General features: G+C 41.7%; 1 protein-coding gene and 1 long non-coding RNA gene across 9 annotated transcripts; both read left to right on the top strand.

The window, feature by feature from the left end:
• The first annotated feature begins 35,255 nt into the window (after nt 1-35,255).
• On the top strand, nt 35,256-143,639 carry GTF2I (general transcription factor IIi). Of its 8 annotated transcripts, none has more exons than XM_045875499.3 (35): nt 35,256-35,641; nt 63,947-64,050; nt 67,531-67,669; nt 69,889-70,023; nt 71,098-71,281; nt 71,448-71,476; nt 75,442-75,496; nt 75,965-76,008; nt 84,617-84,694; nt 92,710-92,766; nt 94,808-94,864; nt 96,800-96,862; nt 103,969-104,079; nt 105,560-105,625; nt 108,567-108,750; nt 111,926-111,984; nt 113,175-113,246; nt 118,766-118,949; nt 120,099-120,157; nt 123,020-123,091; nt 124,132-124,315; nt 124,962-125,020; nt 125,390-125,464; nt 132,048-132,149; nt 133,093-133,158; nt 133,505-133,688; nt 135,022-135,080; nt 135,504-135,584; nt 136,035-136,118; nt 136,683-136,866; nt 138,053-138,081; nt 140,377-140,418; nt 141,181-141,222; nt 141,710-141,785; nt 142,495-143,639. In XM_045875499.3, the coding sequence occupies exons 2-34, from the start codon at nt 63,952-63,954 to the stop codon at nt 141,766-141,768; spliced, it is 2,997 nt and encodes a 998-aa protein (XP_045731455.1). In that variant the 5' UTR covers nt 35,256-35,641; nt 63,947-63,951; the 3' UTR covers nt 141,769-141,785; nt 142,495-143,639. The 8 variants fall into 8 exon arrangements, with proteins under 8 accessions (XP_045731455.1, XP_045731454.1, XP_045731452.1 ...); XM_045875498.3 differs by having other exon boundaries at nt 92,707-92,766; nt 142,784-143,639; XM_045875496.2 differs by having other exon boundaries at nt 92,707-92,766.
• Nucleotides 120,164-122,918, top strand: LOC135364580 (uncharacterized). Its single transcript, XR_010411978.1, has 2 exons — nt 120,164-122,018; nt 122,796-122,918. It is a non-coding gene; the product is annotated as an uncharacterized LOC135364580 (long non-coding RNA).
• Nucleotides 143,640-144,179: the final 540 nt, after the last annotated feature.

Genomic DNA, 144,179 nt, shown 5'->3' with positions numbered 1-144,179 from the left:
AGATGGGGACAGGAGACTCTGCTTCCAAGCTCACTCACGTGGCTGTTGGCCAGAGGCTTCACCCTCCCACCACCTGTACCTCGCCAAGGGGCTACTTACAACACGGCAGCATGCTTCCCCCCACGAGAGAGTGATTTAAGAAAGAAAATGAGGGGCACCTGGGTGGCTCAATCAGTTAAGCGTCTGACTCTCAATTTCAGCCCAGGTCATGATCTCAGGGTCATGCGATGGAGCCCTGAGTCAGGCTCCCCTGCTTCTCTCCCTCTCCCTCTGCCCTTCCCCCGTGCTCTCTTTCTCTCTGTCTCAAATAAATAAATAAAGCTTTAAAAGAGAGAGAGAGAGAGAAAGTGAGCAAGGTAAGCAAGGTCTTGGGTAAGACAGAAGCCAGTCTTTTTTAGAACCTAATGTCATTGCTTCTGCCTTATGCTACTGATCACACAGAACAGCCCTAGTACATACGCGGAAGGACCACACAAGTGTGTGAATACAAGGAGGCAGGGAAAGCTGGGGGCTACGTTCCCCCAGTGGCTGGCTATAGATATGTGAACACATATTCTTTTATGTTGCCTTTTTTGTTGGGGAGAGAGAGAGAACGCGCACGTGTGCCCACAAGCGGGTGGGGGGAGGCAGAGGGAGAGGAAGAAGCAGGCTCCCTGCTCAGCTCGGGGCTCAATCCCGGGACCTTGGGATCATGACCTCAGCCGAAGGCAGACGCTTAGCCAACTGAGCCACCCAGGTGCCCTGCCTTTTTCTTTTTAAAAATATAACGTACTGGGTGCCTGGGTGGCTCAGTCGGTTAAGCGTCTGCCTTCGGCTCAGGTCATGATCCCAGGGTGCTGGGATGGAGCCCCGCATCGGACTCCCTGCTCAGAGGGGAGTCTGCTTCTCCTTCTCCCTCTGCTGTTCCCCCTGCTTGGGCTCTCTCGCTCTCTGTCAAATAAATAAATAAAATCTTTAAAATATATATATATATATAATGTACTTATCTGATTGAAAGTGTAATACAAAAAAGAGAAAGTGTAATACATGCTGATTTTATTTTTTTATTTTTAAAGATTTTATTTATTTATTTGAGAGAGAGAGAGACAGCCAAAGAGGGAACACAAGCAGGGGGAGTGGGAGAGGGAGAAGCAGGCTCTCTGCTGAGCGGGGAGCCCGATGCAGGGCTTGATCCCAGGACCCTGGGATCATGACCTGAGCCGAAGGCAGACGCTTAACGACTGAGCCACCCAGGGGCCCCTGTAATACATGCTGATTTTAGAAAAACTTGAAAACACAGAAAAATATACAAAAGATATCTCAAACCCTCATAACCCCACCACTAAAAGATAATGGCAGGCTACATTTTTATACATTTCCTTCCACTCTTTCTTCTATGCATATTGTGTTAGTTAGGATGCTTTCCTCAGATAACAAAAACCACCCTGACTCAAACAAGCTAAAATAGAAGGAAAGCTATTCAGGACCCCAGGGAACAGGAAACCTAGAGATGGCCAGATATTAGGGTTGGTGGAGAACAATGACTTTCTTTTTTTTTTTTTTAAAGATTTCATTTATTTATTTGACAGGGAGAGACACAGAGAGAGAGGGAACACAAGCAGGGGGAGTGGGAGAGGGAGAAGCAGGCTCCCAGCCGATCAGGGAGTCCGATGTGGGGCTCTATCCCAGGACCCTGGGATCATGACCTGAGCCGAGGCAGACGCTTAACCAACTGAGCCACCCAGGGAACCAAGAGAACAATGACTTTCTAAAGGACCCAGGTGACTTCTCCAGGCCATCCAAACACTGACTTCATCCCAAGCGTCCTGCTATGGCAAGGGCAGCATCTCATTTACCCCTTAGGGCAGGGAGATGATTGGAGGAGCTGAAAGTCTTCCTTTCAGTCTGATTGGGCCAACTTACTTCACATCCCCACTCCCGAACCAGATGCCATCGTTGGGAATGCTATAGGCTAACTGACCAGTGTAGACCTAGTTAAGAGGTGGCTATTGACTTAGAGAAATCACCTTCAGAGCTGCGGCAGCTTCCCCTGAGTCACATGGTCATTTAGGTTGGAAGAAAAGGAAAAGGAGGATGGATGGCTACCAACCATGTCTCCTATACAAATATACTTAGATAGTTGATATGATACAATTTGGTATCCTTATTATTTCAACAGAATGCCATATTATGAACATATTCTTTTTTTTTAAAGGTTCTATTTTTTTTTTTTAAGATTTTATTTATTTATTTGACAGAGAGAGAGAGACAGCGAGAGCAGGAACACAAGCAGGGGGAATGGGAGAGGGAGAAGCAGGCTTTTTGACGAGCAGGGAGCCCGATGTGGGACTCGATCCCAGGACCCTGCGATCATGACCCGAGCTGAAGGCAGACGCTAAACGACTGAGCCACCCAGGCGCCCTAAAGGTTCTATTTTTTTTAAGATTCTATTTTTAAGTAATCTCTACACCCAACACGGGGCTTGAACTTACAACCCCAAGATCAAGAGTTGCATCTCAGGGCGCCTGGGTGGCTCAGTTGGTTAAGTGACTGTCTTCGGCTCAGGTCATGATCCTGGAGTCCCAGGATCAAGTCCCTCATCAGACTCCCTGCTAGGCAGGGAGTCTGGTTCTCCCTCTGACCCTCCCCCCTCTCGAGCTCTCTCTCTCTCATTCTCTCTCTCAAATAAATAAAATCTTTAAAAAAAAAAAAAGAGTTGCATGCTCTACTTACTGAGCCAGCCAGGCGCCCCTGAACATATTCTTTATGGTTTAAATTTTTATAAATAAATGGCCATATAATAGTCTAACAAGTTACATACCATAATTTACTTTTTACAACAGCTTATTGAGATACAATTCACCCATTTAAACTGTACAGTTCAATGGCTTTTAGTATATTTCCAGAGTTGTGCAACTGTCTTTGTGATCAATTTTTCAATATTGTCATCACCTCAGAAAGAAACCCGGCACCCACTAGCAGCCACACCACAATTCAGCTCCCATAGACCCAGGCAACCACTAATCGACTTCCTATCTTTATGGATTTGCTTATTCTGGGTGTTTTGCATAAACGGTATCATAAAATATGTGGTCCTTCGTGACTGGCTTCTTTCAGTTAGCATAAAGTTCTCAAGGTTCATCCCTGTTCTAGTGTGTTCCAGTATTTTATTTCTTTTCATTGCTGAATAATATTCCATTGTATGGATAGATTACATTTTAAAAAAAGCTCGGGGCACCTGGGTGGCTCAGTAGGTTAAGTGTCTGCCTTTGACTTAGGTCATGATCTCAGGGTCCTGGGATTGAGCCCCATGTCAGGTCCCTGCTCAGTGGAGAGTCTGCTTCTCCCTCTCCCTTTGTCCCTCCCTTCCCCCCCCCACTCATGCTCTCTCTCAAATAAATAAATAAATAAAATCTTTTAGAAAATGTATTTATCAGTTAATGGGCATTTGGGCTGTTTCCATTTTTTAGCTACTATAAATATTGTCTTAGTTCATTCAGGCTGCTATAAGAAAAAAGCAAAAATACCATTGACTAGGTAGCACATAAACAACAGAAATTTATTTTTCACAATTCTGGAGGCTGGGAAGTCCCAAATCAAGGCAGTGGCAGGTTCAGTGTCTGGTGAGAGACTGCTTCCTCATTAAGGCCAGTTTCTTGTTGTTAGTCTCACGTAATGGAAGCCAGGAGGGAGCTCTCTGGGATCTCTTGTAAAAGGGCGTTTGCTGAAAAGATCATTTGTTTCCCACTGAATGGTCTTAGCACCCTTGTTGAAAAATCAACTGATCATAAAAGTGAGCGTTTATATCTGGCTTCTCAGTTCTTTTTTTAAAAAATTAATTAATTAATTTTAAATACGCACCTCACCCAATGTGGGGCTTGAACTCACAACCCTGAAATCAAGAGTCACATCCTTTACTGACTGAGCCTGCCAGGCTCTCCTGGGCTCTCAGTTCTATTCCACTGATCTATGTCTATCCTCACACCAGTACTGCACTCCATTGATTACTATAACTTTGTAGTAATTTTGCAATCAGGAGGTAGTGAGTCCTCCAACTTTGTGCTCCTTTTTCAAGATTGTTTTAGCTATCCTGGATCCCTTATATTTCCATATGAATCCTAGGATCAGCTTTTCAATTTCTGGTGATAAAAAAACCACAACTAATTAGGATTTTGATAGAGATCATTTTGAATCTAGGAATCAATTTGGGAGGATTGCCATCTTAACAATATTAAATCTTCCAATCCATGAACATGGGATGCCTTTATTGAAGTCTTCCTTAAGTTCTTTAATGATGTTTTATAGTTTTTAGTGTACAAATCTTACACTTTAAAAAAAATTTATTCTTAAAAATTTTATTATTTTTGTTGCTATTATAAGTAGAATTGCTTCCTTAATTTCATTTTTGGATTGAAATATATATACATATATTTCAAGATTATTGATTTATTTGAGAGAAAGAGCACAAGCGAGGGGAAGGGCAGAGTAGAGGGAGAAGCAGACTCTCTGCTGAGCAGGGAACCCGAAGCAGGGCTCAATCCCAGGTCTCTTGAGATCACGACCTAAACCGAAGGCAGATGCCCAACCTACTGAGCCACCCAGGCATCCTGCTGAGATCTTTGTTTATTTTTTTAAGATTTTATTTTTAAGCAATCTCTACACCCAACATGAGGCTTGAACCTACAACCCCGAGATCAAGACTTGCATGCTCTACCAAATGGGTCAGCAAGGCGCCCTTCTGAGACCTTTATTGTGACACTATTAGTGTGTCTCATTCATGTTTGCTTGCATTCACCAAACCACAACTGAGCAATGCTTGACTCCCCCCCTTTTTTTTAAGATTTTATTTATTTATTTGACACACAGAGAGAGGGAGAGAGCAAGCACAAGCAGGGGGAGTGGCAGGCAGGGAGAAGCAGGCTCCCCGCTGAGCAGGGAGCCCGATGTGGGGCTCCATCCCAGGACCCTGGGATCATGACCTGAGCCAAAGGCAGACGCTTAACTGACTTAGCCACCCAGGCGCCCCGCTTGACACCCCTTGTAAGCACAGGGGATTTCAGGGATGAATTGGGCCGTCCTTCTCTGCTGAAGCCAGTCTGGTGAGAAAGACAGAACTGTGTGAGGGCAATTACATGAGGACCAGAGCAGTGGGAGGTCACACTTCAATAGCTCTAAGCACCTTATGAAGATGAACTCATTTAAAGCTCATTAACATCTCTTAGAGGTGGTACTTCTTTTTCCCTATTGCAGCAGAGAAAACTCACCCAAGGTGACACTGCCATTAAGGAGCAGAGGTAGGATTTAAACCTGGAGCCAGAGCTCTTAGCTCTCGTGCTCTTCACTCCCTCTACAAAACCGTCCCAAAAGAACAAATAAAGTGCCACAGCAGTAAATACGGTAACAAGAAATACGGTAATGATAAATACGACCCTGGCAATGGGCAGAGTTCTGCAGACACAAAGAGGGAAACAGTCCACTCTACCTGGATGTGTTGAAGGATGTTTCCGCGGAGGAACCGTTCTTTAGCTGAGCCTTGAAAAAAGAATTCACCAGAACCCAACAGTGGGAAGGTTGTTTCAAGCCTGTGTGAGAGCAGGCAGCTGTGAAGGGGCTCGGGGTGTCCAGTTAGCACTGGTCTGTTTGTTACAGAAGTGCTCTCCTTAAAATAGCGGGGGGGGGGGGGGGCACCTGGGTGGCTCAGTCATTAAGCATCTGCCTTCGGCTCAGGTCATGATCTTGGGGTCCTGGGATCGAGCCCCGCATCGGGCTCCCTGCTCAGCGGGAAGCCTGCTTCTCCCTCTCCCACCCCACCCCCCTGCTTGTGTTCCCTCTCTCGCTGTGCCTCTCTCTGTCATATAAATAAATAAAATCTTTAAAAAAAAAAAAATGACAGGGAGGAAGAGCTACAGAGAACAATTTTTTTAAATCACTATGTCCTCTCTTTCTGCTCATGTCAATTACAACCGAAATATCTTTTTTTTTTTTAAGATTTTATTTATTTATCTGACAGATAGAGACACAGGGAGAGAGGGAACACAAGCAGGGGGAGTGGGAGAGGGAGAAGCAGGCTTCCTGCTGAGCAGGGAGCCCGATGTGAGGCTCGATCCCAGGACCCTGGGATCATGACCTGAGCCGAAGGCAGACGCTTAACGACTGAGCCACCCAGGCACCCCAATATTTCTTTATTGAAAACAGAAATATTAAAAATGTTTAAAATTTAAATGTAAAAAACTTCACACTGAAAATAAATCTTTAAAAATTTATTTGAATAATCTCTACACCCAACTTGGGGTTTGAACTCCCAACCCCCCCAGATCAAGAGTCGCTCGCTCCTCTGACTGAGCCATGCCAGGCGCCCCTAAGATATTTTTAAGAGAAATATTATTTACTGATTTCTAATCACATTGTGTCTATGATATTCTAACCACTTTGAAATGGACCCAGAATGGTATAAAAACTGCAGTTTGCAGGCCAAAGACTTCCAGGGGCTTTTTGGTGTGAGAGCACTTCACACAGCAGCTGAAAGCAGAAGACCCCGAAGACAGCAAACATGGATTCCTGCCTCAACTGGTAGTTTGTAAAAATTTTCCATGAGGTGGCAGTAGTTCTTCAAGGAGTCGTGGAAAAGGATCTCGGCTGAAAATTCAAGTTTTTTGGTGTTGGTGGGTTTTTTGTTTTTTTGTCATTAAAGTGAAATCTCTTTCATGCACTTGAACTTTGCCTACCTTAGAATAAAATCCACGATATAAAAATTCCTTGATTTACAGAGCGAAACTGGTTTCAAGTGTTGATATTTTCTGGAATTTTCTCGATGGTATTCTCTATCAGCTCACGCTGTCAGCTCACGCAGGCGGACCGAGGTTTCCTTCTACCTCTCAAGGTCATTTCTGAGCGGTCAACTGAACGAAGCAAAATGAGATTCCCACCACAGCAACTAGAAAGCCGTGTTTAATGTCAGCCCTGCCAAGCAACGTGAAGCAAGCGGTAAGTGATTTTGGCATCTGGAAGTGTTCCATGCTTCACCCCAAGTGAGTGCGTCCCTTACTCTCCGCTCTCCGGCTGGCTGCCCTGTTAATTTCTATTTTCTCAGACATCTGCACCGATCTCAATTTACGCCTGTGAGTAAGACAAGAATAAGAGAGGAGCCCAGCTAGCTGAAGTGCAGCGGAGAACAAAAAGTGGAAAGGATGGGCCCTCACAGAAGAGAATTGTTTCAGTCCCAGAACAAAGGGGCAGATGGATTAGGCCAGTCTGAGCCCTGGCTCCGCCTCTTAGCAGCTGGGCCCTCACCTGATCTCTGAGCTAGTGTTTTCAACCATAGACAGAAGGACAACAATACCTATTCACAGGATCAGAGAGTGCAAAGGGGAGAATGTCCAAGTTAGTGGGAGCTACACCAAATATTTTACCAGGCCATCCAAATGTTTCCCCGCTGGCTTTTTTTTTTTTTTTTTTTCCCCTTTGCCTGTTTCCCACACCGGAAAGACGATGGAAATAAAAATGAAAGTCCTAGGGCGCCTGGGTGGCTCAGATGGTTAAGCGTCTGCCTTCGGCTCAGGTCGTGATCCCAGGGTCCTGGGATCGAGTCCTGCGTCGGGCTCCCTGCTCTGCGGGGAGCCTGCTTCTCTCTCTCTCTCTCTCTCTCTCTGTCTCTCATGAATAAATAAATAAAATCTTTAAAAAAAAAAAATGAAAGTCCTAATCCTCTTGTCAATCCATTTTTGGCTGGCTGTCCTCCCTGGCTGCGCACCAGAATCACCAGGGAGCCCTCGTCCCAGCCCAGAGCAATAGCCACAGTCCCTGTGGGGGGGTATGAACTCGAGGCAGCCACTTGACAAACCCTCTGAACGCCCTTGACGGGATTCTGCCTTACCCGGAGCGGTCCCGTGGTATCCTCGCTAAGGACACTGCCAGCCAAGAAACCAACGATTTTGCTTAAATGAATCTGTTAAGCAGCTGCTTCATATTCACCCTCGTGGATCCCGTGGGGTATAAAGCCGGCCCGACCTCACTGAGTTAAATGGACATACTTTCGTTCTGGGCTTAGAGAAGCATCTTCGCGAGCATCTTTATAGACTTCTTCAATGCTGGAAATGGAGATCTGTGACCTATAATTTGCAAGATCTTTAATTTACTATAATTATAAGGACACTTCTGAAATTAAGGTCCAAATAACCAAAGGCACTAGATGACAATTCCAATACATCACTTCAATGCCTTCCTCCCTTTCCTCTTCTCTGTCCCTTCCCAAAACGATGGTTCAATTCAGGTGAGTTTGTTTCTTTGGTTTTTTTTTTTTTTTTTTTTTTTTAAGATTTTATTTATTTAATTGACAGGGAGAGAGAGAGAGAGAGACAGCATGAGAGGGAACACAAGCAGGGGGAATGGGAGAGGGAGAAGCAGGCTCCCCGCTGAGCAGGGAGCCCTATGCGGGGCTCGATCCCAGGACCCTGGGATCATGACCTGAGCTGAAGGCAGACGCTTAACGACTGAGCCACCCAGGTGCCCACAGATCTTTTTTTAAAGATTTTATTTATTTATATAAGAGAGAGAGTGCATGAGTGAGAGCATAAGTGGGGGAAGGGGGAAGGCAGAGGGAGAGGGAGAAGCAGGCTCCCCATTGAGCAGGGAGCCTGATGTGGGGCTCCATCCCAGGACCCTGAGATCATGACCTGAGCCGAAGGCAGACACTTAACCAACTGAGCCACCCAGGCACCCATGTTTTTTTTTTTTTTAACTAATTTAAATACTTTATTTGTTGTGACCTAGTTATAAAGCCCCTCTGATGAAAATATTAGCAGCTTTTGGTTAAATCAGGTTTTTTTGTTTTTATATTTTGCAGATCTCTTTCATTTTTCTTCTGCAAAAAAAATTTTTTTTTAATTTTTTTGGGGGCGTGGGCACTTGGATGGCACAGTTGGTTAAGCACCCGACTCCCGCTTTCAGCTCAGGTCCTGGCTCAGGATCATGAGATCAAGCCTCAGAGTCTGCTTCAGATTCTCTCTCTCCCTCTCCGCCTCCCACTTGTGCCCCCCCCAAATAAATAAATAAACCTTAAAAGGGATTTTTTTTTTTTTTTAAGGAGGCTCCATGCCCAGAGTGGAGCCCAATGCAGGGCTTGAAAGCACATCCTTGAGACCAAGACCTGAGCTGAGATCAAGAGCCTGACACTTAACCGACTGAGCTGCCCAGGTACCCCTCAAATTTTTATTTAAATTCTAGTTAGTTGGGGCACCTGGGCGGCTCAGTCGGTTAAGCGGCTGCCTTCGGCTCAGGTCATGATCCCAGGCTCCTGGGATTGAGCCCCGCATCGGGCTCCCTGCTCAGCAGAGAGCCTGCTTCTCCCTCTCCCTCTGCCTGCCGCTCTGCCTACTTGTGCTATCTCTCTGTCAAATAAATTCTAGTTAGTTAACATAGAGTGCGATATAGGTTTCAGGAGTAGAACTTAGTGATTCATCACTTTCATACAACACCCAGTGCTAATCATAAAAAGTGCCCTCCTTAGGGATGCCTGGGTGGCTCAGTCATTAAGCATCTGCCTTCGGCTCAGGTCAGGATCCCAGGGTCCTGGGATCGAGTTCTGCATCGGGCTCCCTGCTCAGTGGGGGCCTGCTTTTCCCTCTGCCTGCCGCTCCCCCTGCTCATGCTCTTTCTCTCTCTCTCTGACAAATAAATAAATAAAATCTTTTAAAAAGTGCCCTCCCTAATACCCAACTCCCATCCAGCCCACCGCCACCTACTTCTCTCCATCAACCCTCAGTTTGTTCTCTATTGATAAGAGTCTCTTATGGTTTGCTTCTCTCTCTCTCTCTCTTTTTTTTCCTCCTCCTTGGTTAAATCAGTTTTAAGTCAAAGACATTCATTAAATAGGAATCTTCAAATGTGACTATTCCAGAAATTTTCTCTGTGCTGCCTGATCAAGACTAATTTACTGTAATATTACCTTTTTCTGGAAGGTATTTGCATATATTTGAACTGAACTCATAATTTTCCTAAATATGCCCTAAACTAAAAATATATATATATATTCTGTATTAAAACCAAAACAATTTTCATACCACTTCCCTTTCCAGGCTTTCTTGTAAAGTGTGGTAAAAAAATAAATGTGCGCCAAACTTCCCCTCTTCAAAACAGAGATACTCTCTTCCTAGAGCCTTGGAAACCAGAGTGCAGCAGTCCACTGTCACAACTTTTGGCCAAAAGCAAAACTCAGGCTGCTGGGGCCAGGGTATTCCTCTAGTAGGGGCCACATGTCCCCTGGGATGGGGCCATACTGCATACCTGAAGGACCCCTGTTCCACCATTTTAACCACATCAACAGCCCATTCTATTTTTTTTTTTAAGATTTTATTTATTTGTCAGAAAGAGAGAGAGAGAGAACACAAGCAGGGGGAGAAGTGAGCAGGCAGAAGGAGAAGCAGACTCCCCACTCAGATGGACTCCGCAATGCAGGACTCGATCCCAGGACGCTGGGATCATGACCTGAGCCGAAGGCAGACGCTTAACGACTGAGCCACCCAGGCGTCCCCTGATAGCCCATTCTAACTGCTGACTGCATTTGACAACCATGCCTACACACAAAGCCATCCAGTGTTGGGTCTTACAAAGCCACAAAATTTTCACCATCCTCTGCAGACCGGGCAGATTGTTTCTGAATTGTGGTAAAGTGTGCGTAACATAAAACGTACCATCGTAACCATTTCTCAGTATACAGTTCATTAGCGGTGAGTACATCACGTTGTTGTACAGTTGATCCCCAGAACTCAGTTCATCTTGCAAAACTGAAGCTCCGTACCTATTTTTTAAAGATTTTGTTTATTTATTTGACAGAGAGAGAGAGGGCACAAGCAGGGGGAGCTGCAGAGGGTAGAGAGAGAGTAGCAGACTCCCCCCTAAGCAGGAAGCCTGACGTGGGCTCGATCCCAGGACCCTGGGATCATGAACTGAGCCGAAGGCAGACGCTTAACCGACGGAGCCACCCAGGCGTCCGTGAAGCCCCATATTTATTAAACAACTCCCCATTTCACCTCCCTCAGCTCCTGCCAACTGCCATTCTATTTTCTGTCTCCAGAAACGTGACTGCTCTAAGTACTGCATATAAGTGGAATCATACAGCATTTGTCTTTTTGTGGAAGCCAAAAAAAATTTATTTTTTTAATTTTTATTTTTTAAAGATTTTATTTATTTATTTGAGAGAGAGAGAATGAGAGAGAGAGCACATGAGAGGGGGGAGGGTCAGAGGGAGAAGCAGACTCCCTGCCGAGCAGGGAGCCCGATGTGAGACTCGATCCAGGGACTCCAGGATCATGACCTGAGCCGAAGGCAGTCGCTTAACCAACTGAGCCACCCAGGCGCCCAACAAAAAAAATTTTTAAAGTTTATTTCTTTCAGTAATTTTTTACACGCAACGTGGGGCTCGAACTCCCGACCCCTGAGATCAAGAGGCGCGTGCATCTCCAACAATGGAGCCAGCCAGGCGCCCCTGGAAGCAGAATGTTTTCTTTTCTTTTCTTTTCTTTTTTTTAATTAATTAATTTATTTATTTGACAGAGGGAGACACAGCAAGAGAGGGAACACAAGCGGGGGGAGAGGGAGAAGCAGGCTTCCTGCCGAGCAGGGAGCCCGAGCAGAATGTTTTCAACCACACCTTCATCCCATCAGAGGTACGGCCAGGAAACAGAAGATCTGAAAGTTTGAACTTCACGATGAAGTGTGTAAAACACACTCATACACACTCACACGTACACACGGACCTGCAGATACACGCACCATCCAGAGCTGAGCGGCGTGGGACGAAGTGCATCCGTGGGTGCCACCGGAGGCCTGTTTAGCGAAACTGCCCCCCTCCCACCCCCACCGTGTTTCACCTGTAGGAGCAGAAAAGAAAAGTGTGCTTTTGGCAACTGGCAAGGGTCAAGGTCTTTCAAGTTATACAAGAACGGGCCTGCAGGGAGGCTTCTCAGGACGCAGCCTGGAACTGAAACCCGACATGAAACCAGCTGCAAAGGGGCCCCCTGGGAGATCAAACCCAGGCCGGGTGTGTGCAGAGGGGCCTTGGGGGATCGGGGCTCTGGCCTGGGAATTTCACAAAAGACTCGTCTGGTTCTGCAGGTTTGGCTTGGAGGATTCGTTCTTGGGCCTCCCTGTTGTTATCTGCACCTCGCATGCCAACCTGGCCCAGGGTCACGGTAGGCTGGGTCCAGGAGGAGCCGGGAAGCAGGTGCCCTGAGGACTTTGACAGGAAGCCCGTCAGCAACAACTTCTTACTGTCTCCACGCAGAAAAACCACAGTGTTCTCACTTGACAAAATGTTCTGGAAACTGCTCTGCGGTGGAAGGTGTTGCTGGCCGCCCCGCCGGGGGCAGGGCCAGAGTGGGACCCAGCACAGGCCGGCAGCTGGGGTGACCTGCACTGCCAGCGGGCACGGGCGGCCGGATCTGTGGCTTCACCCATGTTCCTGAGAGGGGGCGTCAGGAATGCGGGTGGGGAGGGCCCTCACTGAGGCCTCGGGACTGTTCTTCTTCCCCCCTCCCTTTGTTGCTGCGCCATTTGTCTGGATAGTTCTACCCTTCCTTGTTTTAAAGATGTATTTTATGTATTTATTTTAAGGGGGGAGGAGCAGAGGAAGAGGGAGAGAGAATCTCAAGCAGACACACACTGAGCGCAGAGCCTGACACGGGGCTCGATCTAACGACTCTGAGACCATGACCTGAGCCGAAACCAAGCATCGGATACCTCACTGACTGAGCCACCCAGGTGCCCCTCTACCCTTCCTTTTTAAACCATAAAGGCTTACAAGGGACTGGCGTCCAGTGCCCAGGTGTGACAATGGGCCACTTCTGGGGCCTGGCAGGTGGGCTCATGGGGCAGGGGGTGGGGCATGGAGGATGTGGGGCTTGTGGGATCACCAGATCTCCTATCAGGCACTGCTTGTCCACACAGCCCCTTGCCCATGTCCTGCCCTGCCTACCTTCCCTGAGGCCTCGTTCCCAGCAGTCCTAGGCTGCCTCCCCCCACCCCCCGGCCAACCTGCAGGGGCCTCAGCCTTCTGGGGACTCGCTGCACCCACCCTGGCATTTTCTTGGGGGCTCCTCTGGTCCGATGTAATATTCCAAGTGTCAGGGGAAGAAGGGACTTCCTCAGGATGCCAGGGTGGCCATGGTGGTTTGGGTTGGCACAGAAATATGGGTGTGGGGCTGAGTGACACCTCCCATGCCCCCCCACCTCCATAATCCCCCACCAGCCAAGGGAAGCTGGCCGACTGTCCTTTGAGGGCCTCTCTCTCCCCGCCTTTCCCTCTCTCTTTCCTCCTCTTCTCTCACAGTTTGGCGGTTTCCTAAAAGTTAAACATGCATCCACCCTAAGAATCAACAGTTCCACTTCGAGCCATTTACCCAAGAGAAGTGAAAACATGTCCACACAGACTCGTATCCCATCCATAGCCACTTAATCCATAATAACCCCACCGGGAAACAATCCTAATGCTCATCACGGATGGAGAAATCGTGGCACATCCATTCAAAGGAATACCACTCAGCAGTAAAAAGGAATGCCTTACTAATCCATACAATTGCATGAATTCCACCCCGAAAGCATTAGGCTACGTGAAGGAAGTAAGCCTGACATAGAAAGTATGGGCTGGATGAGTCCCTTTACAGGAAATTCTGGAAGAGGCAAACTAGTGACAGCAAACAGATCAAAGATCGCCGGGGCCTGGGGGGTGTGTTGGGGGGAGAGGATTAACCCAAGCAAGGGGGTGCAAGGGCACTTTGTCAGTGATGGAAACGTTCTGTATCTTGATTCTGGTGGGGATTCCATGGGTAAACACATTAGTCAAAAACGCATTGAACGAAACACAGAAAAAGGAATCGTTTTCTTCTGTGTACATAAAATACTTGAATAAAGGTTTTTTTTGTTTTTGTCTTTTTTTTTTTTTTCAAAGGCAGCTTAGCCCAGCTTGCCTGAGTGGGTGGTTCCATGTCGCCTGGAAAAGGAAGGCGGAAGCTGGAATGACAGGCATCCTGACCAACATGTCCAGCACAGACTAGGTGGCACAGAAGGCCCATTGTGATCAGAGCAGAGTCTCTCTCCAGCTTGTTCTGCACCTGGCCCTGAGCCCCAGCCATTCCCTCTGTGAGCCGTGCACCTTGACACTTGCCTGTCTTTGACCTGCTCCTCTCCTTGCTTTCAATACCCCCACCTTTTTTTTTTATAAGGGTATTTATTTATTTTATTTAAAGAGATTTTATTTTTATTTATTTGACAGAGAGAGAGAGACAGAGAGGGAACACAAGCAGGGGGAGCAGGAGAGGGAGAAGCAGGCTTCCCGCTGAGCAGGGAGCCCGATGTGGGGCTCTCTCCCAGGACCCTGGGATCATGACCTGACCCAAAGGCAGACACTTAACGACTGAGCCACCCAGGCGCCCGTCAATACCCCCCATCTTTTTGCGGGGAGGTTCCATGCATCCTTGAGAGCTTGACTCCGGTGTCTCCCCCACTCCCCGGAGTCTCTGGGCTCTCCCTACGGCTGGACTAGCCACACTGTGTTATAACCTGTTACTCTTCTGTCCCGCCACAGTCCGTAACCTCCTTGAGGTCAGGGGTGGTGCCCTATTTCCCTCTGCACTCCCCCAAAGCACCTAGCACCTTCCTGGAATGCTGGTTATGCAATATGGTAGGTCTAAATAAGTCTGCTAAATACATTCTCACAACCTTCCTAAAAACATAGATGTTATTCTCCCCCCAACTTGCAGATGAGAAAATGTGGATCCGAGCGCTCAGGCGATGATGCTGAAGATCTCAAAGGCAGGAGGCAGCATCATTGGGCATCAGGCACAGAGGGTAGGAGGGTGAGTGGACTTCAGTCCCTGCCTTCTGTGAGCTCAGAGAGGAGAGAAGCTCACAGAGAGTGGGAAGCATACACCGAATGGAAACATGAGTGAATGAATGAAGGAATTTGGGTGGCCTTTCCTCCCCTTTGCAGTCTGCAACAGTATGAACCCTTAAGCGCAAGCAGGGGCTCCCTCTTCCTCTCCGCTCCAGGAGGCACCTAACCCACCAAACTTCAGCACAGCCCAGCTATAGACCTTGGGGATTAATTTAGCCAGTTGTTGTTGTTTAAAGATTTTAATAAATTTTAAAGATTTATTTATTTGACAGATAGAGACATAGCGAGAGAGGGAACACAAGCAGGGGGAGTGGGAGAGGGAGAAGCAGGCACCTGGCTGAGCAGGGAGCCCAATGCGGGGCTCGATCCCGGGACTCCAGGATCATGACCTGAGCCGAAGGCAGATGCTTAACCAACTGAGCCACCCAGGCACCCCGGATTCATAGTTTTTTGTTGGGCTTATTTATAGTGACAGCTGGGTTTTGTATTTTACTATAAAAATCTTTGATTTTATTTATTTATTTATTTTTTAAAGATTTTATTTATTTATTTGAGAGAGAGAGAGAGAGAGAGAGAGAGAGAGAGAGAGCACATGAGAGGGGGGAGGGTCAGAGGGAGGAGCAGACTCCCTGCCGAGCAGGGAGCCCGATGCGGGACTCGATCCCGGGACTCCAGGATCATGACCTGAGCCGAAGGCAGTCGCTTAACCAACTGAGCCACCTAGGCGCCCCCAAAAATCTTTGGTTTTATTAACAGAGGTTTATGCGGCACTGCTTGCATTTTACCTAGAATGTGAACCTTGCATAAATGTAATGGCTCTGGGGGTGCCTAGAACAGGGCTGGAATGCAGTAAATATTCCAGTCTTTGTTGGAAGTTCTGTCCATCTCCTTTGCTGAAACTTGATTTTGAGAGAGTCAACTTTCCTAGTCGGATTTTTAAAAAACCTTTAATTTCCTATGTCTGTCTGCAATATGTTAGGAAATTGCTCACAGATAATTTCACTTGACTTGAAAACAAAGCATAACCTTTGATTTGCAGCCAAGTGTGACCGGTTTTCTCTTCCTTTCCAATTTATTGGTAGAACACACAGAATTGTGTTACATTATCTTACTTCATGGTACCACCCAGAACAATGCAATTGGGAAACTGGTACCTATGTTCTACTTTATGCTTTTATAAGAATGAAACCTATCACCAAAGTATGATGAAACCAAGTTATTGCTCTTTATAACAACATGGGTGAATCTCATAAACATAATATCGAGTGAAGAAAAAGGACACAAAAGAGTATATAGCCAACATAAATCCGTTTACATAAATTTCAGAAAGAGGTGGGGCACCCGACCAGAGCATGAGACTCTCGATCTCGGGGTTGTGAGTTCGAGCCCCACGTTGGGTGCAGAGATTATTTAAAAATAATATCTTAAAAAAAAAAGTTCAGAAAGAGGCACAGTGGATCTGTGGTCAAGGAAATCAGGGCAGTGGGTATTATGGTGGGAGCTGGGGGGCTTCTGGCACTTTGTCACTGTCCTATTTCTTGGTCTGAGTTCTTTTTTTTTTTTTAATTTTTAGAAGATTTTATTTATTTATTTAACAGAGAGAGAGGGGCGCCTGGGTGGCTCAGTTGGTTAGGCAACTGCCTTCGGCTCAGGTCATGATCCTGGAGTCCCAGGATCGAGTCCTGCATTGGGCTCCCTGCTCGGCAGGGAGTCTGCTTCTCCCTCTCCCACTCCCCGTTTGTGTTCCCTCTCTCGCTGTGTCTTTCTCTGTCAAATAAATAAATAAAATCTTTATAAAAAAAAAAGAGAGAGAGAGAGCACAAGCAGGGGGAGCAGCAGAAGGAGAGGGAAAAGCAGGCTCCCTGCTGAGCAGGGAGCCTAATGCGGGACTCAATCCGGGACCCCAGGATCATGACCAGAGCAGAAGGCAGACGCTTAACCGACGGAGCCACCCAGGCGCCCCTCCTGGTCTGAGTTCTGACCCCACAGGTGTGCTCACTGTTAAAGTTTATAAAGCTATTCACCAGTCTGTGCTCTTGTCTGCTTGCCTGGCATATATCAGTAAAAAGGTTAATGTGACAAAGCCAAATTTCAGCACCTTTTCTAGAATAAAGGAGGGGCTTTTCATCCATTTGCCCTTTAGCTTCTGTAAGCCAGCAAACAGTAACAATGAGATAAAATTCGGTTTGGGAGGGAGATGGGGGGGATGGGCAAATGGGGTGAAAGGGAGTGGGAGGTACAAGCTTCCAGTTATAAAATAACTAAGTCCTAGGGATGAAAGGCACAGCACAGGGAATCTAACCAAGGGTATTGTAATCGTGTTGTATGGGGACAGATGGGATCCACACACATGGGGAGCACAGTATGTCACACAGAGTTGTAGAGTCAATGAGTTGTACTCCCAAAACTGATGTAATGGTGTTTCGTTTCAGCTTTGGACCTGTTTGTTCTTCTACGTAATCTATAAAATTACCTGTATCTATTTTTAAAAATATTTTATTTATTTATTTGAGAGAGACAGAGATAGCAAGAGAGAACACAAGCAAGCGGGAAGGAGGGGGGAAAGCAGACCCCCCACTAAGCAGGGAGCCCGATGCGGGGCTCGATCCCAGGACCCTGGGATCATGACCTGAGCCGAAGGCAGACGCTCAACCGACTGAGCCACCCGGGCGCCCCTCCCTGTATATATTTTATGTTACTCTTACTTTTTTTTTTTTTTTAAGATTTTATTTATTTATTTGAGAGAGAGAGCACATGAGAGGGGGGAGGGTCAGAGGGAAAAGCAGACTCCCTGCCGAGCAGGGAGCCCGATGCGGGACTCGATCCAGGGACTCCAGGATCATGACCTGAGCCGAAGGCAGTCGCTTAACCAACTGAGCCACCCAGGCGCCTGAGTACTCTTACTTTTTCATGGAGCTGTTAACGTTAGTTTCAGGTGTAGGGCATGGTGATTCCACAGCTCTACACCCTGTCTGTGCTCACAGCAAGTTCAGCTCCCGTCTGTCACACAACAATGTGATTACAACATCGTCAACCATATTCCCTATGCTGTACCTTTCATCCCTGGGACTTATTCATTCCATCCCTCGAAGCCGGGACCTCACACCCCTCCATCCCCCCCACGCCCTCTCCCCTTGGTCAACCACCAGTTTGTTCTCCCTATTTAAGGGTTTGTTTCTGCTTTGTTCATTTGTTTTCTTTTCTCGATTCCACATGTAAATCAAATCATAGAGTGTTTGCCTTTCTCTGACTTATTTCGCTTAGCATAATGCCCTCTGGGCTCATCCATGTTTTCAAAAATGGCAAGATCTCATTCTTTTTTATGGCTGAGTGCTATTACCCAGATATATTTTAATTGATTGACTTCTTAGGATTATGCCCAATGTGATTGTTTCAATTTGTTCTTACAAATTTGTTTAAAAAACAAATACCTTTTAAAGATGAACACTTCCATAGTATGTGGAAACAAAAATGTTCCCATAGTTCATTTCTAAGTTAGCACCTTCTGGTTGCTTGTTTTGTTTGCTCAGTAAATGCTGTTTAGCTGTTAAATGTGACTAGGTGAACACACACAAGAATGCCTCCTTGGTAAATGAGGCCCAGGGTCATTTTCAGATCCCAGAAAATCCCAGATCCCAGAAAACCGGCCCATTCTGCAAGCTAAAGGACTAGCACTATTCCAATTTCAGTAATGCTCATTTGTAAACTCCTTCCTCTCATGTTTCTTTTTCCTTTCACTTTGAACTCTGAATATTTTGTGATTAAAAATCAGGAGAGTTCTACCAAAATCCAAATTTCTGACTTCTCTGAATCAGTAAATCTGGTGACAAGGGACCTATATTTCTAATTGGGAACAATTGGCTGATTCATATTTAATTAGGCATTTGTCATGTGACAGGTATTTTCCCTGGGCCAGGACTGGGGATCAAGAAATGAAGGAGATGAGATCTCTGATCCCAAGAAATTAAAATCAAATAAACAAGATGAGAAGGACACAGATATTTATAATACAAGATAGAATGTGGGGCACCTGGGTGGCTCAGTCGTTAAGGCTCCGGCTCAGGTCATGATCCCAGGGCCCTGGGATGGAACCCCGCATCGGGCTCCCTGCTCAGCGGGAGGCCTGCTTCTCCCTCTCCCACTCTCCCTGCTTGTGTTCCCTCTCTCGCTGTGTCTCTCTCTGTCAAATAAATAAATAAATTCTTTTTTTAAAAAAAGAGCTTTGTTAAAAAAAAATACAAGATAGAACATGATAGGTATCCTAACAGATTTATACAGAGCTGTAAAATAACAGAGAAGGAAGAAATTAAATCTCAATGGAGAGTTCACTGAGGTCTTTATCATTTTTTCCCAATTGTAAAATAAAATAAAATAAAATATTCTCATCATAGAAAAGTTAGAAGATTAAAACATATGAGACTATTTAAAAACATTCAGGGGTGCCCGGGTGGCTCAGTCAATTAAGTGTCTGCCTTGGGCTCGGTTCATGATCTCAGGACCTCAGATCACACATCGGGCTCCTTGCTCAGTGGGGAGTCTATTTTTCCCTCTCCCTCTGCTGCTCCCCCTGCTTGTGCTCTCTCTCTCTCTCTCTCTCAAATGAATAAATAAATTATCTTAAAAAAGAAAAATTAAAAAAATTAAAAAATAAAAACATTCAAATAGGGGTGCCTAGGTGGCCCAGTCTGTTGAGCCTCCACTTGGTTTCAGCCCAGGTTATGATCTCGGGCATCATGAGATCGAGCCCCCTGTCGGCTCCACTCTCAGCTCAGAGTCTGCTTGAGATTCTCTCCCTCTTCCTCTCCCTCTGCCCCTCCCTGCACGCATGCTCTCTCTTTAAAATAAATAAATAAATAATTAATTAAATAAAATCTTAACAAAAAAACCCCACTGAAACAAAATACTTCCACAGACTTTGGTATTTCTCCCAAACTTATTTTCTATGTGTATACCTTCTTTTTTTTCTTAAGTAAGCCCTACACGCAAGGTGGGGCTTGAACTCAACGACCTCAGGATCGAGAGTCCCCTGCTCTATTGACTGAGCCACCCAGGCGCCCCTCTATTTGTGTATCCTAATTAAAGTGACATACCATATTTATAGCCTGCTTTTAATTGCTCAGGATATGCTGTGAGCAATTTCTATTTCATTATTGTTTCAGAATCCTGATTTTTTAAAAAGATTTTATTTATTTGTTTGAGAGAGAGAGAGAGAGAGCAAGCAAGTGAGGGCAGGGGGGAGGGGCAGAGGGAGAGAGAGAGAGAGAATCTCAAGCCGATTTTGAGCTGAGCACAGAGCCCAATGTGGAGTTGATCCCACTCCCATGAGATCACTACCTGAGCAGAAACCAAGAGCTGGATGCTTAACCGACTGTGCCACCCAGGCGCCCCAAGATTGATGATTTTAATCTATGGTGTAGAAAGGATTCATGGGCTGGGAGTAAGGGGTGAGAATTGAATGGGAAGGAGTACAAGTGAGATTGTGGGGTGCTTACAAATGGTCTATACTTTGATGACAATGGTCATCATGTATTTGTCAAAACTCAAAGAACTGTACTGTTATTTTTTTTAAAAAGATTTTATTATTTATTTGACAGAGAGAGACACAGCAAGAGAGGGAACACAAGCAGGGGGAGTGGGAGAGGGAGAAGCAGGCTTCCCACGGAGCAGGGAGCCCGATGCGGGGCTCGATCCCAGGACCCTGGGATCATGACCTTAGCTAAAAGCAGACACTTAACGACTGAACCACCCAGGCGCCTCAAAGAACTGCAGTCTTAAAATGGGTGTATTTAAGTTAATTTTACAAATCCATTTTGTTCTCATTACGTACGGACACGCAGGCGCACACACACACACACACACATAAGGTAACTGTGTGAGGTGATGGATGTGTTAAGTGATTTTACTATGATAACCATTTCACCTTATTATGATAACCTGATGATTTCATAAAAGTCATCAGGTTGTATGCCTTAAGCTTATGCAATGTTATGTCAATTATATTTCCATAAAGTTGGCAAAAACATAAAAAATAAATTCCTATGACCAGTAAAAAAAAAAAAAATCCATTCCAGGGTCACACAAAATGGTTAAGTAGGAAGCTCCAGGGCTCAGTCTGTCCTCCACTGAAGCAAACACTGAGCTGAAAAGAAGGACTGTAATCAACTATTTCAGAACTCTGGAGCCTGATCAAACCCTTATAGCAACCAGAAGAGTGCTTGATGAGGGACAGGCTGCTGTTTCGTAACTGGCGTGCACAAAACAGCTACTCTCGCCCGTTCCTCAGCCCCCACCATGACTGTGGGCACCGCAGCCTGTGTTTCTGGAGAGGATGGACTGGTGCCAGGGTGGGCAGTGGGAATCTTGTCCCTCAAAAATTTGGGGTTGTGCACTTCGGTTAGTCTGGTGGTTACCTGAGGGGACTACTGTAGACACTTATCTTGGTTTTGCATACACACACACACACACACACAGACACACACACAGACACACAGACACACACAGACACACACACACCCTCCCTGCCCTTAGGCTACAGCAGCTTCTCTGGCAGAATCTTTTGAAAGATTTAAGGGAACAGAGTCTTTTTTTGGAGGGTGAGGGTGTTTAAGAGGGGAGGTTGGCATCTTTCTAGGTTACTGGCTGACTACAGAGATAATGGAAAAGAAATTTAAGTGACCACATGCAATAAGATATATACACCTTATAAAAAGTTTGTAAAAGACACAAATGGATGGTTCTAGTCCTCAACAAGAAAAATCAGCAATCTCTAAGAAGTGAGAGTATCAGATTTTTTTAAAAAGATTTTATTTATTATTTATTTGACAGAGAGAGAGAGACAGTGAGAGAGGGAACACAAGCAGGGGGAGTGGGAGAGGGAGAAGCAGGCTTCCCGCTGAGCAAAGAGCCCGATGTGGGGCTTGATCCCAGGACCCTGGGATCATGACTTGAGCCTAAGGCAGATGCTTAACGACTGAGCCACCCAGGCACCCTGAGAGAATCAGATTTTCTAGAGCTACCCCATAATAACAAATGAATGTCCCTTCTGAACAAAAGATTACAGAACATGTAAAGGAACAGAAAAGTACAGCCTATTCATAGGGGAAAAAAAAAAGAATTTGACAGAAATTATCCCTGAAGAAGTTAAGGTAATGGAATTACTAGTCAAAGATATTAAATCAAATATTTTGAATATACACAATAAGCCAAAGAAAACCTTGGACAAAGAGGGGTACCTGGCTGGCTCAGTTGGTAGAGCCTGCAACTCTTGATCTTGGGGTTGTGAGTTCAAGCCCCACAGTGGCTGTGGCAATTACTAAAAAACAATAAATAAATAAACTTAATAATAATAATAATAATAATAATAAAGGTAAAATAGCCTAAAAAATAAAAAAAAGAAAACCATGAACAAACAACTAAAGGAAATCAGGAAAACAATGTATGAACAAAATGAGAATATCAATAAAGAGATAGAAATGATCAAAAGGAATGAATAAAAAATTTTGGAGTGAAAGAATATAATAACTGAAATGAAAAATTCACTAGAGGAGTTTAACAATCAGTTTCAGCAGGAAGAAAGGATCAGCAACTTTGAGGATAAGGCAATTGAAACAATCCAGTCTGAGAAACAAAAAGAAAAAAGAATGAAAAAAAAATAGCAAAACCCGAGGGACTTGTAGAACAGCACCAAGAGTAACAACAAACACCTAAGAGTTCTAGAAGGAGAAAAGAAAGGGATGGAAAAATATTTGAAGAAATAATGGCTGACAGAGTCTCATGTCTGATGAAAGACACAAATATACACATCTAAGAAACTCAACAAATTCCAAGCAGGAAAAACTCAAAGAGATCCGTACCGAGACAAATTATAGTGAAATTGTCAAATCTAAAGACAAAGCAGCAAGAGAAAACCAACTTGTCATGTACAAAGAAACCTTCCTTAAATTCACAGCTGGTATTTCATCAGAAACCATGTTGGCCAGAAGGCAGTGGGATGACATATCTAAAGTCTTAAAAAAACAAACAAAAAAAACACACAAAAAAACTATCAATCAAGAATTCTATATCCAGTAAAACTATACTTCATGAGTAATAAAGAAATGAAGACATTTCCAGATAAACAAAAGCTGAGGAAGTTCATTAGTAGTAGATCTGCCTTATAAGAAGTGCCAAAGCAGGGACACCTGGCTGGCTCAGTAGACAGAGCATGTGACTCTTGATCTTGAGGTCATGAACTCATGCCCCATGTTGGGCTTAGAGATTACCTAAAAAAAAAAAGAAAGAAAGAAAGAAAGAAAGAAGAAAATACCTTGAGATGAATGAAAACAAAACACAACATGCTACAACTTGGGGGATGCAGTGAAAACAGTACTAAAAGGAACACTTATAGCTGTAAATGTTTATATTTAAAAAAGAAGAAAAACCTCTTATGTATAACCTAACTGTAAATCTTAAAGAACTAGAAAAAGAAGAGCAAACTAAACCCAAAGCTAGCAGAAAGAAGAAAATATTAAAGAAGAGATAAACAGAGAATAGAAAAACAAGAGAAAATTAACAGAACCAAAGTTTGTTTTTTTAATAACAACAAAACAGACAAATACTTAGCTAGATTGAATGCGAGAAAAGGAAAGACTCAAATTACTAAGATCAGAAATTCAGTTCACAGACAGTATGATGTTATATGTAGGATGTCCTAAAGAATCCACAAATAAACTATTACAGCTGATAAATGAATTCTGCAATGTTTCAAGATACAAAATCAACACATACAAATCAGTTGTATTTTTTTAAAGATTTTATTTATTTATTTGTCAGAGAGAGAGAGAGAGCACAAGCAGGGTTAGTGGCAGGCAGAGGGAGAAGCAGGTTTCCTGCTGAGCAAGGAGTCCGATGTGGGACTAGATCCCAGGACTCTGGGATCATGACCTGAGCCAAGGCAGACGCTTAACGGACTGAGCCACCCAGGTGTTCCAAATCACCTTGTATTTCTATACACTAAGCAATGAACCAGTTGAAAAAGAAATGAAGAAAACAAGGACGCTTGGGTGGCTCAGTCAGTTGAGCATCTGACTTGGGTTCCCTGATCAGTGGGAGTCTGCTGGCCCCTCTCCCTCTGTCCCTCCCCCCACTTGTGCTCTCTCTCTCTCTCAAATGAATAAAATCTTTTTAAAAAAAGGAAATTAAGAAAATAATTCCATTTGCAAGAGCATGAAAAAGAATATAATACTTAGGAATAAGTAAACTTAACTAAGGATACCAAAGTTTTATATACTGAATGCTTCAAAACACTGCTGAAAGAAATTCAAGACCTAAATGAGCAGAAGGTCTCTCACGATCACGATTACAAGAGTCAATATTGTCACAATGACAATACTACCCAAAGTGAAAAACTTCTATTCCTCTGTGCAAGACACTCTGATGGCTGTAGACTGGAAGGGGGGAGAGAGACAAATGCAGAAGAGGGGCTTACTCCCTATCTCTTACAGGTGTTTAAAATCTAGTGACTACAGGGGCGCCTGAGTGGCTCAGTTGTTAGGCGTCTGCCTTCGGCTCAGGTCATGATCCCAGGGTCCTGGGATCGAGCCCCACATCAGGCTCCCTGCTCTGCCGGAAGCCTGCTTCTCCCTCTCCCACTCCCCCTGCTTGTGTTCCCTCTGTCGCTGTGTCCCTCTCTGTCAAATAAATAAATAAAATCTTTAAAAAAAATAAATAAAATCTAGTGACTACAGATTCAATAGAATTCCCTATCAAAATCCAAATGGCATTTTTTTTTTCAGAAACAGAAAAATCCATGCTAAAATTCATATGGGATGTAAAGGGACCCCAGATAGCCAAAAAAACCTTGAAAAGGAACAACAGCGTAGTAGAATGCATAGTTTCCAATTTCAAAACTTACTACCAAGCTACAATAATGAAAGCAGTGTTGTACTGGCAGGACAGGAATATAGACCAATGGAAGAGAAAGCCCAGGCATAAACGCTCACATAAATGGTCAATTGGTTTTTGAACAGGGCACCAAGTCCCTTCAATGGGGAAAGGACAGTCTTTTCAACTGGATATCCACATTCGTGGGAATGAAGTTAGATCTTGACTTTTCACCAGACACAAAAAGGAACTCATAATGGACCAGAGCTAAATGCAAGAGTGAAAATTGTGAAACTCTTAAAAGGAAACATAGGGGAATATCTTCATGACCTGGGATTTGGCAATTTTTAAAAAAATATTTATTTATTTAAGTAATCTTTACACCCAACATGGGGCTCAAACGCACGACCCAAAGATCAAGAGTTGCTCACTCCATCAACTGAGCCAGCCAGGTACCCCTTGGAATGGTTTCTTAAATTTGATACCAAAGCACTGACAAAGAAAAAAAATAGGTAGGGTGCCTGGGTAGCTCAGATGGTTGGGTGTCTGCCTTCGGCTCGGGTCATGATCCCAGGGTCCTGGGATCGAGTCCCGCATCTCCCTCTGCCTCTCTCTCTCTGTCTCTTATGAATAATAAATAAAATCTTAAAGAAAAAAGAAAAAAGAAAAAAAGCTAAATGAGACTTCATCAGGATTAAAATTTTGTGTGTCAAAGTGCATATTATTTTACTATTAAGAGAGTGCAAAGACAATGCCCAGAATGAGAGAAAATACTTGCAAATCGTATATCTGATAAGAGATTAATGTTCAGATTATATAAAGAACTACTACAAATCAAGGATAAAAAGACAAACAATCCAGTTAAAAAAATGGAACAAGAAACAAAACAAACAAGCAAAGGGAAAGAGAGAGAGAGATAAACGAAGAAACAGACTCTTAACTACAGAGAACACACTGATGGTTACCAGAGGGGAAGTGGATGGGGGATGGGTGAAATAGATGATGGAGAGTAAGGCACCCCGTTGTCATGATGAGCACCGGGTGTTGTACAGAAATGTCGAATCACTGTATTGTACACCTGAAACTAATACTATGCTGTATGTTAACTAACTGGAATTAAGATAAAAACTTAAAAGAGATGGACCAAGGACTTGATTTCTCCAAAGATACACTAATGCTCACAACTTCATTAGTCATGAGGGAAATGCAAATCAAAACTACCCCAGTGAGATACCACTTCATAGCCAGGAGGATGGCTATTATTAGACACACGCATGCAAGCATGCACACACTAGCAGAATGGAAAATACCAAGTGTTAGTGAGGGCATGCAGAAGCTAGTGCTCGTGCAGTGCTAGTGGGAATGTAAAATGGTGCTGCCCCCGTGGAAAAGTTTAGTGGTGGGGCGCCTGGGTGGCTCAGTCGACTGAGCGCCTAACTTTTGTTGAGGTCATGATCTCAGGGTCCTGGGATGGAGCCCAGCATCAGGCTCCCTGCTCAGCAGGAGTCTGCTTGTCTCTCTCCCTCCTCAAATTAAAAAAAAAAGATTTGGTGACTCCTCTAAAAGTTCAACATGAAATTACCATGTGACCCAGCAATTCCACTTCTAGGACTATATCCCAAAGAAATGAAAACAGGGGCGCCTGGCTGGCTAATGGTGCAGCATGCGACTTTCGATCTCTGGGTCGTGAGTTTGAGCCCCACATGGGGTGCAGAGATTACTAAAAATCGTAAAAAAAAAAAAAAATGGAAACAAACTCAAACAGATACTTGTGCATGAATGTTCATAGCAGCATTATTCACAATAGCTAAAAGGAGGAAATGACCCATCAGATGAATGGGTAAGCAAAATATGATATATACATACAATGGAATAGTAGCCATAAAAAGAAATTTCTGTTGCATATGCTACAACGTGTAACATTGAAAACTTGCTAGAGGAAAGTGGCCAGTTACAAAAGGACAAATATTGTCCGATCCTCTTTTTAATTTTTTTTTTTAAAGATGGTCTTCTTTGGGGGGCGCCTGGGTGGGTCAGATGGTTAAGCGTCTGCCTTGGGCTCGGGTCATGATCCCAGGGTCCTGGGATCAAGCCCCGAGTTGGGCTCCTGGCTCAGCGGGGAGCTTGCTTCTCCCTCTCCCCCTACCTCTCTCCCTGCTCATGTTATCTCTCTCTCTCTCTGTATCTCTGTGTCTCAAATGAATAAATAAAAAATTTAAAAAAAATTTTTTTAAAAAGATGGTCTTTTTTTTTTTTAAGATTTTATTCATTTGAGACACAGAGAGAGAGAGAGAGAGAGAGAGAACATGAGCTGGGGGAGAGACAGGGGGAGAGGGAGAAGCAGGCTCCCCGCTGAGCCAGGAGCCCTACGTGGGGCTCGATCCCAGGACCCTGGGATCATGACCCGAGCCCAAGGCAGACGCTTAACCATCTGACCCACCCAGGCGCCCCCCATCTGAGCCACCCAGGTGCCCCTGTCCGATCCTCTTTTTATGGGGTAACCAAAAAAGGCAGAAAGTACAATAGAAGTTATGAGGCGCTGGAGGGAGAAGAAAATGGGGAATTATAGCTTAATTGCAGAGTTTTTGTTTGGGTAATGCCAAAGTTCTGGAATTAGATCGTTGTGATGGTTACATAACATTTGTGGAGGTGCTTAAAACCGCAGACCCATCCTTACTTAGAAATGGTTCGAACAGTAAATTTTGTTATATATCTTTTATTTACAACCAAACCAAAATGCATACCAAATTGAGGCTTTCTTTTGGACTAGTTAGATCGACAGAGCATGGTAAAGGGAAACCTTTCAACTATCTAGGTCAATGATGCTGTCTGGCGCCCGGACCGGGAGGAGGACTGGGGACTCTAAGTCGTGCGTCCTAAGCAAGCTCGGGCCGACTGAGCTATAAAACCAGAACACTGCGCACCTAGGCACAGTTTCTAAAGATGGACAGAAATGTCCGCCGGCCCCAACGGGGCTTTTGTTCCAAGCTGTTTCTGTCCTGCCTGCAAACGGCATGGAAATGGAAATCGTTGGCAGCTGCCCCCGAGTATGCAGCAGGATTCGGGAGGATCCCCCGCCCTCCCTCTCACCTCCTGACCCCCAAGCAGGTGCCTTACCAACTCTCCTGCGGCCGCATGCTTCTGGCATTTCCAGGAACGCCCAGAACCGGCCTGCTCCCGGGCTCCGAGGAGGCCCATCAGCCGGCCGTGGGAGCCTGCGGGAGGGGCAGGGTGCAGGTGCTGGCGGGTAGGACTTCCGCCCGCCTGGACAACCGTGGCCCGGGGCTGCAGGGCAAGTGACGAGCCTGCGGGTCCTGCGGCGGGAGGGATGCCCCGCGGCCCACCTGGCAGGCGGGCGGGCGTGCAGAACGGGGACCGGGACCCAGACCCGTACCCGGAGGGAGAGCCTTAAAAAGCACTGTGAAAGGGAGAGCCCGGACAGCTCCAGCAAACAAGGGAGATGGATAGAGATGGAAATGCAGAAATCTTGCTTGGAGAGAACGTGTGTACGTGTATATGTACATATACATGCCTATATCTGTATATCCATATCCATATATCTATGTCTGTATGTATGTTGGTGTGGGGAAGGCTTTTCTCACTACTGATTTTTAACATTGAACACGTAAGGGGAAAAAAATGGATAAATTCGCCTATATCAACCATAAAACTTCAGCAGAACAACACCCAAAAAATGTCACGGTCAAAAGACAAACTGAGAAAATATTGTAACACACCTAAGGAGAGAAACGCGAATTTCTTTTATTTTATAAAGCACTCGCACAAGAGAATAAGGGGGGGGGGGTGAGGGGGAGGAAGCAAAGGACTTAATGGAGAAAGGGCAAACATGAATAGCCTTTGCAGAAACATACATGCAAATGGCAAATAAAAATATGAAAAGACACCCAACTTGGTTCATAATCAATGTGCACAGCAAGAACTGCGGCGGGTGGGGGTGGGGGAATGCTATTTTCCACTGGAATTGGGCAGGTGTGGAGGAAATGGACATTTTCTTTCTTTCTTTCTTTCTTTTTTTTTTTTTTAAGATTTTATTTATTTATTTGACAGAGACGGAGAGAGCAGGAACACAAGCAGCGGGAGTGGGAGAGGGAGAGCAGGCTTCCCGCTGAGGAGGGAACCTGATGTGGGACTCGATCCCAGGACCCTGGGATCATGACCTGAGCCGAAGGCAGACGCTTAACGACTGAGCCACCCAGGCGCCCGGAAATGGACATTTTCATACCCTGTAATGTCCAGTGGTGCAATCTTTCTGAAGGGCAAATTGGCCATGTGTATCAACATTTTAGGTGTACAGATCCTTTGATGTGATGGTTTTTGCTGAGAAGAGGTATTAGAAGGCTAAGAGTTCCCACCTTTTTTTTTAAACCATACTCATTTTATTTTTAAAAATTCCATCCACCTGGGCGCCTGGGTGGCTCAGATGGTTAAGCGTCTGCCTTCGGCTCAGGTCATGATCCCAGGGTCCTGGGATCGAGTCCCACATCGGGCTCCCTGCTCCTTGGGAGCCTGTTTCTCCCTCTGCTTCTCTCTCTGTCTCTCTGTGTCTCTCGTGAATAAATAAATAAAATCTTTAAAAATAAATAAATAAAAATAAAAATTCCATCCACCTTTCATATTCATTGCAAATGCTACCTCCTTCATGCAAAATTTCCTGTCTTCATCTCTAACCTTCTGGTACTATTTCATGGCATCAACCTGAGTATACCTTGTATTTGAGTCACTTATCCTATCTATGCCTGGATGAGGTGGCTGGAGCCTACAAATAGACAGCAGTAGTTGAGAATTCAGGCTTGGATACACGCCGATTTAGATTAGAGTCTAGATTTTGCCATCTGCGTATCCTTGGCTAAGTAACTTAAACTTCCTGAGCCTTTTTAGCAAATGGGGAGGTTCTAAGCATCTACCACAGTGGGGGTTGTGTCAGCGTGCAATGAGATAATTAAGAGTGGAGCACAGAGTGTGACATCAAAGAAAGGAACACACAATCTTAGCTAGATGGCAGAGGCAGCCTCACAAGCTTTCCAGAATTTAACAGATACTCAGATTCTTTCCAATTGCTTATGTGTCCCTCACTTCCCCCATTATCTCAGGGCCAATCTGCGTTCATTTGGGATGGGAACGCACCGTTTGCTGGAAGAAATGAAGTCCGTTTAAGACCCCAGGTACAACCCAGAGCCTGGCCAGCCTGCTCCCCAGGCGCAGGGGGAAGGAAGAGGATGATTTAACACCTTCCCACAGATGGGAAGACAAAAAGTACTTGATACACCCAGGCCACGGTGGCTAATTTCACATTTGAACAGTTTCCTTATCACTGGCTTCTTTTTTTCCTCTCCAATCCCTTGTTCAAAAATTCCCTTTATTCTTGGTTGAAAATTTCTCCAGGTGCATCTACCTTAATTATCATAATAAACACAAGGTCTCGAAAGGGGTTAAAAAAGGGTGGTTATGAGTCACCAGAAAAAGAGGAAAGGCTTGTAAAATGCAAAGATGAAGACTCAAGAATCTGGACCACTGGCGTTAAATTGACACCGGAAACATAAAGAGGAAAAGGAAGGAATGGGGAGATTGGTTTTCAGCATGTAAATGAGACTTTCTTTCTCTTGGTGTTATGAAAGTCAGGCTGTAGGTTATGCATTTGATTTGGAAATAGCTTTCCTTGACACAACTTTACACTCAGGTTTCTGAGTCCTCTACAATATTTTTGACAGAGATATATATTCTGAAAGGATGTGCTGCTTATATCACTCATTATTTTATTACTTCCATCAGGGGCGCCTGGGTGGCTCAGTCGTTAGGCGTCTGCCTTCGGTTCAGGTCATGATCCCAGGGTCCTGGGATCGAGCCCCGCATCGGGCTCCCTGCTCAGCGGAGAGCCTGCTTCTCCCTCTCCCACTCCCCCTGCTTGTGTTCCTGCTCTCACTATGTCTCTCTCTGTCAAATAAATAAATAAAATCTTAAAAAAAAAAAGTTTATTACTTCCATCATCTGATCAGTCAGATATGATAACAGGTCCACCTTAATCTGGTGATAAGAGTCAGTCTTGGTAGATGTAGTTTCTCAGATATTAGAATATAAAGCATTTTAAAAATGAGCAATAGATTTCTTCAGTCAGAAAAGAAACATGCACATATTATTCACATTTAAAAATAATGTTTGGAAGGCTAAATTATACCATGTAATATTTATAGAACACTTAACTTAGAGTTTCTAAAGTATTTTCGTTTACATGTCATCTGAGTCCCCCAAATCCCTGAGGGAGGCAAAGAGAATATTATAGAGATTTTACTTTTTAAAAATTAGGTTACACGATTACAGCCATCTGAACATAATGCTAAACAGAAAACCATATTCATCTAAATCCTGTTATTCAACCTCTTCCAAAAAACCCTGTTTATTTCAATGAGTTTTTCATGAATATTAGGTGTATTGCATAGGGCAGATGCTTGCATAAAAGGCACAGCAAGAGTTGGAAGGTCTGTTTATATCACATCTACATTATTAATTATTATGAATAAATTATAACTGGGATTTAGCTTTTGTGTTTTTTTTTCCCACTTTGGAAGAGTTCTGGAAAAGGTCACTTATCTAAATATTCAAATTATCCAAATGGAAAACTGTCCAAAAACAGTGTTTTATAATCAGTTAAAAACGCATCCTTGTAATAACAAAGGATTTATCTGCAAGAGTGCAGATACCCATCCAAAAGCTAACAATGTCACTGTGGCCAAACCCCTGTCATCTGGACTGAGTTATACAAATTCTAATTGAGAACGCTGATGTAAGAGATCCAACCCTTACGAGAGATATATATTTTATGGCCCATTCTCTCAATATACAGTACTTATGTTTACTGTAAAGGAAAACCAAGAAATTGGACCCAGAAGATATTGGGCCAGTATCAGTGCCATTATGGGAAAAAGAGTCCTCTGTTTAGTTTCCATCAAAAGCCTGGATGTGTTCCTGAAACTAATGTAAATTGTGTGTCAACTACACTCCAAAAAAAAAAATAATAATAATAATAAATAAATAAAATATTAAAAAAAGAAAGACTGGGGCACTTGGCTGGCTCAGTCGGTAGAGCATGGGACTTTTGATCTCAGGGTTGTAAGTTCAAGCCCCACATTGGGTGTAGAGATTACATTTAAAAAATCTTAAAAAAAAGGATGACTGGATGTGTTGTGAAAAATGGGTATGTCAAGAGCATCTCAACTTTTGCTTAGAATTATGGTTTTGGGCAATTTAAAATACATGACAGAGTCACAGAAAGATTAAATTATTCAGTTTGGATCTTTAAAAAGACCCACTAAATGATCTCTCAACAACAGTAACCTTGACCAAGTGAGGTGGGCATGGTTCTGTCAGATGGGTGCTCAGGGTTTCCTAACCAGGGTAGGTCCATGATAAATGCTCCCATGATAATGGAGAAGGCAGACTCCTGATACCAAGTATTAAAATCCCCAGGAGAACGTGATGCGTTTTCAAGACTGTTGAAGACATTCAAATATTACCACATCACTTGGTATTTAAAAGCAATCTACAAGGCTGTGAACTCAGTCTATATGAAGATGCATTCATACCAGTTGGTCTAGATCCATCTCTTGACTGGCCAAGGCCCATTACACTTGGCTTTTGTCTCCCAGGTACACAGTAGAATGGTATCATACTATACAGACACTCATCTGCAGGACTGCATACACTAGGTTAAACATTACAAAGAGGAATATTTGGGGGTGCCTGGATGAGACAGTCGGTTAAGCATCTGACTCTTGGTTTTGGCTCAGGTCATGATTTCAGGGTACTGGGATCGAGCCCCACATTGGGTTCTGTGCTCAGCGTGGAGTCTGCTTGAAATTCTCTCTCCCTCTCCTTCCGCCCCTCCTGCTTGGGCTCTCTCTCTCTAAAATAAATAAACAAAAAGGGAAATATTTGAAATAGTTCAAAATAAATAACATGCAAGATTCTGCCACCTGTTGGCCTCTGTGCACTTTGGTCTTAAGTGAGCATGATCCAAGAGCTACAAATCAGTCTTAGCATACACATCTTGTTAGGTTGAATGAGATTCTGACCACAGCAAGCTGTGTGCAACTTAACAAAGGATTCCACCCCTAAACACAAATTCTTTGTTGCTCAACCCAAAAAACAGCAATTTGATCCTATGCTGGAAAAACAACTCTGCCCTGCTGAGATGGTATTCAAAGTTGCTCATCCCTACGGTCACAATTAACATAGCACCTATCAATGAGTGAGGGACAAATTGGTTAACAAAAAGCAATAAGTGTACCAGTAACTGCCAAGGTGGTGAGCCAGGCCTTAGGGAAGACCGTAAAAGCGTATTTGTGACATTAAGACATAAATTTGAGGGTTACAGCCCCCAGCAGCAGTATTTGAGAAAAAAGGAATTCGAACCACACACCATTCCATACACCCTTCATTGTCTCAAAAGAGCCAGCTTTCTATCTCCAGGCAATTAGAAGCCAGCTAAAAGCTTGAGGAACAGCTTTAGGATTTAATAGTTTTAGGAACTGCTTCAACCCCAAAGAAGTTGGGAGTTTTTCATTAAGCAGCAGCAAAATTCCACACCGGAGTGTTAAATTCATAGAAGTGAGCAAACACTTTTTTTTTTTTTTAAGATTTTATTTATTTATTTGACACAGAGAGAGAGAGGGAACACAAGCAGGGGGAACAGGAGAGGGATAAGCAGACTCCCCGCTGAGCAGGGAGCCGGATGTGGGGCTCCATCCCAGGACCCCGGGATCATGACCTCAGCTGAAGGCAGACACTTAACGACTGAGCCAACCAGGCGCCCTGAGCAAATAACTTTTTAATGATGACAAGTGTCATCTTGACTAAATGAACTTCTGCCTTCCCAACTCTGTCTCCAAATGCGACTCCATGACACCAGCGCACCCAGTGAATCCTTCCTTCGCTGTCCTCAACCTTCCAGTGTCCTCAAGAAACCATCCAGGACGCCAGTCCTTCCATAAAACATACTCACCGGTGCCCACAACAGCTGAATGTTTGCCCCTGGAAGGCTGGCTGCTCCTATCAGCTCAGTTGTAGACTTCCCAAAAGTTACCTTTGTTCCTTAAATATATGTCAGTTGTACGTGCTACTGGGAATACGGACTTTAATTAAACATTCCAATATGTTAATGAAATACGAGTGCAAAAAGAAAACTGTTCTCGTGAAAATGAAATGAACGCTTTGGAGAGACTCGACAAAGGAGAGTCACAATCGAATTAGGCGGGGACAAAATGCCTGTAAAAGATTGTAGGGGAAATCGTAAAAACGTGGAGGTCTTCTGCAATCAGACTTCCTCCGCAGGGATCTTTAAAGTCTCCATCTAATTTAAAGAATCCCAACATGGACATTCTAGAGGCGGCTTTATGGGTGCGGTCTATGCACGAAAGATGGGGAACGCCAATCTGTGAACTAAGATTCAAAGGGAAGGTCTTGGACCTACATCAAAAGACTGGCTGCTCGGAAAGTTTTCTTTCCAGCGACAAAGGCTGGAAAAAGCGCCGTGGTCGCCACCTACCGAGAAGGAGGGGGCGGGGGGGGGATGGGTGGCCGGCGTAGCCCCCATCTCCGCTGGGGAGAAGAATCGCGAAATCATTCGATCCTGTGCTTTACAGACCCACCTACGACCTCTGGGCTCGAGTTTTGTAAACTTTCGAGTTTCACTTAGGTGAAGGGCAGTGTCTCATTATCGAAATTCGAGACCTCAAGTTGGAAAGCGAAAGAATAAGCGGGGTGGCAGGGGGAGAGGTTTCGGTCAAATTTCTCCGCGGTTGACAGAACAAAACGCACGGGCTACAAGACAGGTTTTCTGCTCTCACTCCGTGGCTTCCCCTCAACTTTGCTTCTAAATGTTGAGTGAGGGAGCGTGAGGAAAGCCTGGGGGGTGGGTATGAGTAAATAAAAACAGGAGCGTCCCCTCCCGTCGCCCGTCCAAAGTTGGGGCAACAGTCTCTTTCGGCCGCTTTGGAGGCAAGCTTTCAAAACTAACAGAGGAGTTCTTTGTGTCCCCGAGGGTGGTGCAGGGCGGAGGAAGTCCCTTGGCGGAGCACGAAGAGGGGCAGGCCGGCCTGGGGCTCCCGGCCTTTGCCGTGTTCCGGCCTCGCAATCGGCAGGGAATCTCGGGTGCAAGAGTGCGAGCCCTGCACGGTGGCTGAGGCTGGCTGCATCGCCGCACGGAGCAAGCGAGGGCTACCCCCGGCCTAGATAGGCGCCCCGCGCCCCGGCTCCCCTCCCCCACCCGAGCGGCCGCGCAGGCCCCAGGTGCAGCCATGTTCTTGCTCCCACCACCCGCGCCTCCATTGACAGTCCTTGCCGGAGAGGGCCGGGCGCTGCGCTCGCCGCGTCCTCGGGTTCGGGGCTCGCCCGCGCGAGGCTTCCTGGGAGTCGTAGTCCACCGCCCCCGCCGTCGCGTTGGTGGGGACGAATCAGAAACTACAACTCCCGCTGGGCGGCGCTGCAGGTGCGCACGCGCAGCGCGCCTTCGAGGAACAAAAAAAAAAAAAAAAAGGAGGAGGAGGAGGAGGGTGAGAGAGAAGCTCGGAGAGCAGAGAAAAGGGGCCACCGATCGCCCCCCCCGCTTCCCCGCACGCGCTCTCTAGCTGAGGCCGCCCGCCTGCCGCGGTTATCCCGGCCTCTCCTTCGGTCCCCTGTGATCGGATCTAGGCGCTGAGCGAGGCCCTGCCGGGGCGGCCATGCGGCGGTGACAGGAGCTCGGCCGAGACGCCCGGGCCCCTCGCCCTCTCACCTCCTGCCCGCTCGCCCGCTCGCCTCAGCCCGAAGCTGCTCCGCCGCGGCCGCAGCTCGCGCGCGGCCCACACTCGCTTCCCTTCGGCTCGCCCAGCCCCGGCGCTGCCTGGAGGCGGCTGCACTCGGGTGAGTCCCTGTCGCCTCATCCCCCGTCCCCCGCCCCGGTTGCCATCACGAGCAGGGCCTTTATTTGAGACGCGCCCCCTCCGGGGCCTGCACAGACTGGGGTCTGTCGGCGGCCGTGTTGGGGTACCTGGTCCCCCACCCCCCCCCCGGGCCGCCGGCGTTGGGGGTGGGGCAGGAGCAGACGCGGTCGCGGGGGACGACAGTTGCACGCGCGCGCTTGGGTGCGCGTGGGGGAGGGGCGCGCGCGCCGGCGCTGCGTGGGGGGGCCTCACGCGTGAGGCCCGCGCGCGAGCGAGCCTGCGGGCTGCGCATGCCCGGCCGCTGATTGGCCGTCTCGGGCGGTGCGGGTGCGCGCGCGGTGCCAGGCCGAGCCGTGGGGTCGCGCTCGGCCTGGTGTCTCCGGGGCTCGTGCGCCCGGGCAGCAGACGCGCCGGATTGGCCGGCGGGCGGCCGGGGCGGCGCTGCCGCGCTGCCTGGTTACTGCGGCCGGCGGGCAGGCGGGCCCGGGAGCGCCGCCCCTCCCCGCCCCCGCTCCTCCCCGCCCCTGTCCGCGCCCAGGTGGAGCCAGGAGTGGGCTTTGTCCCGGGCCCGGCCGGCGCGCCGGCCCCGCGGGGCCTGTTCTTGGGGGGAAATAAGCACAATGACCGGAAGGAAAACCTCAGCCTTCAGGCCATGAAAAGAAGCCGTCCGGATTCCGCCAGCACCCAGACGGGGTTTCGGGGAGGGAAGAAGATAGAAAACTGTCCTCCTTACCCTCCTCCCTCCCCCCCGTCCACTTTATTCCAAGTTTTGCCCTTTAATAAAGCAAGTTTTTTTTTTTTTTTTTTTTTTTAAATGTGGTTTTGCGGCAATTGGCTGAGAATGTTCGGATGTCTAGGTCCGTTCGAGCATTGCTCGCTCCTGCTGATGCGGGACTCCGTGCAGACTTCTCACTTCTTTGCATTCAACTTCGCTGCAGACAATAGCTTGATGGGCCGAAGAGTAGTCTTTGGGCGTTCGGGAATCAGAAGGGGAAGTTAGTTTGCAAATGAGGGTGCATCGGAGTGCTCTGAGGAGGCCGAGCTTTCTCCCGAGGCTAAGGCCTACGACTGGGAATGACATTTTATTTACTACTACGTCTGTATATTTGTTTTGTCAGTTTTTCAGCCCCAGAGTTCTACTGCCGGGCGCTTTCCTTTTTCCTCCTCCTTTGGACCTTGGCTCACACCTTTCGGCTGGAAGGGCTTTTTCTTCTTTTCAGGCTTTGGAACTCTTTTCTTGTTCCTGTGCAATCGCTGAAAGCCGTCTCTTGCATTGTTCGGTCAGAATTTGTTCTTTCTTCGTACGGTGTCCCAATCAACTTGTGCGGCCCTTCTAGGAGGGTATCTTTATTTCCCCTATGAGTGTGTTTGGTTCTTCCCTGTGTACTCGTGTCTGCCTAGTCAGTGGGTAGGAGGGGTGGGGATTAGGATTAAGCCTTTTCCGCCTTTTGTCTCCCCAGTGTACAAACCGTCAAAGGGCCTTGCATATAGTCGTAACAACAGCTAACGTTTGGATGATGTTTCCTAAGTGCCCGGCATCCCTCTTAAGCACTTAACGTGTATTTTCTTACTTGATCTTCAAAACAACCCCCTAATTCCCTTGTGTAGATGAGGAACAAGTCTAGAGAAGCTGAATAATTTACTCTTGATTACTCAGCAAGTCAACCTTGACTCCAAGATTTGAGCCTAGGCAATATGACTCTTAACCCCTAAGCCAGTGGCTTTCCAACTCCGGAGCATCAGCAACCCCTGGAGGGCTTGTTAAAACACAATTGCCAGGCCCCACCCCAGACTTTCTGATTCTGCAGGTCTGGGGTGCGGCCCGATCATTTGCATTTCTAACTAGTTCGCCCTGCTGCTACAAGGAAGGCACTTTGAGAGCCATTCACCACGGTGAAAAATTAAGTTATGAGTGCGGGAAATTTATTTCTAGATTTCCTTTAACGAAATTAAAAGTTCAGTAAGTCTCAGGTTTTATTTTTTATTTATTTATTTTTAAAGATTTTATTTATTTATTTGACAGAGAGATAGCACAAAGTAGGCAGAGAGGCAGGCAGAGGGAGAGGGAGAAGCATGCTCTCCGCTGAGCAGGGAGCCCGACATGGGGCTCAATCCCAGGACCCTGGGATCATGACCTGAGCGGAAGGGAGATGCTTACACTGAGCCACCCAGGCGCCCCTAAGTCTCAGGTTTTAAAAGGAGCCATGGATTTAAGTACAGGGTAAAATTAGAAACCTCAATAATCTTGGCTTTTTTTTCACTCTGAATCATTTTTTAATTTATTTATCACACTGGCATTTATTATTTCCTCCCAGAGATGGCTGAAGCATCCTGTCCCACCACCGAATCTAGTCTGGAAACCCTGAAAGATGTGATAGGGCCTGAGTGTGACACTGAGATGGGGAAGGTGCTGATCACCTGTAGCCCTGAATCTCCCCCCACCCCCTCCCAAGCCCCAGGCACGTCCAGCGATTTGGTTTACTTTTTTCTCTTTCCTTTTTTTTTTTTTTCTTATGTTTTTTTAAGTAGGCTCTAGGCCCTACATGGGGCTTGAACTCAGGATCCTGATATCAGCAGTTGCATGCTGCACTGACTGAGCAGCCAGGTGCCCAATTTGGTTTACTTTAAAAATGACTACAAAGGGGGCACCGGGGTGGCTCAGTTGTTAAGTGTCTGCCTTCAGCTCAGGTCATGATCCCAGGGTCCTGGGATCGAGCCCGGCATCCGGCTCCCCGCTCGGCGGAAAGCTTGCTTCTCCCTCTCCCACTCCCCCTGCTTGTGTTCCCTCTCTCGCTGTGTCTGTCTCCATCAAATAAATAAATAAAATCTTAAAAAAAAATGACTACAAAGACTGTCCTTAAAATGTAGGTTTCTGAGGTTCTTTTTCTTGGGGCACAAGTCTTGAGAAAGATTTTTTAGTTTATTATAATGGATTTCTTTCTGGAGAAAGTAACTCAAATTAGGTGGGAGGAATGTTCTGTCATTTTTGATGATCCGTAGATGGATCGTGCGTTCCAAAACAAAACATAAAAGACAAGGGCCCTTCTCCAGGTTGTTATTAAAGGAGCCGTAAATAAGACACTGAGAGATTACTAAACACTTAACCTTTCCAGTTATTACTGCTGGCTAGCTTATGCACTGCATTCCACCTGATTCAGTTCTAACATGGTCTCTTCATTGAAAACATGCGTTTTTAAATATTGCGGTTCTCTTCATAACTGCGGTGTGGTATAATTCACATGATATTGTTTTGACCACTGGCTTAAACAGATGCTGATCAAGTGATTTTTGTGTATGTGTAAGGGAAAAATTTTTCTGAATAGTTGAGAAGTAATACTCTGAGAACAGTAGCAGAAATATTGTTTTTAGAAATACATTAGAGGCAATTTACCTGAAAGGTAATTGCCAAGAATTTTATCAGTAGCAGTCTACTAATGATCACTGGTAGCATTTTTCTTCAAAAGTTGTATACATTCATTGGGTGAAGCTTATTCATTGTTACTAACTGAAAGAAAGTTGGATATGCAGTCAGTCATTTGGTTATAATTGTGAAGTTGAGATTGCTTGTAATCAAGGTGGTTTAAATGGCAACATAGCAACATGCAGAATATTCAGTTGGTCAGAGTGTAGCCTGAGGTGACTTGCCGGGGGGAATAAAATTGAGAATTAGTATTTAAAGGATGTAAGTACAGTGGAAAAATGATGTGGATAAAATCATCCCAGGTGCTGAAGGTGGTATCTTGATACTCAATTTCCACTCTTTTTTGTCCTTTACCATTTTCTCCCTTGCCTTGCTTTGCTGGAACTCTCACCACTGCAGTTTTTTCCTGTTTTTGTTTTCTTTCATTCTCTTTGTTTCTACAGTCCTTGTCTTTCTCCCCAGGCTTATTTGTGTTTTCTTTCTGGCACTTACTTATTCCTCTGCTTTTTCCACTTTGGCCTAGTGGGAACATAAGAGAAAGTTCGAAATAGCCAGGGATTTTCAGAGTTGATGGGAGAATTCACTCACTGTTCCTTGGTTGTAACTTGATTGAAAACCAGAGTACTTTTGGGGCGCGTGGGTGGCTCAGTTCATTGAGGGTCAGACTCTTGGTTTCTGCTCAGGTCGTGATCTCAGGGTTGTGAGATCGAGCCCCGCGTGGGGCTCAGCATGGAGTCGGCCTGAGGATTCTCTCTCCCTCTCCGCTCCTCCCCAGCTCCTGTTCTCTCTCTCTCTCATAAATAAAATCTTTAAAAACCCCCAAAACTATAGAGAATTTTTTTTTTTTAAGATTTTTATTTATTTATTTGACAGAGAGAGAGAGCGAGAGCAGGAACACAAGCAGGGGGAGTGGGAGAGGGAGAAGCAGGCTTCCTGCCGAGCAGGGAGCCCGATGTGGGACTCGATCCCAGGACCCTGGGATCATGACCTGAGCCGAAGGCAGACGCTTAACGACTGAGCCACCCAGGCGCCCAACTATAGAGGATTTTTAAAGAATTCGTTTATTTAAAATGTAATTTAAGAGGCAAAATGAGTTTATAACTGTGAGAGAAGAATATGACTTAGTGTGGTTCTAATAGACATAGGTTCCAAAATCAGACTGCCTGGATTCAAATCCTGGCTCATGCTGCTTCTGGTTGTTACCGTGAGCAATTCACTTCACCTTTTTGTGCCTCATTTTCCCTATTTTAAAAAAAGTAGGAATGATGATGAGAGAACCTTGTTTCTCTTACAGGTTGTTGTGAAGATTGAAAGTGCTTGGGACTGGCGAACAATAAGCATTCAGTAAATATTACCATAAAAATACTGTGTTGAATACTTCTGAGAAATTGAATTTTCTAAGGAAATAAAAATTGTCCCAGTAATATTGACTACAAGGTTAATCTCCCCAAACCGAAGAATATAAGTTCTGGAAAGGCAAGGACTTCTTGGGATTTTTTCCTTGTGACTGTTAAATTGTTTTGTTCTTGTAGGAGGGCAAAGGAAAGAATGGTTCTTTTTTTTTCCGCTTAAAGTACAGGTATGAAATTATATTGTAGAATTATATACATAATTCTACAGAGTAGTGAAGAGTTTGGTTTTATTTAGGGTATCTGCCTCAAACAAGCTGAGAAACTATGAATTTGCGTAATGGAGATGAAACATGTCTACCTTGTGAATAGTGAATTTTATAATTGGAAAATAGCCTTCTGGAACTGCTTGCTCAACACATAAATTCACTGCGCCTATTTTCTGTCTTCAGCCCTCACTAGTTTTAGAGGTAGTAACCTCTTTCCCTACTGGTGATGTTGACGTATTTGAGATAGAAAGTAGTAAAGGAGTTGAAAGGTAGTCGTAATTTCTTGGCTTTTGCAGGGCAATTAAAGGAGGTAAGAAAATCTTAGCTATTTTATTTGTGGCCAGGCACCAAGCACTTCAATTACATTATTTCATCAATAATTTGACAAAGAAGGATGACAGCATATATTATGCCCACTTTATAAGTGAGGAAATAGAAATTGACCCTGGTTCTGGAATGAGTTTGAAAATTGGCTGAACGGTTATCAGGAAATCCGTTAGCTTCACTTCTTCCTCTTGTTCTTTCTCTTTCTGCCACTTTAAGCATATTTGAGCCTTTTTTTATGTATAGCATTTTTTATTCAGTGGCACTGATTATGTTCAAAATGTTGTACAGGGGCGCCTGGGTGGCTCAGTTGGTTAAGCAACTGCCTTCGGCTCAGGTCATGATCCTGGAGTCCCGGGATCGAGTCCCGCATCGGGCTCCCTGCTCGGCGAGTCTGCTTCTCCCTCTGACCCTCCCCCCTCTCATGTGCTCTCTCTCTCTCTCTCATTCTCTCTCTCAAATAAATAAAAAAAAATCTTAAAAAAAAAAAAGTTGTACAGTCATCACTACTATTTGTAAGATCTTCTTTTCACCCCAAATAGAAACTGTACCCATTAAGCAATAACTCGTCATTTCTCCTCTCCCCCAGTCGCTGGTAACCTCTAATATACTTTCTATCTCTGTGAATTTGCCTGTTTTATTCTTTATACTTACTTGTTTATTTATTTATTTATTTTTAAGTAGGCTCTACGCCTAACATGGGGCTTGAACTCACAACCCTGAGTTAGGACTCGCATGCTCTACTGACTGAGTCAGCCAGGGGCCCCTTGCCTGTTTTAGATACCTCTTTTAAAGTGGAATTGACAGTGTTAGTCATTTTGTGTGTGGTTTATTTCACTTAGCATATTGGTTTCAAGGTTCATCTATGTTGTACCCTGTGTCAGAACTTCATTTCTCTTTATGGCTGAATAATGTTCCATTATGTAGTATACAACATTTTATTTGTACTTTCATCTGCTGATGGACGTTTAGATTGCTTCTGTCTTTTGGCTGTTATGGATATGCAGGTGTGGACATTGGTTCACCAGTGTGTTTTGAAGCCTGTTTTCAAATCTTGTGTATATACTCAGGAGTGGAATTGCTGGATCATTGTTTTTCTTTTTAGTGCTTTTTTTGGAGCAGAAGAATTTGGATAGATCTGAACAAATCTCCCAATAGTGTAGAAAACCCACGTAAAATGCATTTGTCCCCTTTGTAAAGAATAGATTTGTGTCTGCCATTTCCACCATGAACACCTCTTTCTTTCAAGTGGTTCTGCATAGTGATAAAAAAAAAGGTTGTAAACTATACATACCACAGAACTTGACCGTTTTTCATTTATAGTTTACTTATTTTTAGTCTATTGTTAATTATTATGATAGCTACATAATATTTATAATATACTACAAAGAAATCATATCAGTAATCATTTTAACCGTTTTTTAAAACTTTTTTTTTTTAAGTAGGCTCCATGCCCAACATGGGGCTCGAACTCATGACCGGCCCTGAGATCAAGAGTCGAATGCTCTACCGACTGAGGAAGCCAGGCGCCCATTTTAACCATTTTTAAGTGCATAGTTCAGGGGCATTAGGTACAATCACATATGTTGTTGGAACCATCACATCTCACAGGACTTTTTCTTTTTTTTTTTAAGCTTTTATTTATTTATTTGAGAGAGAGAGAGAGCAGGGGGAGGAGTAGAGGGAGAGGGACAAGCAGACTCCCCGCTGAGCCTGGAGCCCCATGCAGAACTCCATTCCACAACCCTGAGATCATGACTTGAGCCAAAACCAAGAGTTGGTAGCTCAACCGACTGAGCCACCCAGGCGCCCCTGGGACTTTATCTTCCTAACCTGAAACTGCCCATTAAACAACAATCCAGGTTTCCCCTTACCCCAGCCCCTTGCACTCAACTGTTCTACTTTCTGCCTGTAATTTTGATGATTTCAGGGACCTCGTAAGTACAGTATTTGTCCTTCCCTGACTGGTTTGCTTCACTTAGCATAGTGTCTTCAAGATTCATCCATGTTATAGGATGTGTCAGAATGTCCTTCCTTTTTATTTATTTTATTTATTTATTTATTTTATTTTTTTAAGATTTTATTTATTTATTTGATAGAGTGTGAGCAAGAGAGAGTCACCCAGGTGCCCCCCAAAACCCACTATTAAGAATTTAAAAAGGAAGGACGGGGCGCCTGGGTGGCTCAGTTGTTAAGCGTCTGCCTTCGGCTCAGGTCATAATCCCAGGATCCTGGGATCGAGCCCCATGTAGGGCTCCCTGCTCAGCGGGAAGCCTGCTTCTCCCTCTCCCACTCCCCCTGCTTGTGTTCCTGTTCTTGCTCGCTCTCTCTGTCACATAGATATATAAAATCTTTAAAAAAAAAAAAAAATAGTGGTTTTTGGATTTTTGTTTTTTTTATAGAGTGGCCAAAGAAATAATTTTTTGAAACTACTGTGTTGATTATATTATAGTATAATTGTAGAAGCAGAGAGGAGTGAAGAGTTCAATCCAATTTAGGTATTTGGTTAAAGTGAGCCCTGGTTAGAGTCTGTGAAGATTGCTGATTGTATGGGTCTCATCCTTTTGAGGATAGCTGTGTGAGTTTGGATTCCATTTGCATGCGTAGTCCTTAGCTTAGTATTTTTTACAGTAAGTAAAAAATTATTTTCTGGGACCTGGGTGGCTCAATTGGTCGGGTGTCCATTTCTTGATCTCGGCTCAAGTCTTGAACCTCAGGCTTGTGAGTTCAAGCTCCACTTTGGGCTCCACACTCAGTGTGGAGCCTATTTTAAAAAATGATTAAAAAAAATAATAATAAAAAATAAAAAAAAATGATTTTTATCATGTCTATTGCTTCTGTAAAGCTTTTAGAATACTTTTTCTAGGGTGTGTTGTAAAACAGTGGGGTAGTCACTTAACCAGATAATCACTTTTTGAGTCTATTTATTTCATAATTTTTCCCTTTATTTATAGCCTTTATCTGTAGGAAAAACATTTTTTTTAACAATGGTATTTAAGAACCCAGCTTTTTTTTTTTATAGTTTTTTTTTTTTTTTTTAAGATTTATTTATTTGAGGGCGCCTGGGTGGCTCAGTTGGTTAAGCGTTTGTCTTTGGCTTGGGTTATGTTCCCAGGGGCCTGAGATCGAGTCCTGCATCGGGCTCCCTGATCCGTGGGGAGCCGGCTTCTCTCTCTGCCTCCCTCTCTCTCTCTGTCTCTCATGAATAAAGAAATAAAATCTTAAAAAAAAAAAAAAGATTTATTTATTTGAGAGAGAGAGTGTGAGCACGAGCAGGGGGAAGAGGCAGAGGGAGAGGGAGAAGCAGACTCCCATCTGAGCAGGGAGCCTGACTCTATCCCAGGACCCTGAGATCATGACTTGAGCCGAAGGCAGGTGCGCAACCGACTGAGCCACCCAGGCGCCCCAGAACAGTTTCCTTATACTAGCAAAATGAGTGGCTGTATTCACTCTTGATCTTCTGTGTTTTAAGCTTTGGAGAAGGGATCCCTTATTGTTTTTGGAGCAGTGCTTACTCACTTACCCAGCTTGTTGAGGGCCGCCTGGGTGTGTTAGCTCTTCTGCGAAGCCTCAGGACACGGTCTGTTTCTTGGAAGATACTGGTCGGGGCAGATTATGTTGTTGAGAGCTTCAGGATAAAGACTGTGAAGTTGAGTGTGTGTATTCATTCTAGTTTCTTTGTTTTAGATATTTGGAGTAAGGTGACTTTTTAAAGTTAAATTTAAAACAGTTTTTGAGGACCACATTTGATGTAAACACGTGCATGCTTTTTTTTTTTTAAGATTTATTTATCTGAGAGAGACGGGGAGTGCGCATTTGTGAGCTTGTGCTCAGAGGGAGAGGGAGACAAGCAAACTCCCCGCTGAGCAGGGAGCCTGACGCAGGGCTTGATCCCAGGACCCTGAGAACTTGACCTGAGCCGAGGTCAGATCCTTAGTTGACTTGAGCCATCCAGGCACCCCCACATGCAAGCTTTAAAAACATTCCAAAGCAGTGATTATTGTATACCTTAAAAGTACACAATGTTAGATGTCAATTATTATCTCAATGAAGTTGGGGAAAATAGATGGGGAAAAAAGCAGTGATTTATTTTGACACTTTTCTCATTAGTTTTCCTGCCCCATGAGACGATAGGTTATTTTATTTAGTGGTAATTAAAGCAACTAGTTGGGAAATTTTCATTTTATCAGACTTGGATTTGGAGAGTTTATATGTAAATAAATAGATACCATTACATATGTGTTTTAAAAGTAACTATTTTAATGAAATTTTAATTTTTATTTTTTAAAGATTTTATTTATTTATTTGAGAGAGAGAATGAAAGACAGAGAGCACGAGAGGGAAGAGGATCAGAGGGAGAAGCAGACCCCCCGCCGAGCAGGGAGCCTGATGTGGGACTCGATCCTGGGACTCCAGGATCATGACCTGAGCTGAAGGTAGTTGCTTAACCAACTGAGCCACCCAGGTGCCCTGAAATTTAAATTTTTAAACGGTTAATTTAGTGAATGCTTGTGTGAAACTCCAGCAGGTACTTAACTTACATTCTGATAACTTTGTGGTAAGTACACATATTATTGTCATTTTCCAGAGTAGGAAGTTTGAGGTTCAAGAATCCCAAGGTCAGTCATATCTAGTACTGGAGATAGAACTTGAATTCAGAACTTTGGTCTCATTCCAAAATTGGTGTTCATAGTAGCTTTGCTCTGTTGCCTGCCATCTGTGAACAGTGCATTAAGAAAAAATAAAGATGGGACTTTGTAGAGCATAGTTACTTGATTTTCATTTCCTGTTCCCATTCGTACAAAGTTAGAAAAAGAACAAGTGATCCAGGGGTGCCTAGGTGGCACAGTCATTAAGCGTCTGCCTTCAGCTCAGGTCAGCTTGTGTTCCCTCTCTCACTGTGTGTCTCTCTGTTAAATAAAGAATACTTCATCCAGCTTTCCCAGTCCTAAATAATTTTTAAATTTGTAATAAGGTCAAAGGGATACATTCTTGGTGTGTTGGTAGAACAAGATCTGGACTACCAATTTAAAAGGGTAAGTTATACATTTGCAAACATTTTCTCTTGAACTGTGGTGCCAAGAAAAGTTGCCAATCTTCCTGAGTAGCTGATACGGGTTATTGATTGATCGATTGATTGATTGGTTTGTTTTTCAAGGACATTGCTTTGGCTACTTGTGAGGCTCAGGACTGAAATTGTGACCCATCAGTTGGGCAGATCCTCTTTCTCTGGCTTCATTTTATTATTTTGTAATTCTTCCTTTCACCTGGCTTTTTTAAAAATAAAATTTAGCTATTTTTGTTAGGTATCTCAACATGTTTTTCAAAATATGGTGGAGAAGGGTGTTAAGTTTTAAGCATAAATATAACTGCTACAGATCATTTTTTTTCTTTCAAGATTTTATTTATTCATTTATTTGAGAGAGAGAGCACATGAGAGTGGGGAGGGTCAGAGGGAGAAGCAGACTCCCAGCTGAGCAGGGAGCCTGATGTGGGACTCTGTCCTGGGACTTCAGGATCATGACCTGAGCCGAAGGCAGTCACCCAACCAACTGAGCCACCCAGACGCCCTGTTACAGATCATTTCAAATCTTAACCTTTCAAATGTATTTTGTTTCTTGAGAGATCGCTTGGGTTTTACTGGCATGGTTACCAGCTTTATTGCAGTAGATAGAAATGAAGAATTAAGCATCTTAAAATGTAAGCAAAGCCAGCTATCAAAACTTAAAAGCCTTGACTAAAAAATCCATCTTGAGCAAAGGTTCATCTTAGGGATTTCTAGTTTTTTTTCTAAGCATTTGCCATTACATAGAATTTCTAAAATTAATGAAAGTTAAACTAAAATGGGCTCTTTGGCTCTGTTTCTCTTGTCTGCTGAAGTATATATGTTCAGTATATGTTACTATATTAATATAAATTGTGATACTTTATATTCTGTTATGAAATGTTTGTGAAATGGAACCTCTGAATGAAGCACTAACCTGATTTTCTTCCCTTTGGAAAATACCTATTAAGCCTGTGGAGTTAAACCCTTAGCAACGTGAATTAAAATATCCCTCTGTGATAATGGGCAAAGAATAAGGGAATTCTGGGAGTTAAGGTCCAAGTGTAGTGTCTGGTGAACTGATCTTATCTGAGATGTTACATCCAATTCTGGGACTTTGCCTGGAGAAACTGGAATACTTTGAGGATGGTGTAGTAAAGGTAAAGGATGTTACAAGGACAGCACAGGACAGACCGCTGCTTAGTTTAGAGATGAGCATGTGAAGGAGCACTATGCATTGAAAGGGCTTTTTTGTAGGAGGATGCCACAGGGACAGATTTGATCTATTAGGAGGACTAATACTAAACCAGACCCGTGATTGCATATTGTTAATTTAAAATTAGCAAGGTCAGGGTGCCTGGCCAGCTTAGTCCGTGGAGTGTGCGACTCTTAGATCTTGGGGTTGTAAATGGAGCCTCACATCGGGTGTAGAGATTACTTAAATAAAATCTTTTTTTTAATTCATTAAAATATTTATTGAGAAGCTAGGGAGATACAAAAGTGATTAAAACATCGTCAAAGAGGTGAGGCAAATGCACACATCATAGAAAGCCAAGTGTAAGGGGGTCACTGAATCACAGCAGTCTAAAGAAAAGTGCTTTAGGAGATTAAGAATGAGATTGCTTCCAGTAAACAAATAAAATGTTAAAAAAAAAAAAGCAAGCTCTCTGTTGGAGGATAGGTCAAATCTTGGGGTGCCTTTAGAGAGTTGGGCAAGAATACCAGTAACAAGTAACATTTTTTGGGTGCTTTTTAGAAAAGCATTTACTGTTCTTTTTTTTTTTCTTTTTCTTTTTTTTTTTAAAAGCATTTACTGTTCTAAGCACTGCTTACATTAGGGCACTTTTTAATCTTCACAGCAATCCTGTGTTCCAAGGTCGGCAGGCACCATCAACCTAAGCAGTCGGATTCAGAGCCCATGCTCTTAATTATCACGTTATACTAATTTCCAGTTCTGATATTAATGTTTAAAGTATAGGTAATGATATTAATGATAAACTAGTAATTTTACTTAACTGTTACTAAACAGGATAGCTACAGGGTTGAAAATCATGTGAACTTACCTGGGATCAAATTATTGATTACACTTTCTGAATTAGGCATTTTAGCCAGTGATCTGCTATTTGATAGCCTTCATTGTGACTAAGTTTAGTATTGAGGGGAAAACATCAGCCAGGAGCTTAGGATTCATTGTTGAACTCAGCACGTGTCGGGAGTGCCAGGCACTGTGTTGGTGCTGGGGTGACGGGATTCCCCCCCCAGTCTAGTGTACAGACACACACCGTGAATAGCAAATACTGTCCAAATTAAAAGCCTCCGGTTTACCAGTTGTGTGCGGTCTGTAGAGAAGTTTGATAACCTTTTAAGTTAAGTGTAGTGTGTGTGCCTTCACTTCCGGGCTCTTTTACCTTCATGAGTTTCTAGTCATTCCCTCCTTCAAATGCAAAAAGAAAGAAAAACAGCCCATTTCCAGTTTTATTTAGCTAATGGAGACAAATTGTAATCAGTAATTTACTATTTAATGTCCTTTGCCTTTCTCCTGATTTAAACATTCTGCCTACCTTTGACAGTAAAAGCAGCAAGACTTAAACACCCCTGAGATAAGGCAAAAGTAGAAAAATTTTGATTAGCTTATTAGCACATATGCACTTAGTGCTTTAAAAATTATTTGGGACGCTCTTAAACTGACAAAATAGTTACAAGAACAACAATATACCCCTCACCCAAAAACCCCATTCAGGTTTTGCCAGGTGTCACTTTTTTTTTTTTTTTAAAGATTTTATTTGAGAGAGAGAGCATGAGAAGGGGTTCCAGAGGGAGAGAGAAGAGAGGGAGAAGCAGACTCCCCTCTGAGCAGGGAGCCTGATGTGGGGCTCGATCCCAGGACCCCAGGATCATGACCTGAACTGAAGGCAGCCTCTTAACCAACTGAGCCACCCAGGCACCCCGCCAGATGTCACTTTATAGCAAAAGGGTCTGTATAATCCAGGATCACATTTTCACCCAGTTGTCTTCTCTCTCTAATACACCTCACTTTATAACAGTTCCTTAGCCTTTGAATTCGGTGCCCTTGACCTTCTTGAAGATGTAGTCATTTTACAGAATGTCCCTCAACTTGGATTTGTCTGATGTATTTAGGCAGGAATATCACAGTGTTCTCAGTACATTCTGTTGGGTGGGACATGAGGTCTGTTTGTCCCTGACTAGTGTTAACTTTGATCACTTGGTGTGTGCCACACTTTACTTTGTTAATAAGTATTTTGTATGGCAATACTTCGGGGATAATGAAACTCTTTTTTAGAATTAAGGATTTTTTCTTCTCTTGAGGCTGGGGATTTTAATTTGTTAGCATGAAGGTTAGCACATGGACCTAAAAATCCCATTATAGTTTTTGTCTAAGTCTCTTTGAAACTGAATGTTTTTCTGGAATTTAAATATTGTGAATAGTGGAATTTGGGAAACATTAAAAATCAGATTAAATTTTACAGGGTCACCTGGGTGGCTCAGTCATTAAGTGTCTGCCTTCAGCTCAGGTCATGATCCCAGGGTGCTGGGATGGAGCCCTGTGTCGGGCTCCCTGCTTGGATGGAAGCCTGCTTCTCCCTCTTCCTCTCCCCCTGCTTGTGTTCCCCCTCTCACTGTGTATCTGTCAAATAAATAAATAAAATCTTTGAAAATAAATAAATAAAATCTTTTAAAAAATAAATTTTACAGTAGATGGTGTGGTTTGAAAGAACATGGAGAATTAAGAACAGTCAGATCTCAATTAGATTGTACTTAATAATTCTGTAATCTCGAGCAGTTTACCTTGTTTTTCCGTTATAAGCTGTTCTTACGTTAAAAAAAGTTCTGCTTTGTAAAATGTGTCAGGCAAATGCCCTGCTTTGGTAATAAACACATCAAGTTAATTTCTTTGGTATCCCTCAGAAGACAAATTAATAGGGTCAGCGAATGTCTTCTGTAGAAGCTACTAAGTAGACATAATTAGAACAAATGGTAACATATTGAAAGAAATTTAAGACACAAATTCTGTGTTTGCAATCCGAACTCATTATAGTAAATGTACACTGACATTTTAGGGATGAATGTTTCCTCTCCTGAGAAACAGATTACTTAGCTTTTACTACTTAGTAATTATAGGTACAACATGGAGGTATTAAATGCCATCAATTTCAGAGGTAAAAAGATTTACGCAGCCTAGAAGAGTGTTGGAATATAGTATTATATGATGACCTAAATTAATTTTAATGCAACTGAATCTTGTTTAGGATAAAGTCAGCTGATTGAACTATTAGATCCTTTCCATTTATTTTCGGCACCGTTATGACAAAATGTGTAACATCTTAGATGATGAATTTTAACTTTTCTGTTTGTACTCAGCATTTTGAGGAAATTTCTTTTTTTTTTTTTAAGATTTTATTTATTTATTTGACAGAGAGAGACACAGCGAGAGAGGGAACACAAGCAGGGGGAGTGGGAGAAGGAGAAGCAGGCTTCCCGCGGAGCAGGGAGCTGATGCGGGGCTCGATCCCAGGGTCCTGGGATCATGACCTGAGCCAAAGGCAGACGCTTAACGACTGAGCCACCCAGGTGCCCCTGAGGAAATTTCTTTTTTTTTTTTTTAAAGATTTTATTTTTTTTATTTATTCATGAGAGACAGAGAGAGAGACAGAGGCAGAGGGAGAAGCAGGCTCCCCGCAGAGCAGGGAGCCCGATGCGGGACTCGATCCCAGGACCCTGGGATCATGACCTGAGCCGAAGGCAGACGCTTAACCGACTGAGCCACCCAGGCGTCCTGGAAATTTCTTTTATAAAGTACAATTTATACTTAAAAGTTTGAGGTGCCATTTTACATTTTCCTTAGAATTAAATGATACTTGAAATTATTTTATACTTTTCACTGAAGATATTTCTATTAGTTTATATCTTTAGACTCTGATGGTGCCTTTCATCATTAATTTTGTCAAAACTTGACTTTAGGATTTCTTTTTTTTTTTTTTTAAGATTTTATTTATTTGACAGACACAGTGAGAGGGGAAACACAAGCAGGGGGAGTGGGAGAGAGGGAGAAGCAGGCTTCCCGCCGAACAGGGAGCCCAATGTGGGACTCGATCCCAGGACCCTGGGATCATGACCTGAGCCAAAGGCAGACGCTTAACTACTGAGCCACCCAGGCGCCCCTTGACGTTAGGATTTCTTAATAAAATGAGTTGGTAAATTTGAGTTTTACCTCACATGTAAATAATAACCTGAGACTAGATCTCATAGAATGGAGAACAACTGGAACTGACACCAAAACACCGAGGAAGAGATCTTAAATACTGGCCCAGAAAAAGACCATCCATAATACAGGAAAATCACACTGCATTTTTTTTTTTTTTTTTTTTTTTGAGACAGAGAGAATGAGAGAGAGAGAGCACATGAGAGGGGGGAGGGTCAGAGGGAGAAGCAGGCTCCCTGCCGAGCAGGGAGCCCGATGCGGGACTCGATCCCGGGACTCCAGGATCATGACCTGAGCCGAAGGCAGTCGCTTAACCAACTGAGCCACCCAGGCGCCCAACACACTGCATTTTTTTAATGTATTTTATTTTTTTTTAAGTAGGTTGTACGTGCAACATGGGGCTCGAACTCATGACCCTAAGATTAAGAGTTGTGTGCTCTGCCTAGTGAGCCAGCCAGATTCCTCCCACTGCGTTTTTGGGGGTAGAGGTCAATAACTGAACAAGTTTGGATGAAACATTGTCCTGGTAAAAATACTCCTTTGTTTGTTTTTACGTCTGAAACCTGTTGAATAATTATAGAATCGAATACCATTATCTGTCCTAAATACTGGCTGTAGTCTTCCATGGACAGTGTCCTAGTGGTAAGATATTTTAGGTACTGTTGAATATTTTCTTAATTTTAATCAATCCAGGTATCTGGCTAGGATTTAGTGGTTATGGCTCTTGTACAAAACATTGAGTTAGGAAAAGTTAATGATTTTTGCAGTCCTGAAGATTATTTTACCATACTTAAGTAACTATGTAGGGTAGATCTTAGTTGCTTACTATAAGTAAAAATAACGGAGATAACCTTAGCAGTTTGTACAAAATTGTGAAAATAAAGTTTTTGAGAATAGAATAAAATAATCGGCCTGGTGCCCCTATCAGTTTAAATCCACTTCCTCCTGGTTGAGAAGTGGGTCCTGGGTCTTGGATTTTACTAAAATTTTACTAAGTTAAACTGTTGTTTAAACTCAACTCTGAGAGCTGTTACTTGCTGTTAAGAGGAGATATGACTCCTGATGGAGCCTGTCACCAGAATTCTGTGACACAGATTACTTACGTGTTCACGTAAACACATGGCCTGTAACTCCTTCATTTTTTTTTAAAAGATTTTATTTATTTATTCATAAGAGACAGAGAGAGAGAGAGGCGGAGGGAGAAGCAGGCTCCCCGCTGGGCAGGGAGCCCGATGTGGGACTGGATCCCAGGACCCTGGGATCATGACCTGAGCCGAAGGCGGCAGACACTTAACCATCTGAGCCACCCAGGCGCCCTCATTCATATTTTTTTCTTTGAACCAAATCCTTTATTTTCTTCATAGAATGTGACTGATGTTGACTATAAAGTGTTCCTCAGTGTTCACTCTATTCCTCAATGTCCATTGTAATCTGTGCTTTGTGGAAAAAAAGGATACTATCCTTTTGCTTCAGTTTGTTTACAGTGGGTGGCAGTTAATTTACTGCCTCATAAAGATTGCCTAGTATTACAGTTTTAATCACTGTGTAATTATTTACCTTGGGTTCCTCTGTTTAACCTGCTTTTCTTTGATTATTATTGTGCATGAAAGAGGTAATTTGGAATTTGGAGATACGGATTCCAGCCGCTTGTTATAAAATTAACTGTCTTTATGACCATAGCAAGACAGCTAATCTTTCCAGGTTGGGCTTCTCATTTATAACATAATGGAGCAAGGAGGTTGCACTAAAATATCTTGATTTTTTTTCCCCCCTTGATCTAAGATTATATGTTGTAAGAGTGAACTGGAAAGATGCTTGTTGAAATTAACAAAATATAAATACAAAAAAGGGTAAAAATGTAATTGAAAAAACAGGATCAGTGTAATATAGTACCTTCCCCACTTACTAGTCTGATCTGAGGCTTAAATTTGAAGCACAAGTACTGAAAATTTAGTAATATTTGATTTTATTTATTTATTTTAAAAAGATTTTATTTACTTATTTGAGAGAGAGGGAGCTAGAACGAGTGGCGGGGAGAGGCAGAGGCAGAAGCAGGCTCCCTGCAGAGCAGGAGCCCAGTGGAACTCGATCCCGGGACCCTGGGATCATGACCTGAGCTGAAGGCAGACGATTAACCGACTGAACCACCCAGGCGCCTAATTTTGTAATATTTTAGAGATCACCATAATAAAAAATATTAAGGACCTCAGTGGTTTTTTTTGTTTTGTGTGTTTTTGTTGTTAGAATGATAATGGCATGTGTGAAAATCTTCATGAAGTCTCTGACTCGCTATAAAATATTTTTTGTTATTTCGCTATTCAGCATTAACAGCAAGGATCAATAAACTAAAAGAAGTATGGTCAAACGAAACTTTGTATGGAATTAATTATTGGCTTATTTTGAGGTGGAACAGATCAAAACAGTAAGGACTCAGATAAACCTAATCCTTGAAATGGATCTCCAACAAGAAACACAAGGAGATTGTACAGAATGGCTGGAGTCTGGTTTCAGACAGATCAGAAAGGCATCACATCCATTAAACAGTAGCTGACCAGGATGAGAGATGTATGAAACAGTAACAGTCCAATGAAGGTCATCTTTGAAAGTCCTAAAGGAGAATTGAAAAGCAAATCAGGGAAACACAAGATGAAGTCAGAAAACATTCAGAATAGACAAATTGAGGAAATTGAAAAAATAGGAAAGAAGATACAGTAGACTAAGGTCGCTGCTATTTTTTGTGTGTTAGGCTTATGCTTTCTCATCCCTTTTCTCCTGATACCGGTGTCCTGGCTTTGCTTTCTTTTTAGTAGGCTTCACGCCCAACATGGGGCCTGAACTCACAGCCCTGAGATCAAGAGTCACATGCCACACGGACGTAGCTGGCCAGACATCCCCCTGCTTTGCCTTCTGAATAATTGCCTACCTTCCTATTCCATGTGGTCCTAGCTAGACTGCCAATCGCAGTGAATCCCAGATAATTTTGTTCTGAGTAGCCACTGCAATTAGACCAGGCTTGTGACACAAACCCCCAGAACTCTTGTGTACATTGCAGTGGGAAGGTAAGATAATCTGTTGCCTCTAGGGTCACAGTGTAGGTGTGTGGTAAACTTAAAGATGCATGCGGCCTTTTTGTCTTAGGGAAGAAACCCATCTGCTCAAGGAGAAGTGAAGAATCTGTGGGAGTAGAGAGAACTCTTAACGACATGTCTTGTGTTTCCGGATCTAGCATTATGTGGAGCCAGTGCATCCTTTCAGCTGAATAACGAAGACGTAAAAATTCCCTTCTTGCGGGGCACCTGGGTGGCTCAGTTGTTAGGCGTCTGCCTTCAGGCCAGGTCATGATCCCAGGGTCCTGGGATCAAGCCCTGCATCAGGCTCCCTGCTCCGCGGGAAGCCTGCTTCTCCCTCTCCCACTCCTCCTGCTTGTGTTCCCTCTCTCGCTGTCTCTCTATCTGTCAGATAAATAAATAAAATCTTTAAAAAAAAAAAAATTCCCTTCTTGGGGTGGTTGGAAGTAGGAATTTGTAACCTTACAGTCTAAGATAGTTTTGGCAAATTCATAAGTTGTTCTTAAGAATAAAGAATATTATAAGATGTGGTTACCAGAGTGGGTGGAACTAATAAGAATGTTCTAAAATTAGAGAATAAAACCGGTATAAATAACAAAAAGTTGATGAGATGGGAACTTGGAAGGGCTAATATAGAAAGGCTAATAGGAAAAAGAAAGTGAGAACTCAGATGATAGAAGTGAAAATCACTTTTGTCCTGAAGGTACCTACCAATTGCAACACCTTATGGGATGAGAGGCTCAGAAATGGAAGCCCAGAGCCTGCACAAAACTAGGAGTCAAATAGGAGACTTTTTTTTCCCAGTAAGATGAGACCCCAAATTGGATGAGGGTGATTGACAAGTGAGCTAGCCTGCATCCCTGTTTGTGGTCTGGATTAACATCTGGGTAGCACAAGCAGCCTGAAGCCGTGAACTTGGATTATGGTGGTCCCGGGGAGGTGGTGTTCCCAGACGCCTAGAGGAACCTGCCTTAATCAAAGGTCTCACATTTAAAATAATTTTTCTTTCTTTTTTTTTTTTTTTTAAAGGTTTTATTTATTTGACAGAGAGAGACACAGCGATAGAGGGAACACAGGCAGGGGGAGTGGGAGAGGGAGAAGCAGGCTTCCCGGTGAGCAGGGAGCCTGATGCGGGGCTCGATCCCAGCACCCTTAGATATGACCTGAGCCCAAGGCAGATGCTTAACTGACTGAGCTATCCAGGTGTCCTTAAAATAATTTCTTTTAATGTTTTTTTTAATCTAAAGTGAGCAGCACATAAAAAAGATAATCAGGCATACATGAGAGCAAGTACCATGAATATGAGCAAAAACTACCAGAAACAACAGAAATACGGCTAAGGCTTTTTTTTTTGAATTGCTAGAGACTATGAAACAACTACCTCTATTATGTTTTAAGAAATAGGGCACCTGGATGACTCAGTTAAACCTCTGCCTTGGGCTCAGGTCATGATCTCAGGGTCCTGGGATTGAGTCCTGCATCAGGCTCCCTGCTGCACAGGGAGCCTGCTTCTCCCTCTTCCACTCCCCCTGCTTGTGTGTGCCTGCACGCTCTCGCTCTCTCTCTCTCTCTGTCAAATAAATAAAATCTTAAAAAAAAAATATGTCAGGCTTGGGGCACCTGGGTGGCTTAGTGGGTCATGAGATCAAGCCCTGCTTTAGGCTCCATGCTCAGCACGGAGTCTGCTTAAGTTTTTCTCTCTCTCCCTCTGCCCTTCCCCCTCTCCTCTCAGATAAATAAAATCTTTTTTTAATAAAAAAAATATGTCAGGCTTGAAAATCTCTAGGGAGTAGGAAACTATAAAAGGTTACATAACAACAAATAGAAATTTTAGAAGTGAAAATTATAAACAATAAAAAACTTGATGTGTGGTTTTATTAACAGAATAAGCACAGCTAAAGAAAGAATTAGTGAAATGCAAGGTGAGTCTGAAGAAATAGTGAAGAGAGGAAAAATGAGAAAAATAAGAAGTGAGTATGAGTCTTAGGACAAACGTAACATTCCGTCTAAGTCTCAGTAGGATGGGAGACGGAGAACCAGACAGAGACAGTGTGTATGAAGAGGCAACAACTGACCTTTTGATACATCGGAATCCTTAGTCAGGAATCCCAGGGAAGGACAGACTGAATAAGAAGAAATGTGCATCTAGATGCATAGTGAACCTATAGAAAACCAAAGAAAGAAAACAACATACAAACATCAGGGAGTGGGGTGGGGATTACCTTCAAAGGAGACGCCAGATGACTTTTGAAAGGCAATAGTGGAAGGCAGGATATAATGAAGTAACCAACGTGTGGTGAACGAAAGAAGCTGTCGACCTAGATTTCTATTCCAGTGAAAATATCTTACAAGAATAAAAGACTTATAGCAAACAAAAACAATTTGCCGTGAGAAAGAAATTTTAAAGAATTAACTTAGGCAAAAGAAAAGTCTTGAGATGCAAAAAAGAATAAACAAAGACTCTTAAATATGTTCCTAAAGAAAAATGAAAAATTGTGTGAAGCAGAAAATACTGCATTTGAAAATACAGAATTAAAACACATATACAAAAGCTAAATAATCAAGGAGTTACATGACATAATAATCAGAATTGAAAGAATGAATTGGGATTGAAAATTATTGACAATTTTGGGGCACCTGACTGACTCAGTTGGTAGAGCATGTGACTCTCAATCTCAGGGTTGTGAGTTCAAGCCCCACATTGGGCATGGAGCCTGCTTTCAAAAAAAGGAAGATTATTGACAATTTATGTAAGTATGAAGCCATCAGACATCAACTTAGTAGTGGGCATAGGATCTGAGTAACCTAAGAAGAAATACAAATAATAAAAGTATGAAAAGTGTTTTGTTTTTTTTTAAGATTTTATTTATTTATTTGTCAGAGAGCGAGAGAGCACAAGCAGGGGGAGCAGCAGGCAGAGGGAGAAGCAGGCTCCCCGCCAGGCAAGGAGCCTAACGCAGGACTCGATCCCAGGACCCTGGGATCATGACTGGAGCGGAAGGCAGATGCTTAACTGCCTGAGCTGCCCAGGCGTCCCTGAAAAGTGTTTCTTAAGCGAGCAAGGAAATTCACCTACTTTGATAGTATTGAGGTAGTCATAGTGATTAGGTCCTAGCTCTCCAAAAATGTTGGTGAGGCTGATAAATTTAGTATATTTTATTTTATTACTATGTTTTTTAAAATAATGTGCTTTTTAAAAGTAATCTTTACACCCAACATGAGGCTTAAACTCATGACCTTGAGATCAAGAGTCACATGCTGTATCAATTGAGCTGGCCAGGCACCCCAAATTTAGTCTATTTTAAACATTTCTGAGAACAGTGTAAAAATTTTGGCATTATGTATCAAGAGCTATAAAGATGTTAATACTACTTATGGGAGTGCCCAGGTGGTTCAGTCAGTTGGGCGTCCTAATCTTGATTTCAGTTCAAGCCGATCTCAGGGTCAAGGGAGATCTCAGGGTTCAGGGATCAAGCCCCGCATCAGGCTCTTGCTCAGTGGGTTGTCTGCTTGAGACATTCTTTCCCTCTGCCCCTCCCTTCCCTCCACTTGTGCTCTCTCTCTAAAAGTAAATAAATCTTTTTAAATAAAGATGCTCATATGAATCTATTTCAGTATTAAGAATTTTAAAATACGGAAATAAGACAAAAGATTTATGAAGATGTTCAGAGAAATTGTATGATTCTATTTTGATGGGCTATTATGTAGCTGTATAAATAATTCGTTCTGTAAGAATATGGAATGTGACCGAAGGTACATGATTGCTAGTTGATCATTGTGGCAAGGTCGATGCACTGATTGTGGGTTAGCCTCTTTGGAATTTTACTGATTTATCTTGAGAATCTGTGTCTCTGATGTCTCACATGCATTTTAACTGTAGCATATCATAAAACTGTATTTGTGTGTTCCTCTCAGGAAACCTACCTTGTTACTCTATTCTATGGGGATACTCTTATACCAGTAATCAATCCTTGGGAGGCTGGCAGTGAAGAATGCTCACATGGAGTTGGAATGGACCTTTGTATCCTGGTTTATGTTCCCTTAAGTTTTCTTTTTCCTTGGTTAACTCTGGTTACAGCTACCACCTTGGTGGTTCGAGGGGTCATGAGAATTACTTCTCATCATTAAGCTTACCTGAGTTTACTCAACATAGTGTAGCCTCTAGAGCAGTATAGTTTTTGGTTTTTGTTTTTTTTTTTTTAAGATTTATTTGACAGAGAGAGACACAGCGAGAGCAGGAACACAAGCTGGGGGAGTGGGAGAGGGAGAAGCAGACTCGCTGCTGAGCAGAGAGCCTGATGCAGGGCTCAGTCCCAGGACCCTGAGATCATGACCCAGGCTGAAGGCAGACGCTTAACGACTGAGCCACCCAGGCACCCCAGCAGTGTAGTTGTTGTGATGATGACCGTGATCTTCAATATAGCAGCCACTGGCTACATGTGGATATTGAGCACTTGAAAGGTGGCTAGTCATACTGAAATTTTAAATTTTAATTAAAATAGTTACATGGGGCTATTAGCTACCATAGTACATCTCTAAAGGGATAATCCATGAGGTTGTTCCTTGACTGTTGGTCTTCTGCCTTTGATGACTGCTTTATAAAGAGATCACGTTTTCTCTTGTAAGCTCTTCATAAGGCCTCCTTTATTTTATTTTATTTTTTTAAAGATTTTATTTATTTGAGAGAGAGAGCACATGGGGGGGGCAGGGTCAGAGGGAGAAGCAGACTCCCTGCTGAGCAGGGAGCCCGATGCGGGACTCGATCCCGGCACTCCAGGATCATGACCTGAGCCGAAGGCAGTCGCTTAACCAACTGAGCCACCCAGGCGCCCCATAAGGCCTCCTTTAGATATACATCGGGGAGCAGGCACTTTGTTACAAATCCAGAACCAGAAGTCATTTTCTTGTCTAACACGGGTTTAGTCTATGAATTGTCTCCGGTCAATTTTTCCTCCTTTTCTGTATATAGAAGATTCAGAGGGATCCATTCTTTTTTTTTTTTTTTTTTGTATTTACTGTCTTACAGAGTACATGATCATTTTGTTCATTTTCCTTTTTTTTTTTTTTTAAAGATTTGATTTATTTGAGAGAGAGGGAATGAGAGGGAGAGAGAGCACATGAGAGGGGGGAGGGTCAGAGGGAGAAGCAGACTACCCCTGAGCAGGGAGCCTGATGCAGGACTCATCCTGTGACTCCAGGATCATGACCTGAGCCGAAGGCAGTTGCTTAACCAACTGAGCCACCCTGGCGCCCTGTTCATTTTCCTTTTTGTTCCAAAGAATATCCCTAATGAAGTTTAGAGATAGAAATATGCCTATTAGCATTTCTTGAGTAGAGAGCGGTCCCATTTTAGTTGCTTTCAGTGGTGATTTTTTTGTTGTTCATTTCTAGTCACACACGCACAAACCCTGTTTAAAATAAACCAGAAAAAAACTACATGGGTTCTGCTCAAGCGTTTTATGGGAACACTATCTCCTGTGAAGTTCTTTTTTTCTAGGCTCCATGAATATACTTGTATTTCGCTTTTGTGCTCTTTATTCTTTCTCCCTTATAGGGTTGTTGTGACTATGAAATAGGTAATGAATAAAGCATGATGGGTATAATGAATAGATCTTTCTTCTTTTTTTTTAGTCTGTCCAACTCCTATTTAAAATGAGGGGGGCTCAAGGGACCCCTGGGTGGCTCAGTTGGTGAAGCCTCTGCCTTCGGCTCAGGTCATGATCCCAGGGTCCTGGGATTGAGTGCCTGCATCATGCTCCCTGCTCAGCGGGGAGCCTGCCTCTCCCTCTTTCCTTCCTCCTGCTCATGCTTGCTCTCTGACAAATAAATGAATAAAATCTTAAAAAAAAAATAAAATGAGGGGGCTCATAAAAGGTTAGAGGTGAAAGGGGACTTTGAAGCAAGTGGTTGATATAGTCTCTGCTCACTGGAGGTCACAGAGCTGCTTCGTGGTTGGGGACCCACAACACGGTCTGCCAGTGCCTGTCATGCCTCATGCTCTGTACACAGCCCGGCCTGGCATGTGGCCCTGGTGTGTCATCAGCATCACTGTGTGATGGCAGTTCCTTTCTGGGAAAGAGAAGAAAAGGGCAGTAGTTACTGGGTGAGGGGTGCAGGAGGAGTGTGTCTTGAAGAGTCTTGACTCAAGACTATCCAGGGAAATGGCCTCTTGGGACGGTCAAAGTTCGGAGAATTTCTGTTGTGATGCAAATGCACACTTTCTTGAGAGCAGAAAGCCCCAAACAAAATGCATCCTTCCCCATCAAGCCCTACTGGACTCGTCACCTCTAAGGTTCTTCCCATTGTTTGGTGCTCCAATGTTTCCTGAGAAGTTCTGGTAATGAAATAGGACCTCTGATCACCTGTGGCACCCCTCCAGGGCTGTCAGTGTGATGTCTGTCTCCCATTTCTTAATACTCATTGAGTGTGAATGACCTCATAGCGGATTTCCGGCAATTTAAGGTGAGAAGTAGAACAATCGCAGTAGGCAGAAAATTGTCCCCGTGTTGTGTTCTGGCACTAAGAGTGGCTATAACCTTTGACACATTAAATTTGTGAAATGAGAACATGTCCCCCTTACCACGTCTCCTTTTTCTCTTTCTGGAGAATTGAAAGAAAAGTAAGAGTAGTAAGAAATCCTATGAACTTTCAGAAATAATGACAGTATATTCTAAGTGAATGTTATGATTATGGCAAAATAATATGCCTTTTTAGTTCATTTTGACTGAGCCACATTTTAATATAAATTTACTTAAACTCTTTTCCAGGTGAAAAGAATGAGACCTAGGCTGTTAGGGGAAGCAATTTCAGTGTTTTAAGCAATCTCTTGCTTAATACTGCTTTTCCTGATTCTATCTCTATTCAGGACAGAGATCTTGTTTTGGAAAACAAAATTGCTTCTATTTGTTCACAGATTCAGGGATAAGTATCAGTTGTTTTTGTTACTGTTTTTCATTGTAAAGTGTTACTTCGTAAGTATGTACACTTTGTTACTTGTTGATGCCCAAATATAGCATAGTAGTTAACTCACATGGTAACAAATGGTGGAGCTAGGTCACCTTTTTTTTTTTTTTTTTTTTAAAGTAAGCTCAGTGCTCAACATGGGGCTTGAACTCACTACCCCAAGATCGAGAGTCACACGTTCTGCCGATTGAACCAGCCAGGTGCCCTTAGAAAAAGTTTTTTTTTAGTATTAGTGGTTGTTTGTTTTGTTTTTTTGAGAGAGCTCAGGAACTGGAGTGAGCGGTGGAGGGGGAGGGGCAGAGGGAGAGGAGAAAGAATCTTAAGCAGGCTCCAAGCCCAACACAGTGCCCTCCACGGGGCTTGATCTCACTACCCTGAGATCATGACCTGAGCTGAAATCAAGAGTCAGACGCTTAACAGACTGAGCCACTCAGGCACCCCAGTATTAGTATTTTTAAAATAGGTTTTTGATTTTGGCTTCTTAGAGTGTCATTATGCAGTATATTTTTGCTTTTTTCAATTTTCAATTTTTCTTTTTTAAGATTTTATTTATTTTTTTTGACAGAGACACAGCAAGAGAGGGAACACAAGCAGGGGGAGTGGGAGAGGGAGAGAGAGAGAAGCAGGCTTCCCGCTGAGCAGGGAGCCTGACGTGGGGCTTGATCCCAGGACACTGGGATCATGACCTGAGCTGAAGGCAGACACCTAACCCACTGAGCCACCCAGGCGCCCCTCAATTTTAAATTTTTATAAAATATACATAACAAAATTTACCATTTTAACCATTTTTAAATGTATAGCTCCCTGGCATTAAGTGCATTCATATTGTTCTGCAGCCATCACCATCATTTAGTTCCAGAACTTTTCATCATCCAAATAAAGTTCTGTGCACATTAACAATAAATCCCCACTACTCACTCCTCCTCGTCCCTGGCGATTACCATTCTACTTTCTGTCTCTATGAATTAGACTGTTATGTAGGAATCTCATAGAATCATAATATTTGTCTTTTTTGTGTCTGGCTTATTTCACTTAGAATAATCTTTTCAAGGTTCATTTATGTTGTAGCATGTTTCAGAACTTCTTTCCTCTTTAAGGCTGAATTATGTATACCATTGTATGTATGTCTCCCATTTTGTGCATCCATTCAGCTGACAGTGGACATCTGGGTTGTTTCCACCTCTTGGCTATTATGAATAATGCTTTTGTGAACATGAGTATAGACGTATCTGAGTGCCTGCTTTTGGTTTTGGGTATACACCCAGAAGTGGAATTGCTATGTCATGGTAATTCTGTTTAACTTTTTTAGGAACTACCAAATTGTTTTCCATCCTGGATGCACCATTTTACATTCCTAAGAGCAGTGCACAAGGGTTCCAATTTCTCCACATCCTTGCCAATACTTACTGTTTAGTGTTTATGTGTTGCATTTTTATAGTGTTGGAGATTCAGCTGAGGCTCCTTGCTGATACCCAAGTATCAGAAAATGTTTTCTAAAGAGAATAATAATGCTGTATTATAAAGCATTCTTAGATGTTATTGTCCTACAACCGATTTCCTTCTTTTTAATTTTTATTTATTTTATTATTTTATTTTTTTTTTAAAGATTTTATTTATTTGATAGAGAGAGACACAGCGAGAGAGGGAACACAAGCAGGGGGAGTGGGAGAGGGAGAAGCAGGCTTCCCGCGGAGCAGGGAGCTGATGCGGGGCTCGATCCCAGGACTCTGGGATCATGACCTGAGCCGAAGGCAGATGCCTAACGACTGAGCCACCCAGGTGCCCCCAACCGATTTCCTTCTTAGTAAGAACAAAGAAATTCTCTTCACCCAGCCTCTGTCTGCCTTACCTATTCTGCGTGTGCCTGGGAGGAAGGGAACTTTGTATTTATGTCCTGTGTTGAACTGTGATAAACTATCACTGGATCCTGGAGTGCTTCACCTCTAACTCTCACTTGGGATAATTTTTTTTTTTTTTTAATTTATTTGAGAGACAGAGTATGAGCTGGGGGAGAGGGAGAAGCAGGCTCCCCGCTGAGCAGGGAACCCCACACGGGGCTCGATCCCAGGACTCCGGGATCGGGACCTGAGCTGAAGGCAGATGCTTAACCGACTGAGCCACCCAAGCGTCCCTCACTTGGGAGAAATTTTAACTGGTTGTGGGTGACATCTGAATTTATTTTGGGGATTATGCTGACCTAATTTTATGGAAATTAGTTGGAAATTTAGGGGATAGATTTTTCTATCTTAGAGGATGGGAGTTTTTGACAAATTGAATACTCAGCTTCTGAGTTTTTTTTTCTCTTAGGCAAGAAGACTGTAAATTAGGCAGTCTGTGAAGGAGTCTCACAGCTCTGAACATCTGTTTAGAAGGACCTTGTGAAGGGCGCCTGGGTGGCTCAGTCGTTAAGCGTCTGCCTTCGGCTCAGGTCATGATCCCAGGGTCCTGGGATCGAGTCCCACATCGGGCTCCCTGCTCGGCGGGAAGCCTGCTTCTCCCTCTCCCACTCCCCCTGCTTGTGTTCCTGCTCTTGCTATCTCTCTGTCAAATAAATAAATAAAATCTTTAAAAAAAAAAAAAAGGACCTTGTGAATTTCTGCCACTCACTTTCTTATTTCTTTCCTAGGGATCATGGCCCAAGTAGCAATGTCTACCCTGCCTGTTGAAGACGAGGAGTCCTCAGAGAGCAGGATGGTGGTGACGTTCCTTATGTCTGCTCTTGAGTCCATGGTGAGATGGCTTTATAGTTCTAGAAAATGTTTATAGTTGGATAGGATTGAGTTCATGGGTGAGATTGATTTTTTTGTAAACATACATGGTTTTTGGTTTTTTAAGAAGATTTTTTTTGCTTGAATAGTAGTTACGGATTTAGGCCTTTCAGATCATTTTATTACCATGTTTCAGAATATTCTTAACTTACCTAAATGTTTACTTTGTTACATTAAATTTCAGTTGTTTACCTACCAATATCTTAGGCAATTTCTTGTTGTGCAAGCAGTAGCTTTGAATTTATGTGTTGTTACTCATAAATGAAGTTACTCAGAATGAGTTTGTATATTCTAGTGTGGCGCTGGTGTTTAATTGTATCTGTATAAAGAACATTGGCAGAATTCTGGGCCATAAGAGCATACTTACTATTTAAATTCTTTATTGTGCTATGCGTTCGTAGTTGTCCTTACCCCACTACCTTTTACTAAATATGTTAGTGTGTTAGCTCTTTATTTTTAAGAAACCTGTATTGTATACACAATTATAGTAAACTATTAAGTATCCTTTTGCTGTATTTTTTTTATTACTGTGATGGTAGTAATAACAATTTGCTTAATCATGTTTTTATAGATCTATAGCGGGAAACCTAGTATTTCAGCTCATAGATTTATAAGCATCAGACTTAGGTATTTTCTGACACATTGAAATTAAACATATCCTAACTAGGAGAGGGCTATGTATTTCCCATCCTAAGTGATGACTAGTATTAGATAGTATTTAACCTCACAGGTGTCAGTATGACAGAGTTTGCAGGTTTGTTGCCTTTCCCCATTAAGGCATTTTTTCCTTCTTTGTACTATTTGAGAATTTTGAAAAATTCTTTCCTTAAAGAATGTTAGTGGCTATATACTGTTATTTTTTTTTTTAAAGATTTTATTTATTTATTTGAGAGAGAGCACAAGCAAGGGGAGGGGCAGAAGGAGAGAGATAGACTCATAAGCAGACTCCCTGCTGAGCAGGGAGCCCCCACCCCGGGCTCAATCCCAGGACCCCAGAATCATGACTTGAGCCGAAGGTAGACATTTAACTGACTGAGCCACCCAAGCGCCCCTAAATAATAGTTTAGAGATTAAATCCTACTCTAGCTTTGTTTTTTTTAAGATTTTATTTTATTTATTTGACACAGAGAGAGAGAGGGAGAGAGAGAGAGAGCACAAGCACGGGGAGTGGCAGGCAGAGGGAGAAGCAGGCTCCGTCTGAGCAGGGAGTGTGACGCGGGGCTCGATCCCAGGACCCTGGGATCATGACCTGAGCTGAAGACAGATGCTCATCTGACTGAGCCACCCAGGAATCCCTACTCTGGTTTTTCTTTTGTTTTTGTTTTTTAAAAGATTTCTCATTTATTTGAGACAGAGAGCACGAGCAGGGGTAGGGACAGAGGGAGAGGGAGAGGCAGACTCCCTACTGAGCACAAATTTAAAAAAAGAAGAAAAAATATATAATTATATATTTAACTCCATAAACAGCTTTTTTTTTTTTTAAGATTTTATTTACTTATTTGACAGAAAGAGACACACAGCAAAAGAGGGAACACAAGTAGGGGGAGTGGGAGAGGGAGAAGCAGGCTTCCCGCTGAGCAGGGAGCCCGACATGGGGCTCGATCCCAGGACCCTGGGACCATGACCTGAGCCGAAGGCAGACGCTCAACCGACTGAGCCGCCCAGGTGCCCCTAAACAGCCTTTTTTTTTTTTTTTTAAGATTTTATTTATTAGAGAGAGAGAGAGAATGAGAGACAGAGAGCACTAGAGGGAAGAGGGTCAGAGGGAGAAGCAGACCCCCCGCTGAGCAGGGAGCCCGATGTGGGACTCGATCCCAGGACTCCAGGATCATGACCTGAGCTGAAGGCAGTTGCTTAACCAACTGAACCACCCAGGCGCCCCTAAACAGCTTTTCTAATGCCTAAAATAAGTGAGGTATTTTTATGCATCAGTAGGGTAACATACTACTAACATAGTAGAAAAATAAGCAAACGGTATTTTAATTTACAGAGAAATAGCTCAGGTACAATACTCTTTAATTTTAATACCAACCAGTCAGTGGATTATTATTATTATTTTTAAAGATTTTATTATTTTTTTTAAGTAATCTCTACACCTGAAGTGGGGATCAGACTCAACAACCCCAAGATCAAGAGTTGTCATGCTCTACAGACTGAGCCAGCCAGGTGCTCTGAGTGGATTATTGATTATACTAAGATACCGTTTTAAAATTTTTCTGGAAAAGTTACACAGTATCATTTGTGAGAATATTTTGATTTAGATCTTCTAGAAGGTCAGATGGGAGTGTGAACTGATAGAATCTTCTTAGAAAGCAGTTTGCAGTAGGTTTTGAGAACCTTAAAAGTATTTACTTTCAGAGTCAGAAGTTTTTTTGACTCGCTTCATCTCTCTGACACTCTACACACAAATATTTTGTCCCCATATTATTTCAGTGTTATTTTAAGGAGTGATAATTAGAATCACCAACATTGCCAGTAATGTTAGTACTAAAGAAAATAAAATGGAATGTTATGTGTTAAGATTTTTGAGAATTTTTAATTTCATAGGAATATACTTAGTAGAAGCCATACTTATTAAAAAAAAAAAATACCCCAACATGATTCCCATGGTGTATTCAGACAGAGATACTTCTGGATGTGGGATTATGTAGTGGATGTTGTGATGTGGCTTCAGATTTCCCTTTAGGACTGATGGCCTTGATCCTTCCAGCTGCTGGGAGGGTTTGAGGCTCCCTGGCCCAAGGTCTCCCGTTTCTTTGGGAGGGCGATCCCAGCTCCAGAGCTCCCCGGATGCAGCTACACCAGCTATCAACTCTCCCTCTGCTGAATCCTGCGCCCCTCACATCTCATGAGTGTTGATATTGAGAGTACTCTCCAGTAAGCCTGGGTGGAAATCTGAGTCTGTTTCATGGGGATTTGACCTATAACAGATTACAAGGGATTTCTGCCTTTTTTCTTATATATTCTGTTTTTTCATGTTTAAAATAGGGGTTGAAAACCATATAGAAAGAGAGGTACCTTTAAGAAATGGTGACTCTTGGGCACCTGGGTGGCTCAGTCGTTAAGTATCTGCCTTCTGCTCAGGTCATGATCCTAGGGTCCTGGGATCTAGCCCCTTATTGGGCTCCCTGCTCAGCGGGAAGCCTGCTTCTCCCTCTCCTGCTCCTCCCCCCTGCTTGTGTTCCCTCTCTCACTCTCTCTCTTTTTTTTCCTCTTGCTGTCTCTTTGTCTGTCAAATAAATAAATAAAATCTTTAAAAAAAATTAAAAAAATTAAAAATGGTGACTCTTTTTATATGATAATCTAAGGCCAGAAACTGGGAACTTCGTCTGATTTCAGATACTATAGAAAGACAATTGAAGTGATAATTTTTAATTTATCCAGCAGAAATAGTACTTTAAGACATCTGTATGTAATATAAGGTTTGCTATTTGTATTTTAGTGTAAAGAACTGGCCAAATCCAAGGCAGAAGTGGCCTGCATCGCGGTGTATGAAACAGATGTGTTTGTCGTTGGAACTGAAAGAGGACGTGCTTTTGTCAACACCAGAAAGGATTTTCAGAAAGATTTTGTAAAATACTGTAAGTGTTGTATTTTTATCTTTTGTATTTCATAAATATTGTGCCTAAATATTTATGGATAACAAATGTCGTCTTATTTTCTAAAGCAGAATGAGATTTATACTAAAAGGACTTTCTAAAATGTCTAGAGACACATTTCAAAATGCTCAAAATGTCCGTGACATGGTAATATATAAGGGTAAATACTGAAGAGTTTAAGAAAAATGGTAAATGTTTATCCTGTGTTCCTTGGTTGGCGTTACTTTGGATTAGTGCCACACCTGAGAAAAGAAGTAGAGAAATCTTGAATTGATTAAAGGTTCTTATTTAGATAGTTATTTTCTTGATAGGTATTTGGCGTGTTAAACGCAAGTCCTTCTCTGTGCACAAAATTTGTGTAAGCACGCTGCAAAGTTAAACCAGTCTCTCCGATTCCCTCCATAGAATCAGCTTGTCAGGGTTCTCAGTGCATTTTGTGGTCCTCCGATGGGGAGTTCATCCAACTGGTGAAAATTTAACTCGATACGGAACAAACGCAGTAGAGAAGTTTGCTGTAGGCTATTACTGCCTATGGTCTTACACAGTCAGACTGGTTTTATATCCTTGTTTAACCTCACACTGCCTGCCGGTCTCATATTGTCTCAGTGATACAGCCTCTTCTTAAACATGGAAAGAGAACAAAATGGTGGGGATGTCTGCAGGCATATTGTGTGTGTGTGTGTGTGTGTGTGTGTGTCTTTAAGTGCCAAACTTAAATTTCCACTATCACGTTAGATCCAATTCATGATAAATTGAACAGATCGTGGGTAAATAGTTTTCTTAATTCATTAGTTCAATTCTGAATTGTATTTTTAGTCCTTTTAAAAACATATCTTCTCTACACTGCAGGCCCCCTCCACGCCCCACTATAATCTTTCAAGCTTTATATATAATCTATTTAGTATAATCTATTTAAATTTTTTCATTATTTCTGATCATTTTGAGAATTTTTAAGGCTTTGATCATGTTTGTATATTTAAGTTTATAGTAATAATGTTGTTTTGATTATGTGTATATCAGCTGCCATCTGTCCCATGAATACTATAATCCCACTGGCAGCTGTGTTTATATTTCTGTTCCCTATACTGACTTGCTTATGTGGTTCTCCAGTGGTTAGAACTAAGCATTAGGGGAATTGTCCTCAGTTGCAAATTGTAGTCCCTGCCTATTAGTATTCATAGTTTCTTTTTGTTACCAGTAATTTAATGCCCTAGAGAATAATCTTTGGATGTAATTCTCAAGTACATAATATTTGTTTATATAAAGTATTTTGTAGATAAGGATCAGTAGTGGTCTTCTGAAACCTAATCAATAGGTTTATGAGTTAGTTTTACAATTTCTTGGGGAGAATTCTCTTTCCCAGGGTTTGGAAAAGCACTGTCCAGGAGAAATGAGATGATATTAATCACTCATAATTTAAAATGTTTGAGTTAATGACAGAAAGAGAAACAAGTGAAATTTATTTTAGTGATTATAGTTAACCCAATATATTTAAAACATTGTCATTTAACATGTAATCAACATAAAAATGATTAATGGGATATTTTGCATAGTCTTCTGTACTAAGTTTTCAAAATCCAGTATGTGTTGCAAATTTACCACACATCGTGACTTGGACTGGTACATTTCAGGTGCTCAGTAGCCACAGGTGTCCAGTGGCTATGTGTTGGATTTTTTGAACCTGGAATGTTTTTTGTGATGGTGATAATCTCATATTTAAGTTTGTAGGTGATAAATTACTCTAAAGATAACTTTTTGCTTTTTAAACTAGTAGCTAATTTTTACTTTACAGAATTCTTAGTTACAGCTGCAATTATTTCAGAGATGATGACCGTTTATATTCAAGTCATTTGTTGTAGGTTTTTATTTTGAAATGCCCCCTCCTCTCCTTTTTTTTTTTTTAAGATTTTATTTATTTGAGAGAGAGAGAGCATGCACCCCCATATGGGGAGGGGCAGAGGGAGAGGGAGAACCAGGCTACCCGCCAGTAGGGAACCTGACACTGAGCTCAATCCTGGGACCCTGAGATCATGATCTGAGCTGAAAGCAGCCACTTAACCGACTGAGCCTCTCAGGCTCCCCTCTTTCTGTCTTTTTATAACAAATCATAAATATTAGAATATTAGAAAAAAGTATTCTTACGGAAAGGCAAATACTAAGATAATGGATAAGAGCCTTTTCTATCGTTAATTATTTTGCAGGTGTTGAAGAAGAAGAAAAGGCTGCAGAGATGCATAAGATGAAATCTACAACCCCGGCGAATCGGATGAGTGTAGATGCTGTAGAGATTGAGACGCTCAGAAAAACAGTTGAAGACTATTTCTGCTTTTGCTATGGTAAGGTTATACACTTGAATTTTCTAAAAGAGACATATAATTGAGTTTGCTAAAGGGTAAATTGTGTAACTGGTTTCACAAACTGCACATTTTGACAAACTTCAGTTTGAGTCAGTTTCCAAACAGTGGGTTAACATCAGGAATGACCTTACTTCCCATTTTTTATTTGAAGAAACCCAGAAACAAACAAATGTACCTATTAGAGCTGTGGGGTAGGGTTTTTTTTTTTTTTTTTTCTTTTTACGAGCTGTTTTAGGTTTATAGGAAAAGGAAGAGGGAGGTAGATTTCCCATGTACTCCCTGGCCCAGTACCTGCATAGATCCCTCCCACTATCAACTCCCCCACTCCCTTCCCCAGAGAACCTACATTAACACATCATAATCATCCAAAGAGAACTGTGTATTTTTGCCCTGTGTGCTGATCTCACCAATTTCCTGAAGAAAACACCTTTTGTTAGTCTAAACACATGGTAAACAAAGCTCTTAAGAAAACAGTGGAAGGGAGAAGATACTGGTTACACTGAGGTTGTAGGTAAAATTCATATCTGGGGAATAGGGTTTCTAGAATCTGTGGACTCACTGCCTGATATACACAGACAGTGTGGTAGAACACACTCAGTTGTGAATGTCCGTTGTATTTATCTAATTAAAGTTTTCAGTGAGAATATTGGCCAAAAATCGCCTGATATTTTATGGTAACAGTAGGACCTGTTAGGTTTCCATGTTCTAAGGCTGAACTGTATATGTAAAGATTGTATTATACCAGGGTGAGGCTATTGTAAAGAAAGACAGTAGTGGAAGAAATCAGCCATTGTTTCTTTTGCTTTGTATAGATTTTATATAAATATTTTACATACTTTTCATTTTGGCCTTTTGGATCTGTTTCAGGCTTAGAACTTCGAACATGGGAATAGGGCCCTCTGATATTTCGAATTTGTTTTAAAATCGGATATTACAAAATAACATGAGTGCTGTTTGTTCAGCCATGATAAACTAATGTTGGTTTTGTTTTTTAATCTCACCATTTGATGATGTTTATCCTCTTTCTACCTCACATCTGTCCCTCACCCCCAGGGAAAGCTTTAGGCAAATCAACAGTGGTACCTGTTCCATATGAGAAGATGCTACGAGATCAGTCCGCTGTGGTCGTGCAGGGGCTTCCGGAAGGAGTTGCCTTTAAACACCCCGAGAACTACGATCTTGCCACCCTGAAATGGATTTTAGAGAACAAAGCAGGGATTTCATTTATCATAAAGAGGTGAAGTACTTTATCCCTTGCCCATCAGCAGTTTTGTATATAAAGTTGAATATTCAGCTTATTTTAATATATTTTTAAAATTCTTGTTTACTGTAGAAGTTATTTAAATTTATGCTTTTTTGTTTTATATATTCATGTGTAGTTTTTTTGTTTTGTTTTAATGCAGACCTTTCCTAGAGCCAAAGAAGCACCTAGGTAAGTGATTACTTTGTTTCCAGATAGTTCTAAACCTGTTGGGCCAAATTAAACACATTTTTCTGATTTCTCTTTTATTTTGAGAATATGATGTAAGACATCTTGGAGTAGGGTGTTCTATATAAACCAGTGAAAAGTCACTGAGCTGAAAAAGTAGACTTGTTTTTTGTTTTTAGCTCTGCTACTTTCTTTATGATCTAGTCAAGGTTTTACCCTGGCACCATGTTCGATCATATACTGGATCTGCCCTCATTTCCCAGAATTAAGAGGATGACTCAATTACCTAGCGTTCATTGAACGGGCGCAGAATTGTTGGGCACGAGATTGGATGGGGAGGGGATACACAGCCATGCATCGGGCAGTGAAGCTTTGGAGTGCTGGTAGTTTAATGGAAGAGATAAAAAGCCCATGAAGTCACCATAGCAAGAGCATAACCTACACACTGTACAAATGGTTAGAGAAGGTACTGTGGAAGTTTGTTGGAGGAAGGATTCGTTTATAACCCAGGAAGGCTTTCAAGTTGAAGAGGGCATTAAGATGGGCCCTTGAAGAATGAGGAGGATTTCAACAGGTCTTCCTTTTGGGAAGTTTGAGCCATTGCATTTGAAGGGAAAAGTGATTTTTAGAAGACTGGTGCCCTTTGGAGGCAGGTTTATTTGAGACTTTTGAAAATAAATGACCATTATCATTGGTAGTCTCTTAACCAGTGTAAGGAAGAAAGGACAAAATAATATATACATATACCCATATTTTATTGTTTGTTAAATAACCTTCGTTTGCTTCTCATCACGATGAAAAGATTACTATTTTAGATGCTTTATTGAGGTATAATTGGCACGACATAAAATTCACCTGTTTTAAGTATATAATTCAGTGGGCTTTAGTAAATTTATAATGACAGAGTTTACAAAGTTTTACAGTCATTGCCATCTAATTTCAGAATATTTTCATCCTCATCTCTTATTATTTCCATGAATGTTATATAAATTAGATACATAGTGTATATCCTTTTAGATTGTCTTCTTTCACTCAGCATAATTCAGTTGAGGCTCATCCAAATTGTTGGGTGTATCAATAGTTACTTCTTTTTTCTTGCTGAATGGTAAGTATTCCTACATATGAATATACCACTCATTTATCCATTCACAGGTTGATAGGCCTTTAGATTGTTTCCACTGAGCTGTTATGAAAAATACTACCATAGACCTACTTGAGTAAGTTTTTGTCTGGACATATGCTTTAATTCCTCTTGGGTATATATACCTAGGAGTAGAATTGCTGAGTCATAGACTAATTTTACATTTAGCTTTAGGAAGACTGCCAAGTTGCCCTCTAGGTGCCTGCACCATTTTATGTTCCTCCTGCCATTGTCTGAGGATTCCAGTTTCTCTGTGTCCCCGTCAGCACTTGGTACTGTCTTTTTGGTTTTAACCATCCTAATGGGTGTGAAGTGCTGTGTCACGGTGGTTTGGATTTGCATATCCCTAATTACTAATAAAGTTGAGTATCTTTTCATGTGCTTAGTGACCATGTGTATCCTTTGGAGTAAGGTCTGTTCAGGTCCTTTCCATGTGTTTTTATTGGGTTATTTGTAGTTTTATTATTGAGTTTTAAGAATTCTTTATATATTTTTGATACAGATATTTTCTCCAGTTTTACAAGTTGTCTTTTGACAGTGTCCTGTGAGGAACAAAAGTTTTTAATTTTTACAAAGCCTGATTTAGTCTTTCCTCATTTGTGCTTTTGATCTTGTATCCAAGATTGTCTGTTGCCTGGCACAAGGTCATGAGGATGTGTCCTGTTTTCTTCTGTAAGTTTTATAGCTTGAGTTGTTACATTTGGATCTGTGGTCAGTTTTGAGTTAATTTTTGCATATGGCACATGGTAAGGTTGTAAATTCCATTTTTTGCATGTGGCTATCCAGTTGTTCCAGCACAGTTTGTTGAAAAGACCATCCTTTCTCCCCAGAAGTGCTTCAGCATTTTTGTTGAAAGTTAGTTGACCCTGTGTGTTTGTTTCTGGACTTCTACATAGTGGCTCATGTTGTATGTGAATCAGGACAGTTTACCTCTTTGCAATCTTAATGCTTTTTATTTGTTAATCTTGTTACTCTAGCCAGAATGTCCAATACAATATTGAATGGAAGTGGTGATAGCAGACCTCACCTTCTCAATATTAGGAGGAAGACATTTGGGCTCTTGTCATTATGTTAGCTGTTGTTTTTTGGTAGATGTCCTTTTTAAGATTGAGAAAGTAAAGATTTATTGTCTTGTTTAAATTAAAATTCCGAATTTTGTTAAGCAGTATTTTTTCCTGAAGTGTTCTAGGTTAGTTTTAATCTGCCATTTGTATTTTTTGAAGTTTTCTACTCTAGAGACTTCTTTTGAAACATTGGGGCCTGGTTGTTAACTAAAAATGTTTCTGTAGGGTGTTTACACTGAATGGTGTAAGCAGGGGGGTTTGTATGACTCTGTTTTATCATACCGACTGTCAAAGTAATTGGGAAGTTGCGATTGTAATGGGATGTTTTCCAGTTTTTAAAGTTTTTAATAACTTTGTTATTATTTGTATAAAGATTTTATTTATTTATTTATTTGAAAGAGAGAGAGAGAGAGCCCACACGAGTGGGGGCAGGGGCAGAGGGAAAGGGGTGAGCAGACTCCCTGCTGAGTAGGGAGCCAGATGCGGGGCTCGATCCCAGGACCCTGAGATCACCACCTGAGCCAAAGGCAGATGCTTAACTGACTGAGCCACCCAGGTGCCCCTTGTTGACTTATTATTGACATAAGATAAACTACCCATATTTAAAATGTACGGTTTGCTTAATTTTGATACACATATACACTGTGAAAACCATCAGTATAGTCAAGACAATGAACATATCTTTCACACCCAAGTTTGCTCTCAGCCCTTGGTAATTCCTTCCTTTTGTTTCTCCCTGCCCTTAATCCCAGGTCGCCATTGATGATGTCACGGTGGATTTATTTGCATTTTCTAGATTTTTAAAATAGTAATGGAATCATAGTAGGTACTATGTTTTGGTTTTGCTTCTTAATTTTGAGATTTATCCCTGTTGTTCAGCTGATGAGTATTCCAGTGTATAGGTATACTCCAATTATTTACCCATTTACCTGTCCATGAAAATTTGGGTTTCTATTTCTTGGCTGTTATAAAGAAGACCGCTCTGAATATTTCAGTGCAAGTCTTCATGTGGACATACATTTGGGTAAATACCTAAAATTGGAGTGGCACATGGTATCTACATATATACTTTTTAAAGAATGTGCTGAACTGGTTTTCAATGTGATTTACTCCATTTGGTGTTCCCACCGACAGTGAGAGTCCCAGTTGTTCTATATCTTTATCAGTATTTGGTGGCATCAGTCTCTCTTTACCTTTTTTTTTTTGCGGACGTAAAATTCATGTTGTTGTTTTTTTTAAATATAAAATTCATGGTTTTGAAGTATGTAGTTCAGTGGGTTTTAGTGTATTTCCAAGGTGGACAGCTGTCACCACAATCTAATTTGAGAACATTTTCATCACCCCCAAATAGAAATCCCGTACCTATTAGCCAGTCACTGTTTGCCAGTTCCGAGCCAGATACACCCCTAACAGAAATCTTTATCAGCACTCCTGTATCACTGGAGGCTTTCCCATGGTGCTGGAGTAATAATACATTGCTGTATTTGTTTCAACGATAAAAATTTGAGCTTTTTCCTTAAGGGGAGAGGGTGCTGGTGGGTGAGGAGATGAAAGCTGTTGGACGATCCTCATCCCCACCTCCCCTCTTCACAGGGGGAGAATGAAGGACACTGTTGTGTGGATTCACACGGCACTCACCCCAGTGTGACCCAGGGCTGCAGGCGCTCCTGCCCTCACTCATTCTCTGTTTAAGAACGTTGGAAATATTAGTCCCATTGAAAGTGTTGGCAAAACCTAAATCTTACTATTTCTTTTGTACATAGGTGGTCGCGTGATGGTAACAGATGCTGAAAGGTCCATGCTGTCTCCAGGTGGAAGGTAAAGCACAGTTCATCAGTACAAGTAAACCTCCACACCCCAGCGACTTTAGTTTTTAGAATCTTGAGGTATTAGAATATTAAAAAGGCCCATAGCACATGTCTTGAAGGTTAATATTCAGCTGATTCATTTGGGGTCCTATGAAAATGCAGTTTTTGACTGAGTAGTTCCTGGGGGAAGCTAAAAGCATAGGTTGATAACCACGTTCAGAAGAGGAGGGCCCGTCGAGTAAAGTGGAATTTGCAAGTTATTGTGCTACCCTACATTGTTATACGTTTTTCCCCAAAAGGTTGATTGGAATTAAAGTACTAAACTCAGTGGACAAGTTACATTTATGCAAGAAATAAATATGTAAATTTAACGTTGAGTCAGGTTTGCATTGACCTTGGTCAGGTGAATGATTTACGTGTTGGTGTGTGGATGGCCCGCGTCAGTGCACAGCTTCATCACGCCTTCTTTTCCTTTCAGCTGTGGCCCAGTCAAAGTGAAAACTGAACCCACAGAAGATTCTGGTATGTAGTAGCGCTTTTAGAATCCCACTATGAAGTAAGGGAGCCTTTTCCTTAATTTAGAAGGTTGTATTTTGACTCGTTATTTACTGTGATTTTTTTTTTTTTAATGTTTTGATGAGAAGCAGACAGAACAAATTTATTCCAACAGTGACATTATTATTTTTTAATTTTTTTTTTAAAGATTTTATTTATTTGACAGAGAGAGACACAGCAAGAGAGGGAACACAAGCAGGGGGAGTGGGAGAGGGAGAAGCAGGCTCCCTGCTGAGGTATTGCTGTCCCCTCCCCCCATGTGGGGCTCGAACCCAGGACCCTGGGATCAGGACCTGAGCTAAAGGCCACCCAGGTGCCCCGACATTATTTCTTAATGTTACCAAATATTATACTAAAACCTGAAAAGTTTAGTTACTGAATGGTAGCCAGAAGTTTGTTGCTAACTACCCGTTAGTAAACAAAATTTGTTACTAGGTTCCCCCCAATTATATAAGAATAATAGTGTAAAATGTCAGCTCTTTCTACAGTGCTTTTTACACAAGCCAAGCAAATATCTCCTTACTCTCCCCGCCCCCTCCATCCCCCTGTTTCTACTCTCCAAGGAGATTGCTTTTAACTCTACGCTGGTTTTTTTTGCCTTCAGTTTCTTATTTTTAAATGTCAGCTTGTACTGTTATTTCATACAGATTTTTTTGGGTAACTTTATTGAGGTACAGTTTGCTGCCAAATTCACCTGCCCCAAGTATAAAATTCAGTGATGTTGGGTACATACTGAGTTTTGCAGTGATCACCATAATCTATTGTTGGAACATTTCTGTCATCCCAAATGGAAACCTGGTGCCCAAGTAGAAACTGTGTTCCCACCATTACTCTAATTTTGGGTTTTGTAGGTGACCTGGACATTGCATATGAGTGGAATCCTACAATAGGGAGTTTTACATTTTGCTTCTTTTACTCTGCATCGTGTTGGGAGGCTCATCTTCAAAAATAGTTGTAGTGTACATAAGTAGTTCATACCTGAATAGTATTCCATTGTACAGATATACTACCTTTTCTTTATCCAATCTGTTTACCATTTGGTGGACATTTGAGTTGTTCCCACTTTCTGGCTGTTCTGAATAACATGGCTGTCAACATTCACATATTTGTCTTTGTTAGGAAAATACGTTTGTCTTCATTTCTCTTGGGTAGATAGATACCCAGGAGTAAATTGCTGGTTCTATGGTAACTCTGTGCTTAACTTACAAGCAACTGACAAATTGTTTTCCAAAGTGGCTGTACGTTCTTAGCAGCAGTGTATGGGGGTTTCAGTTTCTCTGTATCTTGGCCAACATGTGGTATTGTCTGTCTTTTTTGATAATAGCAATTCTAGTGAGTATGAAGTGGTATCTCATTGTGTGGGATGTTTTTTTTTAATGCTTTTAAATAGACATTTTATTTTTAGAGCAGTTTTAGGTTCACAACAAAATGGAACAAAAAATATAGAGGGTGTTTTCATGGATCTTTTACCCTGCACATGAAAACCCTCCCTCCCACGATTAACATTCCACATTAGAGTGGTATTAGAAATGATGAACCAGGAGTGCCTGGGTGGCTCAGTCGTTAAGTGTCTGCCTTCGGCTCAGGTCATAATCCCAGGGTCCTGGGATCGAGCCCCGTGTCGGGCTCCCTGCTCCTAGGAGAGCCTGCTTCTCCCTCTCCCTCTGCCTGCTGCTCTGCCTACTTGTGCTCTCTCTCTCTGTCAAATAAATAAATCTTAAAAATAAACAAACAAATAAATAAATAATGATGAACCATTATCACCCAGAGTCCATAGCTTACATTAGGGATCAGTCTTGTGCATTTTGTGGGTTTTGATAAATGCATAATGACATGCATTCACTATTACAGAGCATACAGAAGAGTTCCACTGCCCTAAAAATCTCTGTCCTCTGCCTTTTCATCCGTCTCTCTTCTCTAACACCTGGCCATCAATCACTGATCTTTTTACTGCCTCTATTGTTTTGCCTTTTTTAGAATGTCCTAGAATTGGGATTTTAATTGCTTTTTCCTAACGATGTTGAACATCATTTTATGTGCTCATTAGTTACTTCTATATTGGTTTGATGAAATGTCTTTTTAAATCTTTTGCTCATTCTTTAATTATGTTGTTTGTTTTCTTTCTTTTTTTCTTATTTATTTATTACTGAAATAGAGTTGACCTACAATGTTACATTAATTTCAGGTGTACAACATAATAATTCGACAATTCTCTACATTATTCAGTGCCCACCATGATAAGTATGACTACCATCTGACACCATACAACATTATTACAGTATTGACTACATTCCCTATGCTGTACTTTTAATCTCTGTGACTTAGTTATTGTATCATTGAAAATTTGTACCTTTTAATCCTTTTCCCCATCCCCCCATGCATCCCTTCTGGCAACCACCTGTTCTCTGTATTTAAGAGTCTGTTTGTTCATTTGTTTTGTTTTTTATGTTCCACATGTAAGTGAAATCATCTTGTCTTCATCTTGTCTGACTTATTTCACTCAGCATAATGCCCTGTAGGTCTGTCCGTGTTGTCACGGATGGCAAGATTTCCTTCTTCTTTGTTTCTCCTTTTTTTTTTTTTCCATTTTCTTTTTTTTGATATTTTAATTATAAGAGTTTTTTTTATATATTCTGGATACAATTTTTTTAAATCAGAAACAATGTTTTGCAAATATTGTTTTCTACTCTGTGGCTTGTGTTTTCATTTTCTTAATGGTGTCCCTTCAAGCCTAAAAGTGTTTTCATTTTGATGCAATTCAGTTTTTCAGATTTTTCTTTTATCACATGGGGCTTTGATGTTTTTACATCTGAGAAAACCTAAACTCTTTGCCTCACCTGAGATCATGAGGAATTTTACATTGTGCTGTGTTTTTCTTCAGTTATACAGTTTTAACTCTTATGTCTAAGCCTCAGGCCTGTTTGAGTTCATTGTTGCACGGGTTGCCAGGGAAGGGTCTGATTCATCCTTCCGCGTGTGGATGCCCCGCTGCCCTGGCGTCCTTTGGGCGTCCTTTGTTGAAAAGCTATCCAGTCCCTGTCGGATCGCCTCAGCACCTCTATCAAACTGCAGGTGACCAAGTGTATTGCTGTCCCCGTGAACTTGAACGCCCAGTCTTAGACGAGCAGCACCATACTGTAGCTCATGTCATTTGAAGGTTTGGTTTTGTTATCTGTTAACATATGGAACAATGAGGGTATAATGATTTTACTATCTCCCAATGCTGCAGCTCCTGTCCCACTTGGACCATCTAGTTAAATTGATTTTTACTGTTCAAGTTCTTTGAGAACTGAGCATGATCTTGGACATTTTACTTTAATGTTTGCTTTCTTGCCATGTTCCATTTCTGGGGCGCAAGTGGTTTTGCTAATTTATAAAACATACAGCTCTTCCTGACTGGATTGCAATTCCATTGTTAGGATTTTTTTTCTTTTTTTAAAAGATTTCATTTATTTGGCAGAAAAAGAGAGAGAAAGCACAAGCATGGGGAGCGCCAGCAGAGGGAGAAGGAGAAGCAGACTCCCTACTAAGCAGGGAGCCTGATGCGGGTCTTGATCCCAGGACCCTGGGATCATGACCTGAGCTGAAGGCAGACGCTTAACCGACTGAGCCACCCAGGCGACCCAGGATTTTTTTTTCTTACTCTGGTTCTATGAATGAAAGCAACTTCATCTTTTAAAGATAATACATAATTTTAAAAGATCATTGTATTATTACTAAGAATATAAGTTATAATTAGCTTTGGTGATTGGCAACGAGAAATGGACATTTACTGCATTTTCTTATTGAAGCCCATATATAAACTGTGTAACCTGAGCAGAGGCTATAGCTGGGGTCCAGAAATTTTAATTGTGTCAAATGCAGTTTTATATCACTGCAAAATAGTGATGTTTTTGGTTTCACCTCTTAGAGGGGACGGAAGCTGATTGTAATTTTGTTATATCCCAGTTTGCGCTGTTGCAGAGCCTGTCACTGTGGAGCTTTTACTCTGCTCTCACATTAGTTAAAACATTATCTTGGGGCGCCTGGCTTGCTCAGTCGGTAGAGCATGGGACAACTCATGATCTCAGGGCTGTAAGTTCGAATCCCATGTTGTGTGTAGAGATTACTTAAGTAAAAAAATCTTTAAAACAAATTACCTTATGCAGTGAACTTCAGACTTAAGGTTCATCTAGGAACACAAGGATATTATTAGAAAATCTCTAAACTCACTTTCTCATGTTATCGAAATAATTAGAAATAATAATATCATCTGAGTAGATGATAAGAAGGCTGCAGAAATCCTTAACCTGATTGGTTGGGCTGTCATACAGAGCTGTAAATGCCAACCCATCATTGTGTTGAATAGAGAACCACTGGAAGCACTCTTCATAGAAAGAGGTGCACTTTCACCAGTTTCTTGGCCGTGTTCTAGTACAAACCAGTACAAGGATGAGGTGTAAGTAATTAGGAAGTGGAGGCACCATTAACTTGTACAGATGATTGGATTGTGTGTGTAGAACACCAGAGAATCAACTAGAGAACCGAAAACAACATGCCGAGAGTCTTGACTTGACTTTGTGAAGTGTGAGAAATTCCAGATATAATAAGAGTTCCTTTGAAAGATTTCTAAGTACTACATTTGACTAAGAAAGAATTAAAAATGAAGGATGGCGGGGCGCCTGGGTGGCTCAGTCGTTAAGCGTCTGCCTTCGGCTCAGGTCATGATCCCAGGGTCCTGAGATCGAGCCCCACGTCGGGCTCCCTGCTCAGCGGGAAGCCTGCTTCTCCCTCTCCCACTCCCCCTGCTTGTGCTCTCTCGCTCTCTCTCTCTATCAAATAAATTCTTTAAAAAAAAAAACACTTAAAAAAACACTTTAAAATAAAAAATTTAAAGGCTAATAAAAAAATTTATTATTCATCGATATCCGGTGGTAGTATTTCTCCAACTAACTAGCACTTTGTCTTGTAGACACTTGTGTATCAGCAGATACAGAGCCATCGCCTTACTGGGTTGAATGGCAACGAGAAACTCCACTGATGGGAACCGGAGATTAACTGCCGTTTTTATAAGGCGGCAAAGGGTCAAAGAACACGTGTACCTTAAAATGATAAGAAAGGGGCGCTTGGCTGGCTTGGTTGGAACTCATGACTCCTAATCTCGGGGTTGTGAGTTCAAGCCCCATGTGGGATACAGAGATTACTTAAAAATAAAATTTTTAAAAATAAATAAATAAGATGATAAGAATACCAAAGTATCATCTGTAATAAAGCAACAGTTTAAGCAGTCATCAAGAATTTTTAAAGCTGCTGTTTCTATCTGCTCTTTACTGAGTATGAGCAGAGTGTTTGCCAATCTGCCGGCACAACTTCATCTTTGTTGGATTTTTATCTCCATTTCTTTAACTATACTAAGCATTTTCTCTTGCTTCTTGAATCTCTGATCATTAATTTTTTGGATTAGCTCTTTGTAAGTACAATACAACCCTTTGTCCTCTGTCTTGCAAGTAGCCATTCCCTGTGTCTTACATGTCCTCTAGACACATTTTGGCTGACTTTGCCATCCTTCATTTTTTTTTTAAGATTTTATTTATTTATTTGACAGAGAAAGAGGTAACAGTGAGAGAGGGAACACAAGCAGGGGTGTCAGAGACGGAGAATCCCAAATGTTTTTCCCCCTCCTTTTCTTGTATAATTCCCTCCTGTTAGAATCCTGCCAATCAGATATTCTTAGTATATTTACTTCATTTGACCTGTGTCCTGTTGTCTAAGCCATGGCTCATTGCTACCCTCCTTACCTCACTGCCACTCTGACCTTCCCTGTTGGGCTGTCACCACTCATGCTTGCCCCCTCATCTAGCTCAGGCTCCTAAAGCCCTCGCTCAGTTTCCCCTGCCACTCCTGTCAGTCCTCTTCTCATTCTGCCACCATAGGCCAAGTCTTAGTTTTTTGGGAGACGTGCAAGAAGGTACCATTGGATATCTTTATTGGGAGGAAGTATTTGAATCTTTTATATTTTTTTACAGAAGGTTTTTCCCTTTCTTTTTCATGCCATAGGAGATCTCAGTTTTCTCTTTAGCTTTTAGTTGATTGCACTTAAATCATCATTTTGGACATTGTTTTCTCTCTTATATTCACATAGTCATTTCCTGAATAGTTTGTATCTAAAAATAAACATGCTGAATTGAGGAAAGTCCTATTTTATTGAATTCTTTAGCTGTCTGTATGTATGGATATAATAGTGTTGCTATCATAGAGGTTTCTTTTTTCTCCCCTGTACTTTATATCTCCATATTCTCAATTTATGCTGCAGTTTCTTTTAATATTTCCATTTTACTTTATTTTTTATATATTTCTTGGGTATAACAGTCATGGTCCAGTCAGGAGAAAAAAGCCATACCAGTTATTTGAATGGAGAAAATTTACTGTAATGATGAACTGGTTATAGTCATTAGCTTTGTAACAAGAAAGAGTATGTTAAAGTATAAGTAACAACCCAGGGAATTGGCTGCCACCCCTAGAACTTTAATTTTGACTTACGAGGTGGGAGACTATTTGGATGTTACTGATGTCTGAGGGGACGGGGACATGTTAAAACTGGTTCTGGTAGTGTTGGAAAAATTTTCCAGTGGGTCTTGCTATTGCTATGGGAAGGGTCTACTTTCAGCAGGTTGATGGAGGACACAAGCAGTGACCTACCCTGATCGGAACAAGATGCAGACAAGAAGCCAAAAGGAAGTCACGGGTTCATGTTCTCTACTCTAGCCTTGTAGCCTCCTCCCTGCTGTGTTCCCTTGGGAGTTTTTGCAAGGAGCCAAACTGATTTGCAGTCCAGGCTCCAGCAGGGTCTCAAAGGGTGTGTCTGGAACTGGGACAAGAGCTTCATGACTGCACTGACTACTGCCTCTGGCTGCTCCATCCACACCCTTCTCCACGTATTTGGACTTTCCTAGAACAGCAGAACATCTGTTCCCTGCTGGTAGGATGTAGCTCTCTTTCCTACAGAGTCAATCATTTCTGCCCTCTCCCCAGAATGAGGACTTCCAATGTTCTGACAGTCATTGTGCCTATCCCTAGGAGACCTATTAGTGTCCATTCATGAGGTATATTATTTGTGTCTCAAATGTACTCTCAACCTGTTTGAATATTCTTTTTTCTAGAGGCTACATGGTAACAGAAGCTGAACAAAACTTGTAAAATAATAATGCAAAGTAGAATGGAGAGCAGTTTATATATCCAAATACATTGTATTTGCAGAAAGACACACTCCTAACATGGAAGAAAATATGCACAGTGTTCACATTTCTACAACTTGTCACAAGAATTCATACCTTCTTTAATTCATTACCCATTATATTGTATTTCCTTTGCCTTCAGTCAGGACCTTAGCTGGTAAGGTTGTTTACCTGGTTGAGGTCACCTGAACCTTCATTCCTGTACCCCAGTGGATTTGCCTTTTTTGTTTGCTTTCATTTTTCTCTTAACTTTTACTGATGAACACTGATGTAGTAAAGAGACAGCCCACAGAATCTCAGGGGTTCGAGATTGTTCCCTGCCGCTGTTGTAGGGAGCAAGCCTGTTTCCCGTTGGTAATTGCTTGTTGCTTTAGGAGTAAGTGTCCCTTAGCATGGCAAGCTGGTCCTTTTTGAGCTATTTCCAGTTGACAGGATTCTCTGTGTGCTTCTCATGTCACATAGCGCCAGCACAGGATTAGTCCATCAGGAGAACTGTGTGGTTGTGCTTAGCCTTCCTACATGTGCGGTTGGGCAGTATGTGCTTTTGTGTCTAGCCACAGAGGTCCACGTCCAATTATCTATCCTAATTGTTGGCAGAGCGTTAGGCAGAAAGGTGTATGTGGTACCCTTGTTAATAAAGGGATTTATTAGGAGGGGAAAAGAATCAACATATCTTATTAAAGTGATTCTTAACTGCGGAGTATTGAGTCATTACAGCTGAGGTTTACAAGTGATTTCCTTCCTTCCTTCTGTCCATCCTCCTTTCAGAAGGAGGCAGAGGGCAGAGGGAGAGGGAGAGAGACAGTCATAAGCAGGTTCTGTGCCCAGCATGGAGCCTGACGCAGGGCTCCCATGTCTTGACCCTGAGATCATGACCTGAGCCTAAGACAGATGCATAACCAACTGAGCCACCCAGGCGCCCCTACGAGTGATTTTCAATAGTTTGTAAAAGTCTGTAAAAGTCTTTTTTATTTCTTTAGTAAGCTCTACACCCAGCATGGGGCTTGAACTCATGACCGTGAGATGAGGAGTCGTGTGCTCTACTGACTGAGCCAGCCAGGAACCCCTGTAAAAGCATTTTTAATGTTGAGTGAAAAGAGAGTGTGACTAATTTTCTTCAAATCCAAAGATAAGAATGTCAGAGAAAAAAGCAGCAAATAATCTCAGAAAATTAGTAATAGTTAAAACTTTGTTTAGTTTGGATTTTAGATGAATTTTGCCCCTTTGCTACCTAGCAAACTTTTGTCCTTTCAAAGTCTTTATGTATGCATTGCTTGCATTATTAGGGCAGGAGAGATTTTCCTACACCATCTACCTGCATGCCCTACAGTGTAATTAGATACTTTGATTTGTTTTTACAGGTATTTCCCTGGAAATGGCAGCTGTGACAGTAAAAGAAGAATCAGAAGATCCTGATTACTATCAATACAACATTCAAGGTAATACTATGCATTCCATTTTTCTTTCCAAAAGTTATTGGTGGTTAAAATTCAAATTTATCAATTGCTTGAGTTCGTTAAATACTCATTTATTGATTGTTTCTTGATTGGCATGCATGCTTATAATTTATCACTGGAATAAGATAGATTTCAAAAATGTGGCAGTGAAATAAGTAATCTGTCTACAGGGGAAATGTAAAATAGCCATTAATATTCTTAAAAGGATAAGCAAAAGTTGTGGCACAATTTAGAATTCAATTCTAGTTTCTAGTGTTAATTTGCAAGACACAAGAGGTCTTCTGAACCTCGAATGCTCTATTTGTGCAACAAAAAAATACTTGTGTAAGTATTATCATTATCTTAAAAATCTGTAAAAGGTAAGACATTAATAAATTTTTAGCTATTATTTATCACTTTGTTCCACATCTTTCTGCTTGCTTATTAGGGAGGCATTAAAGGTTGTGGTTTTATAATGCAGTTTGCTCTTACCCGTCATTGGATTTTAGTTTAGAAGAACGTTTTCTATATTTTATAGTCCATTTTATTTTTATAGATGCATAAAATACATGAAAATATTTAAAGTATAAAAGCTGATTAGTTTTGTTGTCGGTATATACCTATAAAGATATCTTCACTGCAGTCAGGATAATGACATTTCCATAACCCTCAAGTTTCTTTGTGTTCTGTTGCAATTCACTGCCCTCCCCAGCCAACCAGTGATCTGTTTTCTGTCATTTGACATGAGTTTCCATTTTTTTAGAAATTTCTATAGGTGGAATCATTATAAAGTATGTACTGTTTTCTTGGGATGGGATGTGACTTCTTTCATTCCACATAATTGTTTTGAAATTCATCCACAGTGTTACATATATCCATAGCTAATGCTATTTTATTGCTGAGGATTATTCCATTGCTTGGCTGTCTACCACAATTTGTTTATCTCTTTGTATATTGATAGATATTTTGGTTGTTTCTAGTTTGGGGGGCTCTTAAAAAAAAAGTTGCTGTGAATTTTTGTGTGCAAATTGTTGTATGGAAATATGCCTTCATTTCTCTTGAGTAGATTCCTAGAAATGGAATAGCTGGGACATATGGTAGGTATTTAATTTTGTAAGAAACCCGCACAGTGCTTGTACTATTTTACATTTCCACCGGCAGTTCCTAGTTGTCCCACATCCTTACCAACACTTGTCGTGTCAGTCTTCTTTTTAGCCATTTTAGTGAGTGTCTTGCAAGACCTCATTTTACTTGTGATTTGTGATTTGCCTAATAGTTGTAGCTCATTTAAAAAGATAAGCCCTTACCAGTTCTGGAGCATTGTAAAAGTTTTATGAATAAATTTATTCTGATTTGTAATCATGTGAATATCTGTATACATATATTAAACTGTTTCATAGTGAATTTCATTATTTTTATTTTTAAATTTATTTTTTTTAGAATTTCATTATTTTTATTCGTCAGTTTTGAACACTTTTTAAAATTTTTTTAAAAAGATTATTTATTAGAGAGAGAGAGAAAGAGATCACAAGTAGGCAGACAGGCAGACAGAGGGAGAGGGAGAAGCAGGCTCCCTGCTGAGCAGGGAGCCCGATGCGGGGCTCGATCCCAGGATGCTGGGATCATGACCTGAGCCGAAGGCAGATGCTTAACCAACTGAGCCACCCAGGAGCCCTGAAAATTTTATTTCTTGTGATGTTAGTAATCACACGGCTAAGAGGTTGAGACAATTCTATGGAGTTTTAATTAAACAGTTAAAATTTTGGAAAAAATTTAGCCTTTATAAAAGTAGCTGTTGGTACCTTACTAATACATGGGCATAAATTTAATAAATATTGTGGAATACAATAGTCTTTTTTTGTTCTTACACAGATTATTTTTAAAATAAAAAGTCTGCCTTCATCTTTGGTATTGTCTGTTTAGAGTTGTGTTATTCTCAGCCGTGAGTATAAAAGCTTTTCTGTCCCCTTTTCAGATTGTAGGTTGAGTGATTTAAAGTGATGCATGAGAAATGAGGGTTGGAAATCAGATGTTTGTAGAGGGAAAGATGGCTTGAAATGATGGTACCTTAGGTACAGTTAAAGGAGGTAGGAGCTATGTTTTATAAAAATTTTGTAGTTTTACATTTAGGTCTTTGATCAATTTAGGCCTAATTTTTGTATGGTGTGGAAGATAATTTGGTTCAAACTTAGGCATATGGATATCCAAATTTTCCAGTAGCATTTGTTGAAAAGACTTTTTTTCCATTGCATTACCTTTGTATCTCAATATTCTGTTCCATTGATCTGTGTGTCCTTTTGCCAACTTCACATGTGTTGAGTACTATAGCTTATAGTAAGTCTTGAAATCAGAGTGTGGGAGTCCTACAAAATTGTTCTTCTTTTTCAAAATTATCTTGTCTATTGTAGCTCCTTTATTCATATCAGTTGCAAAAATCAGCTTGGTGATTTGTTGAAAAAACTGTGGGGATATTGATAGAGATTATGGTGAATCTGAACAGCTGATTTGGGCTAATTCCCTTCATGCCCGATCTTTTGGTTCATGAACATGGTTTCTGTCTCTTACCTGTTTAGCTTTTCCTAGGTTTCTTTTATCAGAGCTTTGTTTTCGGCAGAGAGATCCCGTAGTGCACATTTTGTAAGATTTACATCTAAGTATTTAATGTTTATTGTTGTTACTGAAAATGTACTGTTCTTTTACATTTCAGCTTCCAACTATGGCCAGTCCATAGAACTGCGGTTGATTTTTAAGTACTGACCTTGTATCTTGTGACTCAGTTAAAATTCACTTATTAGTTCAAGCAACTCGTGGGTGAAGTCTTTGGGATTTTCTAAGGAGACTGTCATTCCTTCTGTTTCCTTTCCTTGTGTTAATTGTGCTGTCTGGGACCCTCTGGTCTTGTATTGAACAGGAGTAGTGAGAGTAGACATCCAAATCTTTCAGTATAATAGCTGTGGGGTTTTGTAGATGCCCTTCATCAGTTTGAGGACGTTCTCTTGTGTTCAGTGCTTATAGTGATTGGATGTCGAATTTGTAGAAGGTCTTTTCTAGATCTCTTGAGATAATTATATGGGTTTTTCATGTTTACTCTGTTAAAATGGGGATTGGTACTAATTTTCAGATGTTAAACCAGCCAGGCATTACTGGGATAATAAACCCTATTTGGTTATAATGTATTCTTTCTATGTATTATTGATTGTTCTTAAGAGGAATGTGTCAGAAGACTTCTTTTCTTGTAAATGTCTTTGTATTTGGTTTTGGTAATACTGACCTCAGTAAAATGAATTGGGAAGTGGTGATATATTGGAAGAGTGTTTTTGTAGAATTGGTACTATTCTTTTCTTTAGTATTTGGTGAATTTTGCCAGTGAAGCCACCTAGACCTTTTGGTTTCCATAATGGAAAGTTTTTAAACTCGGTCTGTTTTTTAATTTTTAAATTTCTTTTAGTAGTTGTGGGCTGTTGAGGTTACGTATTTCTTGATTGAGCTTTAGCAGTTTGTGTCTTTTAGGGAATCTGTCTACTTTGCCTTAAGTGTCCTTTTTTTATTTTAATATTTGCAAGGTCTGTAGTGATGCCCCTCTCATTTCCAGTTTTCTTAATTTGTGTCTATCTTTTTTTCTTGGTTGTCTGGCTCAGGGTTTCTCAAGCTTGTCAATATTGACATTTTGATCCAGCAGTTCACTGTTGTGGGTATCTCTCTTATGCTATGAATTGTAGAATGTTTAGTAGCTTTCCTGGCCTTTACCCAATGGATACCAGTGGTATCTCCCTAGCTGTGACCATCTAAACTGGCATAATTATATGATATAATCACTCCCTGTGGAGTGGAGACACAGTCACTAGCAGTGGAGAACCATTGGTCCAGCTCTGGAGCTTTTACGTAATTTTCTTTTTTCTCAGAGATCCAGCTTTTATTTTCAGTGGGTTTTGCTCTTAAGTTTCTTTCTTTTTTCTTGTTTTAATTTTAATTCGTTTTTATTTTATGTTTCTTAAGATAGAAGAGTAAATCCTTGATTGTGATCTTTTCTACTACAAGCATTTAATGCCATAAATTTCCCTCTTAAGCATCAGTTCATCTGTAGCCCACAAACTGATTTATACTTATTTTCATTCAATTCAAAACATTTTCTGATTTTCCTTGTGATTTCTTCTTTGTCCTGTCGTTTTTGTAGAGGTGTGTAGTTTTTTTTAAAATAAGTTTTTATTTTAATTCCAGTGTAGTTAACATACAGCATTATATTAGTTTCAGGTTTACAGTATAGTGATTCAGCACTTTCATACAGTACCCAGTGCTCATTGCTGACAAGTGCGCTCCTTAATCCCTCTTACCTATTTCTCCCATCCCCCTGCCCACCTCCCTCTGGTAACCATTTGTGTGTTTCTGTAGTTAAGTGTCTGTTTGTCCCTTTGTCTTTCTGATATTTTTTCCCCTTTACTCGTTTGTTTTGTTTCTGAAATTCCACATATGAGTGAAATCATAGGGTATTTATCTTTCTGTGACTGACTTATTTTGCTTAGCATAATATTCTAGCTCCATCCATGCCATTGCAAGTGGCAAGATTTCATTCTTTTTTATGGCTGAATAGTATTCCATTCTCTCTGTATTCCACATTTTCTTTATCCATTCATCGATAGACACTTGGGATGCTTCCGTAATTTGGCTATTGTAAATAATGCTGCTATAAACATAGAGGTGCATATATTCCTTTGAATTAGTGGTTTTGTATTTTTTTGGGTAGATGCCCAGTAGTGTGATTACTGTGTCATAGCAGGAGAAGTGTGTAGTTTTAATTTCCACATACTTGTGGACTTCTCGGGTATCTTTCTGTTACTGATTCTCAGTTTTTTTCTGTTACGGTTGGCGAACACTCTTTGTATAATTTCAGTTATTTTAACTTTGTTAAGGTTGGTTGATAGTCATTTAGGTCTGCTATCCCTACTGCTATTTTTGACGGCTTGTTCTAGCAGTTAAAACAGTATTGAAATCTCCAACTGGCTTTGGATCTGTTTCTCCTTTCATGCTTTCTTTCTTTCTTTTTTTTTTTTTTAAGATTTTTATTTATTTATTCAACAGAGAGAGACAAAGCGAAAGAGGGAACACAAGCAGGGGGAGTGGGAGAGGGAGAAGCAGGCTTCCCGCCAAGCAGGGAGCCCGATGTGGGACTCGATCCCAGGACCCTGGGATCATGACCTGAGCCGAAGGCAGACGCTTAACGACTGAGCCACCCAGTCGTTGTTAGGTGCCAGTATCCTTAGAAGCTTCTTCCCTTGGACTCCTTTCTAGGCAACCCCCTTTGAGTGGTAACCCTTCTCATGACCTGTAGCAACTGCATTAGTTTTGTCTGGTTTTGTATTTCACGCAAGTGGAATCCATTTGCATGTACTGGTTGTATTAGGCTTCGTTTTTTTTTAAATTATTTAATTATTTATTTATTTAAATTTTTAAAGTAATCTCTACACCCATTTTGGGGCTTGAACTCACAACCCCAGGATCAAGAGTCACACACTCCACCAGAATGATCCAGCCAGGCAGCACTAGGCTTCTTTTATAAAACAAAATTTGTGAGACATATTGTTAGGTGTGCTTATAGATTATTTATTTGCATTGCTATATTGTATTTCTAAAATACTTTCTTTTAAAGTGAAATAGTGAAACCTAAAGACATAATGTACATCTGCCCAGGCTTATGGAATCTTATTCTTTAGACATCTTCTCTTAGGAATGTTTGATTTTCATGACTGGGTAGACACCACTGGCATTTTGAGTGTGCTTAGAATGAATAAAATCCAAATATGTGTGTTAAAACATACATAGCTAAAATTAAACATCATAGGTAGTTTGAGAGGACAGTGATCTGGAATGGTATCCTGGGCAAATATTAACCACCAGAAATCAAGTTTAACAATATGAATTTGAGGCCAAAGAAAAAAAAAGTAATAGGTATAAATAGTTAAACTATATAATGTATACTAATAAGTAACTGAGGTGAAATAGCGATTATTAATATATACCGTGTGTGTGGGTATATATACACACACGTACACACACAAACATATACCTTACAATATAGCCTCAAAATTAAAATAGAAATAAAGCATTGACACAATTGTGATAAATTTATAGACCTACAGTCATGTGGGATTTTTTTTTTTTTTTTAAGGTTTTATTTATTTATTTGACACACAGAGTGCACGCACAAGCAGGGAGAATGGCAGGCAGAGGGAGAAACAGGCTCCCTGCTGAGCAGGGAGCCAGATATGGGACTCCATCCCAGAACCCTAGGATCATGACCCCAGCGGAAGGCAGATGCTTAACCGACTGAGCCACCCAGGCGCCCCAGTCATGTGGGAGAGTCTAACAAATGACTGTCAATAACTAAAACATCATGCTCATGAATACCTATAGATTATAAGTAGAATGTTTGCATTCTACAGTAGAAAAATAAGCTAATTGATGCACATGTAGAACTCAGCACCAAGCACATAAATTTACAAAGCATGGATCTTTTACAAAAGTTGACTTTATCCTTGTTCATGGATAACCTTAAATTCTCTGAACATAATTAGTGTAATTAGAATTCAGAAGTAAACAGGTTATTTATTTATTAAAGATTTTATTTATTTGACAGTGAGAGAGACAGTGAGAGAGGGAATACAAGCAGGGGGAGTGGGAGAGGGAGAAGCAGGTTTCCCGCTGAGCAGGGGCTTGATCCCAGGACCAGGACCAGGACCTGAGCTGAAGGCAGATGCTTAACAACTGAGCCACCCAGGTGCCCTATAAACAGGTTATTTAAAATAGAAATCCTACAAAAATGTACTTTGTGTTAAAGAGGACCTTAGTTTTAAAAAACTAGAGCAGAACAATACTTAGGATACTACAAAGCCAGACTTAAGAAAAAGCAGCTAAAGCCGAACTTAGAGGTCAAGTAACACCCTTAGCTATCATTTAATTAATTGTTTTCTGCGTATTGTTTACCCAGGAGCGCATGACTAGGAAGCAGTGAATCAGGCGTTTGAATTCAAGCCTCTTTCATTCAGTATCTTGCTCTTAGTTGAAATTTCAAATACAGTTTGTGCATTTTCTCTGAACTTGTTTTCTTCTATGACATGTTCTTTACTTACAATGTGTAGTTTGAGTCTTTGTGAAATTTCTCATGAGTTAGGGGCACTTTTCAAAAGTCTTATAACACTATCCTGTATTCAGAGATAGTGAAGTGTTTTGTATTCATTTTAGTACAAGAACGTTGTTTCTTTTAAGTAGACCTTAAAAGCACAACGTTTTGTTGTCTGTTTTAGATTGATTACTCTCATCACTAACAAGCTTGATACTACATGTAATGTGTTGTCAAAATCTTTATAGTGTTCTATGAAGGTTTAGTTAACTCAAAATACTTACTATATTAATAACTAGGAAGAACAATGTGAGGTTATTAAGGAATCCTGTGGGTCTGCAGGAAAGGGGGAATTGTGAATTAATAACTGTTAGTTTGTCTTGTTTCTGTTTCAGTGGAGATTCAGGCTTACTGATAGTTTAATTACATGATTTTAGAGATTCTGAGGAAGATATAACAATTTGATTCTGCAGTTCTTTTCAGCATGACAAAAAATTAAATATTTGTAAGGGAGGGAAGAAATACACCTCGTGTAATAAATCTGCAATTACAATCTGTATGAAGTGAAAGTTGCAGTTTGCTGTTAGGAACCAACCTTCTACTGGGTAGAAAGACCCATGTCCACCGTTTTAGACATGTCATTCCCATTCAATCCATATATGTCTGGTCATTTTCAAAATCTCATTGGACTGTCTATATACGAATTTATCTGAGTACACCTTTTCCATTCAATAAGACCATAAATGGATGCCACTCGTTTTGTCATATTTTTTTCATTTTGCCTTTTTTTGTTCATGAAAAGGCTGTATTACTCCATAGCTCTCACCCAAATTTGTTTACTGAAGTGACCCAAAATATATTTTTGGGATTACTTTTGAAGTATTATCTTTGTATTCCAAAGCAGGCCCTTCCGAAACTGATGATGTTGATGACAAACTCCCCCTTTCGAAGTCTTTACAAGGTATAACCTTTTTGCTTCCATTTTCCCACATACTGTTCTGATGTGATGTTCTTTATATTGGACAGACTGTGTTTTAGTATTAATATCTGTATTGTTACTTTTCTAAATGGAAAAGGAAAAAGAAAATGTATTGGCCTTTTTTTTAAACATAAATGAACTTCACAAGCAACAATTTTTCAAAACCAATTTTCCCTTTTGTGAATCTAGTAATGAATCTCGAAATGGGTACATGACACACTTTCATATTTAAGGTAAAGTACACATTTATACCTTATATCAGAATAGCCAGAAATACGGTGTTTATTGTATAGTTAGTAATGTAAATTTCGATAAGGTCATGTTGATACTTAGTTTTTAGAAAGATTTGTGAAATACCACTTTGTAAATAAATCCCCAAGTTTATTAATTGAATACTTTTCTGGGAATTTTTGTATAGTGTGCCCTAACTTGATGATTGTAGGCTATTTGTGATGGCTTTTACTTCTGTCTATTCTGGCTGTGGTCGAGTAGGATCTGGTTTTTTTTTTGTTGTTTTTTTATTTTTAGTTTTACTTTGACTGTAAATGTAATTGCTTATTTCAGATTTAAAAAAAGAACAGAAAGGACCTGCACTCTTTGTGATATTAGGGTGGAACAACCTCTTTACCTTGTTATTCTTTACCCACCCTTTCCTCACTAAATACTGGTCTCTGCTCCATTAACTCCCATCCCTTTGACCTCACATCTTTGTTTCCATTGACTTTACAGTCAAAGAAGCCAATGCTCCATGAACTCAGATGTTAATGTTAAAGGTGTTGGGGGGGGGGGGCACTGTGTTTTGAGAAAGCATAGTTTAAAAGTTAATTAAAGAATAATTCATGGTTCTAGATTTATAGATTTACCTAGCGTTTTGAGCTCAGGTGAGTTTTTATAATAATGGAGTAAGTGGAAGAGAATCCCAAGATAATTATGGCATCATAAAGCTAGACATTTAAAAACCCAAAGTATTTGACCTTATTAAGGCATTTTAAGTTAAAAGGTACTAAGACGCTGAATGGCAGTTATTGAAACTGTAATTGATGCTCTTTAAAAATCAAGATAAAATATACTTAAAACCTATGTCTCAGGGTCACACCGTTAGTATAGCTTCTGAGTTCAGTTATCAGTGGGTGACCAAATAGATTGGATTTTGCTTCCCCTGTGTGATTTATTCTTACTCCTAGGTAATATAGTTTATTGATACACGAAGGCAGTGATTTGCAGCTTTTTCCATGTTTGCAGCTCAGACATTTAAGGACAGAGGATGAATATTCTGGGGCAGTTTGGGCAATTAATCCTAAGTGGCTCTCTAATGTTGTAGATTACTTCTTTCCTATTTATGAGTAAAACTGCTCTAGTAGGATGAGCCTGTTTACCTTGTGACTGCCTAACCTGATACATTGCTTTATGTTCCAGTTTTTAGAAGCAGGCAGATTATATTACCTGAATTAAAATGCTTTTGAGACTAAAGGTAGTATCTTAAATTTTAACTTACGAGTTTCCTTTTAGTACAACTTTGATTAAATAATGGGGATTGAGTTTCCATAGCTTCCGCCATTGTAAAAATGGAAAGCAGGAAACATTTCACAGCCAAACCTGAACTTGTTTGTGTAGACTTTATTAATAGTCTGTGAGCAAAGATAGCATTTACTCTGATTTGTGTTTTTGTGTGTGCGTCATTGACAGATGAGCATGGTACCTTGAACCATAATTGTTCTGTATCTCAAATTCCAACATCTATCAGTAATTACATTGTATAGTTACAGTAAATAATATTAAATCCCCAAACCTACTTAGGTTTATTTTATCTGTTTACATTTTAAAATAATTTTTTGTGCTTTCAAATAGAAGTGTTACATGTTTTTCTGAATTAGATCACATTGTTGGAATTAACTGCGAAAGAGTTAATCAGTTTGTATATGTTGTATGGTTAAGTGTTAAATTATTTGCAGTGTTGCCTAGTTTCTCTTCTTTCAATGTAAGTTTTTACTGGTATAGTATATGTGGTTTATTTTCTCTTTAGGGAGCCATCATTCTTCAGAAGGCAATGAAGGAACAGAAATGGAAGTACCAGCAGAAGGTTAGATATAAAGGGATTTTTAATTTGCAGTATTCGTATTGTGTTTGTTCTCTATTAAATATTACCCATAAAACACCTTATTTGGAACCAAAAAGATGATTATTTTGGTATGCCTTCTTAGCCAACAGGTTTATTTTTTTAGTCCTAAGATGTAATATACATATTTTACTCTACTGAGTAATAAAGCATGTGGGGATGAAAACGGAAGTGGTAAGTAAAACTCTTCATGATGCAAAATACTGCCCTTTTATCCTGATCGTCTTGTGCCATATTAAGGATCCCTTAAGAAAGAATGGCCTCAGTATTTTAGACTTAAAAATATGACTGGCTTCTGTTCATATTTTGTTCTTAAACATATTATTTAATGGTACCATTTTTTGGAGTAGTATTTTCACATAAGATTAATAAAGGAGGGATTTTCTCTCTGATTATTTTTATCCCCACAACTACCCTGTGGAACTCCTTTTTCTGTTTCTCAGCCAATCCTCCTTCAATTGTGGCATTGAGGAAATACTTAACTGTGGTACGGCTCTTTAAATTCTCGCAATCCTAAGTGAAACTGTTATCTTGCCGAATGGCTTCCTATTTCTCAGCAGTTTATGTAGTTCCAGGAGAATTCTTGTAGATTTCTCCCAAGGAAAATGACTGGCATAAGGTATCTGAATCTTGTTTTAGAATTATGATTTCTCTCATAAACTGGTCATGTTGTGCCTTCTTTTTTCCCTGGAATAAAAAGGGAGTCTATACGATAAATTTTTATTCCTTATATTTGCTTTTTTATTTAACTTTTTAAAGTCATTAATTTTATTTCTACCTTCTTTTGAGGAGAAGGTGGTCTTAAGGTCCCTGGAATGTTGGCTAAGCTTTCCAAATTCAGTTTTAGAATTAGAATTAGGGTTTCTAACTGAAGTACATTTGTTGCAGAAAATATCGAGATGCTTATTTTCAACAATATTTGACATTTCTTTTTGAGAACTTTTTATAGAAAATAGTGTGGATGAATTTTTTTTTCCTGATGTTTTACTGTGTGGAGGTAATAGATGTTTCCTCTGTAACAACATCTCTATTTTAGATAGGTGGTCTGCATGCACCAGGGAGCTACCTGTATGCAGGCCACAGCGGGCCCAGGCAGTCTTCAGGCAGTCTGCGTTGCTCCATAGTCCACAATGGTATCTGATGACTAGGCTTTGAAATACTTGATGTTTGAGATTTTTATTGTCACATTGCTGTATGAACAGAGTTGAGTCGAACCTGGGTTCTGGTCTTTATTTCTTTACTAACAAGTGAACATGATCTTTGGCAAATCAATTAATCTCTCAACCTTTACAAAATGAAGAGAGTTGATGAGGATACTCTCTAGCTGAGCTTTCCAGCACTAACATTCTGATGTACATTTGTTTTGTGTAGTAACACAAATATAAATATCTAAGTCCGTATCAAGTTAGGGGATAGAGTCCTGTATGCATCTGTCCCAGTCATTGTCTTGATATGAAGGTCCCCAAAGCAAAACATTGGTTGTGGTTTTATTTAACGATGTAAACCACTCCTAGGATTTCTGAAAGGAGAGGGGAAATAGTAAACAAAAGAGAAAGCCTTTGTGTCTATCCCAGCATTTTCTAGTTACAGCAGGAAAACAATAGTGACAGCATTATATTCTCCTTCTTCTACAATCTGAGGTTTTTGAGTCCATCAATGCTTAATGCAAGTAACTTGGTATTATCAAATAGTTTGTCCCAGAGTTTTCTTTTTGTTTTCTCTTATTCCTGTTTGCAATGAAAAGGGTCAGATATTTTAACCTAACAACTATGAGCTGAATTCAGATGCCAGTAAAAATTTTCTTGTAGGCTGCTTTTGGAGTAACGAATCAGTGAAATGTTGGAACATACAGAAAGTGCTTTATAATGAATGTCATTTTAGAATTTTATTTTTTTCAAGATTCTACTCAGCATGTCCCTTCAGAAACAAGTGAGGACCCCGAAGTTGAGGTGACTATTGAAGGTTAGTTACCTAAAAGCCTTGATTCCAAAAGTTTACTTCTGGTCATAAAACTCTTTGTCACATTCACATTGCTAAGTATGCATTTCATTCATTCTTAACGGAAACTTGTGAGAAGAATTGAAGCATATAGGTGTATTTGTGACCAAAGCAGCCCGCTTCCCAGCAGCGCAGCCGGTGCTTTGGGAGTTCTAGACAACAAAGCAAGCCGTGAGCTCGGGCGGTGGCCTGCGGGTGGACCGAGCTATCCTTTTCTGTCACCGGGACTCGAAAATAAATGAAAACTATGACCAGACGTGATGCACATGAGAACAGATTTTAGGACCTGTGGTTGGGTCGTGATAGAAGAGAGCTAACCAGTACCTCAGTGATGCGGAAGGGAAAGTGTGGAGAGGTGGTCTGTCTGTCTTCACGTTTGCCCCTAGAAAACTATGAAGGGCGAGTGCAGAATCCCTTTAAGAACAACTTCTGAAGCAGTAGCGACAAATAGGTTCTTAAGAAATACCTTCAGCTAAACGGCTTCAAACCTAGTTTTGTCTTCCAAGGTCCCGCATGAATGCAGATGGACCAGAGTTATGTGTACATCCAGCTAATGGGATTCTCAACAGTATCACTTTTCCTATGTAATAACTACTAAATGCATGTCGGTATTTTTCCTTTTCAATTGATATCTCACACTGTACCTCTCAAAGATACCCCCCCCCAGTACTTCTTTCCTAAGGTAAAATATTGAAACACTACAGTAAATGGCACTGTGTGGAGGTTTATTTACCACCGCCACCCCCCGCTCTGTTCTAAAGTCCCTAAACTCGGGTAGATGTCATTTTATTGTGTATACACAGAAAGTAATTTTATATATAAATACACATGTATATATAGTTTTGCAAAGTTGTGTAGATGTTTTCGGCATATAACATTATAACAGACATTTAAAATACACATATATCACATTTCCATAGGTTTGTCCCCCCTCCCCCTTCCCAACCACACATCTTGGTGCTTCAGGTTTTGAGGATTTTTTGTGTGTGTTTTTGTTTCGTGTTTTGTTTTTTCCTGCAGCCTAACCTTTCTTAATTTGATCTCTCTCTCTTTTAATAACCTGTCTCCTTTGTCATTTGTTATTTATCATGTTTGGCTATTTCATACTATTCAAAATGTTTATCTTCATTGCTTCTGAAATATATATATATATATATAGCTGATGATTCTCATGAAAATTTATTTCATACTTCATGTGTTAATACCTCAATATCACATACATATTTCTTGTATCATTAATATAATTTTACTAACCTAAAAGCAATTTTGAATTGTTTGTAGTCAGCATTAAATACTCAAATTTAATTGCTTTTTAGTTAGAAACCTCAGTTATCAGAGAAGGACATCTTAAGAGCATGTAACTATTATGCACCCTCAGAACTTTGTCCTTTCTGTAGAGATAGGAAAAACAGATGATTATTAAAATAATTAGAATAAAACTTTTTTATGAGAGAAAGAGAGCAGGGGTTGGGAGGGGCAGAGCGAGAGAGAGAATCTTAAGCAGGCTCCCCACTCAGCGCGAGCCCGACGTGGGACTCAATCTCATGACCCTGAGATCATGACCAGAGCTGGAACCAAGAGGGAAGCTTAACCCACTGAGCCACCCAGGTGCCCCTAGAATAAAACTTTTAAATAGGACTAGTAACTTAGTGGATTTATGAACGCTTAAAGCAGATAAAGGCAGTTAAAATTGCTTAGAAAATAAATACTTTTATAGCACAAGACCTCTGAAGATAATCATGAAATAAATGGATCATAAACCTAAAGTGTGTCAGTCTTTTCAATTTTGATTCTTTGGAGGAGAGTGATAAATCCTGTTTCTTTGAATCTTAAGACAGTGCCAGAAGTTTGCTTTACCCAGCTGAATTTATCAACAAGTTGTAGAATGTCTTTTATGTTCAGAAGAGCAGTGAAATGCCAGGTTTTTTTGAAGGAAGGTAAACTGTTAAGTGTGATATTAACAAGGAAGGTCAAATGAGAACTTACATGCACATCTAATGAGAACTTACACATCTGTTTGATAAGTATATTGTATATTTTTTCTGGAAAGATGATTGCAAAATTGTAGAAACTAGTTAAATATCGATAGTGAGAAAAATAAAACGTGGTATATCCTCATAATAGAAAAAAATACACAAACATGGAAATAGGGGGGTGGTTTTTTGTTCAGTTTGGTTTTAAGTAAGTGACCTGAAAAAAAGACCCTTACTATAAGAAGTTTCGAGATTGAAAAATCCCTGCCTTTCATGAACAAAGCAAGTTTAAAAGGAAAATTGTATCTAGAAAGCTTAAAAGAAGCTAAATGAAGATAATCCTGTTTGCTTGGGATGACTTTTATTTTCTCCCATTATACCTTTCTGCATTTCCCAAATAGTATACAAAAGAAAAAAAAAAAGAACTTGTCATCAAGTAAGTTTGTTAGATTTTTCCACAACACTTTATCATTGATCTCTGTATTTGAAATCATGTGGAGATGCAAAGAGGCTAATTTGGCATTGATGCAGACACGTCATCCAGGATCATAATCTTTACCATTGCTGGTGGTGTGTGCTCAGAGTCGTGCTCGCCCGTTCATGGTGATCCATTTGTCTTTGAAGTTAGTGGTACACACTTCCCCCCTTGTGTGACTTAGGTTTGGGAACTCGCCTTTGGAATAAGAGCACCACACTTGCCTTAATTTAGTGAACACTGTGCCCACATTTGGGGGTAAAATCAGACAGCTGACAGGTCTTTGATGCATGCAGAGAAAATCTTTTTTCAGAATTGTTTGATATAGCTGTCATGGGCATGGTCATAAAGGGATCTTTTGTGCTTCAGAAGAGGTTCTCTGATCATGTACTTTTTTTAGGACATTGGTTCCCAAACCTGAGCCTTTCACACATGTCCGTTGTGCTGTGGCCTAACCTCCTGTTTGTTTCTTCACCCCAGATTTTTCTTTAAATTGATTGTAAAGAGATGCATTTAGAAATTAATCCTTCATCTTCTTAAGTAAAACTGTATTTGAAGTAGTAGATTTTCTTTCTCCTGTACCTGGAAACACATAAATACTTCAACACAGAGGTGCACTTCTACACATAGTTGGCACATGGACCGTCGTCGGAGAACACTGTTAGAGCTTCAGTAGCTGGATTACTTGTCATCCTCTGTTGGAATCCTTTTTGTGACGTTCATGCATAGGACCTTCGTCAGTATTTGGCTGCTGCTTGTACTTGAGGGCTGCACTTTGCAAGTATTCATTTAATCATTGCGCAAATACCACGCACCTTGTCTGTGCCTTGGGACCTGTACGAGGTAGTAAGGATTTAGGCATGAACCAGATAAGCAAGTCCACTGGAGGGTTTTGATCAAGGAGCAGCAGGTTCTGTCCTTCCCTTTGTAGAAACAAGGCTGCTTTGTGAAAGACGGAGAGCAGGCAGGGTGGAGCAAGAACACCAGCGCAGAAGGCTGTTGGGTGTGGTTACCCAGGGCCCAAGGCTAGGTGTTTTAGAACAGGACCAAGGCAGTGGAGATAAAAGTGGGTGAATTCAGAGTGAGTTCTGAAAATAGAGTCAGTAAGTAGGCTTTGCTGTTCATCATTGTTTAATTATTGTGCTCATCTTAGAAATGTTACCAGCACGTTCATAGAATCTGGATGGTTGAGTAGGTTAGTATTTGAATTTTTTGTGTTTTGATTTTTATAGCTGCTGAAGAGTCACGTAATGAACTTCCAGTTGTTTATGTAGAAATTAGAGTTTTAGAGGAGTTGGGACCTGGATCCATGGATGAAAACTGCCATCCATTAATTTGAAATGTGTAGGGTAATTCATGGCTCTGCATAATTTCAAAAGGGATGTAGTGTCTTGTTTATTTTGACTTTTAAAAGATAGGTGTCAGATTGTAAAATATTACTATTGGATTGTGTTGCAAATAAGAGTACCAGAAAATTTGTTTCATTTTCTGTTAATGCATTCAGCATTCAGGATGCCGTAATAAATTTTAGCCCTGAAGTCTGTGCTATCCTGTAGGTATATTTGTAAATACGTTGCAAAAAAGAGAACGGGCTTTTCTTTGAGTTAGGGATGGTAGCTGCCTTTTCTCAAGTGTGGTGGGTGCTTGTGTTCGTACTGAGAGCATAGTTCTTAGTTACTACCACATAACAACTTGTGCACGTTAAAATATTTTGAAATTTATCTTAAAAGCTTTTAGCATTGATGATGTAAACATTTTTAGTTTGGGCTTGAATTTGAAGCTTCCTGAAATAGGTGTCTCTAACACAAAAGTGGTTGCTTCTAATGTGGAAATGTCATGATAATTAGAATGACAGCATTCGGTCTGCCAGACCTGAGGGTCACAAGAGGCAAATACTTAGAGCTTTATGTGATAGTTTTTGCTAGAGATGCAATTTTGATCTTTTGAGGTCAAGAATAACATTTTCTCATACTTTTGCAAAAGAAATGACAGTTTTTTGCAGCGAAGAGTGGAAAAGACTATGGAAGTTCAGAGCTGTTCTTGTGATTTCATTCCACGTTTCACAGGATTTAAAACACCCAAAGATTGATTAGTAAATATATGAAGTGGGTTAGTCTTTTACTAGAATGTGTGGTGTGATGTTTTGTTACCACAAATAATACATTTCTTTGTATTTGTTCACATTTATAGATTAAACTTATTTGTCCCTGGAGAGAAATGGGAAACCACTTTTTAATATATTACAGTCTGATCAATCGCTTGTCTTGTTTGCACATACTCGCCTAGATTTGTCTTTGTTCTTTTTTGTTTATGGTTAATGAGGTTACTTTTATAATATAAATATGTTTATCCTATTCTCTATGTTGCAAAATAAAGTTGGACTGATTGAAGCAGTCTTGACACTTAAAGAAAAGCTCTCTTGTCCTTTTCCCTGGGCCTCAGTTTCAAAGAGTTTATAGTTGAGATGAATATAATAGATTGCTGGGATTCTTCATTACCACCCTCCAGCTCTCTTGTCTTCTTAATTTTATACTCTTTTTGTTTTATGTACTTCAGTTAACAGTTTAAATAATGACCCACAGGGAAAGTACTTTTGTTTTTAATGTCATTGCTTAATGTTTGTAAAGAAATGTTAACATTAAGCATTTAAAATGCTTTGACACTGGGCTCCTGGCTGGCTCAGCCGGTAGAGCGTGCCACTCTTGATCTGATCTCGCCACTCTTGATCTCGGGTCATGAGTTTGAGCCCCACGTTGGGAGCAGAGATTACTTAAAATAAAGCAAAAATGATTTGACACTATTCCTAAGTGAAACAAGTGTCTTTCATTTTACTTTAGGCAGACTAGCATAAAAATACTCGTAGGCTTCTAAAAATCTGGAAATGGAAAAAGTTGTTTTGTTTTTTCCCAGTACATTTTCAGAATGGAAGGGTAAATGTATTAATGATACCTCATATGTTTTCCCAAATGTGTCTTTATAGGTTGAATTTAATTACTTGATAATCTTTTATAGTGTTTTGACCGTTTTTATAGCCATTTGACCACTAATCCTTGTAGTAATTTAATAAGCCCACATGACACGGTCAAATTTTATTTTACTAGTAGTTTGTAATTTTTAAATCTTCTACAATAGATTTCTTTTTTTCTGGGTTTGAGGAAGGGTTTCTACAGTGGCAGTCAACACGTGAAAGAGTGTTGTAAGTTGTTCATATGATAACATTTCCCAATATCCCCTGAACGTGGCATTTTTGTCTCCCAGCTCATAAATGGGTCCTGATGTGACTTAATCTGGTATTGGTGACATTAGTGACTTTTTCTCTTATTGGTTAGAATAATCAGCAAATGGCATTAGAGGAAGAACCCGAAGTCAGTGAGCCAGGCGACAGCATCTGGTCGTGTTCTCTGACTCCTTGAGAGGAATGGCAGACAAGTGTTTTAGGCTTTGGTCAGATTTTCCCTTGATTAACATGCAAAATGCATAGAAGTTATGTATGGTTGTCCCAGGCAATGTTGTGTATTTGGCTGAATTTGGATTTCTTGTTATCTCTTGGAGAGTACCATGCTAGTTTGGTGCTAAGAGTTACACTCAGAGTCTGACCTCAGCTGCACCGTTGAGCATGTGACAAGGTGAAGTCACACAACATTCATGGAGCGGATTTCTTGAGCTGTGAGAGGAGAGTGAAAATTATCTAAAAGAGTGATCTGTAGTACTTGAATGGCTGCTTTTTGTGATGGTCTTTAACACAGTGATTATTTCTTTTCTGTCCCATACTGAGTTTCAAGTAGAGATTTCTTAAAGTGACATTTTTAGTAATTTATGGATGATGTTTGAGCAGAAAGCTTAGTATTGTGCCACGTGACATTTTCAGGGTTCTAGAAAAAAGATGACATTGATAGCTTTTCTTATTTTATCCAGATGTTCTTCATTCTAGCATTAGATGAAGTTTCCTAGCAGGACTGAGGTGCAGGACATACCCATGAAGATCGTAGCACGAACTTGCACTACGAACATCTGAAGTAGTCTACGTTCTGTACTTCAGTATCTGCTTGTTCATTTCTACTGGGTTTTGTGTTGACTCAGTCAGCATTATCTGTTTCACAAATAACGTAGCCCTATTTCATTAATTCTCTAAGTTTTGTGTTTGTTAAAAGTGTTTGACGTAAGTTACCTACCCTCCCTTGTTTATGCATGCTTGGATTTTATATAAGCTGAAATATTTTTCTCTTCAAGCTGTATTTCCTCCCCCTTTTCGTGTATATTTGTATAATTGTAGGTATCTGTCTCTCAAAACCTTTTGCCTGAAAGACTTAAACTGTAATCTTACGAGCTGAGAGGATTTAGGGGAGCAGGGAAATTGAGGATGTAATTCAAATTAGACTAAAGAAGACGAAGTAAGGCAAAGGAGAATGAGGACTCTTCACCTGAACACCTCCCCTCGAGAGTAGGCAAACTGCAGGCGTAACTGGGAAGGAGTAGGCCTAAAATGACCTTAGAGAAGTACTGATGGAGCAGCTGCAAACCCATGTACAGGCCCCCCGACTTTTGAAGGTTGAGAGTTGAACAGACGGCAGCCAGAACTCACTCAGACTGTTCCTCCAGTGATGACGATTTTCTTTTTCAAGATGATGATTATTCTCCACCTACCAAGAGACCAAAGAGCAGCGAGCCCCCCCAGCCACCAGTCACGGAGCCTGCCAATGCTGGGAAGCGGAAAGTGAGGGAGTTCAACTTCGGTAGGTTCTACCTCAGATACAGGCCCCGTTTCTTTCTTTCCTTCTGAACGTTTTCTGTTTCTCCTAAAACTTAGAGCCATTCGCGCGCGCGCGCGCGTGTGTGTGTGTGTGTGTGTGTGTGTGTGTGTGTGTGTGTGTGTGTAGCGGGGGAGATGCTTTAAAATACATTGCTGCCTTAGATTCTAACAGGAGGAAAACCAAGGCAGTTTGAAGCATGCTTACAGACACTGTTGAAGCTTAGTGTGAGTTGACCAGAGCACAAGACAGTGTGTCTTCTGATGTTAAGTACACTTAATAGACTTTGAATCAGTGTTTTGATGACTCAGCAATTAAGACGTTTTTCTTAGCTTTAAAACCTTCCTTATTTGGGGCGCCTGGGTGGCTCAGTCGTTAAGCGTCTGCCTTCGGCTCAGGTCATGATCCCGGGGTCCTGGGATCGAGCCCCGCATCGGGCTCCCTGCTTGGCGGGAAGCCTGCTTCTCCCTCTCCCACTCCCCCTGCTTGTGTTCCTTCTCTCGCTGTCTCTCTCTCTCTGTCAAATAAATAACTAAATAAAATCTTTATAAAAAATAAAACCTTCCTTATTTAAGATCTGTTTCCCACTTTGATTTTTTGTGTTCTGTGTAACTGCCAGCAGCTAATCTAACCAAGCCCCAGTGGATAGTGTATATTTTTGAAGGGACTAAATCAAATATCAGTGGAGCAAATTATATTTGCGATCCATATTTTGAATAGGTAGAACATTTAACTTCTACATTTTTTAAATAGCTTTTTAGTATTTTAATTTGTCATAGTCATTAAATGTTGGATATAAATTGATTTTATTTATAGATAGTAGTAAGTTTACATGTATTTATATTCCTTAGCACTCTATTTTAGGGTGCAACTATATGTAAATACTTATTTCTACACAATTTAGGCGTGTTTTAGAAGGTTTCCTGAATGACCTTGGACACCTCCTCTTTTTTGCCTCCATTTTATACTGTTTAATTGGACTGGTCTTTTCTGACCTTTTTAGAAATTATCAGGCTGAAAAGAGGTACTCAGTGTTTTGAAAATAAACTTTATTTAAGTCATCCCTACACCCCATGTGGGGCTTGAGCTCACAACCCCAACATCAAGAGTTGGACGTTCTTTTGACTGAGCCACCAGGTGCCCCTCGAAAATAAACTTTAAAAACATCTCTTATAATCTCTCATTGGACCAATTCTAAGAAGGACAAAAAAGGGAAAAGTTCTTAAGAAAGCAGTAAAATTATATAGATGGAGTTGGATTATTAAAACTAGGATGTGTGACTTTTGATCTTGGTTGGGGTCATGAGTTCAAGTCTCATGTTGGGCATAGAGATTACTTAATATAAAAAAAATTAGGATGTATTATGTAGAAAATAAGTCTTTAGATGTTGGGTCATTGTAATATAATAGTGCCCCCAGGCAGGGATTTATTGTTTAGATGTAACTTAAAACTCTCAATTTTTCAGAGAAATGGAATGCTCGAATTACTGATCTACGGAAACAAGTGGAAGAGTTGTTTGAAAGAAAATATGGTAAGTCTAAACTCAGAAATTCTTGTAATCGTTTTTTGATAAGCCTTTTAACAATTGGGTTACTTTTCATCCAGTGTAAGAAAGTTCACTTCTCACAGTGACGTATCGGTCCGTCAGAAGGTTGTGGAGAGTGTCTGTTCAAATATTAGAAACCTTGTCTCCTAGATTACTATGAAGTTTTGGGAAAGTTTTCTTTCTGTGATTACCAATTAGCATTTCTTTTAACCCTTCAACATGCTCCTTTGGGGGTTTATTTACATATTTGTTGCAGAGTCCAGGATCTTGGAGATCGAATTGAAGATGAGCTTCTTCATAATAGTCTTTCTTCATCTGCTGTGTTAAGTCCAGTATTCATCTTGTGTCCTTATTTTCTCGACAATTGATACGTAATTGGTTAAGTTAGGTCTCAAATTGTCTTCTCCTTTTCTTTTATTATTCTGTCTTACATCTGCCTTTAGGTAGTGATCAAAAAAACAAGCACCATTTTACCCCCGGTTGGTATATATTACCTAAAATATATATCATCTAAAAATAGCAACCTTCATTGAACTGTGTTTTTATTTGGAGGATTCTTAACTTTGCAGTGGACTAAGAGTCTAGAAAATGGGCTGATTATACTGAATTTTCACTTGAAAATCCTCTTTTTGGAGTGCTCTCCCGCATCACTGAGTTTCTCTGGGTGAAGTTTTTAAATGATAGACTACACTGGCATTATTTAGTTTACTAAACTTTAAATGATAGTTCCTGTACCATTTTTCATGGATGACCGCTCACCCGTCCTTGAAGATTCGGAATGAGAGTAAATTCAGTAACTTCTCTTTAAGGCTCTCCTAGTAGCCCTCCCTCTCCAGGAGCCATAGCGTTTTCCCTGTGATCTTAATTGGTCCACTCAAAGCAGAAACTCCCAGAATTTGTTACATTCAGCATTGTTCCGTGCTGGTAAGGTTACAGGCCCTGGGGACAGAATGCTCAGCCCTTTCTCTTCATCCTCTCTGAGGATGTGTTAGGAAGATTTGATAAGATAGACAGCATAGTGTCTGTAATAGCTGGTGCGTAAGTACATAGTAAGTACTTTTTGTATATACTTCTGTTACTATATACTTACTGTAGTACAGATTCGAGTAAAAATAATTTACTGTTAGAAAATCTCAGTGCTTCTCATAAAGGGAAACAAAAATTATGTTTTTGTTTTTGTTGTGATGGTGATTTATTTCATTATTTTGCATATAAGAAAATAACGTTGGGGCGCCTGGGTGGCTCAGTCGTTAAGCGTCTGCCTTCGGCTCGGGTCGTGATCTCAGGGTCCTGGGATCGAGTCCCACATCGGGCTCCCGGCTCAGCGGGGAGCCTGCTTCTCCCTCTCCCACTCCCCCTGCTTGTGTTCCCTCTCTTGCTCTGTATCTCTCTGTCAAATAAATAAATAAAATCTTTAAAAAAAAAAAAGAAAAAATAATGTTTTCCTCCTATTGTGAGATTTTAAGAACAATATTCACATTTTACAAGTGGAAACAATGGTGATAGCCTTAGAGGAAGATGTTTTCTTTGTTATGTGAATAGGATTTTCAGATGCACTATGTCAACAACGGATGTTAAATGTCAGTATTAGTGTGTACTGTGGTCCACTTGAAACTTCAGTACACGTATTAATGTTGAGCCAACAGACTTAAAATACTAGTGAAAAAGGGCGGCTGTTCTGATGAAGGGGGATTCCTGTGGGAGGAGTTGGGAGTAAGGGGAAGCCACGGGGGTCCCTTTCCCTGTGGGGCTTACGGGGCCTTTCTGGCCAGGTCAGTAGCTCATCTGCTGTTCTTGCAGCATACGCACTAGAAAGCTGCTTCCGTAGCGGTGCTGTGCCCGTGAAGTAGAAGTTTTTGGAAGAAAAGCCATAGGTGTCTGCAGTCTAGAACATTTGTCGTCGATTGACTCAGCATCAGAACGTTTAACGGTGGAATTTTTGATAGTCTATAAATGTGCCTCTATTATGAGCTTAACCGATGCTTTTTAAAACCTTTTTATTATGAAAATTTCCGAACAAAAGTAAATGATACAGAGACCCTCTAAGTATCCATCACCCACATTCAACAGCCTTTAACATTACAATATTTTCCTTCTTGCCCTCTCTCGCCTGTCCCATCTCTTTTTGATGCAAGCCTATTTTAAAACTGTAGTAGTGTCCCAGACATCCTGTCATTTCAGCTCTAAGAAGTCTACATTTCAAAATGGGGAGTTGAGGGGCACCTGGTGGCCCCAGTCAGTAGAGCAGGCGACTCTTGATCTCGGCTCGGGGTCGTGGGTTTGAGCCCCACGTCTTAATCTCCGTTCCATTATCACACCTGCAAACATTACATGTAATACCCAGTGATGTTCAGATGTACCCTGTTGTTTAGAGAATCTGACCCTTTAGTTTGTTTGATCACTAAGGTCTTCTCATTATATTTGAATCTTGAGACTCCCCATGCTTTTGACCTTTTGCAGCTGCTGCATTATTTTACCTTTGGACAAAGAAATTGTAGCAGAATATTTACAATTCAGAAAAATTTTCTGCTTCTGTTATTTCATTAAAAAAATCCTTTTTACACTAATGTTTATTGTTGAAAAATACTATTTCCTGTAAATACTATATGTATTAACTGGTGTGAACCGGTATGTTTTTCTGGATCGTACGTTCTTTAGATTTCAGTAGATCGTCTAGCTACATCTGCGTTCCCCCAAAATAATACATTATTTGATTGCAGATTTGGTTAGAGTACCGGCATCGTTGTTGTTCTTTTCCTTTTAGTTCCTCTGTATTACTTTTTTTGTGGTTCAGTTAAAGTAAACAGAAGCAAAGATAAAGTTACAAAAGTTACAGAGCAGTACCTATTCAATTACTCTGTCGTACAAACTGGGTGGTTAATCCCTGCCAATTAATGATTTTTCCTCTCTCTTTTTATCCTTAAAGCTCAAGCTATAAAAGCCAAAGGCCCTGTGACGATCCCATACCCTCTTTTCCAGTCACACGTTGAAGATCTTTATGTAGAAGGACTTCCGGAAGGAATTCCTTTTAGAAGGCCATCTACTTATGGAATTCCTCGCCTTGAGAGGATATTACTGGCAAAGGAAAGGATTCGTTTTGTGATTAAGAAGTAAGACGCTCTTTGGACTCTTGTCTTTGTTCTCGTTTAGTGCATCTTTTTATACTGTTGTCAAATGTTCATTAACCTCTAGGGCTGTATTTTAATTAAATTTGAGTTATATATTATTTTATTTACCGCATTTTAATGTGTCGCTGTGGACACGTTTTTCTTGTTCATGCCCAGATCTGGCTTCTAGAGCATGAATATTTGCCCATATGTGATTGACATATAGCTGTCATTGTCTTTCTCGAATTTTCTTCTAAGTCTGCTAAAGAAAGGAGTATCAGTATTCATTTAATCAGAATTAAAAATTTTTAATATTTTAAGAAAGCAATACAATGCCGGTCAATATCAACAAACAGTGTCTTGTTTTAAGAGTTATTTATTTATTTTAGAGAGATTGAGAGAGAGAGAGAGACTCTCAGGCAGACTCTGCACTGAGCATGGAGCCGGACATGGGGCTCATCTCACAACCCTGAGATCATGACCTGAGCCGAAACCAAGAGTCGGACCCTTAACTGCCTGAGCCACCCAGGCATCCCAAATAGAGACTTCCTGACATAGAAAGGGTGGGGTAGCAGTTAGGATCTCCAGCAGTAAGGGAAAAAAATCCTTGTCAGTCAACTTCATACAGTAAAATGCTTACCTTACAAGGAGGTCAGAGGTAGGATGATTAAAACTGGGACATGGAACTCTGCTTTTATTCTTCTCCAGATTCTTCCTTCCTTGTGCTGTTTCCTTAGACCAGTAGTGTGCTGGATGCAGTAATTCCAGGCTTCACAGCCAGGCAAGGTGTAGAGGAGAGACAGCAGCTACCTTTGTTTCTCTTGGAAGGGGCCTTACCCTTCTCTGGTTAGAATTCTGTCAAGTGCTTATTCCTCAACCAGGTACAGGCACGAGAAAGATAAACCATTATGGGTTTCGACCAAGTGGTACTCGGGCCGCAGGGAGTGGCGATGGGTTTGCTTCTGCTGAAAGACATGGCTTTAAATAAATAAATAACGCTTAAAACAAGACACTATTTATTGATATTGATTGGTACTGTATTGCTTTTCTAAAATATTATACTGATACATTGATACTCTACTCCTTTCTCCTTAATGTGTCGCTGTGGACAGGATTTTCTTGGTCATGCCCAGACTTGGCTTCTAGAATATGAATATTTGCCCATATGTGATTGACGTATAGCTGTCATTGTCTTTCTCCAATTTTCTGCTAAGTCTGAAGACATGGCTTTCATTTTAAGTCCTTCTATTGGGAATGAGGCTTTTTGAACTGTGTTCATATTGTAACTGATTTTTAAACTTTTTTTCTGACATCTCTTGAACTGAAAACAGTAAAGTAAATAAAAGCAGTGGAATAGGGACTCCTGGGTGGCAGAGTCGGTTAAGTTTCTGACTCTTGGTTTCGGCTCAGATCGTGATCTCAGGGTCCTGAAATCAAGCCACGCCTTGGGCTCTGCATAGAGTCTGCTTAAGATTCTCTTTCTCCACCTCCCTCTGCCCCCTGTCCCTGCACTCCCTTGCTTGCTCTCAAATAAAATAAACCTTAAAAAAAACCCGTAGTGGAATAATAGTATTTATCATTTGCAGAAGTATTCAACTTCATTACTTTGGGAACACTCTGGTACTGTGCTGAAAAAATGGGAATTTAACTACTTTGATCAGAGATTACAGCCAAGCATGCTTGCATCTGTATTGGTATTCAGTAAGGGGATGACAGCTTTTAAGATTTAATTAAGCATGAAAAAGACCTAAGATAGGTACCTCAAGATAATAAGTGAGCTGTCCTCCACAGAGAGAAACTTGTTGCAGATAAATTTTTAGTTTTGAGATCTAGTGGACTCATGAAATTGAATTGTCAACCAATGGGCTTGTTCTAAAACCCTGACACTAGCCAAGAACCATCAGTAAGCGTACACTGCTTGATGTATTAATGATACATTAATAAGTTTAAGAAAACTCTTTTGCACTGTCATTTTATGCTTTTAATATTAGAGGTTTTAAATTCATTTTAAATAGCAAAATAAATAGAATTTTATAGGTTTGTTATATAGAGTTTTAATATATAGAATTTATACTGAGTTTATTATATACAGATATATAGTGTTGCTAGTATTTGCTAACCTTCAAGTGTATAAAACTGTGTTTGGATGTTTAAATGTTAATGCAGGCATATCATGGGATACTTTGTGCCATGCACATCCTGTTTCAAGTCCTTTCAGTATACTTAGTTATAGTTATGGTAAGCCCTCTTCTACATCGAGAGGGACTTTTTTTTTTTACATTATTTATTTGAGAGAGAGAGCGAGGGAGAGGGAGAAGCAGGCTCCCTGCTGATCATGACCTAGGATCATGACCTGAGCCGAAGGCAGACACTTAACTAAGCCACCCAGGCGCCCCTTGAGGGGGACTTCTAAAGCCTTTCTCTAATGGTTAAGGTGGTTCGTCTTGATGTATGTATTTTGTTATGTATTTTGTTTTAGAAGGGTAATTCTATAGAGTTTAGCCAATGTCTTATTTCTCACTCACTAATATTTGAATATTATATATAACCATTGATTCAATCCTGTGCTAGCTTCCAACATTTCTGAAATGGGTCATTCTTGTCTCTGACCCAATCCCCACCCCTACCAGCAACCGCTGACTTTAGGTCATTACATCAAAAAGGAATGATGGGCTATATAAGTTAGATTGTGAAAATTCTGTTATCTAGAAATTATATTTTCTGGGCAGTTTTATATTACAAAATAAAAAACATGTAATCTATCTTACAGATGTGTTAGTGTTGAAATATATTTAGGATTTTTATAACCAGTTTATAATTGTGTTGAAGTGAGGTACTCTTGAGTATAATGTAAAATTAAAAGATCTCATTAAAAAGTTTTGTGGCTCTCTTCTTTTGGTGTTACACTTTTATAAGGTATCTTTGGGTTGCAAAGTGAACTCTTTCCGTGAAGGATACATATTCCAAGATGCACCTTATGAAACAATTTGCAATTACCATTTGGTTTTATTATTCTCTGGAAATCTCCAGAAATGAGGATTTAATTGTGCTCAAGAGTTCAGATTGTCTCTTCTTTTTAAAACTAGTCTTCACGACAGAGTATCTAATAAGTACTAGTAGTTGCTACTTTTGCTAACTGTTACCTGGTAAATACTTAGTACTTTTTCTCACCTTGCAGACATGAACTTCTGAATTCAACACGTGAAGACTTACAGCTTGATAAACCAGCTTCAGGAGGTAGGTCTCCAGTCTTGTTTCAAACTGTGTGTCATAGTGGGGTCCTTGGCTGGTTCAGTTGGTAGAGCACGCAACTCTTGATCTTAGGGTCGTTAGTTGGAGTCCCTTGTGGCCATAGAGGTTACTTTAAAAAAATGTGTCAAATCAGAACATTATATACAAGAAATACACAATATCGAAATAATATTCTCTGCTCTCTGGAAGAGGAAACCCATGTTCTTCCTAATAATCCATTATAAATAAGTGCAAACATCACATTGCTGGGAAGACTGAGAGAACTAAGCTCGTTCTACTTCTGAGACACAAAGTCTGTTACCTGGCACGGTGAATCAGTGTGTTAACCCACATCTGCATTAGTCAACTGAATCATCCCTCGTCATTTTTTTTTTTATAAAATGTTTTATTTATTTATTCATGAGAGTCAGAAAGAGAGAGAGAGAGGCAGAGGCAGAGGGAGAAGCAGGCTCCCCACCTAGCAGGGAGCCCGATGCGGGACTCGATCCAGGACCCCGGGATCATGACCTGAGCCGAAGGCAGACGCTTAACCATCTGAGCCACCCAGGCACCCCCATCCCTCGTCATTATCCACAGGACATAAAAGGGCTTACTTCTTAGAGCACAGAGCTGTGGGTATCATCACTTGTTTGTGAGACGTGTTTCAGGGAAATACAATTGTGACTTGTTCTCTTACTTCACTTGGCTCAGCTCTAGAGGGCTGGGGGTGGGGTTAGAAAATGGAAATCTTGTCACTTTGAGTTGGTGTGATGAAGGCTCGCCAGCATTATCCTATCCCTAAATTTACCATCATGGAGCTCACCTGCAGGCTACTGTTCAGTGAACTGCACTCTGCTGTTTCCGAGCTATGATCATGACACTTGAGAGTACCTGTGAAATTACTGAGTTATTAATTTCCATTTTGTCATTGTTTCATTTGTTCTTTTTATTCGGTGTCAGCAATATTTTTAAGAAACACATTCTGAAATCTTAGAAATAATCTTAGAACAGGAGCGCCTGGCTAGCTCAGGTGGTGGAGGGTGCGACTCCTGACCTCTCAGGGTCGTGTGTTCAAGCCCCATGTTGGGTGTAGAGATTACTTAAATACATAAACTTTAAAAAAATTCATTACTTAATTGACCTAGTTTAGTAATGCCACTAGTTTGAGGACGTTATATGTTTGTTATTCTTAACAGTGAAGGAAGAGTGGTATGCCAGAATCACTAAATTGCGAAAGATGGTAGATCAGCTTTTCTGCAAAAAATTTGGTAAGTGTGATATCCCCCACGACTAAAGTATATTACAGAATAAGTTCCCCAAATTTTGCTTTAAGAAAGTAAATACAGTGAAATGATTCACCTTGTTTTCTTTTTTCCCCTTTTTAAAAAACATATAATTAAGAAGAGTTCAGTGATTCATCAGTTGCATATAACACCCAGTGCTCATTATATCATGTGCCCTCCTTAATGCCCATCACCAGTTACCCTATCCCCCCATCCCCTCCACTCCACACCCCCTCCACTCCAGCAATGCTCTTGTTTATTTCCTATGATTAAGAGTCTTTATGGTTTGTTTCCCTCTCTGATTCTGTTTTGTTTAATTTTTTCCTCCTGTCCCCTATGATCCTGTTTTGTTTCTTAAATTCCACATGTGAGTGAGATCATACAATTGTCTTTCTCTGATTAATTTATTTCATTCAGCGTAATACCCTCTAGTTCCATCCACGTCAGTTTCAAATGGCAAGATTTCAATTTTTTTGATGGCTGAGTAATATTCCATTGTGTGTGTGTGCGTGCGCGCGCGTGTGTGTGTGTATACCACATCTTCTTTATCCATTCATCTGTTGATGGACGTCTTGGCTCTTTCCACAGTTTGGCTCTTGTGGACATTGCTGCTATGAACATTGGGGTGCAGGTGCCCCTTTGGATCACTACATTTGTATCTTTGGGGTAAATCCCTAGTAGTGAAATTGCTGGGTCATCCGGGAGCTCTAGGCTTGAGGAACCTCCATACTGTTTTCCAGAGTTGGCTGCACCAGCTTGCATTCCCACCAACAGTGTAGGAGGGTTCCCCTTTCTCTGCATCCTCGCCAACATTTCTTGTTTCCTGACTTGTTCATTTCAGCCCTTCTGACCAGTGTGTCACCTCCAGTTTTCTTTCATTGGTGAATATACATATGTTAATCCTGAAGAGTTTTAGGCCCATACCAGAGGGGAGAGAGCTCTGCAGCAGAAGCGCGAGTTCTCTTCCTGAGTAACTCTGACCCAGTGTCGCTGGTACAGCGTCGGGCCCCTCGCAGTCCAGGAGTCCTTTGTCTTTGGCCCCTTCTGCAGCACTTGGCGTGCCTCTCTGTAGGAGCAGGCCTGGGTCACAGTCTGTCCCTGAGTGCTGGTTATCCAAAAACGTGGTGTGCCCCACACTGTTCTTCTCTTACTCCCTGGCCTTGCCGGCTCCCATCCCTGAACACTTGACCGTACTTGCATTTGGTTTGTCACCGCGGCATCTTTTGTTACCCTGGGCCGCTCTCCCCTGGTTTGTCTTGCCTTCAACAGGGCTGTGTTTCTTCTTTTTCTTGCTTTCACTGTTTTAAACCATTTATATGGACAGTTACGAACCTGGATGACTGTTGGTTTCTTCCCGTGTCCCTGGTTGTCGTTTTCGTTCTTGATGGCACCTCCCTTTAGTTCAGTCTGTCCAGCTTGGAGTGCTGCCTGACAGCTTGGTCCTGAGTCCTTTGGCTCCTCCCCTGCTGTGCTCTCTGGTCAGCCAGTCCCTCCCATCTCCCGTTGTGAACATATCGGAATCTCTGTTTCCTGATGGCTTTTACATTTAAGTTTCGAGCCATGGAAACTCCCATTTGACATCAGAACTTTATTTTTTCCCCCCACCTGCTTGATACCTCTGCAGACTTCACATGTCCGAATTAGGATCTTTGTCCCCCCCTGCACCATGTTCCTTTCCCCGACCTTCTGGGGGGCACCACCCTCTCCCCCATTGTCCCAGCCAAAGCCCTGGGAGTCACCCTGCATTTCTTGATTCTCACAAGGCCTCCCGCTGACTGGACTTTGAGCTCAGCCCCAATCCCTACCCTTTCCTCTGCTCCCGTCTCTCCCAGCACAGAGCCAGTGCCACAAAGCAGCTAGGTTTCAATCTCATTAAAAACATACAACGGAGGCATGTCCCCTTTCTGTTTTCTGTTCCATGGCCTCCCTTTGTTCTTGGAATTAACCCCACAGTCCCCGGTCATAGCCACCCTGCCTTTCTTCTGATAGCACCTCCTGGACTGTCCCACTGGCTCACTTCGTTCTGGCTGCAGTGACGGTCTACTTGTCCTTTAAGTTTCGAAGGTCATGCCCTCCTGGGGAGTGTTGCCTTGCCGGGACCTCAGATGTTTTTGTGCCTCTCCTTTTCGTTTACATTTCAATTTAAATGTGGCCGCATTGGCCTGGTCTTCACTTGGGGTACCCATCTACCGCACACTATTAAGCACATCCGGTCTCATACCCATTTTCGTTCCTCGAAGCACTAATGGTGGTCTTCTGCCTCCCACTACAACACTGTAGATAATGACAGCCAAGATCTTGCATGTCTTGTCTACTGCCAGAACCGTGCTTAGTGCTGGAGTAGGTACAGACCAAATACTTCCTGAAGAGACCAGTGTCACGGACCTGTGTGCTAAAGCCGCCAGAAATCACTGAGCCTTTCAGTCAGGTAGTGTACATTGGACCTCGTGAAATTATGTCACCGAGAAGACCAGAGGACGTCCCGAAGCGCCCCAGCTGCCCTGCACGGGGAAGGCTGTGGTGGAGGGCAGCGTGGCGGGCTGGCACGGAGAGTCCCAAGGACTGCAGCGGTTCTCACTGTTCTGCGAGAGAAACCATTTGAGTTCTGCCACAAAAAGCCAAGTCTCCTGGGTGATGATTCTTACTTGCCCTGCAGTTTCCTGGAGGGGTGCACGGCAGTGGGTGTTAAAGACGTAATAAACCAGCTCTTAGGTATTTCTCAGGTGGCAGCTGCGAACTTAGGTCACTGACTAGATGTTGTTTATCTCTACTCTTGACCTGGGAATTGAAGGCATTGGGGAGAAGTCTGAATTTTAAGTTTTTTCTCCTGATCCCTGTCCTTCTTGACTACCCAATGTGAATTCAGGACCTTAGTGACAAGTTCTCTCCTCTTAGTACGTCTGGTTGGAAGTCAGCTAGTGAGCAATAAACTAAAGCATCTTCCCCACTTTAAAGATCATTTTATTTCCAAGGCATTTAGTAACATGAATCAGGTGAAGAAGGCCACCGTAGTGTCATTAGAGTCCAGGAGTATCTGCATGAACAGGTTTAAACTTTGCCCTCACGTGTGGTTCTGGAAGTTGAGCTTGGGAAAACAGTCGGCCAAACCTGTTAGCACCACTGATGCTTGCCAAGCAAGCTGACTTCAGCCTTGTGGGAAGAGGAGGCTGTTGACAAGCCCATATACTCACTCACACAAAAAGGAGCCAATGGGAAATATTCTGGCTTGGTGTCAGAGCTAAGAAAATAGGTAAGAGCTTACGTGTTGCTACATTATAAACAATAAAAGTCTGGTTCTTTGTTTTTGCTCATGGCCTTAGGTGAGTCTAGGACTGTAGGTAATGTAGAGAGGGTTGCTGTTTTCTCTAAGGTTCCTGAGAGGGGAAGGGGAAAGCTTACGTTTTCTGTAAGTGTCAAACATTCTAAATGTAGAAGGTTCCACTGCTTCAGCAGAATAGTCCGTTTTAGGCCTTGGGCATCCGTGGACACCCGGGCGCCAGGTGCTCAGAACGTGGCAGAGCAGAAGGCACAGTGGGACTCCCCCAGACACGGGGGGAAAGGTACATAGTACACAAGAGGTGTTACGTCTGGGGACATGAGGGGAATAGGGAGCCAGGCGGATTGTTGTTTTCTCTAGAGGAAGCCTCACTGGTGACCAGCTAATGCAGTTGGCCTTCCCCCTTTCCCGTAACTTCTGCTCTTCCTCTCTCTACTCCAGCAGTTGATTCTTTTTTATTTCATAGGAGTTTCATTAGAATTACGACTATTCTTTTTTGCTATATTTCCCTGAGTAATAATTATTGTATTACGTATCATATCGTATCTCCCAGGTGTGGTGTGAAAGGCTCTACCACATTTCTTGAGGGAGTGTTTCTTTTGACAGTAATGATCTTTATTACACTATGTGTGGTTTTCTTTCTTTCTTTCTTTCTTTCTTTCTTTCTTTCTTTCTTTCTTTCTTTCTTTCTTTCTTTCTTTCTTTCTTTCTTTCTTTCTTTCTTTTTTTAAGATTTATTTATTTGACAGAGAGACACACAGCGAGAGAGGGAACACAAGCAGGGGGAGTGGGAGAGGGAGAAGCAGGCTTCCTGCTGAGCAGGGAGCCCGACAGGGGGCTCGATCCCAGGACTCTGGGATCACGACCTGAGCCGAAGGCAGACACTTAACGACTGAGCCACTCAGGCGCCCCCTGTGTGTGGTTTTCAAATACACATTCTTATAGCAAAGAGATCCTGGGACACCTGGGTGGCTCAGTCAGTTATGTGTCTGCCTTCGGCTCAGGTCATGTTCCAGGGTCCTGGGATCGAGCCCCACATTGGGCTCCCTGCTCCGCGGGAAGCCTGCTTCTCCCTCTGCCTGCCACTCCGCCTGCTTGTGTTCCCTCTCTCTGTCTCTCTGACAAATAAGTAAAACCTTTTAAGAGAGAGAGAGAGATCCTGTACTTGGGGCCCTTCAGATTTGGTGCTAAGGAAATTAGGAAGAAGTTTGATGGAAGGCCTTGAATCTTATTAGACCTCTGTTTGAGTGTGGTTTCAGAGCAGAGATTAGAAATTTCATGTTTACACTTTGAAATTCTAATTCTCCACCTATTCAGAACTAGAAAAGCAGTGCAGTGCATTCCCATGTACCCATTTTTCAGAATCCGTGATCATTAAGATTTTTCCACACTGTTCATCTTTTCCTCTTTTTTCCCTTGGTAGGAATATTATAAAGCACGTCACAGGCACAGCTTCATTTCTGTTGTGCTCACTGCTCTTTTGTGAATAGTGCTTTCATTTTCTTACACGAGCACCAGGTCATCACGCCTGATACAATTAACCATTCCTTTGTACCCACTCTTGGCCAGTCCGTCTGTGAGTTTCCTCATTCATCTGAAAAGTACCTTGAAAGGTTTGCTTTGAATCTTGGTCTAAACAACATTCATGCATTAGCACTGGTTGTTATGCTTCTTTTAATCTAAACCAGTCTCTGCTTGCTATTTTTATTTCCCATTCCATGCATTCTTTGCAGAAGTTATTTCCTTTTAAAATGCCACACTCATGTAGTTCTGAGGGGTAAAGAACATGCATCTCATGGTTGCAATATAAGTAAAAAATAGAGCCTGCAGTAACAGCTATAGGATTATCACACTCGGCGCGCAGCAGAAGTCGGCCTCCAGAGGATTTGAAAAAGTAGTATCTAAGTTACATTCTTTATTTGCTGTGGTAGTTCTCTTATCCTTCTGTTTCTTCCCAAAGATACTGAAAAATCTCTTCTAGGATCTTCACGCTATTAAGATGGTCTTCGAATCCAAAAACTTCCCTCCACCGGAAGTTACCTCTTGATCATGGGCCATTCATACTTGCCTTTGCTGTACTGAGCCTGTTTCCATAGTTAGTGTGTGTGTTTCCAGAGTTTAGTTTGCTTTTCAAAAAGTTGACCACTACCTTGCTTTGGATTTGGATTGTACTAAACTGTGATTTCATCAGAAGGTTAATCTCCTGAATTGCTTTTCCTTTGTAAAGCTGAAGCCTTGGGGAGCACGGAGGCCAAGGCTGTACCTTACCAGAAATTTGAGGCACATCCTAATGACCTCTACGTGGAAGGACTACCTGAAAACATTCCTTTTAGAAGTCCCTCGTGGTATGGCATCCCAAGGCTGGAGAAGATCATACAAGTGGGCAATCGAATTAAATTTGTTATTAAAAGGTAAGATGATAAAATCTCCAGAAACAAATGTAATGCTTTCCTTAATAGAGATTAATTTCATGCAAGTGGGTCTTTTGTTCCCCTCTTTGTTGGACTTACTCTCCATATTTAAAATTAAGTTGTATTACAGTTAGGTTCGTTTATTGAGCGAATATTTATTTAGTATCAGGTACCAGATAGACAGAACTGGGTCCAATAGGAACCCTGTCTTGGGAGACTTATTGTAGAGATAAATGCAATAAGGTGTTACTGGGTGCTTTGAGGAAGAAGGTGAGGGTGGCAGGTAGATGGGTCAGCTGTGCACAGAGTAGTGGAAAGGGCCTTCAAATACAGGGAATAGTAAAAGTAGAGGAAGGGGTCACATAACTGCACCATTCCGTGTGGAAGGAGTGATGCCCGTGGGTATGGGAAGCCAGGCAGATGTGGGCATGTGGAGGAAGGCCTTTGGTCCTGTACTATCAGTGGAGTAATTAAAAGGTTTTAAAGCCAGTTCCTTTTAAAAGAGTTTAGAGGGATGCCTGGCTGGCTCAGTCGGTATGGCTTGCAACTCTTGATTTCGGGTTTGCGAGTTCAAGCCCCATGTTGGGCGTAGAGCTTACTTTAAAAAAAATTATAATCATTTGGATTTGCATTTTAAAAGGATTCTTCTGGCTTGAGTTTGAAGGATAGTGGTGATTTGGGGGCAGGGAGAAAGTGCAGAAGGTCTGGCTTTAATATAGAAGGGTGCGGGAGGGGTAGAATGTGTAGCTCTGGCTTATTCACTGGGGCTTGTGTGTTTGTGTGGTCACTGGGTCTCATTGTGTAAGGGAGAGAGGGATCTTTTTAGGACAACGCAGCTAGATATTTCTGACTGTATTGTGGTGGAGCTCATCTGAGGTTTTAGAAACAGTTGAACTGTTGCGGGTGAAATGACTATTTTGCACGGTTGAGCTTCAAATGCCTTTGAGGGCATAGAGGTCCGAACTGGAATCTGTGAAAATTGCTATTTTCAAAATAATCGAGTCCTCCAACTGATTTTTCCCCCCCACTGGAAATGAGGTTGGAATGAACCATAGTGGCACTCAGTGACAGTTCACAACTGTGTGAACTGCAGGAAGGCCCCAGGCGTTCCTGCATGCTCTGTTACTCACCTCACCTGTGTTTTCACAGACCGGAGCTTCTGACTCACAGTACTACTGAAGTCACTCAGCCAAGAACGAACACACCAGGTAAGATGGTTGTGAATTCCTTTTTAAAACTCAGATCAGTGTTTTTAAGGAATTTGACAATCTTTTAAAGTGATGGAGCTCATCTTTTCTCCCTTTCCCCCGAAAATCGTTTGTGGACGCTCAATACAGGCCCTCCTTCATGTATCAGTACACACCCAGGTAGTTTTGGGAAAGCTCAGGCTTTGAATTTAGATCAGTGGTGTTGGGTAGAAATGTGTCATTTTTAATATTCTGGTAGCCAAATCTGTGTTTCAACCTGTAATCAAAATAAATACATGATGAGGTAAAACTGTTGCATATTGTACACTTCGAGTCTGACTCCCGTCAGTGAAGCACATTTCAAGTGTTTGGTTGCCACATGTGGCTCATGTGGCAGACCCACACAGATTCAGACCTTAATCTTTCTTCATAAGGCCCCTGTTCTCTTAATGACAAACACTGCAATTCCAGCAGCTGCACTGACCTCAGAGCCCAATAGAACCTGGAGGTCTCAGTCTCGGTTGTGTGAATGAATGGTCTTATTTTCTTCATCTGGGCTGTAAGTCTGCCTTTATTTCTTTGCCATCTTTTTGTTTACTGTGCCTAGTGGCAGAAAAAGTGACCACAGCTTGCATATCTTCTACAGCGTCACAGACTTCTGTTGCCAAGGACTAGGGGGCGTTTCTGAATTCACACGGTTCGTTGTTCTTACAAATACTGCGGCAAAATGGTATACAAGATGTCTGTACTAAATACTGACCGTTCAGCAGAGGGTACCTGCGGGCAGCCGACGGAGGTCAGCCAGGATGCTGGAGAGATTGTAAAGTCGTTTGTTTGTAGTGGCATGCGAAATGGTTGAGAAACACCATACAAGGGACACCTAATTCTCCTCTGCCAGGAATCCTGCTGGGGAGATGGTGTGATCAGTGAGCATCAGAACCCACACAGCAACCTCCTCAGCATACTTTTGAGTTAGGCAAAGAAACAGAGTATTGGTGACGAATGGAGGATTGGGGATGACATAGATTTTGCTGAGGGAAGTAATGGAAAGAGCGATATTCCTGAAGGTAGAACTGGGTTAACCTGGATGAGTGTGACTATGATAAAAGTCTCTGTTCAAGACTTCATTTCTCAAGAGAGACAGCAAATTCCAGGTTGTGATTAATGTGATTGCTGGTTAATAATTCTGATAGTGACTGCAAACGTGAGAATGGTAAAGCTGTGCCCAGCACCGTAGGTTGAGGGCTCCCGTTGTCAGCTGTACTTGATCTCTTGTCCTCTGACATAGATACTTGAAAAGCCTGTCCTCAAAAGAAAAGTCTCAGTGCTCTGAATCATTAACGATACTTAGCCTTCCACCATTCGTAGGAGACCTTGGCAAGAATTAAAGTCGTCATTCTTCATTCCAGCAAAAATGTTCATCTGGTCTGCCAGTAAACCAGGCATCCGTTTTTTGCTGGGCCAATTCACGTCAGACTGCGTGACAAGAGTTAGTTACGCCATTAGAAAGGTCTGCTTAATTCTTGGCGTGACATATGAGATTTGATAAAAGATGTATGCTTAAACACACTGGGGGGGCACTTTGCCCTCAATTTTGTAACAGATACACATGTGTCACATGTGAGAAATTCCTGGAGTTAACCAGATGATTGAGCTTTGAAGGGGCAGGACAGGGAGGGTTACTTGCTTCCCGGGAGGAGTAGTGCAGAGATCTTTACCAGCAGAGGAGGTGTAGGGTGAGGCAGAAACTGGACAAGTAAACAGAAGCTCTTGACCTTGGAGAAGAAGAGTCACGATGTTTTTTAGTAATGGTTTTTGGTTTGTACCAGACTTCTTCCTCTGGCTGAACGGTTGAGCCACACCATATGAAACCCTTGAGATGGTAGGTTTTCTTTTAAAGTAAGAGTTTTAAAGTACTTCTACAGTAAAAGTAAAGTGTATTACGAGATTTTCCCAGGCCACTGACCTTTAGCATTATTTCCAGAACTTTCCCAGCATTTCCCACTGCCTCTGTCCACAGACACAGATGACTTCCACCCTGAATGCGATCCCTGTGCTCTACCCTACCCTCTTTCTTGCTCTCTTTTTCTCTCTCTTGCTTACTCTCTCGTCTCCTCTCTTTGTCCAGCCCCTCCCGTCATCACCCTCCATTGCTTCTCTCTATCCACAGCTCCACCAAACAAGCCCTGAGTGTCTGTTAAGTAAGTGACATCCTACGTGTCTTCTGCAATGGCTTATTTTCCCTTTATTTCCAAGGGGATGGTGGTTGTCTTGTGAATAAGGGGAAGTAAATAAGCCAGAATATAGATGAGAGGAGTGTCAAGTCACATCTCCATAATCCCTTTAGTATGTATCTCTCCCATGTGTTTCTGCAAATACTGAAATTTCGCTTTCTGTGCATTTCTAGCCACACATCGGTTTGATAAGACAAGGAATGCCTGTACAGAAAGCTGATACAATCAAAGCTGTTCTGGGAAGGCGTGGCGTGCCCGGGCCCTTGCATGGCTGTTCCGCCCTGCCCTGACAGGATCCTGTGGTGCTCCTCCAAGGAAGAGCCCTCGAAAACCACTCATTTAGAGCATTCTTAGGAACAAGTTCTTTATTTACAGTGTGAACTGAAATTTGAATTCTGTCTTCCTGAAGTTCTCATGTTTGACAGGTGCAGGGAACCCTTCTTTTCCTTAAGACCCAGAGGTTTTGTTTCTAAACAAAATCAAATTCAGAGCATCACTGGACTGTACACCCGAAACTGATACAGGGTTGTGTGTCAGATGGATCCGATTCTTCTAAAAAAGAACATAACCAGGAAGAATGACATCCAGCCTAATTTTGTGACCGCACCAAGGAGGAACGTTGTTGGTTACATTTATTTTTGCTTTCTAGTCAAAGAAGACTGGAATGTCAGAATTACCAAGCTACGGAAGCAGGTGGAGGAGATTTTTAATTTGAAATTCGGTAAGTAAAACCCAGTGATTATGTCTTAGTTTAGAAACCTAAATGAAAGGCAGCATTCTGAATGAATTATAGCCGTTCAGGACCTACGGAAGGAAGGTCCCAGAAACTGGGTTTTCATTTATTTCTGCTACTAAATTCGCTACCTAACCTGAGCAAGTTACTTTATTTCTCTCAGATTAGATTTTCTGGTATGTCCAAATGGGAGAGGAAGGGAGGGGTTGGGGGAAGGCCCAATCCCACTGTCTGCACTTCGAGTCTGGCTAACACCGCACGTACAGCAAATAGGTTTCATCATTTGTTTCAACGTAGATTTGTTGACAGCGGTTTCCTGGAGCGCTGTCTTGAGGAGGATTCTGAGGAGATTGATTCAGCAAGAGTGTTTCAGTTGATTGGGTGTGTCTGTCATGGAGAAGGAAGTAAGGAGTGGGAGCGATAGCAGTACCCCCGGGGCCTTCCCATCCGTCGTTATTAAAAGGTGTTAATGTTTTGTGTCCCGGATTGGGAATCTTCCATCTCTGCCTCTGCTCTCTCTAACTTGATGAGTTCCGCTTAGGTGCACCATATGCAGTTTGTATCTACCAACAGCAGACTTGTCTCTGTCAGTGTGCCGTGGCCCATAGTTCATTTCTGCCCAGAGCACAGAGATCATTTTGACTAATAATGGAACTATCCTTTTGATTTGTTAAAGTGTTAAAATGGTCTTTTTTCAAAATACTTATTTTTTAGGCCCATTCTTCAGTTTTGCACAATATACTACGCAAAATGCTTCCAATAATGGAGTGGGAGACTCCCCTTAAAAAAAAATACTGAGTGGAGATTGCTAGATGGTAGGGAGTCTTTGCATAACACATTTGAGAATGCCCGGACGTTAGCGCGACTTACTGTGGTGATCCTTTTGCAGTTTGTACAAATACCAAATCATTATGCCTGAAACTAATGTAATGTTTTACGTCAGCTATACCTTGATAAAATGAAAAATTTTTTAAAAAGAATGTCCATAACATTTTACCTTCCATACGTTATGTTCTCTTAACTTGCAGCTCAAGCTCTTGGACTCACAGAGGCAGTAAAAGTTCCATACCCCGTGTTTGAATCAAACCCCGAGTTCCTTTATGTAGAAGGCTTGCCAGAAGGAATTCCCTTCCGCAGCCCTACCTGGTTTGGAATCCCACGACTTGAAAGGATTGTCCGTGGGAGTAATAAAATCAAGTTTGTTGTTAAAAAGTAAGTTCAATTTGCCCATATAGTCATTTTTGGAATCAGAGCAGTAAAGTTCTATTTCCATTTGAAGTTTTTCCTAGCTGTGGGCGATGGCTAAGGCTTTGTCGTTTGGATTGGAACGCGCAGCTCTGAGCTGCAGCCCTGGCCCGGGCCCCTGCCTTGGCTTATCCTTGAACCCGTGTAGATTTTCTTCTTCCGTACAAGGAGAAGGGGGACACCTGCCTCGCCGGGGTGGTGTTCGACTTGGTCACAGACACTGTGCTGACTCTTAGCATTCCTTAGTACTTGAATGGAGGATGAAGACGCAGATTTGTATCTGCTCCAGTGTTCCTGAGGCACTCGTGGGCAGCTGAGTTTCCGTGCTTGTGTGTCTTACTTACACGTCTGCAGGATTTCCACACTTGCGGAAATTAGTGTCCGTTAATTTTCATTTCACAGAAAAAGTCATTTACTCTTCACAAAATCACGTAGCAGATCATGGTGGGAGGGAAAAATGAGGGTTGTTTTTGTCCATGATGACAGAATGCATTGTCACATTACAGAATGATGGCCTTTATAAAAAAAAAAGTCACTGGTCGTGATAATGTTTACTAGCTGTGAAGACCAGTAGTATGCTGGCTATTCTAATATTTCTTGGTTTTCTCTCTAGACCTGAACTAGTTATTTCCTACCTGCCTCCTGGAATGGCTAGTAAAATAAACACTAAAGGTAAGAGATCATACATACTCTGTTATACTTCCGTGCAGTAAAACATGCTTTATTGACATTACCTAAATCACACTGAATCATGCGCTAGCGTCTATTGGGGGCTTTTGGTTTGTTTCTTTGCTTTTTATGTAATGGACTCCTCCCTCCCCTTTAAAAACATTTCATTGAAAATTTCCTGCTTGTCATCCTCCTTCATTCGTGTTTCCACAGTTTTGTGGAGACTCAGAGGATTACATTACCAGTTTACTTCTTCAGGTTTCTTTGCAAAGATCCAAACTATATGAATTTTAATAATCTGCTTTTATAAAGCATCCCCTTCTGCTCTCCCCCCCCCCAATATGCAAAAGTGATCATGTGCTTACTTTATAGCCTTGCAGTCACCCAAAAGACCACGGAGCCCTGGGAGTAATTCAAAAGTTCCTGAAATTGAGGTCACTGTGGAAGGTAAGGCCACTCTGGGGCAGGTTTCTGATGATTCTCCAGTTCACTAAGTATATCCACTAATTCTTCAGTTTACTGTTTGTTTTTATGCAAATGAATTTTTACAAAACCGGGCTTGCCCATGAAGAGAGCTACCTGTGATAAAGCTAAATTTCTGAATCGTTCTGATTGAAATTTTCACAGTAGTCTACATGATGTTCCTAGAGCACATTGTAATCTTGCAAGAAGATCCCTAAAATGCTTTTATTGCCTGCAATAAAGTAAGGTTGCAGAGAGGAACATGTGGGATTCTTTTCTCTCCTTTTCTCCTTTTTTTTGAGTGGGGGGCACAGAGGGAGAGAGAGAATCCCAGGCAGGCTCCATGCCCAGTGTAGGGCTTGAACTCAGAACGCTGAGATCAAGATTTGGACGCTTGGGGCGCCTGGGTGGCTCAGTTGGTTAAGCGACTGCCTTCAGCTCAGGTCATGATCCTGGAGTCCCGGGATCGAGTCCCGCATCGGGCTCCCTGCTCGGCGGGGAGTCTGCTTCTCCCTCTGACCCTCCCCCCTCTCATGCTCTCTGTCTCATTCTCTCTCTCTCAAATAAATAAATTAAAAAATCTTTAAAAAAAAAAAAAAAAGATTTGGACGCTTGACCAACTGAGTCACCCAGGCGTGTGCACGTGCAGACGTGCACGCACACACACACACAACACACACAACACACACAACACACACACACACCACACACACACACACCACACACAACACACAACACACACACACACCACAACACACACACACCACACACACACACACACCACAACACACACACACCACACACACACACCACAACACACACAACACACACAACACACACACCACACACACACACCACACACACACAACACACACACACACCACACCCACACACCACACACACCACACACAACACCCACACACCCCAGGCTCCTTCTCCCCCTGCCTTTTGGGCGTTGGTGAGGGAGGGAGAGAGAATCTGAGAATCTTAAGCAGACCATACCGAGTGCAGATCCGATGTGGAGCCTGATCCCACAACTCTGAGAATAGGCTTACTCTTCATCTCAGGGTCGTGAGTTCAAGTCCCATGTTGGGTGTGGAGCCTACTTAAAAAAATAAGTAAAAGTAAACTCTTAGTTATCAGCTAGATGTTAGGAAAATAGAGAAACGAAGGGTTCATGTAATAATGTTAATGTGATTGGGTCTATAGAAGTAAGGGTACCAGGTAGAAATTAGAATTGTATTTTGTTGTAAACAACTGATTTTACAAAGAGGGAGATGCCTGTTTTTCTACATAAAAGAAATTCTGAAGGTAAGTTACCCTTTAGTAGCTCAAAAATTATGAGACTGCCTCTGGGTTTCCTCTTGTCCTTTCTTCCATGGATACAAGAAGACCAATTGAGCTCCAGGTTCAGATGTACATAGAAGGCAAGACATAGGGGAGATGGAGTACCAGACCTGCCTGGACCCATTGTCTGCAGAAGCAGGAAGCATTCTAGAATTCCCTAGCAGATTGATTCTTAGGTCTCTTGGTTGGGCGGGGAGAATTTAAAACAAAATAATTCACAGGCTCTGGTGCTAACATTTTTGGATTTTCAAGTCTGGGCTCCATCATTCGTCATTTAGGCAGATTACTGAAAATCTCTTCTTCAGTTAGTACATCTGTAAAACGGTAATAAGAATGGTACTTAACTCATATGCTGTTTTTTAAATTGAGATATACTTCACATAAATTTCACCATTTTATTTTTTTTAATTCACTGCTTAACATACACAATTCAGTATATGCATAAGGTTGTGCAACCGTCAGACCAGTCGAACTCCAGAACCTTTTCATCACCCAGGAAAAAGCCCCCATACATATAGCAGTTGCTCCCCATCTCCCCTTCCCTGCAGCCCCTGGGAACCACTCATATACTTTTTTGTCTCTGGATAAGCCTATTTTCTACATTTCATGTAAGTGGAAGGACAGTGGGTGATCCTTTGTGACTGGCTTCTTTCACTTGGCGGAATGTTTTCCAGGTTCATCTGTCTTGTAGCTTGTCCCAGTACTGCAGTCCTTCCCCTCTGTCCACTTTTTAAGATTTGTGGTTAAATATATATAACAAAGATGGACCCTTCTAATGGTCTACATTTTTTAAATGTACAGTTCTGTGCATTAAGTGCATTCACATTGTTATGCAACTGTCACGACCATCACCACCATCCGTCTCCTGAACATTGTCCTCTTCCCCTGTCAAAACTGCCCGGTCAACACTGAATCCCCTTCATTTAAGTAACTGCTACACCTTTCTCCACCACAGCTCCGTGTTCGACAGCAGCGCACCAAGTGTTTGAGTTTCTCCACATACTTGCCACCACTTTCTATTTTCTGTTTCTTACTTTTTAAAGATTTAATTTATTTGAGAGAGCGAGTAAGCGAGCATGAGCAGGGGGAGCGGGAGGGGCAAAGAGAGAGGGAGAAGCAGATGCCCCGATCATGCTGGGGCTCAATCCCAGGACCCCGAGATCATGACCTGAGCCAAAGACGCTTAACCGACTGAGCCACCCAGGCACCCCTTCTGTTTCCTATTTTTTAGATAATATCCATCCTAATAGGTGTCCATTTCTTTTTCTTGGTGCCTAATACCACATTGGGTAGATGTACCACATTTTGTTTATCCATTTATCAGATGGACATTGGGGATGTTTCTGGTTTGGGGTATTAAGAATAATGTTACAGGGCGCCTGGGTGGCTCAGTCGTTAAGCATCTGCCTTTGGCTCAGGTCATAATCCCAGGGTCCTGGGATCGAGCCCCCCGCATCGGGCTCACTGCTCCGTGGGAAGCCTGCTTCTCCCTCTCCCACTCCCCCTGCTTATGTTCCCTTTCTCGCTGTCTTTCTCTGTCAAATAAATAAATAAAATCTTAAAAACAAAAAAAATAATGTTACTATGAACATTTGCATAGAAGTTTTTGTATAGGGGCGCCTGGGTGGCTCAGTCGTTAAGTGTCTGCCTTCGGCTCAGGTCATGATCCCAGGGTCCTGGGATTGGGCTCCGTGCTCGGTGGGAAGGCTGCTTCTCCCTCTCCCACTCCCCCCTGCTTGTGTTCCCACTCTCGCTGTGTCTCTGTCAAATAAATAAAAAAAAAAATCTTTAAAAAAAAATAAAGTTTTTGTATGGACATGAGTTTTTAATCTCCATTTATTTTTTGAGGGTTTGATTATTAAATACAAATAAATATTATCTAGAATGATCTCGTGTAAATGTTGATACTTTTCTTGCTTTGCAGTAGAATCAGCAAGGGAGACAAGATAGGAATGGGATGCCCTTTAGGTTGGGTAATAAACCCATTTATTATACATACCAGCTTAGAAACCCATTGTTTCGGGACACGTGGGTGGTTCATTTGGTTAAGCGTCTGCCTTCGGCTCTGGTCATGATCCTGGGGTCCTGGGATCGAGCCCCACGTCGGGCTCCCTGCTCAGCGGGGAGCCTGCTTCTCCCTCTGCCTGCCGCTCACCCGCTTATGTGTGTGTCTCTCTCTCTCTGACAAATCATTAAAATCTTAAAAAAAAATGCCCATTGTTTCTAAATTGAAAGAAATACTATCCAAGGATTAGACCCTCACTTCGCACACTATACTTTTGGTTTCTAATTCAAAAGGAGAGGACTAAGGTCGGTGATGGCTTTGTGATAAAATGCTTTTGACCTTCAGATTAACAGAGAATAGGTTTTTTTTTGGTTTTTTTGTTTTTAAAGATTTTATTTATTTATTTGAGAGAAAGAGAATGAGAGACAGCATGAGAGGGAGGAGTGTCAGAGGGAGAAGCAGACTCCCTGCCGAGCAGGGAGCCCGATGCGGGACTCGATCCTGGGACTCCAGGATCATGACCTGAGCCGAAGGCAGTCGCTCAACCAACTGAGCCACCCAGGCGCCCGAGAATAGGTTTATATTACGTTCCCCATGCCATAGAGGTCCTTGTCCCACGATAACTTTCTATTGCTTCACCAAGTCTATAAATGGACTCTGAATTTAAGTAATATTCGTTAAAATACCATAAAGTAGTCATTAGTATTTTAAGGTGATGTATGTAGTAAAAGCTGTGTCCATGTCCAGGAACTTTTTGGCAGTTTAATGGTGGGGGGAGGTATTTTGCTTGCACCATACTAATACTCTGTTTTAAATGATATGTCATGCTTGTTTGGAATTGTTTTACTTTAAAAAATAAATGTACATAATTTATGCACAGTAAAACGTACCCATTGCGGCTGTGGGGTTTGAGTTTTGGAAAATGTTGGTGCCACCACTTTAGTCAATTTTTGAAACATCTCTATCACCCTGCCCTGCTCCCCGCAGGCCACAGCAGCCGGGCCCACGGGCAACCCCAGTCTGCCTTTTTTTTTTTTTTTTTTAAGATTTTATTTATTTATTTGACAGGCAGAGATAGCGAGAGAGGAAACACAAGCAGGGGGAGGGGGAGAGGGAGAAGCAGGCTTCCCGAGGAACAGGGAGCCCGATGCGGGGCTCCATCCCAGGACCCTGGGATCATGACCTGAGCCGAAGGCAGATGCCCAACGACCGAGCCACCCAGCGCTCTCCACCCCCCACCCGGTCTGCTTTTTTGTCACCACGGAATGCTTTTGCCTGTTCTGGAATTTCATATAAATGGAATCCTACTGGCTCTACTCTTTATGGCTTGCTTCTTTTTCTCAGCATAATGCTTTCTGATTTAACACTCGTGGCATATTTCAGTATCCCCTTTTTATTGTGGAGTGTTCCTCCATGGTGTGGCTTCACCACATTTTGTTTATACATTTGTCAGTGGACATTTGGGTTTGTTTCCAGCCTTGTCTAAAAACGATCCTGCGAACATTTGTGTACAAAGTGCAGCATATGTTCTCCTCTTGAGGAGGTATTTAGAAGCACAGTCGTGGAGCTGTTCACGTTCTGCGAGACTGCCGAACAGTCTTCCGAAGTGGTTTTGTCATTTTACACTCCTGCCAGCAATGGATGCCTTCCAGTTGCCCCCCATCCTCCCCGTCCTCAGCATTTGTCATTGTTTTAAATTTAGCTTTTCCAGGGGGTGCGTGGTGCTATTTCACTTAACTGTAAACCCGAATGCTGCTTTATTAATGTAGGCTAAGAACTAGATATTTCAGTCAGGTCCATTCTGTCTGCTGCTCCCAAGTTCCTTCCCGTCTCACCCTGTTATCGAAGGCTTGCCTCATGAGTACGGAGCCTAAGCGGAGGTGTGAGCTGTGCAGGGCTCTGGTGACGGGCTGGACTGATGGCCTCTTCCCGGTTGTACCCGCCAGCTAGCCCAGGCTGCTAGTTTGCTTTCCTCACTATGCCATCTTAAGAAAGCTGTTGTTTTATTCAGGAGTTTTGAAATAATTAAAGAGTAGAATGTTGGTTCTTGACATTTATTTCATTTGTTTAAGGTTTTATGTATTTGTTTTAGAGAAAGAGCACGCGCGCGCTTGAGTGGGGGGAGGTGCAGAGGGAGGAGGACAAGCAGACCCCGGGCTGAGCATGAGCCAGATGCAGGGCTCTGTCCTAGGACCCTGAGATCATGACCTGAGCCGAAATCAAGATCAGACGCTTAACCGACTGAGCCACCCAGGCACCCTGGAAGCCCAGAGTCTACAGATACTCTGCAGATTGGGAAATTCGGAGTTGCACGATGTATCTTTAGAATGTTGGTTATTTTCTTTTCTTTTCTTTTAAAGATTTTATTTATTTATTTATTTGACAGAGAGAGAGAGCGAGAGCAAGAACACAAGCAGGGGGAGCGGGAGAGGGAGAAGCAGGCTCCCCGCTGAGCAGGGAGCCTGACGCGGGGCTCGATCCCAGGACCCTGGGATCATGACCCGAGCTGAAGGCAGACGCTTAATGACTGAGCCACCCAGGTGCCCCAGAATGTTGGTTATTTTCTAAAGAAATCTGAGGAACCTTAATTTCTTTTTATTTTCCTATTATTTTGGCTCTTTTGTTTTTAAAGATTGCTGGCTGGCTTCAGATTTAAATAAACTCACTATTTAAGCATTAGGTGACCTCTACATAAAGAAGAGTCAGGTCCTGGTTTTATAAGAATAACTTAAAACTAATAGTCCTTTTCATTCAATGGAAGAACAACCAGTTTCCTACAACACTGTTTCTAATTTGTACTAAATTCAAAGGAAGGATGTGTTCAGAGTGAGCTAGAGAATCCAAAGGAAGGCTTCAGAGTGGGGATAGTACCTGAAGTTGGATTATGTTCACGGGTTGAAAGAAAAGCGCGTAAGCAGACGTAGCTACCCCCAAATTAGATGACTCCAAAGGGGCGCGTTGAAGCATTGAGTGAGCTGGGAATTCGTCAGATCCTCCAGAAAGCTAACTCTGTTTGGGACGAAAATGGCCGAAGGTAGGGACGGAAGCAGAAAAATGGACGGAGGCTGTAAGCAGGGGCCTCGGTGCCCATTTGCATTGGTAGTGCTTATGTACTGTTTGAACTTCACGTGGTTTTTCAGGGACATCACAAGCAGTGCTTAAACGTGGTGAGGTGCATGTATTGATTGTGATTTTTTCCTTTTAATTCTTCTTCAGGCCCTAATAGCAGCAACCCTCAAACCTCCGCGGTTAGAACCCCTACCCAGACTAATGGTTCTAATGTTCCCTTCAAGCCTCGAGGGAGAGAGTTTTCCTTTGGTAAATATGAATTCTTTTTTTCTTAATTTCATCATTTTAAATAAAAGGAACCAATACACTTTATTTTTCTAGGTGAATTGTTTTTTATTTGGTAAGTTGGTATATATGAGCTATTAAATGTACTATAATAGCTACTTAACCCCTCTGTGCCTCAGTTTCTGGATTTGTAAAGTGGGGATAATACTACTTCCTGCCTTGTGGGGTTATTATGAGGATTGCAAGTACTAAGTTAAAGGGTAGCACCATACCTGGCACATAGAAGGTGCTGTCGTTTTTTGGGAGGTTTCTTGGTTTTCACTTGTTTTTTATTTTTAGCCTATGTCATTTGTTGCCAGTGTATTAGTAATACAGTGAAACCGTTTAATAATGTAGGATTAGAGTAGTTGCCAAGACATGACTGTGCTAAAAACCTATGTATTTTTTTTGTATTTCTCTCTCTCTCTTTTTTTTTTTTTTTTAAGATTTTATTTATTTGCGAGAGAGAGAATGAGAGACAGAGAGCATGAGAGGGGGGAGGGTCAGAGGGAGAAGCAGACTCCCCGCCGAGCAGGGAGCCCGATGCGGGACTCGATCCCGGGACTCCAGGATCATGACCTGAGCCGAAGGCAGTCGCTTAACCAACTGAGCCACCCAGGCGCCCTGTTATTTTATTTTTTTAAAGATTTTATTTATTTATTAGAGAGAGAGAGAGAGAGAGAAACAGCATGAGAGGGGGGAGGGTCAGAGGGAGAAGCACACTCCCTGCTGAGCAGGGAGCCTGATGTGGGACTCGATCCCGGGACTCCAGGATCATGACCTGAGCCGAAGGCAGTCGCTTAACCAACTGAGCCACCCAGGCACCCTTTTTTGTACTTCTTAAAGATGCACAATAAAATAAGAAACTGCTGGGCATAGATGTATTTTGCGAAGTATTGCTACTAACTGTCTTGTTTTTCACTTGCAGAGGCCTGGAATGCCAAAATCACGGACCTAAAACAGAAAGTTGAGAATCTTTTCAATGAAAAATGCGGTAAGTTTATTTTGAAATATTAGCGCTAAAATTTATGGTAGCCTTTTTCACGTAGTCTAAGAATGTGTGCAGAATAAAATGTGCAGCGTTGAAATGTTACTGTCATGGGAAGTGCACGTGTTTTGCGAGCATGGATGCCATCATTTCTCCCACTTTTCTGAGCACTGCAGAGTTGAACACGTTTTTCTAAAATTGAAAGTAATACGATTTTTCAAAAAAATACATATAATTTTAGTAGCTGCAAAATGTAATTTAGAAAGGATTTTTTTTTTTTTTTTTTTTACAAAGGAGTTTTGAAAAGTGACGAACATGAGAAAGAATAGAAACGTCTGTGTGTGTTTTACAGGCGAAGCCCTTGGCCTGAAGCAAGCTGTGAAAGTACCGTTTGCATTATTTGAATCTTTCCCAGAAGACTTCTATGTGGAGGGCCTGCCTGAGGGCGTGCCATTCCGGCGGCCGTCCACCTTTGGCATTCCAAGGCTGGAGAAGATACTCAGAAACAAGGCCAAGATTAAGTTCATCATTAAAAAGTAAGGGCAGTGAGCTGAAAGGAGGCTCGCCGTGCAGCGCCAGTGCTCTGACGCGGGCAGATTGGTGCTTGGGTTCACCGTTGTATCAAGACCTCATTAGCTCTAGGAGGCAAAAAAGAAGGCTCTTTAAGCTGTACTTTTGTAGATCTGTTAAGTGTTTCGTAACTGGTTATAAGAGGGAAGGAGGGCTGTAGCTTGTCAGAGGGATGACAGCTTGATTTTGTTCAATATACCACTGTCTTATTGTTAATGGTTGATGCTGCTGGGGTCTAAGCAGTTGTTCAGTTTTGTAAAGCCCTATGATTTCTCCAGCGTACAGAATATTTTTTCTTTCTTTCTTTAAGTTTGTTTATTTATTTATTTATTTTTAAGGATTTTATTTATTTGACAGAGAGAGAGAGAGAGCATAAGTAGGCAGAACAGCAGGGAGAGGGAGAGGAAGAAGCAGGCTCTCCACCGAGCAGGGAGCCTGACATGGGGCTCGATCCCAGGACCCTGGGATCATGACCTCAGCTGAAGGCAGCCGCTTAACTGACTGAGCCACCCAGGTGCCCCAAGTTTATTTATTTTTTTTAGTAATCTCTACACCCACTGTGGGACTTGAACTCATGACCTCGAGATCAAGAGTCGGATGCTCTTCCAACTGTGCCCACCAGGCGCCCCCAGAATATTTTAAATTTCTGTTGGCTTTGGAGGTCTGTGAATTAGACCAACACAATTGAAGTGGATGGGAATAATCAGAAGTTAAAAATATATGTTGATGTTGAAGAATTATTTGAACTTAATGGAAGTGAATTTTAGGTGCCATTTATTAATACTTGCTTCTGAGTCATACAGCGGTATTGTCAAATGCTCAAAGCTGACACTGCCAACCACATTGGCCACCTTTTGTACTTCTGGCCAGGGCTGGAGAGGGCTGGAGAGGTCTGGCAGTAGCTAAGGCCTCTGCTTCTGCGTCTTCCTAGAGAAAGACTCGCGCTTAAGTTTTCACAAGCTTGTCCTCTGTTTCCATGCTGCCCGCATACAGCGTGTTCCCGGTTTCCATTCTCAGGTCTAGCACTGGATCCTTCCAGGATATAATGGTGGAAACCATGGGAAAGAGAAACTAATTGAAGCTAGACGGACCTGGGTTGGTGTTGTGATCATGATTAGGATTGGGGTTTTTGTATATGTTTCTTTAGACGAGGGACATGTTCTTTCTGTTCTTCCATTACTAAGAATTGAATGTATATGTACAGAAAGTAAATGGTTCTTTTAAATCTTTGTTTAATTTTAACATTTTACTATGGGATTATTAGCACACAATGTTTTTTTCTCCCTTCCTGTTTTTCAGGCCTGAAATGTTTGAGACCGCAATTAAGGAGAGCACCTCCTCCTCGAAGAGCCCTCCGAGTGAGTGTCCTTGCTACAGAACGTGTGCTGTGGGAAACTTACGTTGCAGCAGTAATTTTAAAAGAATCGTTGAAAGAACAGCTACTGAGTTAAAACCAAGAATGCTCATTAAAGAATGTGGTTTTGACTGATTTACAATTTTGAGTTTATTTAATAAATGAGAATCTTTGTATGTCTGATGCTGTACTGAGCACAGTGAGAAAGAGAAAAGAGTGTGGGGCGGGGGTGGGGGGGTGAGGGGGTGGGGAGCGGTCTTTCAGGAAGCTTAATTCCCCCAGAATGACAAAGTATACCATCAGATGGACCAACCCTTACACAGAATTGGGTTAAATACTATCTTGTGTAGTCTGAATTTTAAGTGCATCAATAGAGCTGGTTTAATTACATTTTGTGTGTGTTCTAATCTGAAGTTTCTATTTTAAGGAAAAATAAATTCATCGCCCAACGTTAATACTACTGCATCAGGTGTTGAAGATCTTAACATCATTCAGGTGACGATTCCAGGTACGATTTCTCTGCCTTTCTCTCACTTGTGGGGTTTTCCGTGTTCGGATTTTCACTCGACTGACTCGGGTTCCCGGGACTCGCTCTGTGCCATGCTGTGCCCCTGTCCGCCCTGCAGAGAGCGCTATCCAAACACATCACCTCGTCGGTTCCTTCCCAGAAAGCTCTAGGCAGTTACCAGACGCAGAGTGAGCTAGTACCCAGTGCCTTGTTGAGGAAATCTGTACAAAAGAGCCGGCGGAGTTCCTTGTAACGTTACAAGGCACAGAGGCATCGTGTTTTCGGTTTGTTGTTAGAGTCAAATCACTTGGTCAAGTCATTTCAACCTTGATTAGTGTAAAATACTTAAATCTTCCCAAGACATGAAGCGAGTTCACTCAGAGCACCTAAAAATTGACCTGGAATTAAAATTGCATTATTTAGCTATGACCGTCCTCTTGCCTTTTCTAGATGACGATAATGAAAGGCTGTCAAAAGTTGAAAAAGCGAGACAGCTCAGAGAGCAAGTGAACGACCTCTTCAGTCGGAAATTTGGTGAGTTTCGCATTTGCATAGTGCTGTTGCAGTAAGCTAGGACATTTCCTTCCAGTGAGAGCCGAATGGTAGATTATGCTCGGATAGCTGTTGTCTTCCTGTATAAAATGAAATGAAGTTGAAATGCAGGTGTTTGGGGCGCCTGGGTGGCTCAGACGTTAAGTGTCTGCCCTCGGCTCAGGTCATGATCCCAGGGTCCTGGGATCGAGCCCCGCATCGGGCTCTCTGCTCAGCGGGGAGCCTGCTTCTCCCTCTCCCACTCCCCCTGCTTGTGTTCCCTCTCTCTGTCAAATAAATAAAAATCTTTAAAAAAAAAAAAGAAAAAGAAATGCAGGTGTTCGGGTTTCTCTAAAGTTTTTTCCTAAGGAAACGTTAGCTGTGTTAAACTCTTGGTGATGGTCACCATCAAAGCGAGTAGAACTGAGGTTCGGAGGTAAGGTTGTTTGACGTGTACTTTGACTGTCATTAACTGCGGGGACTGTCCTTAATGTTGCTCATGTGCTTTCTAACCACTTCGGAGATGATAGGTTGACCTGTGCTTTTATGCTGTTTGTCTTGTCCTAGGTGAAGCTATTGGTATGGGTTTCCCTGTGAAAGTTCCCTACAGGAAAATCACAATTAACCCTGGCTGTGTGGTGGTTGACGGCATGCCCCCCGGAGTGTCGTTCAAAGCCCCCAGTTACCTGGAAATCAGCTCCATGAGGAGGATCTTAGATTCTGCTGAGTTCATTAAATTCACTGTCATTAGGTAAGTGAGCCTTCCCCGCTTGTTCGTAAGAATGACTCTGTCCATCGTGAGGCTAAGTCATCTTCCAGAATGTAGTCCTAGGTAATAATAGGATCCAATTTTCCATATAACACATAAAATACTTGAGTTCTTCTACTGTGAGATTTTCTTCTGCCTGAGCTGACTCTTAATTCTCCTGTTTTTAAGGCAAGGGCTTAGTGAACCTTTGCCCATGGACCAGACCCAGCCTGTTGCCTGTTTTTATAAAGCCTTATTAAAACACGGTTACATACAGTTGGCAGTACATAGCGTCTACTGCAGCTTTCAGCTTACAGGGGTGAAACGGGGCAGTTGGGACAGAGACCGTATGATCTGCAAAGCCGAAAATATTTACTGGCTGACCCACTACAGAAAGCAGTTGGCCAGCATGTGTCTTAGGAATGTCATCCCAGGCTCAGGTCGGACAGGGATCTGATCCCAAGTCAGGTCATTCTGTCTCCTTGTCTGTACCATAAAAGTGTAGTTGTCACCTTTGAGAATGGGCTCCTTATCCACAGAGCAGGAATGATGATTATACCTACACTCTAACAGCATCGTGAGATCACATTAATACGTGTTCGTCCAGTAGGTGTTCCGCAGACGTCCTCTTTTCCATCTACCTAAGCAAGAGTCCATGTCATCTTCACGCTTTCCAGCTCCCCAAAACTTTGCTATCACTAAATCTTCCCAGTCGGTTCATTGTTAAATTCCCAGTTGTTTCTAGTACAAATCACTTAGGACTGGCTCTTGGAAATAGCCCATGTGGTAACCTCCCAAGGCTTTCTGTCACCCGCTTATCTTCTCCCAGTACCCTTTCCCTAAAAATCCCGTTTTTGTCCCACTTAACCCATGTCCATGGTCCATGCTCTTCCCCAGGGGTCTGGATAAAAGCTTGCTTCCATTAGACTATGTCACTGAAATTACTGTATTCTTTTTTTCTTGGCTTCTGTTGTTTTCACCATCTTTAGTGTGGCCTTATCTAATGATGGTGTGTAGTAGTTATATGTCTATCTTTTCAAGATTAAAAAGTGTAAGATTGAAACATAGTTGGATAACATTGCTCATTCTAACATGTAAGTGACTTGAGTTAAATATTAGTTAAACTGAATATACATGTAAATTTTGTAGAACAAAAATAAACTGTTACATAATTTGTTTCTCCCTTTAGACCATTTCCAGGACTTGTGATTAATAACCGTGAGTAAATTTCATGAAGTCTTTTCCTTTCTTCTTTTCTGGGGTGGGAGAGACTGTGTGCGTGTGCCTTTGCTCACAGAAAGTAGTGTTTTACCCCCCTCCCGCAGTAACCAGGCAGAGCTGGTGGTGTAGCCTCAGGGTCAAGGCACCAGGCACTTTTCTACGTGTAAAATGGGGTTCGTTGCTTAGCCTTTTAAATCTCAGTTTATTCGTTCATAAAATGGTGATATTAGTGCCCATTTTGAGAGTCTTCGAGCAGTGTAAATAACTCCTTTGGTGTCAAACATCTTAAACAGGGATCAGCGAGTTCCTGCCTGTGTTTGTAAATAAAGTATTATTAGAACATTTCCTGGCCTCTTTGCTTATGGTGGAGTTGGGAAGCTGCAAGAGACCGTTGTGACCGGCAGAGCCTGAGATATGCACTCACTAGCTCTTTATGAAAAAGTTTGTTGACCCCTAACGTAGAGTCGTACTTTATGTGCTCAAGAAGTACAATCTGAATTTGATAATATTACTGCAGTTCCTTTACTATTATTGTGTAATTGCTGTGTGAAACAAGTAGGTCTTTTAATGTGATGTCGCTTGCTTCTGTTAATATTTAAGCCAGTATCTAGGGGCGCCTGGGTGGCTCAGTCGTTAAGCGTCTGCCTTCGGCTCAGGTCATGGTCCCGGGGTCCTGGGATCGAGCCCCGCATCGGGCTCCCTGCTCAGCAGGAGGCCTGCTTTGCTTCTCCCTCTCCCACTCCCCCTGCTTGTGTTCCCTCTCTCGCTGTGTCTCTGTCAAATAAATAAATAAAATCTTTAAAAAAAAAAAAAAATTTAAGCCAGTATCTGGCACAGGTTGGGCTCTCAAATATTGTTACACGAACAGATGTATGTGGTTTTCCAATTCCCTGATGTTCGTAACATTTATTTTTTTTTCACTTTTTTTTTAATTCTTATGTTAATCCCCATACATTACATCATTAGTTTTAGATGTAGTGTTCCATGATTCATTATTTGTGCATAACACCCAGTGCTCCATGCAGAATGTGCCCTCCTCAATACCCACCACCAGGCTAACCCATCCTCCCATCCCCCTTGTTCATAACATTTAAAATCGCATTTTTAGCAAATACTATACATACATGTCTTACGTTCTGTTAACTTTATTAAAGTTTTTCACAAGTGAGAATTCTCTTTCCCCAGTACCGTTAGAGCTTCAGTCTCTTTTCCAGGTGGTATTAATCTAACTCTAAAACCCATCTACACTGAGTACTCAGTTCTGTAGTTTATTTGCTGGGAGAGCGTAAGCCCCTCCAGTGTCATGTTATGGAGTTTCCGGGGCCCCTGGAGCAGCAGAGCCCTCCCCCTGCCCCCGGGAAATCAGGCACTCACTGTAGATGCCCCCTGCCCTTCTGTTCTGCTTCACACTGTTGGCCCTGTTTGGGGCCTTCACTCTTCAGGGTCATAGATTTTGTTCTCTCTCTTTTGCCTCCCAAGTTTTGGGTTTCACTTTATCATAAAATGTATTCATTTGGTTGTACCCCTAAACCATGAGTTCTTTTTTATAGGTTCTATTTTTAATATATTCTCTTTCTTGGCCAAATATGTTAGTATCCAGTAGTGTCAGTGATGAAAGAGGACATAGGCCTTGCTTCATAGATCTTTAATCCTCTTTCTGACATTCTACTTAAATCACACCAGGGAACTTGGTCATTTAAAGAAATCCAATGATGGTTTTTTCCTTCAGATTTTTTTTTTTTTTATTAATCCCAGTGCATCTGTCTTCTGTGTAATTTTTAGTTTCAAAGAGTATTGTATTTTAAGCCTTCCTGTCCCCTTCCCTTACGTTTAAAATTAAGTTCAGTTTTGTTCTTATCCTTGTACAGTAGTGTTTAGTAGAACTTTCCGGTAATTACTATGAATTAGTTATTCTGATGGGACATACCAGAGTTCTTAATACATGTTCCCTTCTTGTCATAAGGAAAATAGTGCCGGGGCGCCTGGGTGGCTCAGTCGATTGAGCGTCTGCCTTCGGCTCGGGTCATGATCCCGGGGTCCTGGGATCGAGCCCCGCGTCGGGCTCCCTGTTCAGTGGGGAGTCTGCTTCTCCGTCTCCCTCTGCCTGCCTCTCTGCCTACTTGTGCTATCTCTCTGTCAAATAAATAAATAAAATCTTTAAAAAAAAAAGGAAAATAGTGCCTGTTACGGCAAGGTTGAAGCATCCAAATAGAGAATGTATGTAAAAATGCTTTTCCATTGTAACCGCATATCATTAAATTATTGTTTAAATCAATCTGCTTTTTTTTTCAGAGTTGGTTGATCAGAGTGAGTCAGAAGGCCCAGTGATACAAGGTAAATTCAGCAGGGTAAAACAGAAATATTCCTACTTTTGCGATACAGTGGATCACATAAAATTGTGGGGCCTCACTTGTTTACATGTGCTAATAACTTCAGGGAAAGTCATTTACACAGTCAGACTTCGTGTTTTTGGCTCCTGTGTTCAGAGCTCAAGCTCTGGGTCCTGACTGAGAACTGTGGGCCACATGCCATCTGACCCCACAGTCCCGGTCAGGCAGAAAGGAGGTCAGGAACTAGGAGGCCAGTGTTGTAGAGTGTAATTTTTTAGGGACAAGCGTGTCTTTCTAACTTTACCCCTTTATGCCATTCATATCTAATGCTTGTTATCAGCCCAGTTTTGTCAGGGGGAAATTGTGACTTTTAACATTCCTTAGAAACCAGCGTTGAGGCCTGCTACTGTGATCCGCTTGAAAGCAACGAAAAGCTTTTATTCTATCAAAAAGGTATCCACAGGAAGGTGGGGAAAGACCTAAAAAGGAACTTCTTTCTTTCACGTTAGGGCTTTGTTAATTACAATTGTTATTTAAGACTTGGTTTGTGTAAGGTAACTTAACACATGCCCGAAAAGGAGATTTGGGGGAGTCTGGTTGAGTCGTCATGTTTAATCCCAAGACGCTATGGCTGCCGTTGCATCTGGGACTTGTGCTTTGTGTACATTGTCTGGAGGGCTTTCTCCTTGCTTCCTCTAGGTCCTTTAAGTAAGTGAGAGCGACTTTAGAACAGTATTAGAGTAAATCTTCATGTGTTTCTCTTCAGAATCAGCTGAGCCCAGCCAGTTGGAGGTTCCTGCGACAGAAGGTAAAAAGGGTTATTTGTCCAGCTGCCAAACACTGAAGTTCCTTAAGAATGTGCTCAGGACGAAGGATTGATTGTGGTTTTCACACTACCTCCTAGAACCCTGCGGTTGTGTTTTCTTTTTTCTTTTGTCTCGGGGTGAATTGGATCTGTCGTTTACGTCCAGAAACGTCGTGTTAGCGATGACTTGTGGTTCTTTTGCTCCGTTTTCTCCAAATGACTCTTAATGAATCCTGAACGAGTGCAGTGACTACTTTCTAACCTAGATTTTTTAATAGATAAGCAATAAGGTGTTTGTTACTTTGAAAACTTGAGTAACACAATTTAGAACTGATTGCTAGAGGAACGTTGTCTCTGAAAATGTTACCTTTAGTATCTTACGATTCCTATTAAATTATTTTAGTACATAGTTTGGTAGGAGTGGGTTTATAATTATACAGATTTGCATTCATAGTGCAATTTACCAGTTCCCTTTTGTTTTTCTTGGTAGAAATAAAGGAGACTGATGGAAACTCTCAGATCAAGCAAGAACCAGACCCTACGTGGTAGACCTCTTCCCTCCTAGGGTAAATCAGCTTCTGTGTCCGGGGTGCCATCTAATGTTCGTCTGAACCCGCCTGTGTGTTCAGAAGCTAGTGTGTCTTCCCTGCTTCAGCCATAAATGGTGCCCCGCACCTTCGGGTCACAGGAGGTCAAGTGTAAGCCCTACTGGATGGTTTGAGTTAGAGGATCAAGCAGAGAGATTTTCCTTAGATCAGTGTTTGTGAGTCTTAGATGTAAAAACACTTCTGCGCTAAAAGGAAAATGTTTTGTTTCTAATCTGTAGGGCAAATCTCACCCTCTCCATTGGAATACACTCTGAATCCATATCACTACACTGACAAAAGCAGCATTTGCAGAGTCTGGCTAAGATGCACCGTCCATTGTGCATCTTGCCTAATTAACTTAAAACCTTGAACTTGGCCAGGTTGTTAACAGGACAGGCAGCTCTACACCAGGAGTCCGCTGCTTGCTGCTTTGGGGCCGTCGAACCTCGCTAAGCCCGAGCCGTTGAATAGTTGACGATGGTTATAGGGTCTGGCTTCACAGTAGTTGCTCTGATCTGTACCCGACAGTGCACTTTTTTAAAAAGACCTTTTTTTTTGTCTGGGAATTTGCCATATAATGTCAGTTTGTGGACTTAAGTGTTGATTGAGTTTTGCTGTTTGCCAGTGTTAAATTCCTGTAACCGGAATAACCTGGTTTCTTGCTTGTTTGTTTTCTCTCCTATTTTAGCTTAAAGTATCAGTGGGTGAGAAGAGCTTTTCGGACCTGTTACTGCCCCAAGCCGTGTAATATACTTGTATAACAGAAATACCTTCTATACAAACCTTTTTTTCTACTTTTAGATAGAAATGTCTACTTTTTCAGCAGTTCTGTGAATTGAATTAAAGAGCAGAGTGACTGTAGATTTGGAATGGCTGGTTTACTTTGGAATGTATTATAAGGATTTTACAGCAATGCTGGAAAAATGACAGGGAAAATGACAGGGATGAATCTCATCAGATTTTTTACGTATCAACAGAGCCTTCAGCTATGGTGTTTATTTTCCAATCAAGCGAAGATCTCTCCTACTGGAACATCTCAGCTCCTGCAGTGAAGAAACACCTGTGATATAGTTCAGTCCTTTTAGTTTTTCTATTTGAAAAATCGTTTAAATGATCCTTTTGTTCACGGCTCTCTTTGACGACTGAGTGGACAGTTAGTATCTGTATATTTGACTAAACCTTTTCCTAAGCTGTCTATCATGGTTCATATGTTTTTTATCATAATTAAAACACCACCGTCTGGATCACCTAACAAGCCAGTGAGGTTAGCATGTCGGCATGTGGCCTAGAGACGAAGTACAGGAACCTCTTCTACTGAGATTTGGCACCTGGATCAAACGCGTGACGCACCAGAAGTGTAAGGTCAGGTATGAGCGCTTGGGCCAGCCCAGGGACAGACGCTAAAGCCTCGCGATCATGTAACCTGTTGTGGTGTGGGTTTCTCTGGAACACTTCCAGCTCGGATCAGACTGTAGGGCTTTTCAGCGCCTTCGTTATTTTAGAACTCTACTTGTAACTTTGAGGCTCCGGTGTGGGGAGTGAGGGGCCAATAAGCTAAGGACGTGCCCCCCCCCGATATTCTGCGCCATTTGTGGGAGGATCTTACGTGGGTTGGATTTCACAGACAATGAGAGTTGTAAAATACCAGCTATGAGAAGCTAGAGTACGTGATGGCATAGAGTTTTCATTAGCTTTATCACAATATTCACGATGGAGAATTATATTACATGGTAGCAGAAATAGGCATTTTTATGTGTTGCTTATATTTTACCTCAAATTAAATTGTAGATATAGGGTAATAAATAAAATCCATCCATGCCTTTCACACACTAATTCATTTCTTTCGAAGGTGTTTTCATGGTTATGTCTGGGGAAGGTGGGTGGTTCGGTGGTAGGTGGAGTGCACAGTGAAGGCTAGGCAGGCACTGTTCGCGGGCTTTCTGAGACCGGTGCGCATCAGTCTGAGCTGGGACTCGAGCCCCTGACTCCAGCAGCTGTGACATGCCAGCCGTATGCAGCTTCCCCGGGATTTGGAGGCAGGATCTCTCCCCAGAGGGAGCATGTGCATCAGCCCCTCCCACACGCAAAATCACACGCGGACTACACATTTTTTCCCTGTTCTCCCAGCATAGCCTCTGCCTCTCCACGCACCCCCCCAATTCCCCGACCTGTGCACGCCCGGGGAAAGCAGGGCTCCCCGCTTGCTAGCCTGCCGGCCGACATCAACAACTCATAGCTACTCCAGCAGGTCTCGTGGTTCCTTCGAAGCCTTCTTAACAAGTGTGCGCGGCCTAGCGCCCTTACCCCAACTTCCCATCCCAGCCGCTTGCGAAACCCTCTTCGTCCACGGGCCGCTCTTAGAAGGAGTTAAGC

Source organism: Mirounga angustirostris, unplaced genomic scaffold (assembly GCF_029215605.1).
Source record: "Mirounga angustirostris isolate CCGP_5_RB_7025 unplaced genomic scaffold, mMirAng1.0.hap1 SCAF_5, whole genome shotgun sequence".
In the NCBI taxonomy this organism is placed as follows: Eukaryota; Metazoa; Chordata; class Mammalia; order Carnivora; family Phocidae; genus Mirounga; species Mirounga angustirostris.
Note: the sequence above shows the minus strand (reverse complement) of the source record. Positions and strands in the feature narration are given on the sequence as shown.

Coding starts and splice junctions, on each gene's coding strand:
- GTF2I (XM_045875498.3), top strand. CDS start 63,952: ATGGCCCAAGTAGCAATGTCTACCCTGCCTGTTGAAGACGAGGAGTCC. Junction 132,150..133,092: donor AGGGAGAGAGTTTTCCTTTG/GTAAATATGAAT, acceptor TTTCACTTGCAG/AGGCCTGGAATGCCAAAATC. Junction 140,419..141,180: donor AGAAGGCCCAGTGATACAAG/GTAAATTCAGCA, acceptor GTTTCTCTTCAG/AATCAGCTGAGCCCAGCCAG.